The 138,695-nt window shown below is 33.3% G+C and overlaps 18 protein-coding genes across 44 annotated transcripts; 7 read left to right on the top strand and 11 right to left on the bottom strand.

Moving 5' to 3' along the window:
- Positions 1–6,756: 6,756 nt before the first annotated feature.
- On the bottom strand, positions 6,757–12,823 carry LOC123198557. Of its 2 annotated transcripts, none has more exons than XM_044613251.1 (13): positions 12,630–12,823; positions 12,364–12,522; positions 11,975–12,223; positions 11,772–11,891; positions 10,896–10,982; positions 10,439–10,534; positions 10,262–10,357; positions 9,631–9,684; positions 9,329–9,532; positions 8,895–9,020; positions 8,624–8,689; positions 7,833–8,132; positions 6,757–7,611 (listed from the first exon to the last, which is right to left on the bottom strand). In XM_044613251.1, the coding sequence occupies exons 1-13, from the start codon at positions 12,690–12,692 to the stop codon at positions 7,135–7,137; spliced, it is 2,097 nt and encodes a 698-aa protein (XP_044469186.1). In that variant the 5' UTR covers positions 12,693–12,823; the 3' UTR covers positions 6,757–7,134. The 2 variants fall into 2 exon arrangements, with proteins under 2 accessions (XP_044469186.1, XP_044469187.1); XM_044613252.1 differs by having other exon boundaries at positions 10,896–10,973; positions 12,630–12,822.
- Positions 12,824–13,262: 439 nt separating this feature from the next.
- Positions 13,263–23,180, bottom strand: LOC123198558 (protein MICRORCHIDIA 2-like). Of its 5 annotated transcripts, none has more exons than XR_006498064.1 (19): positions 22,484–23,180; positions 22,305–22,379; positions 21,929–21,963; positions 21,691–21,769; positions 21,533–21,622; positions 20,804–20,879; positions 20,166–20,244; positions 19,929–20,057; positions 19,139–19,237; positions 18,386–18,493; positions 18,115–18,264; positions 17,377–17,469; positions 16,348–16,399; positions 16,150–16,261; positions 15,081–15,345; positions 14,680–14,755; positions 14,440–14,567; positions 14,274–14,362; positions 13,808–13,850 (listed from the first exon to the last, which is right to left on the bottom strand). XR_006498064.1 is itself a non-coding variant. In XM_044613253.1 (18 exons), exons 1-18 carry the CDS (start codon positions 22,755–22,757, stop codon positions 13,591–13,593), a joined length of 1,959 nt encoding a protein of 652 aa, XP_044469188.1. In that variant the 5' UTR covers positions 22,758–23,166; the 3' UTR covers positions 13,263–13,590. The 5 variants fall into 5 exon arrangements, 3 of the variants coding, with proteins under 3 accessions (XP_044469188.1, XP_044469189.1, XP_044469190.1); XR_006498065.1 differs by having other exon boundaries at positions 14,680–14,743; positions 22,484–23,179; XM_044613253.1 differs by lacking the exons at positions 14,440–14,567; positions 14,680–14,755 and adding an exon at positions 13,263–13,701 and having other exon boundaries at positions 22,484–23,166.
- Positions 23,181–24,123: 943 nt separating this feature from the next.
- LOC123199362 (protein GRIP) lies at positions 24,124–33,971 on the top strand. 2 transcript variants are annotated; one of them, XM_044614333.1, is made up of 22 exons: positions 24,124–24,394; positions 25,037–25,528; positions 25,723–25,838; positions 26,648–26,817; positions 27,413–27,506; positions 28,086–28,172; positions 28,280–28,360; positions 28,626–28,751; positions 29,673–29,781; positions 29,862–29,941; positions 30,162–30,290; positions 30,384–30,484; positions 30,674–30,807; positions 31,040–31,137; positions 31,223–31,342; positions 31,459–31,486; positions 31,564–31,622; positions 31,877–31,948; positions 32,019–32,066; positions 32,504–32,609; positions 32,695–32,753; positions 33,466–33,971. In XM_044614333.1, the coding sequence occupies exons 2-22, from the start codon at positions 25,060–25,062 to the stop codon at positions 33,574–33,576; spliced, it is 2,397 nt and encodes a 798-aa protein (XP_044470268.1). In that variant the 5' UTR covers positions 24,124–24,394; positions 25,037–25,059; the 3' UTR covers positions 33,577–33,971. The 2 variants fall into 2 exon arrangements, with proteins under 2 accessions (XP_044470268.1, XP_044470267.1); XM_044614332.1 differs by having other exon boundaries at positions 24,125–24,407.
- A 2,168-nt stretch (positions 33,972–36,139) lies between these two features.
- Positions 36,140–37,852, bottom strand: LOC123199361 (phosphoserine aminotransferase 2, chloroplastic-like). Its single transcript, XM_044614330.1, has one exon. The coding sequence runs from the start codon at positions 37,750–37,752 to the stop codon at positions 36,466–36,468; it is 1,287 nt and encodes a 428-aa protein (XP_044470265.1). The 5' UTR covers positions 37,753–37,852; the 3' UTR covers positions 36,140–36,465.
- Positions 37,853–38,357: 505 nt separating this feature from the next.
- On the bottom strand, positions 38,358–41,431 carry LOC123199360 (G2/mitotic-specific cyclin-2-like). Of its 2 annotated transcripts, XM_044614329.1 has the most exons (10): positions 41,203–41,426; positions 40,977–41,109; positions 40,803–40,856; positions 40,343–40,541; positions 40,133–40,258; positions 39,635–39,724; positions 39,285–39,506; positions 39,099–39,197; positions 38,833–39,011; positions 38,358–38,733 (listed from the first exon to the last, which is right to left on the bottom strand). In XM_044614329.1, the coding sequence occupies exons 1-10, from the start codon at positions 41,264–41,266 to the stop codon at positions 38,589–38,591; spliced, it is 1,311 nt and encodes a 436-aa protein (XP_044470264.1). In that variant the 5' UTR covers positions 41,267–41,426; the 3' UTR covers positions 38,358–38,588. The 2 variants fall into 2 exon arrangements, with proteins under 2 accessions (XP_044470264.1, XP_044470263.1); XM_044614328.1 differs by having other exon boundaries at positions 39,099–39,506; positions 41,203–41,431.
- A 1,215-nt stretch (positions 41,432–42,646) lies between these two features.
- Positions 42,647–49,300, bottom strand: LOC123199358. The gene is made up of 15 exons (XM_044614327.1): positions 49,094–49,300; positions 48,918–48,984; positions 48,583–48,687; positions 48,150–48,247; positions 47,957–48,040; positions 47,709–47,845; positions 47,503–47,575; positions 47,334–47,379; positions 47,105–47,214; positions 46,751–46,858; positions 46,601–46,660; positions 45,885–45,946; positions 45,204–45,477; positions 43,231–43,969; positions 42,647–43,128 (listed from the first exon to the last, which is right to left on the bottom strand). The coding sequence occupies exons 1-14, from the start codon at positions 49,157–49,159 to the stop codon at positions 43,310–43,312; spliced, it is 1,950 nt and encodes a 649-aa protein (XP_044470262.1). The 5' UTR covers positions 49,160–49,300; the 3' UTR covers positions 42,647–43,128; positions 43,231–43,309.
- Positions 49,301–50,929: 1,629 nt separating this feature from the next.
- LOC123199070 (ubiquitin domain-containing protein DSK2b-like) lies at positions 50,930–56,741 on the top strand. 4 transcript variants are annotated; one of them, XM_044613897.1, is made up of 9 exons: positions 50,930–51,127; positions 51,367–51,620; positions 52,600–53,370; positions 53,885–54,099; positions 54,178–54,291; positions 54,694–54,752; positions 55,479–55,507; positions 56,059–56,145; positions 56,223–56,741. In XM_044613897.1, the coding sequence occupies exons 2-9, from the start codon at positions 51,383–51,385 to the stop codon at positions 56,369–56,371; spliced, it is 1,662 nt and encodes a 553-aa protein (XP_044469832.1). In that variant the 5' UTR covers positions 50,930–51,127; positions 51,367–51,382; the 3' UTR covers positions 56,372–56,741. The 4 variants fall into 4 exon arrangements, with proteins under 4 accessions (XP_044469832.1, XP_044469831.1, XP_044469833.1 ...); XM_044613896.1 differs by having other exon boundaries at positions 51,334–51,620; XM_044613898.1 differs by having other exon boundaries at positions 50,931–51,127; positions 51,339–51,620; positions 53,888–54,099.
- A 4,057-nt stretch (positions 56,742–60,798) lies between these two features.
- Positions 60,799–61,461, top strand: LOC123199518. The gene has a single exon (XM_044614556.1). It carries the CDS (start codon positions 60,799–60,801, stop codon positions 61,459–61,461), a length of 663 nt encoding a protein of 220 aa, XP_044470491.1.
- An 8,801-nt stretch (positions 61,462–70,262) lies between these two features.
- LOC123199517 lies at positions 70,263–70,934 on the bottom strand. The gene has a single exon (XM_044614555.1). The coding sequence runs from the start codon at positions 70,932–70,934 to the stop codon at positions 70,263–70,265; it is 672 nt and encodes a 223-aa protein (XP_044470490.1).
- Positions 70,935–74,934: 4,000 nt separating this feature from the next.
- On the top strand, positions 74,935–81,644 carry LOC123199802 (phosphoinositide phosphatase SAC6-like). The gene is made up of 20 exons (XM_044614864.1): positions 74,935–75,089; positions 75,183–75,432; positions 75,618–75,745; positions 75,844–75,935; positions 76,197–76,254; positions 76,445–76,501; positions 76,609–76,642; positions 76,785–76,865; positions 77,079–77,185; positions 77,763–77,849; positions 78,103–78,180; positions 78,459–78,529; positions 78,616–78,714; positions 78,834–78,933; positions 79,167–79,275; positions 79,440–79,512; positions 80,221–80,314; positions 80,989–81,081; positions 81,170–81,236; positions 81,356–81,644. The coding sequence occupies exons 2-20, from the start codon at positions 75,201–75,203 to the stop codon at positions 81,484–81,486; spliced, it is 1,791 nt and encodes a 596-aa protein (XP_044470799.1). The 5' UTR covers positions 74,935–75,089; positions 75,183–75,200; the 3' UTR covers positions 81,487–81,644.
- A 3,857-nt stretch (positions 81,645–85,501) lies between these two features.
- On the bottom strand, positions 85,502–88,609 carry LOC123199801 (probable serine/threonine-protein kinase PIX13). The gene is made up of 6 exons (XM_044614863.1): positions 88,305–88,609; positions 87,852–88,192; positions 87,282–87,417; positions 87,030–87,172; positions 86,518–86,641; positions 85,502–86,370 (listed from the first exon to the last, which is right to left on the bottom strand). The coding sequence occupies exons 1-6, from the start codon at positions 88,435–88,437 to the stop codon at positions 85,952–85,954; spliced, it is 1,296 nt and encodes a 431-aa protein (XP_044470798.1). The 5' UTR covers positions 88,438–88,609; the 3' UTR covers positions 85,502–85,951.
- A 3,584-nt stretch (positions 88,610–92,193) lies between these two features.
- On the bottom strand, positions 92,194–95,439 carry LOC123199800 (protein RKD5). Of its 2 annotated transcripts, none has more exons than XM_044614862.1 (5): positions 95,124–95,439; positions 94,732–94,981; positions 93,389–93,636; positions 93,021–93,235; positions 92,194–92,605 (listed from the first exon to the last, which is right to left on the bottom strand). In XM_044614862.1, exons 1-5 carry the CDS (start codon positions 95,185–95,187, stop codon positions 92,414–92,416), a joined length of 969 nt encoding a protein of 322 aa, XP_044470797.1. In that variant the 5' UTR covers positions 95,188–95,439; the 3' UTR covers positions 92,194–92,413. The 2 variants fall into 2 exon arrangements, with proteins under 2 accessions (XP_044470797.1, XP_044470796.1); XM_044614861.1 differs by having other exon boundaries at positions 93,021–93,241; positions 95,124–95,437.
- A 1,432-nt stretch (positions 95,440–96,871) lies between these two features.
- Positions 96,872–100,806, bottom strand: LOC123199799 (rab escort protein 1). 4 transcript variants are annotated; one of them, XM_044614858.1, is made up of 11 exons: positions 100,659–100,806; positions 99,621–100,430; positions 99,403–99,525; positions 99,221–99,320; positions 98,723–98,761; positions 98,337–98,583; positions 98,161–98,236; positions 97,820–98,015; positions 97,498–97,578; positions 97,216–97,329; positions 96,872–97,118 (listed from the first exon to the last, which is right to left on the bottom strand). In XM_044614858.1, exons 2-10 carry the CDS (start codon positions 100,280–100,282, stop codon positions 97,234–97,236), a joined length of 1,620 nt encoding a protein of 539 aa, XP_044470793.1. In that variant the 5' UTR covers positions 100,283–100,430; positions 100,659–100,806; the 3' UTR covers positions 96,872–97,118; positions 97,216–97,233. The 4 variants fall into 4 exon arrangements, 3 of the variants coding, with proteins under 3 accessions (XP_044470793.1, XP_044470794.1, XP_044470792.1); XM_044614859.1 differs by having other exon boundaries at positions 96,872–97,130; positions 97,232–97,329; XR_006498425.1 differs by having other exon boundaries at positions 96,872–97,016; positions 97,182–97,329.
- Positions 100,807–101,677: 871 nt separating this feature from the next.
- Positions 101,678–104,288, bottom strand: LOC123199464 (heterogeneous nuclear ribonucleoprotein F). 2 transcript variants are annotated; one of them, XM_044614482.1, is made up of 2 exons: positions 104,025–104,288; positions 101,678–102,605 (listed from the first exon to the last, which is right to left on the bottom strand). In XM_044614482.1, exons 1-2 carry the CDS (start codon positions 104,039–104,041, stop codon positions 101,828–101,830), a joined length of 795 nt encoding a protein of 264 aa, XP_044470417.1. In that variant the 5' UTR covers positions 104,042–104,288; the 3' UTR covers positions 101,678–101,827. The 2 variants fall into 2 exon arrangements, with proteins under 2 accessions (XP_044470417.1, XP_044470418.1); XM_044614483.1 differs by having other exon boundaries at positions 101,678–102,516; positions 104,025–104,285.
- Positions 104,289–105,352: 1,064 nt separating this feature from the next.
- On the bottom strand, positions 105,353–109,070 carry LOC123198709 (protein GET1-like). Of its 2 annotated transcripts, none has more exons than XM_044613465.1 (7): positions 108,861–109,070; positions 108,664–108,743; positions 107,917–107,987; positions 106,672–106,742; positions 106,506–106,587; positions 106,163–106,212; positions 105,353–105,656 (listed from the first exon to the last, which is right to left on the bottom strand). In XM_044613465.1, the coding sequence occupies exons 1-7, from the start codon at positions 108,972–108,974 to the stop codon at positions 105,576–105,578; spliced, it is 549 nt and encodes a 182-aa protein (XP_044469400.1). In that variant the 5' UTR covers positions 108,975–109,070; the 3' UTR covers positions 105,353–105,575. The 2 variants fall into 2 exon arrangements, with proteins under 2 accessions (XP_044469400.1, XP_044469401.1); XM_044613466.1 differs by having other exon boundaries at positions 108,850–109,039.
- Positions 109,071–113,216: 4,146 nt separating this feature from the next.
- LOC123199639 (high mobility group B protein 2-like) lies at positions 113,217–114,674 on the top strand. Of its 2 annotated transcripts, none has more exons than XM_044614669.1 (8): positions 113,217–113,350; positions 113,446–113,500; positions 113,613–113,711; positions 113,796–113,853; positions 113,944–113,988; positions 114,077–114,157; positions 114,243–114,329; positions 114,429–114,674. In XM_044614669.1, the coding sequence occupies exons 2-8, from the start codon at positions 113,454–113,456 to the stop codon at positions 114,447–114,449; spliced, it is 438 nt and encodes a 145-aa protein (XP_044470604.1). In that variant the 5' UTR covers positions 113,217–113,350; positions 113,446–113,453; the 3' UTR covers positions 114,450–114,674. The 2 variants fall into 2 exon arrangements, with proteins under 2 accessions (XP_044470604.1, XP_044470605.1); XM_044614670.1 differs by having other exon boundaries at positions 113,443–113,500.
- Positions 114,675–117,086: 2,412 nt separating this feature from the next.
- LOC123199126 lies at positions 117,087–129,934 on the top strand. 9 transcript variants are annotated; one of them, XM_044613984.1, is made up of 8 exons: positions 117,087–117,237; positions 117,307–117,358; positions 117,849–117,933; positions 124,837–125,045; positions 125,523–125,599; positions 125,924–127,636; positions 127,745–127,913; positions 128,715–129,934. In XM_044613984.1, exons 4-8 carry the CDS (start codon positions 124,964–124,966, stop codon positions 129,344–129,346), a joined length of 2,673 nt encoding a protein of 890 aa, XP_044469919.1. In that variant the 5' UTR covers positions 117,087–117,237; positions 117,307–117,358; positions 117,849–117,933; positions 124,837–124,963; the 3' UTR covers positions 129,347–129,934. The 9 variants fall into 9 exon arrangements, 8 of the variants coding, with proteins under 8 accessions (XP_044469919.1, XP_044469913.1, XP_044469915.1 ...); XM_044613978.1 differs by having other exon boundaries at positions 117,843–117,933; XM_044613980.1 differs by having other exon boundaries at positions 117,829–117,933.
- Positions 129,935–135,721: 5,787 nt separating this feature from the next.
- On the top strand, positions 135,722–137,860 carry LOC123198610 (WUSCHEL-related homeobox 13-like). Of its 2 annotated transcripts, none has more exons than XM_044613326.1 (4): positions 135,722–135,737; positions 135,869–136,220; positions 136,646–137,080; positions 137,533–137,860. In XM_044613326.1, exons 2-4 carry the CDS (start codon positions 135,962–135,964, stop codon positions 137,616–137,618), a joined length of 780 nt encoding a protein of 259 aa, XP_044469261.1. In that variant the 5' UTR covers positions 135,722–135,737; positions 135,869–135,961; the 3' UTR covers positions 137,619–137,860. The 2 variants fall into 2 exon arrangements, with proteins under 2 accessions (XP_044469261.1, XP_044469260.1); XM_044613325.1 differs by lacking the exon at positions 135,722–135,737 and adding an exon at positions 135,784–135,800.
- Positions 137,861–138,695: the final 835 nt, after the last annotated feature.

Below are 138,695 nucleotides of genomic sequence, written 5' to 3'. Positions count from 1 at the left end.
TCCAAAACGCGTTAACTTTTATTACTATTTCATCTCCCTCATGCTAAAATATTATTATTATCCTTTCTTTTCTAACAGTAACGTAACATGCATAACATTTTCTTGGGCTTGACCAGACTATAATTAGGGGAAACTATACTTCCCAAAACCCACAAATCCCGAAGATAACTAACTGCCAAGCACTAATGATCTTCTGGTTTGTTTCCTTCTGTGGTTTAGTATTAATTTCAGTCAAATACAATCAGGTTGTGTGTTGGGTAAGTAATATATGGTTTTGGTTTACGTTAAAATCAATATAGTAAATGCGAGAATAAAAAATGACATCTAAATTATATAGATATAATATAATAAATAATAGAAAATATGTTTATAAAAAATCTTTTAAAATTTGTATTTAGAAAAAATATAGAACATATATATAAGTTTACTATAATATATTATCAATAATATATTTATAAAAAAACAACAATATCATAATAATTTTAATATTTTTTATAAAATTTTTATTAAAAATTAATATAACAATTCAAATATAAAATATTAATTAATTATTAAATCTAATATAAAATAATATATAATCAAAATTCTTTGTACAATAATTAACGTACTAGTCAATTGAAAAAAAAAATAAATTAATCAGTTTATATTTTAAACTTAGATCTGAGTGAATCTTTATGTAGGTCATAGAGGAGAAAAACATAAAATTAAAACTAAGAATTAAGAAAAAAATATTATTAGTTTTTTTTTTAAATGACAATGACATTTTCATAAATAATTAAAAATATAATGGACAATTTTATACTTTAAATTTAATCAAAAATTAAAAAATATAGTACACATAAAATATAATATATAATTCACATTTAATACAGAAAAAATATAAAATATATGTTTAATATGTTTTAAATTTAAAATTTTTTTAAACATATTTAATATACTAATAACAAAGAAATGTAAATAATACCGGAGTCATACACATATTTATTAACCAGGTTCCACAGAGAGAGTGAGAGATTGAAGTCAATATCAAGGGATTACTGTTGGGATTAATGTGGCATGTGAATTATATATGGTGCATCATATGATAAGCAGGTCAAAAATATGCACCAAAGATTTGGTTGCTTCCTTCAACCCGAAACCCAATGAGAAATACTTATGTGTATTAATGAATGCGCATTTCCAATTATTAGAGATAGATTTGAGATAATCTAACTCATGTCTCAGTATTTGTTTAATTTGAACCAATCAACTTAAAGTAGAAGTAATTTTAATTTTTAACTCATTAAATTTGAGTTCAGTTCAAAGATTGATGATAATGTCCAAGCATATTTCGTTAGAAATTCTTTTTCTTTTATAATCTTTTCTTTTTTTGACAATTCTTTTAATCTTTTTGGTATTACTATTTATCAACTCAAGCCGATCATTTTTAATTCAAATTGAGTTTAAATTGATCATTAATTAAATTTAACTCAAATTTATATTTATATATGATTGAATATTTTAAAGTAAAAATAAAATAAATTTTATATTAATTAATAATATAAAGATACGTTAACCATTAATATTAATTAATACTCGTCCATGAGTACATATGATATGGTATTACTTGATCCCAAAATCCTTGTACTAATATTCATTCCTTTTTATTGATTTGGAATTGGAATTGGATTCTATGAACTGGTACCACCATTCCTCATTTAATCTTCTATTAAAATTTTGGTTGGACCTCCTTTTAGTTAGGGTTTTCACCCATTAAATGTCTAAACTACAAATTTCAAAACAAAATCTAACTCTATTAATATAAAAGAATCTTAACACAATGTCAAACAAATAAATTATCATATTATCTCTGATTATTTTACTTTTTTAAAATTATCAAATTATCCATTATAGGATCATCAACAGTCCCCTTGGATTTAGCATCCAAAATCACACTAGAAAGATATAATTTTGTCAAATTAAGCCAAATCTTATACAAAAAGATGCGAGTTGGTGGTTGAACTAACACCTATTTTGTAAAAATTAGATATTACTTTTTTTTTGTAAGTAAGAAAAAAAAAAACTGGATGGCACTTTTCCTTGTATGCACCATCCAGTGATCTAAGTCGACAGTTTTTATTTTATTTTTTTTTTCACTCTTTGTTTTTTAATTTTTTAGTGAAGGTAAATAATGTTTATGTCCTACCATCTGTTATTTTTCTATCAAAATTAGGTTTTTGACGACATTTGTAGTTTCAGAATTGGATGGATAAGAATTGTGGTTTGGCCAAACCAGTGGTAAAAATAGTAATTTACTCTAGATGAATACATATAAGCTAGTCTAACAGTAACAAATAGGACCAATTTAATCTGCACTTGTTATGTTCTTTTGAGGGGGGGAAAACTGCTCAATATATAGTTAATTTTCCTTCTATTATTTTCTCTTTTAATGCTTCAGCATAATTTTGTCGCCATTGATGGGGATAATAAAATCTAACCCTCCAAGCCTTTTATCACATTATAAGTTCAAGTCTCATTTTGGTTGGTACATTTCCAAGAGGTCTGCCCCAGCCTCCTGCATATATGAATGAAGTAGATAATATATAGGTACACGTTCATTATTGGCATTTGAAGAGGGACAATATATACGATTGCCTTTATGCTATTCATCAGAAACTTGGACCAATTTATGTGCAAAAACAAAAGCTCTAAGGACAGCAAATTCCTGAAAACGTACCCGGCTTGTTAAAAAAGTTTTAGAGATTTGGAACTTTACTGTTATTTAGGTTTCCAATCGAAATTTATATATGTATATGTTGATCCCTTGATGATATTACTGTCATCCCAATTGAAATATTACTTGTTCTCAAATAAATGATACCATTAAATGAGAATAATGGGGCATTATGTCAAATGTAAGGTATAATACTTTAATTTCATATTGGAAAGTTGGTCTTTAAGTGTAAAGTTTATATAATAGTTTAAATTTTGTAACATTCACAATTAGTTTTTCAGATATAATTCTCTCATGTCTTCCAGTTGTAATGTGATGCAAGTAATTATATCGATATTGTAGTGTTTGTTGGGTGCTAGTGTACAACTTGCACATGAATACTAGGGCTGTAGATGAGATTCAGATTCCACATCATAAAGATACAAATTTTGAGTTGGGTTTATATATCTTTAGACTCTCCAGAATCATTTACGTTGACATATCAAATAGTGTACCAATACTCAAAAATTTACAAATATTTGTGGCTTTCCATTGCTTTTGCATTTACAAACTTCTCAAGTTAGGTTTTGATAAATCCCCACACTACTCTATTATCACGCTCAAAGCTGCAATGTATTTGTAGTTAAGGACCACCATTTTTGCTGCCTAATTACTCAATGCTCTATTGGGTCTATATAAGACAGATAAAATATATGTAAATGTGTGAGTTTCGAAATATACCCTGTTGCGCAAATTACATAGGAGTACAATGTTACCTGGTCCATAACCTTACATGCTTTCCTTACCCATTACATTTACATAGTTGTTACAATTCCAAATGAAAGGTATAAAATTAGGATCCCACATCCAAAAGATCCAAAATTTAAGATACAGACTTCGACCTTGTATAAAATAATATAAGTTTCTAGCGTGAAATTTCTATGACTTTAAATTCTTCAATCATAACATCTAACTTTTATATAATAGTTATATCAAAGTTCATATCATTTAATATTATATGTATTATCATTTTTCTCAGTTATAATCGTAGTATCATAGTTTTTAAACTTGGATCTTATTTTAAAAAATATACGTTTTTAGTATAAAGTTTATATAACTTTAAACTTTCTAATCTCATTTACTAATTTTTGAAATATAATTGTTTTAAGATTTGTATCATTTGATATTACAATCATTAACAAGTCTCTTAGTTATATTCATATGGTGTAGATAGTGATGTCATTGAGACTGCAAAGTCTGATAATATGTTGTGATTTCAAATATAGATTTTTGACACAAGGTTTATATAAATTTGAATTCTCCCAAAAGATTGGACTATCCCATTTCCCAAATAACAAATTGTTTATTATGAATTAGCATGTGTAGAAGAAGTAGAAGATTATTGGCCCTTCTTGTTGTCCATATTATAATGAAATGTCCCGTGACGTTTGGGTACTATTTTGGAAAGATGCTTCTTTGGTCATTTTCTGCGAGGAAATACGCGCATTTGTCAATTCTATACTTAATATTTTCCATTACTTACTTTTTTTCTTCTTCCCTCTTCAATCTTTCGGCTAATTGGAGCAACATGGCGGTGCTTGTATTAAATAATGAACACTCGACAGGCTAACCACCTAACTGTTAATCAAAGTTCTGGTTTTAAGACAGGCGACAGACATGTTTACTTATATTTGAACCGTATAGGAGTATTTATATAACGCATATATTGATGTATGATTAGATTAAATTATTCTTAATTTAAAATTATTTAATGATATTATAATACGTGAATTTGTTTGTTCGAATCTATAGTTTGAATTAAAAAGTTCTTAACACCTTTTTGGCTCATGACTCTTGATGGTCTTGTTATTGGATGAACTTGCATTCTTGATATGATAAGAGAATAATTACTAAGTCATGAAAAGAGTTCTCTAATAATACGAAATTGTTTTTTCATTTCGATAATTTTGCATAAATTATGATAATTGTCAATTTTTCTTCTTTGCATTGCTTCTAGGTGAAATGAATAATATCTACTCATTAAATCAATCTGCATATAGATAATGTTATTTATCTGTTGATTAAATAATTTGTGGCTAATTGATAAGATAGATTCTTTTTAGATGTCAAATCAATAAATCTGATCAAAAAGAAGTTTGGATCATTTTTTTGTTCAAATAATAATAGTACATTGATTGCGTGAGACTAAAGATAGATAATTCATTGTATCTTAAACTTAATAAGAGGTTGTTAATTTCATCAATGGAACCCTACCCTAGAAATCAAACCTAAATAATGGAATAGGCTCATTGACTTGCCCAACCATGTGCCTAATAATTTTAATTACAACAGCCATAATGGAGAAATGTTAATATTGATGTTGACAAGTAGGGTTTACATTTAGATAAATTTTGCGCAAGGATCAGATGACTTGTCTCTTGTTGACCTATATCTATATGTTATATTGAGTTCAATTGCTAGTTGGTCATTCAATTATTCAACAAGAATTTGAACCAAATTTGAACCAATTTTTATTTTGAGTCCACCTTGGACTCCATTGTTTCATTCTTGACAAATTTGAAGTATAATTAAAATAATATATTGAGAAAAGTGAATATTAGCATTAAAATGGTGGAAATGTCACTTCAAAATTTTCATCATTTTGAAGTTGCCTCGATTGGACTGGAATGGACTTGGTACCATCCAAAATTCCCTTTTGTTGAAAGTAAGGCACCGCCCAAAAATGGCTACATCATGCTTCCTTTATATTACTTTTATATAATAATAAAACCATATATTGCCAACTATCAAAACCCATTATCTAATTGATGTAAACTCACAAACCCAACTTAATTTTTACCCATAGTTTGTGCCAGTGTTTTAAGACCAGAACAATCTGGTTCAACCGGGAATTGATGATAAATCCAATTAGAGTTATAGTTAAAACCTATTTTAGCTATCTAATTAAATGGATTTAGAATTGAATTGAGTGGATAATTATAGGTCACGATTCAACCATAAGGTTAAATCGATCCGAACAACATATTAGGTCACACGCACTTATCTTGGTGTTGCTAGAACAAAGAAGAATGGACCCGGTTGAAGTGCCAACAAATGGTCTGTGACAAGATATATCATAGACTAAGACTGGTTAAAGTGAATAGAGATTTCACATGGCCGGCATGTTGTGCTCATGATCAGCTACAGTTATGCCAACTTTCCTAGTTTTCTAATAAGGATGGGCCACGTCTCTTTCATAGCCCAACCAAGGAATAGTATATTGAATCAGGAAAGGAATAGGACCATGCACATGATACTCAAACAATACCCGATACGAGATTGATAAGTTAGAATTCAAACTCAGTTTGAAAATAATTTAACTTTAAATTTAATCTAAATTGACTTAAACTTGAATATTCAAATCAAGTTAAACTCATCCCATTTAAAAGAAAAAAGGCTCAATTCTAGACTCAAACTCAAGTTGTTCGATTCAAACTACAATTCTAGCTTAACTACCCTGCATCAAATCCACACCTAAGCGTGACTTTCTCTCATCTATGGATTGACAGTGTAAAAGCACCAGTGCAGCACTCAAATGCACATTACATTGTTACAACCATAGGTGTAAACTAATTGAGCTCAATTAGATTACAAAAGTCAAACTCAAACTCAAGTTTAAGCATATTGTTAATTGGCTTGGTGAGCTTGTAAACTCACAATTTGATTCAAGTATAATATTAGTAAACTTTTAAAAATTTTAAATCCTACATCTGTTTCCCTAAATCATACTTCCTACTTACAAATACATCGGGATAAATGAACAGGTTATAGAGTTTAAACCATTTTTTGAAAATTACAGGGTTCAAAAATAATTTGTTAAGTCAAACTTAAATCAACCATTTTTATCTTAAACTCGAATTGAGATCTTACTAGCTTTATTAGCCCAGTAAGCTTAAGCTTAATCTTTCTCTTTAGATAATAGAGCTGGGCTCGAGCCCAAGACTACTTGGCTCAGCTCAGCTCCATTACCCCCCTTGTTACAAGGAAAAGCATTTAAAAATCGGTAAATCAAAGGATTCTCAAATTTTGGTTATGAACCGGCAACAACACAAGTTGGACAGGCAACATAAAACAGTCGTCTGAGGATTAAACTAAATACTGTCCTATCAAGTTATCCGCTAAAAACTGCAATTAAGGTACTCTGCAACAGCAATTTTATAAGCAAAAGATCTTACAGAAGCAAGTGTTGAAATTGCCAAACAGGAACTGGTATAGCAATTCGCAAGTTGACCAAATCCATTAATACCCCACGATAGGAAACTCTGACATGATGCATGCTGTTCGGCGGGCATTTCCAGACTTCTTACAACGCTACCTTCAGACCTTGCTTCTATGTTGTTATATTTTAACCATGATACCATTACAGTATAAGTCTATTATTTTTACCGTAGACCAGATGGAGCACGGGGTTTTCCTTTTATGGAGTTCAAGTGCTGAGTAATGAAGATGATTCCCATCAAAACTATAAGGCATCCAACGAGCGTGCTGAAGAAGAGGGCACCTGGCTGCCTGGTCTGGACAAAGCCGTAGACCCCATTAGAGGTCATGAGAATGAGATCAGTGAGCCCATCATTTGAGAAGTCCTCACAAACAAGTGCGTGGGTTGGTGGTGCAGGAAGATCAACTGTTGTTAATATACTTCCTCCAGGTGATAACACTACAGCCTCTTGGTCTCCCGCTGCAAGGATCATCTGTTGGTTGTCATGCACACGCAATGAGAATGCCTTCAATGTGGGGACCACCATGCTAGCTTCCATCATCCCTGATGGGGATGGTAAATTTGACCATGTTGCATCTGTCAGGAGCTGCCACTGCCAAATGGCATCGTGCCCATGTGAAGCAGGGGAGTATGCTGTTATCTGAAGGAAATGGCACATTTATGAGTTAGCTAAGTTTCAAAAAAAAAAAATGGAAAAAAATAAATCAGGCGGCAACATAAACCTACAGGCAGTTTATGATTTGAATTAATTGAAAAAAAAAAAACAGCTATGCATGGAAAAGCAACCGAATATGGCGACATTCCTTCTCTTCCCAATATATACTATTAACTCGTATTTCTATACACCAATCACATGCATACCTCTCCTCGATTTGTTAAGAAGATAACATCACCATGACTCCCTTTACGATGCCTGTGGCCATCACTCCTTGGAATGAGAATTGGTGTTGCCACCTCTAAAGATGCTACATCTGGACTTCGTCCAAAACTTCTTGAGAACTCTCCATGCTGGAATAAGTTGAAATGGGAATGATGACAGATAGAAGCATTGAAGAGTTGCTCACGAACAGGTACACCAGAGGTTGCAACAGCCCAACAGGGGCGGAGCACTTCCATAGATCCACTAACAACAGTCTGTTCTGCACCATTTCCTCCCACAGCCTAAAGAGAAGGAAAGATATTTTTGTTTACATATATTCTCATACATAAAGTGAAAATTTCCTACTTTTTTCCTTTCCTTTTTTCTTTGAGGTTCAAAACAATTGTTTCAGGCTCAGAGGTAAGTGTAGAAGTCTGCAAATAGGTGGCAAATATAGTAAAACTTTTCAACATTTCTGAGACTGTTATAGTAACCAATTAACAGCACATGATATCATTACTCACGTAGATATGTAATTACTTGACTAAACCTAATCCAAGAAAAAAGAAACATGAAGCATAGTGACACTTTATAATAAAAAAGTGCCATAACTCCAGAGAAAATTAAGTATTTGAAATACAAAATGAAAATCAAGCATTAATATACAACATGTTTCAAGGGATGTTAAATCCCACCTCCCACTAAGAATCCAGTTCATTTTCACATCATATCACAAAAAAGGGGAATGAAGTTAAGCAAGAACCTCAAGATACAAAGGTAAAAGAACATGAACCTGAACATGATCTAGGACTCCATCTCCATTGATATCCGCATGAAGGCCACCTTCTTGAAGGTGAAGCTATTGAAAAGTAAAATCAAAGTTGTTAAAGGAGACGTACAAATAACCAAACTGCCCATACAAATATCTAAAGAGCACCCTTGAGACTAGGAGGCACTCTATTATGTACTGGGTTTGATAATCATAAAACTAAAGTGCTCCAACAGTGTAATGTGCATCATGTAAAACTAGCACATAATAAGTTCAACTTCAGATCGATATTTACCTTGCAAAGTGTCCGACCAGATGCCAAATGAATGACTTCTATCCCTTCCTTTAGATGAGCCACAACAACATTAGGAAGCCACCAAAGCTGAGTGTAGTTTGTTATGGTTGGTATATAATTTAATGGCTACAAAAACAAAGTAAAACAATTCAAAATGAAACATTTAAGATCACCTTCCCTGAACAATAATTTGGTCATTGATGTATAAACCTACTATCGCTTTCACCAATTCAATATTAATTCAAGCAACTAAATTTAAGCTGGAGGCAAAAGTTGAGAGCTGATGCTATTACACTTGATAAATCTTTCATGATGTAATGTTAAGGAATTCTGGGATCTTACACTGACAAATTTTTAAAATATAATGTTAATGGTGTTATCCCAGCCTCAAGAGGTATGTTTTAACACTATCACATATGGTTGGCAAAACTTACCTTCTTATGTTTCCCTGAGCCAGCATATTTAGCGGCATTCCCAATTATGTTTGAAATTTTTTTTGTAGAGTCCTTTCCAGGGGGATTATTTTCTTCAGGTTTGTGAAATGGGTATCCTGTAGTCCTTCCAGATACTTTTTTCAATGTTTTCCTTTTGTGTCGCCTGAAGTGTGCCAGCTGCAACAAAGTATCTTCTCTCCTATCCTGATAAAATGCATATCATTATCCTCACCATTTAAGGAAAAAAAGATACAGAAAGAATTGTTTTAATTAAAAAGAAACAGAGGAAGACAATAACTTACCCAATGATGGGGCATGACTCCAAGGATCGATTCTCTGAATTCCCTGCATTCAAACTTCAGCTTAAATGTCTCAGGGAGCTTATCTTTATGAAATATTTACTAATCTTAAAGAAGTAGCAATTCCATCCAAACAAATTATGCAGCTTGCAAATGCAAAAAAAAAAAAAAAAAAAAAAGGATCTCTACATAAGCAGCAGACGCCCTTATATTAGAGATTGAACAAAATGCAACTTCCTCACAGCAATGTCAGTAATCTTTCAATTAGAAACCAGATACAATTTACATTTAAGCAGCATCTGGGTACATGTGCCTAAAATTTCGTAGAAGCTTATAGTGGTGATTTAAACTGTGTAAAGATGACATTGAAAAATCAAGCCAAATTAGAAAATAAGAGAACACCAACCATTTTTTCTAATTTTCTATTAACCCACTAAAAAGAATAACTTAACCAAGTCACAATGCCAAATAAGTAGGTTCAGCTACATTCTTCTTCCACTTCATCCGACTCATGGCCTTAAAAATAATTGATGACAATATAACAACTTTTTAATGATAAGTAAAGGCAGAATGCATCAGCATTGATTATCACAACGCAGAAAAGATAAAAACCATAAAATACTTCAGTTCATACTTCTACAGGATGATGGCTATTCAGTGCTTGCACGTCAAGCTTGTAGTTATGCTGTGGAATCAACTGCGATGCATCAGAAGACTGAGCTTCAATATTCTACACAAGCAGAATAATAATATAATTAGTTAAGATGTATATATACATATAAGCATTTAGAAAACATATGAAAATAGTCACCTCATTCTTTTTACTCCACCGAAGCTCACCATTTTGACCAGCAAATGCATAAAAGGCAAAATGGCGTAAATTCACATTTCCAGAGTTCTCAGAAGCCTACATATGTGCAGTATTGTGATATCATATGAACATTCCAATTTGAAAAAAGGAACAAATAAAAGGCTACAAAGCTACATTCCAGTTAAACTAAATAATGCTAAATGGTCTATCAATATTTTGAGGCATTACAAACAACTGTTAAAAAAGAAAGAAGAATGAAAAGTGTCATATAGCGTAAATAATAAGTTTAAATCAAAAGCCAACTTGGGAATTTTCAAAACTGAAATACAAGTTTTAGCAGCTCCAAGCATACCAACATGATATTGAGTTGCAAAAATAAACCAATCCCATGACTAGTACAGATAAGATCTCCTAATATTTTAACATACATTATCAAAACATATCTATGATTCTATACCTCCTCATTAGCACTTCTTCTATGCTGCTCAGCATTTTTCTCTGCGATCCCAATTTCTTCAAAAGGATCTATGTAAGCCTGCAAATCCTAACAACAATTATTTCAAGTACATCAAAGAAAATCCTACAGAGAATCTGTGGCTCATGTATCATTAGAGTGCATCTGTGCAAGATAATTTCTGGTGTCAAAAACATAATTAAACTATATAGATGCTAGGTTTCCATCAGCCAACATATAGGATCTTCAAACATTGGAGTAAAGAAAGCTGAATCTAAAATCAGATTAGCATGGCATACATTTGCTACATAATAAAAGGAAATTATCTATGCAAATTGATGAAGCAACAATTAGAGTGTGGACTAACAATTATGCCACTAAGGAACTAACAGATTGAGCCTGTCGTTTTAAGGTGTTTCCAACATTAATAGTCCAAAACAGGAATTTTCAGAAGATGCAGCACAAACAGACTTTAAAATCCAAAACTTCTCTATGACATCAATTTCTAGGCTTTTTAAGAATAGCACACTTTATTGCTGTTTTATAAAATGATGAACACTAAGCAGCAATATATCTGGTATGCAAGCAGGCTTCAGAATTGGGTATATTGATTAGTTCATAGACCTTTATTTCTTTATCAGCACCCCATGGTTTTCTTCTAGTAATTTCAACTTGTCCAATATATTAACAGGTGTGGATTTATTCTTGTTCCTCAAATCCAAGCTGCAACTTTTATTTTCTCAGAAAACAAATGAATTATTACTTCAATATAAATATAGAATTAACAACCTACGAAATTGGCAGACTCACAATGAAATATAAATAACAAGCTGTAAAAATAGAAATAATAGTGACGATGAAAAGAAAAAGGAAACATACATGAGGCTGCATTTCCATCCTCCCTCCAACGATCACCAATCCTGTATCCCCATGCCTCAGAGTGTAATTGGTAATTGAAATTGCAATCTCCCTATGATGAGAATTAGGTGGAAAATCCCCCTGTTAAAAACAAATGAGCATTAATGGGTGCCAAGTAGACAGAACCAAAACCAAGAATTAATCCAGTGTATATGTATATAGACCTGCAAACTGGTTTCCCATAGCTTTTTAAGGTTATGATCAAAACACATCACTTGCCAACCAGATGTAACAACAACCAAAACCTGCTTTGTCGGTCTATCTGGTCTAGGTTTTTCAATAAACCCACTAGCCATTGCCACAGCACGTCTTCCAGACGTAACCCGGATCTTATCTGGCAGCAGGCTCACCTCGGCCAACACACGTGCTTCACTAAAACCTTCATCCACGCGCCTTGCGTGGGGCTCCAGTATCTAGCATACCATAATTTAACAAAATTTCCAAGAGACAGAAACGAAATTAGCCATCTTAATCACAACTCAAGGTAAGAGAGAACGTTCAATACAACAAAAAAGAAAAAATAATTCGCAGTCAAAATTATATTAAATTAAACCTGAATTTTGGCATCGTGAGTGGCAACAAGGACTTCTTTTTTGCCGTCAACATTAAGATCGGCTACAATAGGTGGAGGAAGACGATCGGCTTCGTATTTAATTGGATATTCTTCGGATAAGTGAAACCAAGCTTCTCTAAATGAGAAGTCACCTTCGTGCTGTAAAAGCAATAAAAAGTAGAAAAAATAAATGAATAAAATGAAAAAGTTAGGGTTTCAAGGTTTATAACAAGTTGATTGAGTGAAGAGAATTAAAGATGACAAACATGAAGAGAGAAGAAAATGGCAAAGGCAGAGAGCATGAGAATGGCCAAATCTCGTTTCCTCATATTTGGCTTTGGGTGAGTGCTTCAATTTCAGATTGATCGATCAATGGCTGACTCGCAGTACATTCAGCATACACACAGAGAAAGGCTAACTCCTATTGAGTCACCTCGGCTGATTTCGGGCAGACTAGGTGAGTAAGGCGACCGCCAAGACCCGTTTTCTCGCCCAAAATTAAGCCCGGCCCGCACGAAAAAATTCAAACTGGATTTCATAATGCAGCCTGTTGTCGCTTGGTTGGAATCGATCTGGTCCAAAACAGAACGAGGTCCAATTAATTTGATTAAATAAAGTTTAAACTAAAATGAAAAACAATTTAATTTTATATTCCATTTGAATCTACTCACATTTAAATGTTTATAATCGATTCAGACTCAATTTAATAAACCTAAACCTAAATTTAAACTCAAAAGATCAGATTATCCCAGTTTGTTTCTATGCTTAAAATAAAATAGAATTCTTGAAGAATTCAAACATCATCTTAGCTTTTGGAGACGAATTTCAGTCGGAGCAATCAAATTAATTGTCCTTCCTCCAACAATGAACCATTTATGTTTAAAATTATGGTAAGAATATTTCACAAAGAGTTGTTTCATTTCATGTTACATCTTGTTTTCAAGGTTTACAATTAATCTGATAATCGAGTTGAACCATTCACGAGCTGTTTCCAATGTGGCTATCAGTGTACTCAAAGCCAACTAGCAAGACATCCAATTTAGAGGAAATCCCAAAGAACCAGAAGACAAAACTGAACTATACAAATAAGCCTAACCCATTCCAAATTGATCATGAAGATCTTTCATTAAACAGAGAAAAAGTAGAACTTCAAATGCTATTTCCCAGGAAAGATCATTAGGTCGTCATGGTTGTCCCTCAAACAAGGCAACAACTTCAAAATTACTTCTATGGAAGCTTTTTTGCTTGTTCCAAAATCTTCTTCCTGGCCTCCAAGTGCAATGACATTTGTACATTCCTCCTTTTCGCTTGCTCCACCCGCTTCTCTAATTCCCCAATCTACTCCCAGTTCAGCAGCAGAAGAAAAATTGGCACATACTTTAACCATTTGAACCTTCTAACTTAGAATCACAAATCACAATCTTGTTTTGCAAAGCATACTCACCATTTTATTCAATTCAGCCTCCTTCTGCCTGGCCTCCTCACACCTGCAAAATAAATTCAAGAATAAAAGCATGGATCGACACATTACAAAGATGTACACATATAGACATCCTGAAGTTCATAGCGGTTGAACCAAGAGTCAACAACTAGTTGCTAGCTTAACAAGATACCAAATGAAGCCAACAACAACAACCATTGGTTTACACATTAAAAACTTCAGGACACTGGCACTTGACAACTTTCACTTAGTGTGTGTGACTCTCTTTATGTATAAGTCTGTGCAAGTCTGTGTGTCTTTATTATTGAAAATATCCAACTTGTATGTAAACAGGCATTATAATTTATACTTCACAAAGTAAGCACTGCCAAAACAGAATTTACCCCGACAGGCAGAACTGTGATAGAACTTCACATCGTCCATGATAAGGCATGATTTTAAACACCTTGATTGAATATAAAATACTTACTTCATGAAAAGGTTTATGTTCTCTTCACATAACTGATCAACTGACATTGACATTAGACGATCTTCATACATGACTTCATTGTTACACCCCTGCAATTTACAGCATTCAATCGAAAACGAAAATGTAAGAAGCAATCAGACAAATCAGTAAGTTGCTTTACACTCACCAACTAACAATATAAAGATGAACCATTGCAGGTCCACGCATATTTTATCACCAACTAAAGAGCAGAATGATGATTTAACTATAAGCTAGGATATCTTGGTTGTTTCCATCATCACATCTCAGTATCCCCTGAATTCACAGAAGGTTATGACAACCATTATTATAAGATGCCAGACACCTTTATCCCCAGCAACTGGATAATTATAGATCGGCAGTCAGCTATCTATTTATTCCTATCCACCTTCAGCATTTGTGTTTCTCTCAGTACCAGCATGTCCATGGCTCAGTATTTGTCTCTCAGGGACCTGCGGAGAGATCTGTAAGGCTTATAATATCAAATGCTCACAGAGCTTTGGGGCCAAAAGTATTCCTTTTTAACATGTATTCTCGCATCTTTACTTCATTTATATTGTTTATCTCTCCAATTCTATTCCTTCCTCATAGTTCCTTTTCCTTCAAGTTCTCTATTCTAATTTGTGTCCTCTCATCTCATTTTCCTCTTAATCCCCTCTTCTTTCTCTCCCTGTTATTGTCTATCAACTTATATCTCTTATCTTCTCTCCCTTTCTTTTCTTATCTCTGTCTTGCAAGAGGAATATATGATGCAGAAATGCATTAGATATTACTAAAATTACCACTTACATCAGTGTGTCCAATACTAGTTTGTATTGCAGGATGCTCATTTATCATGCCCTCCCTCATGTTTGCCTGATGACCAACAATAGGTTGATCTAGATGCATCCCTTCATTCACATTAGATGAAAATTTGACATTTTGCTGGTCAGAAAGCATTTGCTTCTGACTGTCAACTGCATGTCTATCAGGAGGTTGGCCAGGGTTTCTCTTTAGCATATTATGTGCCCTGGAATTAGGAAGCTGAAGTGCAATTATATGATAGTTGTCTTTCCTGTCTTGTACAGAACAAATTTCACCAAGTCATAACAATAAAATGGATCATCAACCTAGTAATGAACAATAAAAAGAAATATCTTTTCTTGCAGTTGATAGGGTGAGATAGAACTTTGACTAATAGTAATAGCAATAGCATTGGCACGTATAGATAGATACATTGCTCTTTCCTTTTCTCAATTAGTTACCATGGTTCAAAAAGAAAAAGGTAAGATGATCACCCTTTAACAATCAACAGAAACAGATCAATTGCTTGGCTGAATAAGCAGCACTGAAATTAACTTAGATAATCCACTCTTTTTGTTGATGAAAGCATTTGATTGCTTTCCTCCCACTAGTTTCAGAAAGAAGTGTTCATGAATTAAATCGCAAGGAAATTGTTGTCTTCTAAGAGTAGATATTTAATATTAGATAAGAATTCAAAAGGTCATGCTAAGTACCTATTAAATGCCTACAAAGTTTATTTGTGCCATATAGCAGCCATAATGTTAAAACAAAATATTGACCAAGAGCTCTAAGAACCTTTTTCAACCATTTCTAAAAATATGATGTAACATAAAAGCAAAACAATTAAGGAGTCATTTGAAAACCCATGAAAGTAAAACTCTACCACAGTGTTTTTTGTGGAATTCAGAGGCTCAACTACAATCCCACATTCATGATTATTACAGATAATATAACATAATCATCACTAAGGAATAAACATTATACAGACTAAATACACAAAATCATTAATAAGGTTATAGAAACCACAAAACTCTGACAAGAATTATTGCAAAAAATGTACATATAAGAAACAAACCAGTATTCAATTATCATCTGCTTCAGCCTCGATTCCATCCGAACAAACAGTGCAGACCTCTCAAAATCCTGCTTATCATGTGTTGGTTCCATGAAATTTGCTTCCAGAACTCCTAGAAGGTAGAGCAAGCAACTGATATATAACTGAAAATGGAAGAAAATCATTTTTGAAAAAAAAAAATCAATGAAGCACAAATACCAACAACACCACTCCCTCTTATAGAACCTTCACCATTGACCTTCCAGAAGGGCTGCAACAATGCCGATAATCTCACCACATCAGTTAACAAAATTCATATTTCAATAAGTTAAGATATCAAGTGCAGAACAATCTTATCACACAATCACTGTGTTGTTTGGTAAGCTACTTTTAGTTTCTAAGTGACCATAGTATGTTTAAAAAAAAGACTCTTCCTTAATCAAACAGATATTTTGGGTTGAAAGGCGACTTTGATTCGAACTGAATGCCATCAAAGTGAAAATAAGCTACAAAATGAGAGGCTTTATACTCCAGTCAGCTAATACAACAAAATGAGGAAGAGATCTGTGGCCTCCAAACATGCACGTATACAAAAGGAAAAGCAAAGGAATAAAACACAGGAAGATCTCAGGCTCATTATCAGGAGAAAACAGCACATAATCAGGAGACAATTCAGAAAACAGCAAAGAAATATAATCAGGGCAGATAATGACAGCTGAAATCAAGGCAGATAATGGCAGCTGAAATCAAGGCATCATGACAGATAACAACTGCCGAAATCAAGGCCAAACAACCAGACCAAGATTGACAGAACCAAGACAAAAAAGCCAAAAAAGACCATAAAGAGAGAAGAACAGAAGAAGATGAGGCAGGCGAGAATTCAGTAATTCTTTGAGGGGGGTTTACAGCCAAAAGAAGGAGGGGACTGGCACCTCTACTGCCAATATATTTCTTATAGTTCTCATTACTATTTCTGTAAGAGAATAAACAGTTGTAGTGTGAGTTTTATCAATAAAATTCTTTGCATTCGTGTGTTTACACATTCTGCAGTTCCCTATTCGAGTACAAATTCTGTAGTTTTCTATCAAGATGCAATGCAGATAACTAGAGATACTATATTGGAACAAAATGAGTTGCTGGAGTAAAAGTTCAAGGATACCACTAACATCTATCCAAAACCTCATTCACACCATGAGAACAATATATTAATATCTATGAAAAGTTTACTTGAGAATTATCAAAATATACCCTGATGAGGCGATTTTTATGGTACACATTCAATCCACAAACAGTAAGAGCAGGTGCATCCTTAAAAACTCCAATAGTAGTTTCCACACAAACCTAAATCACAAAAAAAAAAAAAAAAAAAACAGTAAAAAAAATGAAACAAGCAACAGCTCAGATAACCATCAAGTTATAGAAATCCCTACAATGCCAACATCTAGCATAGTATGCATTTTTTTTTAAAGGATGGTTTTGGCACTCTAAATGAACTAACCATGAATAGTCAACAAAATATAGGCCCATACAGTAAAATAATGTGTTGGAACGAAAATGGGAATATAGCAAGGGGTGAATACAAACCGAACCTAAACACCCCTTACCTTGAGTTCAGTTCGAATGAAAAAGGGTTCAACTTAGTCCAATTCGAATTCAGCTCGAGTTCATAACTCGAATCCATGGCTCGGATTCGTAGCTCGATTTGCAGTTTATTGAAAAAATTACATCGTTTTGACAATTGGCTAACATAACCCAAATGAGACGTAAGCCAAGTTTGAACCAAATAAAACTATCCCCTAACTCACGAGTCAAACTAAGCCAAAATCCCTCTAACTTGAATTCGGCTCAATTTAAAAAATGAGCTAACCCTCCTGGCTCAAATTCAGCTGGAATTTGAGCTAAATAAATTCCAGCCGAGCCAGCTAGGTTCGGGTCCAAGTCTAAATACCAAAGGAACAAAGCATTTCTTCACACCATGTATCTTACCTCTTTCGTTGATGTACCTAGTTGAGGCCTATATGGTATCACCTTCTTACATATCAACTCATCTGTAATGTGAAACTGCACTACTGGTATTCCCCTTAATATAATTTTGAAGTTCTCGAACTTTCTCAGATACAAAACAGAAGCATATGCCTAAAAAATATTAAAGAGTTAATCAATTAATTAAAAAGGAATGAAGAAAATAAATTTCCAAGTTAAGCAAGTGTTCTGTACAAACAAACCAAATATAGAAAGTTCATATTTGAAAGAATACCCTTAATGAGTAACGAATGCGGTAAGAGATATGGGATTGAAGTTCAAGTGCTCGTTTGGACAATTTTTTCAAATGTCCATGGTTAGCTTCATCCCTCAAACGTATATCCTACGTCAGATGTAAAAGAAAATTAATAAATTCTTAAAAGACCAACTTTTTTCATCTATACAACATAAATTAATCAGCACACAAACATAATGCCAGTCTAACTAACTATTATCCATGAACTTTCGACTTTTGTGTAGCGATAAGAGTAACACAATTCATAATTTCAAACAAAGTAATAGATCACCAAAGCTATGCTTTGGAGTGAAATCAGAATTTAAACGAAAGAAAGTAACCTAGAATTTCGTATTACCTCTAACCTACCACTACTATAGAAAAACATGTGAAGTTTCTCTCAAGATAGAACATATCACAATGATGCACTAAGTTTGCAGGTTTCTGTGCTTGACAGTGCTAGAAACACAAATATAAGAGATAGAATAAGTTTCAATTTAATGTTAATAAAAATTTTGAGAAATCTTGAGTCTTTGCCATCAGAGCCAACTGATTAAAAATACATTAAATCCAAAAAAATAATAGTTGCTCAGACAAATATGCAAATAAATATACCTATCCAAACATGACAAGAATAATAAAAGTTAGTGCACATTTAGAGTTTTCTGTTAGTTTTATTTCGTACTAACTGACACTTCCAGAAAAGATATTAGAAAAAAAAGTATGCATAAAGAAAAATCTCGTTAACCATACCTCATCATCGTCATCAAAATTCAGTTCATATATGCCCTCATCATTCAGCCACAAGTTATAAATAATCACTTTTGTTCCATGTGGTCCAATTTCCTCAAACTGGAAAATATAAGATAAGATCATCAAAGAATATACAGGCTAATCTGTAAGCCAAAATTAGAACCAAAATCAATGTAACTCTTACAAGACAAATATAAACTTTTTTAATAGTAGAAGCCACTGTGCTGGAAATATTTATGGTTCAGTTGTAAGGTAGAAATGTACAGGTGACATTACCATGGTGTTGGACAGGAGAAAATTGCCACAGCAAAGGACATGCCTTTACAGCAAGCCTTGAAAAGTTTTAAGTTAAAAAATAATACCTCCCTCCACAAGAAAATAATCCACAAGGCTTAATGTGATTGTTTATATACATCTAAATAGCAGTAACTTGTACGAAGACTTATATTCAAGCAAGAATGAAGTCATTGAATGCCAGAAAGGGAGATGGCACATACTAATTTTATTTAACAAAATCTAAGTTTTAAAAGATAAACCCAAGAGCATGATTTAAACTCTAACAACACAGAAAGAATTTAAAATTCATCCTTCCAACTTATACATGAAAAAAGATTTACCAGGTTTTACAAAATTCTTTTTGGTAGAGAAAGCATATGTATCCAAAAAAAGGAGAGGGTTTTAGTCATTGACCAAATGTCAATTGGAGAAAAACTTTAATTCGTTTTCACCAAAGAAATCCTCCTCACTATGAATATTCTAAGCTTTACTAAATAAAATCTAATTGAAATACCTGTTCCATGAGCTCAGTCTTTGATGCAAAAGGTGACCATTCAAGGATGGTTTTCAAGTTAGAAGACCAATCATCCTGTGAACCATATGTTATTGGGTCTGCCACATGACTAGAAATATCAAAATCAATCTGCATTTGAAGGTTAGAAAGAAAGCTCAGTCTAGACATAGGAATTAGTCACCACCTTAATAATAGTTATAAATAATTCAAACCTTAAATTCGTTTAAAAAAAATCACCATTGGAACAAACACATCATTCTGCTGAGTTTTCCGCAAAAAGGTATAAGATAGAAGACCAACACTCTGGGTAGCTTTCCTAAAAGGACACATGCCACCAAAAGTAAAAATTTATCATAATGGATTGAAATTGGAATTCAAAAACTCAATATAATTTCATTTCCTACACCAAGGCTGAATGAATGAACTTGGACGATGATTCAACCCAAAATAAAATCAGAGAGTGAAGGATTACAGCAAATGAGACCGCCACTCAAAAAGTAAAAGACCAACTCTAATTTTTTGAATATGCTCCAATCACATAATAAAGACCCAGCTTTGTGTTTTAAATAACAATTTTACCATTATAAACTCAAGATCACACTGAAAATCTCTCAACAAGTATGTGCGCATGTTCTACGTTAAATCATGTGTGCATACAAAGCTTCATGTAGAGCTCAAAATAAAGACATTGACAAGGATCCAAAATAAACCGGTGAAAGAAGAAGTTCTGAGTACACATCCCTCATATACTAAAATGTTAAACTGAACTAATTCTGCAAACAGTAAATAATAAAGCCACTGAAAAATTTTCTGCAAATCTGTAATCAACATCAAGGGAAAAAAACATATTGCACAGAAACAGAAACAGACAATACCTTGCATCAGTTGCACGACTAAATACAATAACATCAGCACCAAGTCGCATGGTACTTGTCTTGAATCCATTACCATCTGAAAACATAGATGCCCTATCAAGATTAACAAAACAAGCAGATTCCAAAGAGTTGAACTCAAATAACTGGACTACAAGAATTCTGGAAAAAGGAGGGTTTGTAACAAAGTTGTCTTTTTTTTTTTTTTGAACCTCAGCATGATCAAGGTGATAACTTGTATTAGACAAATTCAACCAAAAAGTTTAAGCAATCAAAGCATACACCTCAGTCATAATACAACGGCAGCCATATCAAACACTCATACCAACATTGGATGTCTTAACATTCATCCAAACAAGCAAGCTCGACAAAACATATGATCAGATAGGCCCTGCAAGCGATTCATAAACTAAACCAAACACAAAAATATAGGGTCCAACCATTTTATTGGCCACAAAAGCTTGAATCCACAACATGGTTCAAAAATCCAAGAAATATATTTTCTTCCAACAAGTTCCTTCTAAATTAAGGAAGGAATAAGACCACATGATTTGCTTGGAAAGGTTAGTTGTCTAGCAAATAGCATCATATTGTACTTGATTTTAAAAAGAAGAAGAAATTACTTCAACCAGAATCGAGGGCAAGAACAACAATGGTGAACCCAAACCAGCAGTAGCTACAAAATTGAGGTGAATCATGCCAAGGAAAAAGATGAATAGTCATAACATTTACATTGTCCAATTGTCGAGCTTCCCTTCTTTGTCGAATAGCCCAAGCTCATGCATTTTCGCAGACATTCAGGATTCATTCCACCGCCATCATCTGCACAAAACATCAAATGTTTCATCTCTGTGTGGAAGCTACTCTACTTGCATTAAGACAGAAAATACCTTGGAAAAGTAAAGCTGGAGAGCCATCCTTCATGATATCAATTTTGTCAACCTTCACAAAGGTCGCACCATTTTGTACCTTAAAACACAATGACATGAAGCAAAGTTTGTGCACAAATAACTTGTTAAGAACATAGCTCAATGTAATTGAATTACAACAGTACATTATTAAAATCAATGGAATATATTACTTTGGCAATACAGCTAAAAAATAGAGAACAACAAATTTCAACCATACCTCATCGATGGCATTATCCAACAGCTCAGCAATTGCTACCAAGAAAGAAAAAAGATTAAAAAATAAACATAAAGGTTTCATGCAAGTTTTATCTGTGATCTCTAAAGCCCTCTAACAGGACATACATGTGTACATATGCCATGAACGCAAGGCAATTCAAACAATGAACAATGAGGCTAAACAAATAGTTAATATCCACTACAATGATAAAAATATTTTATTCGGAAGTGCAACTAGTTAACCCAATTTTACAGGCACATAATTGCATGCATATTCCTGGGTTCACCCTAAATTCAAGAAAATTTGACTACTTACGCCGGGAGAAATTCAAATTTGCAGCAAAATGAAGTCAAATTCAGCAGCTCAATCAAGTTACCTCCAAACGCCCATTTATGAGAAGTAGCATTTGAATGCAGAAATTTAGGGTGTACACGAGCATGCTCCAATGAACCTGTAACTCACGCCAAAAACAGCACAACCCTAATAATTCATCTTCAAAAACTTAACAAAATTTTAACAGAAACCGAAAATCGAACTAAAAAATAAAATAAAAACCTTCAGCAGAAGGAGCCAGTAGAGTGGTGGGTCCCACAGCAAAAGCCCCGGCTTTCCAAAAACTTCTGGACTCGAACGCATCTCTTACCGGAAGCGGTGGTGTGCATGTAATTGATGAAACGCCTTGCGGTTTCTGTAGCTGCTGTATTAGGGGTACGCATTGAGTTTGAGGTGTCGTCTTATTAGAAGTTGGGTTGACGTGAGGACCGTCTTCATCGTCGTCGCTACTGGCGATTTCAACTACGACGTCCGGTTTTTCTATTTTAGGCTGCATTTTCTTGACGTGGTATGTGAACAGGGATTTATGTGCACAGAGATTTACGGTTTTTTAACTAACTGATTGAAGAATGCAATGAATATTAATGTATTTTGCAATGCAAAGCGAATGCAAATAACTCACGGAACAACTGATATCTAGAGAACTGAAACATATAAGAGCGCCAGAACGGGGAATTACTACCGTTCAGTCTCAGAGAAAGAAAACTAAGACGACCAGCGCCGGATCCTAGCAGTGCTCGGCTCTGTGTTCAAATCGAAATAAGTGAAACTCTAGTAAAGAAGCATAAGCTTAAGTTTGAATTGAGCTGGATGAAATTATTTAGCTTTTTGTTTTTTTTTGGACCTTTTTTCTTTTCTGGCTTCGTCGATTAAACATGGTGGTGATCCGTGTCGGGTCTAATTCAGTATGGTTTGTTGTGCTTATGAGGCTTGAGACTCAGGACCAAGGATCGTGCCTCATGACTCCTTGGTAGGTTAACCCGCCAAAACTCAAGACCTAGGATCGTTGTTTTTTTTTGGGGGTTGAACGCTTAGGCTTTAACATGACCCACAAAAAATGTGGGCTATGCCTTTCTAGAACAGATTGGGCTGGGCTATAAGGTGCAGCCAATCCTTTGGGCATATCTGTAGGGAGTTCTTCTTATTATTTATCTTTGCTAACTTTTCCTCTCTTGTTTACAGGGCTTTTTTGCGTTAATTTTTATCCGAGTTTAACTCAGTTTCAATCCGTCTTTATTTATGATTATATCACATTAGAGTTAAATTTTATGATAATCAAATTCAAATAAAATCTAATTTTAGCTCAATAAGTCAGTGAGACTCAAATTCAACTTATTCATTTCAAACTCAAATTTAATTTCAAACATTTCAGATTTAATGGAACTCTACATCCATTCATCCAGTAAACAAAGATTGCAACTTGCAATTTTTTTACAAATTGATATTAGTAAATTTATATATCTTTTTTATGTGGAAATATTACTTTATTATTAATCTATATTTTATTTTATGTTACACCAATCTATAATAAAAATTAGATAAATATAAATATTTTATCTGTAATAATGTTTATGTGTAATAATGATCAAGTAATATTATATATATTTATTTCGGATATATAAATATATATATATTTATATATGTTATTAAATAATTAAGTGTTATTTTATTATTAATTTAAAATTATTTAATCATATAATAATATATATAAATATGTATATATTAATATAATTAAAATAAATTAACGTAGTTTGATTGCAATATCCATTTAGTAACACAAAATTATTTTTTTAACCAAAATCAAATAAATCATTTTCCTCTCAAACTCGATTTAAGCGTGTGTGCATATAAAAACCAATCATTACTCAGCTCAGGGGGGCTGATTGCACCCCTACATCTACTCTACAACAACTGTATTTTTTAAAAAACTGAAAAAGCGATGGAAGTCCACAACGAGTCGGCCCAAATAAGCAGAACAGAAGCAACGTGAACTCTACCGAAACGACAACGTTTCCTCTTCTGCCTCCTGCGTTTCGTGCATGGTAGCTTGAGATCTTCTCATTTCAGCTGATATCAAGTTTGAAAATTCAGAGTTTCTGATTGAGGAAGGTCTCCTCGGTTTTTTGTTCATAAGTACGATATCAAGGTAACGCTCATTCTGTGTGATTTTAGATAATTGCTCTCAATAATTTCGATTAATTGGATCTGATGTTATTCTAAACTTTGAATGAGATCCAGGCGAATTTGATTATTTGAATTTTATTGTATTGTTGTTTAATTCTATAATTAGAACTGTTACAATTTAAAAAATTGGCTTGGATTTGTACTCATTTGTAATCAAACTCACTTTGGTTGGTTCGTCTGATTTCTGTCAATAGTATCGTAGTAGTTATTATTAGTGATAATAGAGCTTGCAGTATTTTTTTAATGAATGTTAATAATGTCGATACCTTGGTAATGTTAATTTATGGTTCAACATTAGGATGATGTGATAATGTCAGAAGAGGGAGACGATGTTAGTTTTGAAGGAAATCCTGTCAAATTTATTTGTTTGAATTTTGGTGTTAATTGTCAATTCTTGTTTAATTCTATAATTAGAACTGTGAGAATTACAAATTCTGGCTTGAATTTGTATACAGTGGCTTCAAATTTAAGTTGTTGGTTTATTTGATTAGTCTGTTATTAGTACTGTAGTAGTATTCGTGATTAGATTTTTTTTATATTTTTTTCATAAAATTTCATTAATTATGATACTTTGGAAATGGATTACTGCAGTTCAGTATTAGGTTTATGTGATAATGTCAGAAGAGGGAGAGAGCATTAGTGTAGTATCTGAAAGTGGCATGGAAGATTCTTTAAAGACTGAGAAACAGTTGTCTGATGCCAATGGTGGAATTAATGGGAGTCTTGTGAAGGAAAATGTGACTGATGATGACAGAGACGATTATGCAAATGTTGACCATGATCAGCTTTTGGAAATGGTCATAGAACTGAAATTTCAGAATGAAATCTTGAAGTCTCAGTTTGAGGGATTGAAAACTCTTAGATCAGAGGATGATGGGTCGTGCCAACAAAAAGAAGTTGTGCAGGAGAGTAGGAAATCTGTGGATGTCAAAGAGCTGTATGAAAGAATTGAGTCTTTGAGTAAAGAACTCCATGAAGAGAAAGAAACTCGTGGTGCTGCAGAGAAAGCTTTGGAGCATCTACGAGTGGCATATTCAGAGGCAGATGCAAAGGCTCAAGAATTCTCTACCAAGCTTGCTGAAGGTCAGATACTGTATATTTATGCCTATGTATTGGTATATGTGAATTAGTGATGGAACACACATGTATTTAACATTTGTTGTCACATTCCAAATTCTTCTTTTCTTGACATATGGAGATTATGGTGGCTTACTTGTTTGCTTGAAGCATTTATTTCTCTTTTAACCTGAATATGTAGAATTTGTTTCAATTTGTAGCTCAGCAGAAGTTGGATCAAGAAATTAAAGAGCGTGAGGAGAAGTACACTGAACTTGACTCCAAATTTAGCAGGCTCCATAAACGAGCAAAGCAGCGTATTCAAGAGGTTCAGAAGGTGATTTCTTTAGCTGGATTCTGTTCCCTTTAGTTTGTCACTTTATAAGACTGCTGCATCATCCATATGCTATATCCAGCTCTGCATAAGATCAAATGGATGTAATGCTTACAATTTTAGCAGTCATGAAAAATTTCAGTCATGTGGTCTTAGGTGATTTCTTTAGCTGGATTCTGTTCCCTTTAGTTTGTCACTTTATAAGACTGCTGCATCATCCATTTGCTATATCCAGCTCTGCATAAGATCAAATGGATGTAATGCTTACAATTTTAGCAGTCATGAAAAATTTCAGTCATGTGGTCTTCAATTCCTTGGTTATTATTTGAGATATCTGCATGTTTATAAAGAATTGTGGTTGATTCTGTATCAGGCTGATATCTGGTCAAAGGGACCTTTATAATAATTGTGCTTTCTCTTGAAAGGCCTATAAACTCTGCATCTTTGTCATCCTTTCTTTCCTTTGTGAGTCTGTGCATTTAGCTTTTCAGTTTCTCTGTTGCTCTGGTGAAAAAACATTTCATATTTTCTCTCCTTTAGGGATGAGAGGGGGTTTAGTTGTGGCTCCAGCTTTCTTAACGGTTTATTTATAATTACTTTCTTATAATCTACTATGATATTACATTTAATTATGCCTAAGGCTATTTACTGTTCTCTTTGTCAAGTGAGAATGATGAACTAGTGTTAAAAGAAAAGAGGATACAGGATGTTTGGATGTTCTCATTTGAAGTTTGAATTCCTTTTATTTATTTATGTTGCTACATTTGTATGTTGGAGAAAATTAAATTGGTGTTTGGAGATCTCCACTTCAGGAGAAGGATGATCTTGACGCTCGATTCCGTGAAGTGACAGAAACAGCTGAACGAGCATCATCCCAACACTCAGCATTGCAACAAGAGTTGGAGCGCACTAGGCAACAAGCAAATGATGCATTGAAAGCAATGGATGCCGAGAGGCAACAATTGAGGAGTGCTAATAATAAGTAATTCCCTAATCAATTGCTTATTGAGACAAGTGTTTTACATAATTTGAGAAACTTTATACCTGAGTGTGAATCTTTGCATGTGTATATGTGATATGTAGGGAGCCATATGTATAATTTCTGGAAAAGGGAAATTTTGTGTGAATGATCTTATTTATGCTAATTTTGAATAAAGCATAAGTTTAAGAAGTCCCTATTAACTTTTTTACAGTTTCTGCCTGGTGAAGAATCTGTGCGTGTTTTTGTGCTTATCCAATTTTCATGAGTAGGTGGAGTTAAAGCTTTCATTAGTAGAGTTTATGGTCTAGTCTGTCACTATAGGATCAGAAATTCTTTGAACAGATTGTTCCTTTTTCTTGACTAATACAAAGTATTTATTTTTTTGAGCACTCTGGATTGGTTGTGTGAAAAGTCTTTAGTTGTATAATTATTAGAAATTTTTCATTTTTCAAACATTAACATGTTCACTTAGCATGTTGCCAAGGTTTGGTGAAACAATTTCAAAATTGTGTTCTTAAAATGGGATTTCCTTACATAATACTTTTCATTTTTGACTGTATTTCTTTTGTATTTATAATCTGCCATTGATATCCAGACTCCGAGACAACATTGAGGAGTTGCGCTGTTCATTGCAACCTAAAGAAAATGCTCTTGAGGCATTGCAACAGTCACTTCTGGAGAAAGAGCAGGTGATTATGGTCACTCTTTTTTTGAAGAGAATAGGTTCTTTTTCTCGTAGTATATATTACAATTTCTGAAGTAGAGTTGACACTTTTATATTCTCTGACAATGTGTTTATGCTTACAAATAAGCCTATCAATTTTCTTCTTTGTTTGTCCCTAGTCAGATGTATTCTTTGTTTCCTATTTCTTTAGAAGAACGAAAAAATTAACAATGTATCCTATATAACAATATTTTGCCTCATTATTTTTTGCAACTGCAATTGCTTTGTATCACCTTGCTATTGAAGAATTTCTTAGTTTATTTCATATATTTGATCAACAAAGGTGCAATTCCCCTTGGATTTTGTTTCAAGCTGCTAGATGTTGTTTGAATCATAATCAATCATCCATATTGATAATTATGTCTCTTTGAGTTGATTTTGCATGTGCATTTATAAGCTACAACCCATGGAAAGTGCCTATCTTGTCCAACTTCGGGAGCTGACTGTTTTAAGGCTCTTTTTTGTTCCTCTGCTTAATTTCTCTGATATTTTATGTCTGCACAGTTTAAATCAAGAATTTAAGTTTGATAGCTTGTTCATTTAGATTTTGGAAGACATGAGAGCCTCAATACAAGCTGCAGAAGAGAAAAGGCAAGCTTCTATAGCTGAACTTTCTGCTAAACATCAAAAGGTGAATTCACATTTTAATGCATCAGATGTTTCTTTCCTTAGATGTTAATTTTATTTTCTTTCCTTCCTGTTGATTATCTAATGATGCTTATTTCTTGTTTTCCTCAGAATTTAGAGAGCTTGGAAGCCCAGCTTGCTGATGCTTTATCTGACAGAAGCAAAGCAACCGAAACAATTTCATCTTTACAGGTGAGAACATTCTATAAAATTTTGAAATTAAAAGAGAAAAGTGATTGAATGAGTTACATAGCTATCACACCTGTAAAAATGGAAGTGGTAATGCAATCTATGTAACATTGATTTTCTTGAGAAAGAATGTAAAAAGGGCTGAACTACAGTTAGTTCCCTTTCATATCTTTACTTTTTAGGCATGTTTTACCACCTGAATCATTCTGCTGGTGCTTGTCTCTGGATTATCCTAATTGCATTACTCTAAGCTTTAATATTTTCTCAGGTACTAATTGCAGAGAAAGAGTCTAAGATTGCTGAGATGGAAGCAGCTTCTACAGGTAAAGCAGCAAGGCTTAGAGCTGCTGTGGAAACTGTTAAAGGAGAGATTGCCCACCTGAAAAATGAGCATGTATGAGTCAAAGTTCTAGCGAGTTTTAACAATGTTACTTATTTTTTAGTTGTAAATGTCTTAATTGCTTATGCTATCCTTAACCATTATGTGATGGGCTATTAAGCACCTAAACATTGAGTTAACCTTATTAGGTTTGGTGAAGTTTTATAGATTTAGAGGGACACCATTTGTGTCATCACCTAAAGTTGAACCACAATGAATCAAACTTTAGCATGCACAAAAAAGAGTAAAATGATATCTTTTTTCTTCTTCATTTACATGTAAGGGCTGTGATTATGTGGGTGTTTACATAAATGATAAATGTTCAGTTGCTTTTTGAGGTGCTTAACCCTTATGTGTCAGGTAAATCTCTCATATGCTGATTCAGCTTTTATAAACTTCAGTGAATCTTATTGACCTAGAGAATATCATCTATGTCATCACAAGAATCAATGTTTGTCATTGTTAATTCTGGAGTCTTTATTACCTCTCTCCTCTTTTTTGCTTACTTTTGTTATATCCTATTTGGAATATTTCATTAAGAATATGCTTTGTTAGTTCTGATCAAATGTTTTGACCTCAATATTATCCACTTTGAAATTATTTTCACTGGAAACCTACAAATTTTACTTAATAAAGTGATCACTGAAATTATTGCACCCAGGATTTTTGACATATAGACCCTGCTTATCTTGCCTAAGATACCGTAAACCTCATTCTTAGGTTAAGAAAAATGAGCAGTATGCTTTTCAGTATGTTCTTAGAAGGTGAAGCATCAAATTGGGTAATTTGTAGGTGAAAAGCCTTGTACTTTTCACATTTTCTGTTGGGATAGTTTAATTGATTAATAACACCATATAATCATTACCTTATTTATATTACTAGTTCAAATGTGTATTATTTCTAGTTCTTGCTTTATGAGCTATGCTGTGAATGCAGGAGAACGAAAAGGAGAGCTGGGAAGCTGCCTCTCAGGCACTGAAAAAGAAACTTGAAATTGCTGAGAGTAACTGCATACGAGCTGAAATTGAAGCAGCTAAGTTGAGAAGTATACATTGCATTTCTCATAAAATGTTTTCCCGCTGACATTGACATGCTGAGATGAACACTTATGCATTCTTCGGGCAGGTCAGCTGGAATCTGAAATGTCTGTGCAAACCCAGATGCTAAGTAGTAGAGATGCTGAACTTATGGCTCTTAAAAAGGAGGTATATAAATGTCCATAAGAATGTTTAGACAAGTACATCTTGTTGCTTGATAAACTATATTTAAAAAAAAAAATCACCGAGTATGGAGTTTAATTAATGGATTAGAACATACAGACTGCATCTTGTAGTCTGTGCACTTAAATGTGAAGTTCTGAATTTTTAATTGTTTCCTTATTTACGGTCTGCACTCTTATTTCCTTCTCTAACTTATGCCTTGCAGATCAGCCGCATTGAAAGTGAATTCTCTTCTTACAAGGTTCGTGCTCATTCACTTCTCCAAAAAAAAGACGCAGAACTAGCTGCTGCTAACGACTCTGAGCAGCTCAAAGCTCTCGAGGAAGCATTGAAAGTATGAAAGTTTGGTTCCTTTCTCATATATTGTTAAGAAAAACATTTAGTATAAGTATATTACAATTATTCATTTGGGGTATTGGTCGTGCAGGAGGCTGAAAAAGAAGTGTCACTGGTATCTGAAGAAAGGGATAAGGCCCTTCAAGATCTTCACGATGCTTTGGCAAATCATGATAAAGAGCTTGCAGAAAGGCAAATCTTGTCTTTTTGTTAATTATACATCATGCTTTTGAACTTTTGTCCTGTAGGAGTTCGAGAATAAGTACTTTTGCATCTGCATGTGTTATTGTGTCTGAGGATCGCACTATGCATGAAAAGCCATAACTCAGATATTTTTTTTGCACTGTCCTAAGAATTCTTATTTTCACCATTTTACATCAGAGACGCAGCCCTAGACAATGCCAGGCAGCAGATAAAGAACTTGGAGATAAAGCTTGATTCTCTGAATGCTCAACACCTATTAGAGAAAGAAACATGGGGGAAAACCCTTCAAAATGTGGAAGAATCATGGCAAGGTAACATGTCCATGCTAAGTCTGATGTGATGCTGTTAACATCTGGGGTTAGCAAAACTGATAAAACATTAGAACCTTCAAGGAAAATGTCTGGTTTCAGACCTCTACCACACTTGTAAAACCTTAATTTGAATTACTTACCCAAAAAAAAAAAAAAGTCTAATTATGTTTGGTATAATTCCATGTTGATTGTATTATAAAATGCAGTTAAACTTACAATTGTGATTTTACAGTCAGATGTGAATTATTGAAATCTCAAAATGAAGCATCCTCTGGTCTAGATGTACAAAAGGAATTAGAAGAACTTAGACTACAGTATAAACGACTGAAGGTATCTTTGCATGTTGTTGTTTTATTGGCTTGTATAATGTTAAACATCATTTTATATCTCCTGCTATTGGATTCATAACCTGTAGGGAGAACATGATTCATTCCGTGATCTGGCTGATAGAATGATTGAGGAGAGAGACAGTGAAATTTCTAGAATTCTGGATGAGAATAAGAATCTTCAAAGATCTCTGGAGTCAAGACCAACAGTATTTTTCTTCCTTTCTTCTCATTTATTTTTAAACATTGGCTTGATACTTAATATGTTAATAAGGTGGTCTTCCCCTTCTGTAATATGGGCTGACAATGTGATAAATAATACCAGGCCAACCACAGTGATAATTACAGTGCAGGTATGGGGTTTTTTCACTACTGATTTATATGGAGTGGCTGTCTGGCTTTTAATGTCCTTTCAAACTGTTATGATCAGCTTCACAAAAACAGGATGCTATGAATTCTGGCACCTCGGTAGCAGAGCAGCAGATTCTGGTACAAACATAGTCTCTCCAGTGAAATCTTTTCAAACATTTAAAATTTGTGAGATGTCCATAGCACATTTAATCTAAATATCATTGGATATTAGAATATACTGAGTATTTATAATCCAATTTGAGGTTTTTAGGTAATGCAATTTTAGGCTTATGTATATAAGATTCATTTGTTGCACACCTGTGGTTTGTTTATTTTACATATATATTACTTCTCTAAGACATTCTTGTGTATTTTTATGTGTCAAATTTCAGCTTTTGGCCAGGCAACAAGCTCAGAGAGAGGAAGAACTAGCACAGACCCAGCGGCACATTTTGGCACTTCAAGTATGTCATTCCAATCTGTTGCTCAGTTACTCCTTCACAGTTCAGTTTCTTATATTTGCTTCCACTTCAGGAGGAAATTGAGGAGCTTGAGCATGAAAATCGTCTCCATACCCAACAGGTATTAATACTGGAAATTGAGTCAGTTGTAGAGGCATGTAGAGTACAGGGATTAGCATTCAATATAAGAACTGACTCGGTAGAAGACAGTACTGCCTCAAAGAAAAGTTTAGGGTAATACCAATTAAGGACAAAATTAATAAAAATTACATGTGACTTTCTGCCCATATTCCAAAAAAGACCTTCTTGAATGGGCATCCATATATTCAAGGTAGAACATTAGTACAATGGGTATCAATATATTGTATTTTGTCTTTGGTCTTGCAATTACTCATTTTCTTTCAATTCAATATCTCATTCATTTTTCTTTTTATGTTCATGATCTAATTGAGGAGTGAACCATACTGTATTTACAAATATGGAGTTGGGGGTGTCTGCTTTGTGAATTATTGGTTTTTTCTCTTTCCTGTTGGCACTAATTTTGATCTCATAATGCAGGAAGCGATGTTGAAGGAAGAGCTTCGCAACATGGAAAGAAAGCTGAAGCGAGAAGGGGTTGATATGACATATCTGAAAAATGTTGTCGTAAAGCTTCTTGAAACAGGTGCCCGTAATGATCACATTAGTAAAACATCTTCTAATTTCTCCTATCTAATGATATTAATTTCCAATAAATTTCTGCTTTGCAGGTGAAGTTGAGGCCTTGCTACCTGTAATAGCAATGCTTCTTCAATTCAGTCCTGAAGAGGTCAGATTCTGATTTTTACTTAAAAATATGTTAGTTGGTCCATAATTTAGTTTGTACTATACTGATGCCCTAAGAATCATCCTGAAAAGAAAGGGAACAACAGGTACCTAATGAAAGTGTGAAACTACATAGATGCCCATAACTGTTAATCTAAGAATCAGAAGCTCATGATATAAGATTGTCCATTTATTGCCATTTTTTCTGATGTTATTGCTTGTATGATGCATCAGTCAGCGATTCTGACAATAATTACCGGTCCAAAATCTTAATCTTTTGTGGCATATTATGTGTTAATGACATGTGAATTATTTTCGATGTAGGTCATTGTGATTCTATGCGAATCATTGTGATTCTATGAGAAGCGAATGACCTGTTTCAGGTCTATGGATGGCTACACCTTTGTGTGGTTAGCTTGCCCTTTTCTGTATCTTCTGTTGGTTGTAATCCAATCGACCTTTTTTCCTATAAAATTGAAATATCTGTTACAATGCTATATCATTATGATGAAATATTTAGATTTCATAATCTCTCACACTTAAGAGCTCCAAATTCGTGGTTAATTGTAAACTTGATATGCAAAGTAGAACAACATGTCATGCAGTCGATTTCTTTCTGGTCAGCTCCTTGTTGGGGGAAGTTCTTAGTATGAAATGATCCCCTTAGGTGTTTCTCTGATCATGTGCTTATTGCTACATCGGCTATGCAAATGCAGATGCAGAAGTGTCAACAAGCCGACCGCAGCTCCACGGATGTCCCGCCCACTCCGCCAAGTGATGCTTCAGGATCCAGTCTATCACTTTTCTCAAGATTCTCATTTTCATAGTAGAATGACCAAATGACCAAATGAGAATTCTTTTATCACATGAGAATCATCCACAATCATCGCAACTTGCTGCAGATGTCGGCTGCCTGGCTGCAGATTCAAAATCAGAGGTGTGTGGTCAGTAAATCTTGTATTGTTGTGTAACATTACTTTGTCAATTCTTCAGATAATATAGACAACAGAACAGTTACGAGTGACATGGATATACAACGATTATGAGAGTATGAAGGTTCCGGCCATGTTCAGCGACGCTATCAGGAAGAAATATTGAAGTTGTTTTTCTTTCTCTCAAGTCTCTGTAGAGTATGAAAAAATTATGCTCAGAGAACCATATGCAAAAATCAAAATTATGCAGAAACAAAAATTCATCAAGTAAATCTGGAATTAAACATTGAGTTAGGCGGATTTTTTTTCGCGTTTTTAATAATTTTTTGTATAGTACCCTGTGCATTTAATAACATTAATGTGATCTTATATGACGCTGCTCATAGTAATTCAGAAGCATAAAAAGAACTTATAATGGATGTGTATAGGGTTGGATTTTATCAAGTTGAGTTTGGATCCGCATCTGACTAGTCTCATCAATGATTATTTTTCTTAGCCTAACTCAATCTTGAGTTGGTCATTTTGGCTCTTTGCGAAACTTGAGTTGACCATTGTTTTATTTTAACTCTGTTTAAATCCACCCCTCTAAACATATATATATATATATATATTATACGTTCAACAAACTGTAGGTATCATGTAAATGAGTGGCAAACCTGCCTGGGGGGTAAGTGCACGCATGGCGTTGCTGGCTTCAAAAATCTTTTTTTTTTTTTGAAATTTTCATCCCCTTAGCTTAAAGTTTACCTTTTGATCCCTTTAGATGTAATATTTTAAGTACACTGTTATGAGTTGGTTCCCAGGCATATTTCTGTGTTATAGGTAATTTCTTTAGATCCATTCTTTCTAGGTGCAAACGATGTTAGCTGATCGTAAGCTTATTTTGAACCAGGTCTATCAATTAGTAGGACTAAAACCAAACCAATTATCAAGGATGAAGGGACTCGCATGAGTCAGTAGACATATATGCCACCAAAAAAAATATATATTTATTAGTAAACATTGTCTGGTAAGCATATTTAATAGGCCAAACGACTATTTCCCACCCAAGGTTTGATGTTTTCTCAAAAGTCTCCCCTTTAACTATGAAAACACCAAACATCCACCCATGGCCGGTTAGATTTAACCAAATCCTAACGGTTGTAGGGGTAAAATCGTCATTTTTGCTATAATATTAAAAATAAACTAAAATAGAATCTAATTTTGTCCCCCTAAACTTTAAAAACTAAAATTTTCCCTCAGCCTAAGTTTTAAAAAATAGCAGTTTCACCCTAGGGTTTGGTTTTGAAATCTCCGGCGACCGTTCCGGCTCCATTGCCGACGGCCTCTCCCTCCCGAAGCAACCTCTCCTTCCGGCGAATGTTTTCCTCCCATTTGGAGGATCGATCGGCGTCGGCTTGGCCTTGGGAGATGAAGAACTTCGTCTTCCCCGACGAAGTTCTTCGTCTCCCAAGGCCAAGCCGACGTCGATCGATCCTCCAAATGGGAGGAAAACATTCGCCGGAAGGAGAGGTTGCTTCGGGAGGGAGAGGCCGTCGGCAATGGAGCCGGAACGGTCGCCGGAGATTTCAAAACCAAACCCTAGGGTGAAACTGCTATTTTTTAAAACTTAAGCTAGGAAAAAATTTTAGTTTTTAAAGTTTAGGGGGTAAAAGGAGATAAAATTTACAGGCGTTAGGGTTTGGTTAAATCTAACCGGTCATGTGTGGGTGTTTGATGTTTCTATAGTTAAAGGAGGGACTTTTGAGAAAATATCAAACCTTGGGTGGGAAATAGTCGTTTGGCCTATTTAATATATATAAAATTTTAAACAGGATTGATCGACTTGTGGATCAGTTCTTTAATCAAGTCAAGCTTTAATCTGGGCATTAACCCGATCCAGATGTAAAAACATTAGTCAAGACCTCATATGACTCGAGTTTTGCGTATGTTAATATTTCTTCACATGCAGCATTAAATTTTCTGATTTATTTGGAGAGAGAGAAACACAAAGTGGCACCATTTTCAAAATGAAAAGGATTTGCAAGTTGAAGTTGGTATGAGCTGGTGGGTGGTGGGCAAGACTGTCTATGCTGTCCAATTTTATTACTGAAACCAGTCCAAAATCAGTAAGATTTGTCAGATAAAAATGCATATATACACAAACAAGTCAGGTGCTATTATTATACAATTTTCATTATTATAATAAAAGAATAATTAGAAGCTTGAGACAAAACAACACAAGATACTCACGCCATTGGAGTGCATTGGGGCTCTACAACTGAGAGTGAAATCAAACTAATCCAAACCTAAATATAAAGTGATTAAACTCAACTTAAATTTCGAATGCAAACCTAAATATAACTAACTTAATCTCGAGATTAGGATATATTATTATAAGATTTTTAATCAAATAAATAATATTATCAATAAGATAAATTGTATCACTAACGAAATAAATAATGTCATCAAAGACGTATTCAAACTGAATTGAAACTTCTATTTGAATTGAACTGAATTGAAGTTCCAATTTGAATCAAGCCGAGCCAGTTTGGCTTGGATCCAACCCTAACAGTAACATCACATATGCATTCAAAATTCCTTCTCATTTTCTCTCTGAAAATTACATTATAAGCAAAATTCTTAACTACCCACCAAACCCATGCAAAAACAACAACCATGAAGAAACATGAGATCAGAAAACCAAACCATGAAAAACCAACATCCTACATATTATTTTTATTATTATTATTTCCACTAAGATAAAAGACTCTCTTCAATCTTCATGTCATTGCAATGACTGAATCAAGCATGCTTTGCCTGGAAATCCTTCATGAAAGCAACCAATTTCTCAACTCCAGCCAAAGGCATAGCATTGTAAATGGAAGCTCTCATCCCACCAACTGATCTATGCCCCTTCAACTGCACCATGTTTTCCTTGGCAGCTTCCTTCACAAACTCACCTTCCAACTCAGATTTCTCCAAAGTAAAGGGCACATTCATCAGTGACCTCACTGACTTCTCAACTGGGCACCTGTAAAACCCATTGCTCCCATCAATGGCATTATACAATAACTTCGCCTTCGTCTCGTTCATCTTCTCCACTTCCTCTAGCCCGCCCAATTCCAACAAGTACTCGAACACCAACCCACACATGTAAATGCAATAACAAGGAGGTGTATTATACAGCGACCTGTTTTCATCATGAATCTTATAATCCAACATTATTGGTGTCGTTTTCTGTGCATTGCCGATCAAATCCTTCCTGATAATCACAATTGTAACCCCAGATGGGCCTACATTTTTCTGGGCTCCAGCATATATAACACCAAACTTTGAAACATCAACAGTCTTAGAACAAAAATTTGAAGACATATCAGCAACCAGAATCCCGGTTTTATTCTTTGGTATTGGATAATCCTTAAACTCAACTCCATGAATTGTTTCATTAGCACAAATATGCAAATATTTGGCATCTGGGTTCTGTTCCAAACCATCAAAAGCTGGAATCTTTGTATATTTCTCAGCTTTCCCAGACCAAATAACATTAGTCTTACAATACTTTTGTGCTTCTTTGAGAGCTTTATCACCCCAGGACCCGGTAACCAAATAGTCCACCGAGTCATCTGGTGAACACAAATTCAAGGGCACCGCCGCGAACTGCGTCGTGGCACCGCCTTGTAAGAACAGAACGGAATATTCTTCCGGGACATTTAAAAGTATTCTTAGATCCGACTCAGCTTTTTCAATAATTGATTTAAACTCCTTACCTCTGTGACTCATTTCCATCACGCTCATGCCGCAGCCACGCCAGTTGTAGAGCTCTGATTGCGCCCTCAGCAAGACTTTTTCAGGCAACGTGGCGGGTCCAGCGGCGAAGTTGTAGACCCGGTCGGGTTGCTGAGCATGGATCTGAGTGGAGGGCTGGGTTTGAATTTGCGCGGCTGAAGAAGAGCAGGTGATAGAAACGGGTCTGGCTTTGGTGGGGAAGGCGAGTTTGAGGTATGGAGATTGTGTGAAGTTGTTGGTGTTGGTTTTGAGATTAGGGTTCTTGAGGAAGAGAGAGTTTGGTGATGAAGTGATGGACGACATGTCGGCGCTGCGTCTTCCTCTGTAAGTTGGAATTTGAGAAGAGATGAAGAAACCAAGCTGTACTAGGGGGCGCTGAGATCTGAATCTTGGTGGCCTTTATAGTTAGGGAGATGGACTTTTTAGGTTTGGTGAGACGCTGACAGGACAAAGCGCTGCCGTTTCAAACTTTTGTTGCCGCCATTCCAGGTGGATACCATATTAATCAAATAGAGCAGTATCCAGCTAATTGGCACATTTAATAGAAAATAAGTTTGGTTTAATTTATAAAAAAATATTAGAGTTTAATCTCTTCCATAAAAATGAAAAGTTCAGATCTTTTTAATAGAATAAATATGTTGTTACTTTTAAAAGAATTTAACACAAGTAATTTTTATAAAGTTTAATCTTTTTAATAAAAAAATAAAGTTGGATTACTTTAATAGAATAAACATGTTATTACTCTTAAGAAAATCTAACACAGATAACCTTTATGAATTCGAGCACGACGCTGAGATCTCAGTTGAATTGGAGATCATTGGAAAAAGGAAAAAACAATTTGTTGTTGCTTCTCCAGCATATATAGTAGAGAAGATCCATTTTCAAAGAAATAAAATAAAAAATTATGGTATCATGAAAATTATTGTTTAAACTTAAGTAAAATGTTACAAAGAGAAAATGTGTTCAATTACATCATGTGAAATAATAAGTAATAGCTATGGACCAACTGGGGCTGCAGGCCTAAAAAATTCAACAGTAAAAATTTTCCCAGGTGCAACTCTAGTTGCTCTGTTATTTTTTCTGTGTCCTTTCAACCCCAACCCAATTAAGTAAAGTTAGTAGCTATACATTGTTTCATGTTATAGCTGAGTCCCCATTACAAAATGTGCTGGTTCTGCTTTTGCTGTGTACCTAAACTTAGATGTGCGGTACTTCCTGTGTACCCCAGTGAGTTTGCCCGTTGCTGCTCTCTGGTGGAACCCAATCATAAGTCTTGAACATTCTCTGTTACGGAAAAGGAAGCAACGAATGAGTTTCGATTTTACATTTTACTGAATTTGTAGTGAATGAATGATGGTAGATTGAAGAAAATAAATGACTCACAAGAGTTGATCTTCTGAGTAGCCACTATGCCACTGACATGTCTTACTCCACTGCTTGAAGCCGAAAACAGTACATTGAGCTGCATAGATAGCAGCAGCTGCCAACAAGGATGGTGGGAACTTGAGCATATCGTATTCCACAAGTGAAAGCTCGATTAAGTAGAAGGAGAGCAGCTCCAGCTGTTTTCAGGTGGTTGTTTAGTTAGTTACTGTAAAAACATTGAAGATTTGCAAGTATTTTGAAGAAATATTTGTACTAATATTAACCTTCTTGTCGGACTGAGCAGCCTTGAGGAACCTTTGGATGAAAACATATGGTGTCGGGACTGACATGTTAAATTGTAATGTGTTAAGCATCAAGGATTCCTGCATGTTTGCGAAGAAAAATCGTGTAAAATAATTTGCTGTGTGGATTGAGGAGTTGTCAATGGTGACTGAAAAAAAGAAAATTACCATTTCAAGAACTTCTTTTCTATTGTAAGCTTTATCTGATATAAGAATTAAATCCCCAACGGCAGGGACAGAAACCTCCTCATACTTACAGGCTAAAAGCATAGCAACTAAACCAACTAACTGAAGTTTCTTTCTAACTACTGTTTGCTGGGATAGAAATCGGTCAATGATATTAACCGCAAGAAACAGTGTCTCGTGCATTAGATCGAACTTGTCATGCACCTGCAGATTTAAACAAGGGAGATACAATTATTCATGGTTGATGAATTTGAACAGCATTTCTTCAGATGTTTGAATAAAACTTCCCAATTACCATCTAGGTATTGTTTAAGTTGAGAGTGACTCAATACCTCAATAAGCCAGTCAATCAGTATAGCCCTCATCCTCTCATTAATGTCAATTTGCTGCGCCATGTAGTTCGGCGAGACGCAGCTAAGACACTGCGTAATTTGAGTAAAATCCACAGTCCTTGTTAGGTATGACATTTGCAAATCAAAATTATGTTGCTTACATAGGATAAAAGTTAAATTTGACAGGTATGTACTAATCAGGGCATTAGACATAAATGCATGACATATATGAATAAATACAGGTTAAATAGAAACTTTGCTTAATTAAGGCATACATTAATGAAGTTTTAATAATTAGTTATAAAATAGTCAGTCAAATATCGGATTCGATCGATTGAGAATCAGTAGTCACAAACCGGGATCCTTAGAAGCTAATTTACCAATAAAAACAAGAATTTGAATTTACACATATAATGTATTATAGAATGCATATCAAATTATCAAACTTCAAATTTTAAAATTTGAGTATAAAGAGCAAGCAGGAATTTAGCCACAGACCTCGATTTTTCTATAGTAGGAATACAAATCTTCAACATATTCAACAACTGCTAATGGGTTCTTTGCATCACAACCATCAATGTCCACAAGAGGCTCTTCATCTATATCCTCCATTTCAACCTCCTCCTACAAGATTTCAAAACAACAAAAATATGGGTTAATTGCACATTTCAATAAATTAAGAGTTTTCCAAATGATTTAGAAAAATACCATCTGATCCATTTCATTCAGGCTTGCTTCTTCTGTTTCTTCTAAAAACATTGGTTCTGGTTGATCTAAAGTTGTCTTGCTCTCCTCCACATCTATGAATATACAGTCTCCAAATTCATTTGTGTTTTCACCTAAAGTTTTTGCCTTCTTAGGTTCTTGCTTTAACTCTGGGGGGCATGCGATCTGGGCAGCAAACTTTCTGAATGGTAGCAATTGAAAAAAAAACCAAAAAGTCAAACAATGAGCAATCTGAGTAGTGAACAGGAAAGAATCAAAGATAAAATCCTTAATTCATTCAGTTGTGAGCATCAATGAATCAATTCTAAAAAAGGGTTATGTTTTTGTTTGTTCTTCAGTGAGCAAAACAAGATCCAAGTTTCGAATTTCAAATTTCTTACCTTTTCCTACCTCTTGTCACCAGCGAAAAGGCAAATGGAAAACCAAAGAGACAAAATCTAACCTTGTAATGGGTCGATGTACTGGAACAAGCTCCTTCTTTTCACAGACAAGCTTTCTGAGACAAAAAAACAAGCACCAACTAAACTTAACTTCCAATTCCAAGTGAACAGAAATTGAATCAACGAACATAGCAAAACCAGTTCATCTTAAATGATATATTAAGAAAATTAATTACCCTGTTAAGCCTCTCTTGTTAACAACACAGGGGTAAGCTTGAGCTCCCACTAAATTCTGATTGATAACTCTCAAAGCTCTTCTGTTGTTCTTAATCTCCTGCCCAAGCTTTCTTCCACCCATCTCCAATCCGCCTTCATAAAATTTAAAAAAAAAAAAAAAAACCTATGTTAGACGATCGTGGAATCTACCATCGACATCACTTGCTATAAAATCCATAGATTTACCTTGAACATTAGTGGGTTTAGTAATTTCAAGATTGTTCTCACCAGACGTAACCATTTTGTTCATTCTTTATTTCTTAGAAAACAATCAGAAAACCCCACAACCCACAGCGAAGTCAACCCTAAATCCCACCTTTAAAAATGAAAAATGCCCTAAAATCTATCTACACTAAGAGCATTTAAAAAGAGCTCAAGACAAATGAAGCTACCTAAAAGGGCTGCGACTCAGTAGGGGAATAAAAGGGAGAAAAACAATGGGCGCTTGTCTGGCTTTGAGTTTTTTTTGTTAACGGCTAGTGAAATGTGACCGTTGGATTTGAAGGGATGACTTTGAGCACAACGGTCATTTTCTGCATGTGGCGTGCCGCATCAGATTTCAAAATTAACATAAAAGTGAGTTTGTGTGAACAAATGATTGGTGCGACACCTTTGGTTTCGGTTCGGTTCGTCTGCTCCTTGTATGGTCTATGAGAGTTACATTTGAGTCCAATCTAAGTATAAATATAGATTAATTCGTATTTTATTCAAATTTATTATAAAAAATTTTGAGTTATTAAAATATCATTAATAAAATAAATAATATTATTAATGAAATAAATAATATCACTCATAGGATATTATCATTTGAAAAAAAATTGAGTTATATTAAAGTTAAACCAAGAGAAAGAGATAATTTTTTTTCCAAGGAATTTTTGTTAATAGAGAAAATTGAGTTAATCATACTGAAAAATCACTCTTTCTGTGGTTCTTGGGCAAGAGGGTTTTTACACTAGTTTGATCCATGTGTATAGAATATATTTATTCGCTGTCAGCGTGTTGCTTTATTATAGATAACTTCTATTAAATGTCGTTTCATAAAATTAACAAAAAGAAAAAAATTACCAACACTTTCAAATATGGCCAATTAGACATGTCCCATGTCCAATTGTGTACTTGTGCAATTCCTTATTGTTCCATTATACAGAGCACAAAAGTGGCTTAGGGTTATAGACCGGTGCCTGAATTATTTGAAAAAAAAAAAAAACACTTTGGAAGGACAACATCAGCCGAACGAATGTTCACATCATCTTTGAGCATGGACTCAAAGGAAGCCGAAACAAAGGCTAACTTAGAACTTAAATTGAATTCAATATAGCCAACTCAAATTCAGTTTAAATTTAATGATGTCAGTAAAAAAGAAAAAAATAATTAAAAAAACCTCAAAAATGAAATGAGTCTTAGTGTGGTGACACCCATGAGACAACAATCTCAAACTGGATTCGAAAAAACAAAACTTAAGCTCAGATTCGACTCAGTAGAGCCAAACAATCCTATCCTAAGCTAACTTGGATCGCATCCACCCCTAAACCACTTAACAAAGATAATGGAGATCTTTAACATAAAAGGTCAATCATTTTCCGAGAGATTTTGTCATTTCATTACATTCAAAACGTAGAGGTACTTTGTCTTTAAAGTAATATAATAAATAAGCTATTAAGAATGTTCACAGAAATAATACTAATAACCACAAATCTATAATATCCACACAACTTATTTCACACCATTCTACTACCAAACATAACCAACATCAACAACTCAATATCTCAAATAAACTACACTCTTCTGTTATGTTTCTGTTCATTTACCTGGACTGAGAATTTTGTGTACATAAATGGTAGATCAGCAACCCCTGATGCTCCCCTTTGCTACCTCAACTGAACCATTGTGAAGTCAAAATTGCCGCCTAATATATATCTGACAGATTGTTAGTTCCAGAAGGAAAACAACTGCTAATGATGGAAACTCTCTACAAAAACTTTGGTGAATGGCTCTTTTACACATTCATTGCAAACACAAAAAGCAGCAGCCCAGAAATGGAGACATCATGATCAACCCAAAACTTGTAGCCTTCACTCATTCACTGCCTTTAAATTACTACACCTGAAGAGTCTGCATATTGGAAGCAAAAATAGAGAAGATTAAGTTGAATAATTGAATGGATGAGACAGGCATTACTCATAAAAGCAGGATTAAGGGAGAGGGGTATTTTACCAGCCGGTTGTCAATTATAAGGTAAAACTGAGTTGAGGAGTTTTAATATATGTTGTACAGCAAATAAATGCAGTTACTTCTATCTGAAGAGACTAGATAGTGGCCGTGGACTGCTTTTCTTCTCATTAACTACGTCCTTGAGTTTATTAATCTTCTTAGAGATCACCTCCTCTAATGATGAATGACAATCTTTCTTCTCTGGTATGTTTTCTTGTGTTATCCTTGTATCTTCTTTGGCTAATTGGAAACTCTCAGCCACATTCTGGTGCTCCTTACCTTTCTGGTTGCTCTCCTCTTTTGGAACCTCGTCCTGATTGTTCATATTTGGCTCCAGCTCAGAAAGGCTGTGGTTCTTCCCCGCTAACTTCTTCTTTTTGGTTCTTTCTAGATTTGCTTCCATGTCAGAATTTGCTAGACTATGCTTTCTATTCTTCTTGCTCAAAAATTCATTCTTTGCCAAATCAGAGGGTCTCGGGTGGCAACTTTTCTCAACTGAGTCCAACAACCACTTACCATTCTTCTCCTCATCAACCTCCCTCTCTCCTCCAGCATGCCCACCACTGATGGTTTTCAAAATAATTTTGCCAAGAACAAATCTCGTCTCAGGTATATGTCCCTTTCCAAGCAAGTAATAATCAATCATGAAACTCTTTCTTCGTTTGTCGTAGATTTCAATAGAATTCACCAGTACATCAAAAATTTGGCAAACATCTGCCCCTATTTTCTTTGAAATAAACACCTGGATAACCACATGTTTTAATTCACATACAAATATCTAAAACTTCCAAATAATATATGGGTATTTGTTCCAAAAAACAGAAATAAAGAAAAAATGTATATAGTACATAGAGACATAATCAATTGGTTTTCCCAGAATTACAAACAGGGCTGCAATGCTAATCTTTTTATCATGTTAGCTGCCAAAAAAAAGAACTACTTAAGTAGGCCTAAGTCATAGTTATCAGCAGGATCACCTAAGCCAGATTGCAGAATAATGTATAGAAAAAGTTTAAACTCAAATTTGAGGTGAGAGAACTTAGAATAAACTTAGGTAAGGTCTGCACTATAGTACACCAAGTAGTCATTTTGCCTTAAACTGGTATACTTGTGCAATTCCTAACACAACATGTCTGCCTATGTAAAGGCATTATGATATAAATTTTGAGAGAACCATACCTCAAAAACTAACTATTGAAATTGGAAAGCTCAAGATCATATAAACCTCACATTATACTTTCCAATGTAGAATTCAAATCTCATACCTTGCACTTGAGAGTCTAACATTCTACCACGTTTCATAGCCCCGGTGCCTATGCAGGCTAGCTGTGTGCTAGCATTGTAACCCATATTTTCTAATATGAGATTCAAGTCTCATACTTTACACTTAGAATCATAATATATCACCACACTCTACAACCCCGACACTCACACGAACTAGTTGTACACTCGCTCCTTACTATCCCCGAACGAACACTGCAATGTTAGCGTCACCCCCCGTGCCACACAATTTTGGCTGAGAGATGTGATAGTGGCTCTAATAACAAATAATATGAACTTTAGAAGAACCACACCGCAAAAACTAGCTATTGAGATTAGAGAGCCCAAGACCATATAAACCCCACATTAGAAGTCTATATTTTCCAATGTGAGATCCAACTCTCATACCTTATACTTGAGATCCTAACACATTACCATGTAATATGGAAGAGAAAGATGCACACATATGCTTGTTGATTGTCTTACTATACTACTAAAGAAAAATCTTAGGCACACTGGGTTAATTAGCTGGAAATCAGATATTCTGCTCAACAGTGACTATTATTTCAAAAGTGATAGGAGGCATCGTCCGATACTAAATTCCAGATTATCACAAATATGCTGGACAAAGTACTATTTATTAGAACATTGTTACATAATGTGAACTCGAAAAAGTTATTAGCAATATAAAATACACCAAATTTAAATGCACTTACCATGTAAGAGTTTGTCTCATTCGAAAAACCATTGACACAATCTTGAACTAAAGATGCTAACTCAGTAACTTTTGCTGCAAGTTCTTCATCTGATTCAATTTCAGAAAACCCTGAGATCTCAGGTACAAAATTTACTTGATCTTTCGCATGTTCTCTTGCAAATTTAACTCCTTCCTCCCATTTTCCATTATACAGAACAGAAGCAAAAACCCAGATCACAAAAGCATCTTGTGGGTTACTGACTAATGCCTGGTGAAATGCCAACAGTCCTACCCTACACAAAACACAAAATAAGATCACCAATTGCATCCCAAACACAGAATCCTGATTGCAAAAATGAAAAAAAAAAGAAAATACCGAATGACCAAATAGATTAACAAATCCCAGTTTAATTCAGGATATAAACTGCACAACAATTGTATAAGTTAGGATGATCAATATGCTTTTTACAATGCTACTGGTTCTGACACCTTAACAACAGTGGTTGTTCCATCATCTGTAGTGAGTTACTACAGAATAGATTATAATCATGAAGTCAAAGTTTAACGGGAGAATCATGAAACCTCTGTAAACTAAAAAAAAAACTTCAATCCCAGATTATGATACCAAGTTTCTAACCACAATTGTGATCAGTATCATATCATGATTATTAATAATAAGAAAAGTAAACAGTTGGCTCACCACAAAATGCAATCAGCCGGCCGATCACAAGAAACCAGCTTATCCAAATTAAATAACATTTTCTGCACAAAAAATAATAACAATAATAATAAAAATAAGGGCAGAAGTAAAACCATCAGTAAACTGCTGTCTTAGAGACTAAACATTGGATTCAGCTCAAAACAAGCTAGAGTTAAACAATCGAAAGGAACACATATATATTCCAATACAAATAATGTCATATTAGTAACATGGGAATGAGATCATATTAGAAACAACTAAGAGATCTCATTCCATATTTCTCACTGAACATCGTACTGTTATGACAACCAAACTTCTCAAATTACGACCAAATATATCAATTTCAGTTTTGAGCAGACTATCACATTTAATTCAAGCTTGATATTTCAAAAATAATATTTTTATCCGAATAGATATCGTCAATCCCAAATTGCTAGCAATTTCTAGAATAAACCAATTATTGCTCAACAACAACAAATCCAGAAATTTTTATGAACAATCATTACTATTCTGCATCACAAAATATACTCCCAAGTATTTCAATACATTCCCATCTTATTCTGTGGTTCCAAATAAATCAATGTCAAGCATCACTATTCCACAACACAAAATATGGCTTGGTGTCGATCCCTATATTTCATTTGATGGGAGGGTCTTCATCATTTATACAGTTATGACATAGTGAGGAACTTGCTTTTCCATGACATAAAGCTTACCATTAGCATCATGGAATTATGAACAGTTGTTTCACTAGCCTGTTCATCAAGATATGCTTCCTGCAATAGAATCCATGTCAGACATAAAGTTGAATCCAACCGAACACCTGTGATGTAACATGGCATATATAAAATCAAGAAAATACGAACATGGAATGGAAGAAAAAACTTCAAAAGTTTGTATCTTCGAAGCAAACAAACAGAAGTCTCAGCTGCCCCATAAGACATCATGTAGTTCAATTCCATCATTTTCCTGGACTGAACAAACAAAGTGAAAAAGTTGTGTAACATATACTGACATTTATTGGACAAGCAATGACAACAGATCCATGAATAATACCTCAAAAACTAGACTTGGTGAATGGAAATGAGGATGGGAAGTATGTAAGAACTCTTTCATGTACAAAAAAAATAAATGGGAAGATACGACACCATGAAAAGCCTAATGATCTAAAACAAGAAATTCAAGTAGGATGATGACCTTCTCCAACTCATCCCAAATACCTTGTCCAGTTTCTCAACAGATGATGAAAGGTCTCGTATAGCAGTCTCAGTATCCTTTGAAAATGACATGCCCAGACGAGCTGCAATTCTTAAGCCCCTCAATATCCTAGCTGTAGAAAGGGATTGCAAACAGATTTCCAGTCGGTGATACTTCAACACCATAATCAACATCTCAATCAAAATTTCAAAGTGCTGAAAGGCAGTAGTTACAAAAGATAGATGTACCCACCACAGTCCTCTTTGAATGACAAGTAGGCAGGAATTAATGTTCGTAGCTGATTCCATAAGACCATAAAATAAAATGAGTAAAAACCAATATCAAGAAACTTCATACAGCAAAAATTGAAATCAAATTTGCAAAATGTATGTAGATTTTATTAATGAAAGTAAAGAATTACCTTCAAGGACCTCAAATCTGTCATTCCATTGGTGTAATCATAGATTATATTCAGAAAAGGGTCGTAAAATAAACTGTTTTCATGAGTTCAAAACAATTGCTATTAAGAAATCAGATTCAAGTCACAAGCCAACTTCGACTACATTAATTACAAAGATCATTTCCCAAGAGAAAACATAAACAAATGAATGAAAGAACAAATCATACCTGTTAATTGTGAAGTCCCGGTGCATGCTGTTTCTCCAGCGAATTAAGTCTTTTTCATCACAGCCATGGGGAGCTTGAGATAAAAGAATTTCTTCTTTTCCTTCAGCATGCTTTGCCACTGTTTCAAAACTTGAAACCTGAATAAAAATTTAGATAGGAAACTTGATTAAAAGCCAAACAATATTATACCAGGAAGAGTATAGCCCAATGGGGAAAAACACACAAGCATTTGTACCAATAGAGCTGACCTCAATCACAGAATCTTTAATATGCACCCGGCATATTGGAAACCGCCGTCCAACAATCTCACAACGATGAAATTGCCTCCGAACCTGCAGAAGGATATTGCAAAACCGACAATTGAACCTTTCATTCACAAGCAATTTTCATAAATTACAAACAGGAATTCAAGATGAGAAAAGTAAAGCAGCGCTACAGAACCTGTTTAAGGTTAGCTGTAGTGATCACATCATAATCTTTGGGTATTTTATTCAGGACTAAATCTCTTACACATCCACCAACTAAATAAGACTGGAAACCTGCATCATATGAGTAAAAGGTATAAACAAACATGAACAAATAAGAAAATCCAAATTCATGTAGAATAAGATAGAATGCATTATATAACCTATAACTGCAATAAAATGAAACAAGCAGTGATTCAATATTTGGCAGAATGAAATACACTTTAGCTTAACACATCCAGCTTTTTAGTAGGCATGCTTAGCCAATAGGCCAACCTAATTGCACAAATGACCCTTTGCCTTTAAATCGGCTTTCCAAATTATGATCTCTTCTGGTCACATAAACTTCATTAAACATGACTGACCACATAATTTAAACTTAAAACAGAAAGTAAACAGAAGTCATGCACCTTTATTTCTCAGAATTTTCAAGACAATCCAGGAGGGTAATGGAATCACAGAACTATTTATCCCAAGAGTCTTCGCATTTACTTTTCTCCATTTTGACACGTCAACTACACACCAAAACAACCACCAAAATTAAGTCTCTTGAACATAAAACTGCATGAAACTATTACAATGGCTGCACAAATATAATTCAAAGAGTAATACTGCATCCACTAACAAGTTTAATCATGTGATTGTGCGGTACTTTTATCTCTAATTCAAAATTACTCAATCACATGATTGCACTAAGAATTATGGCAATTCAAAACACAGAAACAAACTTTCACACAATGCAAACCTTTGTAATTCAAAGAACTAGAACTCATTTCACGGGAGAATTGAGGCTGCAAAGAATGGCTGAATCTCTGTCCGAAAATCACAAGTACTTAAACGATTACAAAGTGTTCGAAGAAATGCCTCAGGCGGATGAAGAAAATATAAAAGCAAATTGTGTAAAGAAAGATAGAGAGGCACCTGACTCCAAGTTAAAGATTTGAAACGAGATAATAGACCATCTTTAGCTTTAAAGATTGTTGCCATCAGAACAACTACTTCATGGCGCGCTCTTCGGCGATGGAGCACAGTATGTGTGAGCTTCTAGCTTTTAACCGCTGACAGAGACGAATTTATTGCAGTTAATTACATTTCCATCCCTAATATTTGCAAGCCGTACATTATACTCCAGTATAATCATAAACAATAAAGAAAGTCACAGTTAGAATTTTGCAGCTTAATTTAAAAATATATATACTGAATGATTTAAGGGTATGATTGTTATTTTACACTTCTTAAGAGTGAAAACAAGTTTTTTAACTAATAAAACTTTTTTTTTTTTTTAATTTTTCACTACCATGTGATCTATGATCGATCTATGTGATATTTGTGTTTTAAAACTTGCATAAGTGAATGAAACCAACTTGATTGAAACTTAATAGTTAGTATGGACTGAGTCAATTTTTAAATTAAGGAGGAGATTATTGAATTGGGTTTTTACAATCATGTTTTAAATTTTAGTATAGATAATAATCTGATTATCATTTTTACTTTAAATATTAAAAAATTACTAAGTTAATTTTAATTTTAGTATAATTATATTATTATTTATTAATTTTTTTAGACAAAAATAAAATTTATTTATAATTAATATAATAAATAATATCGAAATATTTAAAAATAATTATATTTAAGAACATTTAAGTAATATAATTTACTAATATTATTTTATTATGTTTAACTAAACACAATAATTATTTATTCCTACCAAATTTTATCAAACATAATAATTATTTATACCCAATAATTTTCTTAATAATTTATCTTTAAAGTAATTTCTTTATTTTGATAATAAAACATTACCCAAACCAAATACCAGTAAATTTTAGTTTAGTTAAATCTGGTCAAAGGTTTGTTTGAGTTTGGCTAAAATTAAAAACAGTTAGTTTGAGTTTGAACTCGAACTTAACTTGTTCAAGTTAGTAATGAATCTCTAAAGAAATCATTGAAGAAGAAAAAGGGTTATTGAAAATGACGAAGAAAAAGAACCAATGAAGAAGAAAAAAACTCAATAAAGATGATGAAAAGTCAACAAAAAAGATGAATTTATTATTGACTTTCTATGTGATTTGATTGAGTTTACCAAATTAGGGGTGTAATTGTGTTAGAGTTATTAATAAGTTAGTCATGAATTGATTCAAATCCAGTTGATCTCAATCTTTTTATTGGTTGGCTTGATAAGCTCGTAAGCTTCCAACTCAATTCAATTAAAATATCAACTACCACTAAAAATGTCAAATTTTACGTTGACATTCTTAAAATATAACCCTCGAACTTTAAATATTAAGAATAATTGATAAATATATAAGTTATAGAGTTAAAACATAATTTTTGAGTTGAATTCCACTTAGCTATTATTATCTTAAATTCGAACTCGAACTAAAAACTTCTTTACTTGGGAAAATATATTTTGTCTAAATGTCATTGAGCTAAGCTTGAACCAAAAATTAGTAGCTTAGCTCATTACCTCTAACCAGAACTAACTCTGTTTAAGCTTGATTTGTTCGAACTGAACTCTCTGGACCAAACTCAAGTTTGTCCACAGCAAAAACTAACACCTTTCTTCATTCAAAAAACCTGACATCTTCATTAACGATTGGGGCACCAAATCGTCATCTGCTCATTAGCCCCAAAGGAGCCCACACTTTGGCCCATTAAACGAGCCTGATAACACAATTAGAATATTCTAGTAACGCGTGTCGTAGCGTCGAGTTGGAGCGAATTTCCCGTCAAGCTTTGCAGAAAATCCATTGGCCATTGGGCAATTATCCTATACAGACAGCCCACCTCTTCCTCTCTCGAGTGAAACACATACTCGCGCTATCAGCTCGTGAACATCACACGGATCCTTTTCTTCAACAAAGCTCCACAGCCAACAAATAACTCTCCTTTCTCTCGTTCGTCCTCTTCGTTATTTAATTATCGTACTTTTGTTGTTCTCGGCTTCTGTCGTAGGTGAGTTAACCGCAACTGACTCTCACGCGATTCGCCATTTTCATCATATCATGCCACAAAACAACACACGCGCACCGACGCTTTGTTTCGTTTTGGGTTTTTTTTTTCTTTTTATCGAATCGATTTTTATTTTTTTCGTTATTTTAGGGTTAGGGTTTGGTATAATTTTAATTTGATAGATCGGTTTGTGTTTGTTTTTGTTTTTGTTTAGTTTTTTTTTTTACCTTTTAATATTATAGAAGGGGCCTCCCGAGGATGGGGGGTGGAGTAGACGGAGCAGTGGAGGAGTTTGGCGAAGCGAACGGTGGAGATGCGGTTAAGGTCAATGTCAGATGTTCCAACGGCTCGAAATTCTCTGTGGATATCGATCTCGAATCCTCCGTTGAAACTTTCAAAGCTGTTCTCTCAGAGAAGTGCGAAATTCCACCGGAGCAACAGCGCTTGATTTACAAGGGTCGGATCTTGAAGGACGATCAAACCCTAAAAAGCTATGGTACTCCAATTCATTTTTTTTAATAATATTAATTTTTTAACCTTTTTTTTTTTTATTGATGTTGTGGAATCTTCTGTTTGATTTGTTGAGTGATTGATGTGGATGATATAAAGAGAAATGGGCTTGTTTTAGGGATTAGGATACAATTTTGGGTTTTATATTGTTGTGACAGTCTGTTTTACTTCTTAAAAGATGCCACCATCTAACACCTCTTCGATTAACAGTGATTTTTACACTTCATTTGGGTTTATTTATATGATTTTTCTTTAGGGTGTTCGGTAGAATTAAGATAAGCGTGAAAGAAGGAGGGAGGAAAGTAAAAAAGGTCACATGGGGAATTGGATGATAGATGGGAAGCAAGGGGGAAATATAACACAAAACATCTGATTTACAAATTGTAATTATACCAAGGAAGCTGGACAGAAAATCAAGGTTTATAGAAGGAAGGGAATTATCTTATTGAGTTACCAGTGCTTTGTCTTTTGTAATGTTTAAAAGCATGGTGAACGAAATTATTTATTATAAATAAGTGGTGTTGTATTTGTAGTCAGTTAATTTAAATTTGTAAGTCCTCAGTTACGTTAAAACTGGGAAGGAGTTTCCTGTGTTTCCGTGGAACATGGTACAGAGTAGAATTCAGAGGATAGCATCTCAAAGAGTTTTTAAAATCATTTTTAGGCAACACCTGTCCCTTATCCTGTAGTACAATTTCTGTAATTGTTATTATAATTAATCAACTCTTCTTTGCTGCTTGCCTGAGCATTTTAGCTAGGAATTGTGCCGTGACATTGTCAATGGCATCCACTGGAAATAATATTTGGCCTAGAATCACATTGTGCACTTTATTGGGGCAAACAGTTAACCAGTGTAAATTTTTTTATATGATGGAAACATACTAGATTGAATTTGTGAGAAGTAAAGATTTTTGCAATGTTATGTACTATGATTAATGTGACCGTTCTTTTTCTTTGATGGTTAGGTCTGGAGGCAGATCACACTGTGCACTTGGTTCGTGGTTTTGCAGCAGCAGCAGCAAACCCTTCAGGAGCAACCAATACTGGAGGTTCAACTCCAACTCAAAATACTGCTAGAGTGGTGGGAACAAATGAAGGTGATGCTATGGGAGGATCTGGCTTTGGAGCTTCTCTGTTTCCTGGTCTTGGCATGAATGGCTTAGCTGGCACTGGTGCTCCTGGTGGATTGTTTGGAGCTGGACTTCCTGAGTTTGAGCAAGTGCAGCAACAGTTGACTCGAAACCCTAACATTATGAGAGAAATAATGAACATGCCTGTCGTGCAGAACCTCATGAATAACCCAGAGATAATGCGAAACTTGATCATGAACAATCCTCAAATGCGTGAAATCATTGATCGAAACCCTGAACTAGCACATGTACTTAATGATCCAGGTACACTACGCCAGACGCTTGAAGCAGCTAGAAACCCTGAGCTCATGCGTGAAATGATGCGGAATACTGATAGAGCAATGAGCAACATTGAATCCTCTCCTGAAGGATTCAATATGCTTCGGCGTATGTATGAAACTGTTCAGGAACCATTTCTTAATGCAACCTCAATGACTGGAAATGCTGGAAATGAGACTGCAAATCCTTTTGCTGCTCTCTTGGGCAATCAAGCTGGGAATCAAGCTAGAGATGGATCAACTAACCCATCAACCACTAATTCTGATACTACTGGTTCTCCTGCTCCCAATACTAACCCACTTCCTAATCCTTGGGCATCTGGTGGCAGTAAGCTTTCACACTGTCTTAATTCTTGTTTAATTCAAGATATTCAAAGTTCTAAGCAGTTTATGCCTTTGGTTTTTTTATTAATGATGTTTGGTTCTTAAGTAATTTATTTGTCCATCATTGTTTTATCATTTTCTGGATTTCAGTAGATAAGGAATTCATTAAGACATCTACATTTAGCTATGTGTGAAATATGATGGGTTTAGCATAAATTTTGCATCTGACAAACGGGATCTTTTTTTCTTTTAATTGTTTCAACAGATTCCTAGGCTGACTTAACCCTTTTTTGTGAGATCTTGTGGAACTTGGAGGAAACAGTTTGTATGCTATACTCTAGTGTTTGAATGGTTGCAACTACATTTTTTAAGTTATTTTTCTATATTTTTATATTATTTCGGGCAGACAATTTTTCTTCCTTTTTCTTTTTTCAAATTTATCAGTTGTGTTTAAAAGCTCTGTTTAATATATGTTCATTACTTCCTGCTAACCAGTTCTTGACTAAGTTTAAATTTAGCAGCTGGAGGTGCCCCAACTAACACCACAAGGTCTAATATAGTTGGGGATACTAGGACACCGACACCTGCTGGCTTAGGTGGACTTGGTCTCCCAGGGTTTGAAAGCTTGTTGGGTGCCATGCAGGATTCTAATTCACTGAATCAGATGATGCAGAATCCAGCTATTTCACAAATGATGCAAAGTCTTCTCTCCAACCCACAGTACATGAACCAGGTATAAAGTTTTACCATCTCTTTCCAAAGGTATGATTCAGGTTGATGAATCATGTTATCTAACATTATGAGGTTTCAGATTCTTGGGCTTAATCCCCAGATGCGTAGCATACTTGATTCCAATTCTCAACTCAGAGAAATGATGCAAAATCCTGAATTTCTTCGTCAGTTGACTTCTCCTGAGACAATGCAGGTATGTTTATTGCAGCTGTTCAGCCATGCTTTTGCTCAATGTATATCTTATCTCCTCGTCCTCCTCTCTCGGAACCCTTGATCCTCGTTATTGCTCATGAAACAAAGTTGATGTTAAGGCACACATTTGTTTCTCCATCCATCTGCCATCTAATACCTTCACAGTGGCAAAAGTACATATGGCGTGCTGGGTTGGAATTGCATACTGTGATTTTGTTTTCCTTTATAAGCTACTGAGCTTTGTGTGTGAATTTTTTTTCATCCAAACCTATAATGATATTATTTGAAGTTTGAAGGCTTTTTGTGTAGGAATAATTTTGGAATTGTAGTGGGTGTAATGTTGTGCTGGTAAGGTTGGCATGTGAGCTGCTTATTGTTTTTCACTTTTTCTTCTCTCTTGCAGCAAATGTTGACTTTGCAGCAGTCCCTATTGGCTCAGCTTGGCCGGGCACAGTCTACCCAGTAAGCAGTAGCTTGATTTTCTTATTTTTTTCTGGAAGACTTGATGTAGCCAGATGCAGTTTGTCAGGATTAAGTCCATTTTTTTGTTGGATTGGGTTTTATTTGATAAGGAATCTTGAATGGAATCTTATCTTTTTTTTGGAAAGCCTTTTTTTGTCAAAATATAGTGCTTTACATTAGATTTAGTTCTGTTATCTGGATAACTCTTTTGGTTTGAGCTTGTTGCTTTAGAGAACTCATTCTAGAAATTGGGTTGTGAGCCATTGTTTTAAACTTTTAATCAGGGGGTTGGCATACAATGTTTTTTTTGACCTTGGGGTAATAACAGAAACGGACTTAGCCTGATAAAAAGCCTTTGTCATAGTTAGCATCAGGATTTATCTATTTTCAGGTTCCTTCCAGTTTAAAATATTATTTATCTATTTTCAGGTTCCTTCCAGTTTAGAATATTAGCATGTAACAAGTAAGAAAGAAATGAGAAGGGGTGGAATTAAATTGTTTTCCTTTCTGGTGTCATGAGCACACTAAAACCTTTGGTGGTGTAGATTTTTTCAAAAGGTTCAACTTCTAAGGTTATTTTAGTGGCACATTTTTCATTTCAGTGATCAGGCTAGTGTGTGTTCATTTTTTGAAGTAGATTAATTGTAATTATATATATTTGAAGTACTATTATTATATTAATTAGCTTAACTTAATGTACTCCCTAAATTTGGTGCTCTCTTGCAGGGAACCAGGCCAGACTGGTTTAGGGGCAGGTATCCAGTTGACTGTACATCCTTTCTTTTTCCTGAGTTTCTCTTTTTCTAGAATTATTATTTCTACAATCATCTTTGGTGATTTTGAGGAACATTATTACTTTACTGCATACCCTACAAAATTATCATTGCTGCAGTTAGCAAGCTTTAAATGCGAATGGTGTTTTGTCATAGATATGAGATCCCTCTTACCTAATGAAAGATTTTTTTTTTTAAAATAAGAATTCTTCTTTCATCAGCAAACATATTCTTAGTGAGATTGGTTAGTAAGGCCATTAGAAAGATCCCTCATGTTGAGTGTCTGACCATTTTCTGTATTCTGCTCAGATTGCCGTCTGGTATATGTTCTTTGTACGGAAAATTGTTCCTGACAATGGTGTTTTGCTTAGTTACCCCATAGATCCCTATTGATGTTCTGTCAGTTTTCTATATTTTGTTTGTGTTTCCCATGTTGTCTTGTATGTGTATGTGCTAAAAGTTATACTTTGTGCTTTTCTTTAATTTTTTTGCTCATTTATCTTGTTACATTAATGTGAAATTTGTATTTCTAGGAGCACCTAATATGGGTGGGTTGGAGATGCTGATGAACATGTTTGGTGGACTTGGAGCTGGCAGCCTGGCTGCACCCAGATCTGATGGTTACACTCCAACCTCTTTACTGTTTTGTGTGACTAATATTTGTCTATATTGTACTCATCTTAATTAATTTTTTCAGTGCCCCCGGAACAATTATATGCCACTCAATTGTCACAACTTCAAGAAATGGGTTTCTTTGATACTCAAGAAAACATACGAGCGTTAATTGCCACTGCAGGAAATGTCCATGCTGCTGTGGAACGTCTTTTAGGGAATTCAGGTCAGTAGATTATTATCAATGTTGAATACCATACGGTTGTTGGCCGTCAAATGGAGTGCTGGAATAGTTCAATTGGAGCGGAATTATTCAAGCGCCTTTTCTGTCGAATATATATTTACTATATAGAAAGGGCATCAAACTTCATTGAATCAATCAGGCTGGAGTGTCGTGTACATACTCGGTATTAAGACTTGTCATATGAATTGTTTGCAAAATTTATTACCCTCTGGGATTGGAATGTGCGAAAATTTCTTTTTGACAAGCCAGTCACTAACTGCATGGTTTTATTTTATGCTTGAGACCAGTTCAACGTTACCGTTTTGTTGGCACATCTAATCTCAATGGAGAGGAAATAAAAAGGTTGCAGTGCTTGAGATATGTTCTTGATTTAGTATTACAGGAATTGAATTTTGCATGACCAAAATTTACCTTCTGTTTGTGTCAACAGGCTCATTTAGGGTTTATTTGTGATGTTCTTACTCGGATCATTTAAAAGTTCAGGTTTCCAATTTTATTTTGGGTATAAACCAGGATTTAAAAAGCACCCGTTACTAATCCTCACACAATCTTTAAACATTTTAAAATTACTACATCGTGACAATATATGTTCAAGACAATGAAACAAAACTAATCTGTAATATCATTTATTAGCATTTTGCGTAAGCAAAGTCGGCAAATTTCTATTTTTGGTTTCAGATTTATTAGATTGACCTAAACGACGGGAAAGTCTATCTTTAGATGTAGCCCAAGAATTATTCAGAGCAATTTTGGAATCAAAGTAATCTTGGTGGCTAATGAAGGTGAAGATATGGTCATGCTTCGACAGCCTGTGAAGCCAGCAACACGGTAACGATTGAGCTGTAAACGACAGTAGTGGTGTTGCCAACGAAAGCTGCTTGTTGGCCTCCACCAGATGCAGCTGGGAGTGATGGCATGACTGGGACGAAGCAGGGTGGCGGGGAGAGGACAGCCGGGGAAGTGGAGGTTGAATGAAAGGAATGTGTTGAAGTTAAAGTGAAATGTATGAGCAGGGATGAAAGTCGGCCTAAGTGATCCAACATTGTCAAGTGGACGGAAAAAAATTTGCACCCATTTGGGCTTTTAGATTAAACGAAAAAAATTTTGGACAGTTGTAATATTTAAGCCCAAATATTGAATAACTTGATAAACTTTCGTTTGGGTCGAATTTTAGGGCTTACACAGTTCAATTGACAAAGATTAGGTTTATGAGCCCACTTCCACATTTTTTTATTACAATAAAACTATATATACCCATTTTTTGTATATAATTTGGATACACAATTTAGGTACATAAATGAGATATTATCATGTGATTGGATATTTCTTTATTATATGATGACACATGTTTTAAAATTACCTAATTATATGATGACACATCACTATGTACATAGATTGTGTACCAAAAATGGGTACATAGCATTGCTCTTTTTATTAAAGCGTTTCAACGAAGTGTTTGGAATGCACGATTGACACGTGTTACTGTTATCTTTATCATTTTTAGCATATTACCATAAGACCCCCCATCTTTTATGAGATTACTACTGAGTAGCATTACATTTTCTTCATCAATTTCCCCCTTAACTGATGTTTTTATTAATTAACCAATTTGTCGAAACTAACTCGTTTTTAATAAATAACATTCCTTTAAAAATTTAAAAATTTACCAAAATCTTTAGGTGGCATCATTAATAATAATAATATGGTAAGTTTAATCACTAAATTTGCTCATACAATCACTATTGTATTGAAAATATATCATAAGACAATTATTATACCTTGTTAATTTTTTTCTGGAAAATTCCTTTTTATAAGATTGAATATGGAAGAGTTAAATCATGAAGATTTCTTGTGTAATTTTGAAATCTCAAGGTTCGTAAGTAACGGCTAGGTGAAATGGATTGTAGAAAATAATATATATAAACTTGTCAAGTAAACTTTTTTTTACGTGAATGGAAGAATTTGTATGCAAATTCAATTTAATAAATATTAATTATAGAGACAAGTGATTTGATAATAAAAGATTTTTTTTAATAAGAAATTCCACTTAATTGAGTTCGAGCACGAAGTTAGTAAATCCCATCAAAATAGCCCAACAACCCACCGTCAAATATTAGTATAAACATATCAAAAAATGTTAATATATGCATTTAAATCTATTTGCGAAAGTATGGAATCGAACCTAAATTTTCTAGGTCCAAGTTTGACATTCCATAACTTGACTAGCTGCTCTACTTGCGATGGATGCAATAATAGGATTTTGTCGTATCAATTTATATGGAAGAGTTTGTATGTAGTATCGGTGAATAAAAAATATATTAGATGATATTTATTGATAACATGTGTTGATGAGATTTTTCATCTTAATTAATGTACGCAATTTAGAGTTTTATACAAAATATATGATTATGAGTATTGGTTAATTAATTCTATTATTCACTAAAGTGAAATAAATAAAATGTAAAAAGGATAAAACATAAAAAAGTTTTTAATATAATTCGACTCATTTCTCAGAAACTTATATCCACGATTATGTTATTAATTACTCTGGAAAAGTATTTCGATGAAGTTTAAGCAAATATTACAAGATTGGTGTCATGAGAAGGACTTAATTCTAAAAAGTACTTAAAATGAGAGCGTCTCTTAACTTAAAATAATGCGAATTTAATCTTATGTATCGGATATTAGTTATGTAAAGTTGTACCTCTTATATGCTATTTAATTTATCTTTTTTCTCTCTGTTTTCATCCTTAAATTCTTTGAACGATCCTTTATATTTATAGGATGAAAGGACTCATTACAAACTTCTTTGCTACGTTTCAAATTTAAGAAAAAAATTAACTTCTTAATTCATTAGATATTATATAAATAAAATAACATCATAGATAGTTATTGATATCCATGGTGGGCAAATGATAGAAGAAATATCAATGATAGATCATTTTCTTCCTGAGTACTATATTAATTTCATCATATACCAACACTATAGAATGATCATTCCCGAGTTGTTGCCTCATTCATAGCTCGGACTTGCGTTTTAAAAACTTATCTTCTCCTCCAAATACATATCTAACTTTTAGATGTATGCATGAACTTTCCATAATATAATAACTTTATTTAATATTTGTGCATTAGATTTTACAATAAAGGAAAAAAAGGTTAAAATACAAGATACGAGAGTCATAGCCAAGACATGTAAAAATAACTCAAATCCAAAGGTATGAATATAAGCCTCTGGATCATCAGACAAATTAGAGAAAAATTTTGGCCGTTCGAAAACCAGAACCTGGTGAGGGTTCACCTATATTTTTCTTCTTGCTCAGTAAATGGGTATTTTGTGAGGATGTGCTGTAATATTTTCGGATGGAAATTTGAATTAAAACAATACTAGTAACAATTTCCTTTTTCTTCATTTCCATTACCATGTCTATGTGCTTGAGCTTTCCTAGCTTGTGTGAACATTGGCTTGTTCTTATTTTAGTTGTGTTGAATATCGGCTGCTTTCGCATTGAACCTACAAAACCCTACGGAAGCATAGCATGCATACTCCAAACTAATTATGCAAGTGTCAAATAGCACAAAACTAAGATAAAATGTCAAAATTAGCCTCTAAGTTCAAAACACTTGCTTCAACTAAGTTACAAATATATGTAGTAATATTGATGTTACACACGATTGTTTCGATCACACCACAAAAAGTAAACCACGACAAAGAACGTAATTAAATGCATAAAATTTCTTATTTGCAAGATGACTAGTTGTTAAAACTATATTAATCTTGATATTATAGACTAATTTTGTCAAAATCCGAAATTAATTTTACGCAATCTCTAGTTTGTTCAAACGAAATATTATTTCGAACATTATTTACACAGAATCTCTAGTTTGATTAGAATAATAAGAAAATCATCCTAAAAGTCATGCTTTGCAGTGCTCAAATGCTTTATTTTGCAAAAGAATTTTAAAAATTTTTATTTGATAAATGAAGTTGCTCTGTATTGACTAAGTTGACTTATTGGGAAATTACTTACCGTGTAAATACTTAAATCCTAATCGTCCATTTTTTCATCCAACAGCTGAAGTTGTGACTCTTCGAAATGGTACTGTTTACAATTGTCTTCATCTGCATTGCACCTCCTTAAATAAACCCACCTTCTTTACAAACATTCATCATCAACAAGTAAGATTAAAGGTTGTTCTAGTGCATGAACAGGTGCAGCCTTTCATTCTCCACCTTCTTTACAATTGTGCTTTGATGCTCATAAGTTAGGCATATAAAACTGGTGATAACCATCCTTTTAACATCTGTATAATAGAGCCTGGCGATTATATTTCAACCCTGCAATACGCAGTTTCGAAATCCACGGTCTTTCTTTCAAAAACCACAGAAACCCTTTTGATCTAACCCTACTAAACGATGGCCAACCATGAAGATTCATCTCAAGACAAGAACGTTCAGGAGAAGGGTCAAGATGGTGGCGAAAATGAATCACCTGGACGAGAGAGGAGGGATATCACTCCTACCCCTCAAGTTCCTGGTGAAGGCGACGCTGCAAAGGAGATGCCTGGTGAAGGATCTGCTGAAGCCAAGAGGGGGGGAAATGATGGTGCCAGTGCTTCTAGTAGTGGGGCCGATAAGAAGCGGAAGAAAGGAGAGTTGCTTGAGATTCCAAACGGATCTCCAGTTTGTTATCTGTGTGGGAGGGAATTTCAATCTTGGAAGGGTGTGTTTGGACATATGCGAGCACATAAGATTGGAGAAGAGCGAGTCCGGGGCGCGTTTCCTCCGCCAGTCTTTACCCCTCCTGCTTCTCCTCAGAGGGAGGAAACAGACAGTCTTCAGAAGCAACTGGCTCCGGTTCTCCTCAACATTGCTCAAGAGATTTTACAAAGATCTCATGGCGCTGGCCCAAGAGGTCTTAATATTGATCTGAACGAGCAGCCACCTGCACAAAGTGAAAGTTCCTCTGCTTCTTCACCATCTTCTCCAGATAAAGGTGGTGATACAAAGCTAGACTTGAACAAGCCACCATCTCCGGAAGGTGGCAATGGTGATGACGGTGCTAGTTCTGTTTCATGAGTTGCTGGCCTGTGCTTAGTTTTTTTTTTTTTTTTAACAAAGACCAACTGTACTGTTTTATTTTCATATTAATGGATCTTTTTAAAGTTTGCTTGCATGTCTTTATGGGTTTATTCAATTGTGTGTGCTTGCCGTATGAAGGAAAACGGAGCCATTCCTGTATTTATCTTTCAAGTTTATGGTTTTGTTTATTCAATCTTAATGGCAGGATTCTTATTATCATTACACCCTTTGATTTCATGCATATATTTGAAGATAGGTTGAAGAAGATGAAAAATGATTTTATGATTCAATAAAATTTCCACCATTGTTTACAACATGAAACTGGATGGTTAACGCCATACTATGCATGAGCGATGATACAGGTTATCCATGGTTGATATCGCTGGGTGAACAATCTATATGTTTATATTACAGGTAATTCAAGTCATTCGGATTCAATGGGTGAATCATGTTTAAGCATTATTCTCCTCATTCAACATCAGGTTAATTTGGTCTTATGATAAAAGCAATTGTTTAGTCATGATCTGTACTAACTGGTCAATCCAATCTTTGTTTTAAATCAATGTCAAGAAATCAATCTTCGTTTTAAAATGAAGTTTCTCCATCCACATCTTAGGTTTTAGCTATGCATGTTTACGTGTAAGAAATAAATAATTAATAAAAGTTAATAGGCTACTTTTATACTTGAAAAAAAGTAGCAAAATTAGTAAGAATAACTAGAATTTTAACAATTTTTGAAAGTTAATAACGGTCGTATTTTAGAATATTGGGCTTAAAATGAGCAGAATTCAAATTGGGATAGTCATAGCTCAAGTTCGAATTGTGTCACTAGTAAGATCATATTCTCCAACATTTGACTTATTCTCTAATGACTTTTCTTCTACTCCATCTTCTTCGTCCACCCTTCTTCTTTTTCTTTAACGTTTTCAACGGCTTCATCATTAGCTCGAGAAAGTTCAAACTCAAGTTAAATTTTATGGATTTGAATTGAACTTAAACTAGTTTATATTCGGACTCCATTTTATTTGAATTTATCCTTAATGAGTTCATTAATGGTTGTCTCTTGTCCTAAGGGTTAAGTAAATTAATGGTTGCCTAAATTCACTATAGCTTTTGCTTCAACTTTAATCTTCACTTATCAGGTCTATTCAGTAAATCTACAATATTTCTGCAATTGATTTAGTATGATATATAATTGAAAATGGGATACTATAGAGAGCTTTTAATGATCTCATTCAACAAAATATAACTGAAATGTTAATTTTGATAATTCTTTATAAAATACAAATGTAATTTCTATTCATAATTCTTCTATAGACAAGTGAGCTGTTTATTTGTTGGTTACCACTAATATTAATGTATGTTAAATTTTGTGTGTGTTAACAGAAGAGATATGCTGTATATATTCTTTCATTGCCATCCATGCCTCATTTTGATAAACGCTTCAAATAGGCTCCTCCTTTTCACCTGTATATAACCATATATATTATTTATATTTAATTAGAGTATTAAAGCTGAAATTATAACATCTTTAATGTTCTAGAGAAAAAATGGTATGTTATTTAACATTTAGGTTCAATGAATGTTGGGCCTGGGCAAGATCACTAGGAAGATACACTTACGGTGACTTAAGTGTTAACTTCAAAACCTAGGGAGGGTAAAAAAAAAAAAATTTAAGATGATTAAATTACCTTCTCTCACCCAAGGTTTGGGTAAGTCACAATTCCCCTCCCTTAGAATTCCTAAACTACAAATTCACATCTATAATTTAACTATGTTAGAAAAAAACTAATGATAGATGGGTATAAACATGATTTCTGATCACTAATTTTGAAAATAAAATAAAAAATGAAACAAAATTGTTGATGTTGAATCATAGGATTACACTATTCAACAACGTTACACTTATTTGATACAATTCAAACCAGAATCATATCTTTTTAGCAATAATTTAGATTAAATCGTCATATAAAGATGCAATTTGGTTGGAATCAAACCTTATTGGGTGTGATCTAACCAAAACTACACCAAAGATATAATTCGATATGATCACCCATTGGTTGATGGACTTGACAAGACCACACATTTCTAATGTGACTTCGGACACTGAATCTAGATAAATTATTAGGTTTCACTTTCAAGAGTAAGTTTGTCAATTGAGCCTATCGAACTAGACCCAGTGTGTTCGAACTTACGGCCAATCTTTTTCAAGCTTGGACTTAGGCCTTGCCTATTCAAGCTTCAGTTTTTAGGTTTAAGCTAGATACATTATATACTTTTGCTAAATACATTATATATTTGTGCTAATCGTTCATAATATTTGAACAAAATAACATAAATATCATCTTACTGTTAAAATTAATTGTTAACTTCAGACAAAACAATGGATCATATTGGACTTTATTCAATGTAGGATGTCATGCTCATGGGTCATATCAAGCCATGGCCCATTGGTAAACACTTAGAGCTATGTCGACCCAAGGCGCGCGCATTTACACACACACACACACACATATAACTTTAAATTAATTTTTAAAAATATTTAATTATCTTTATTTTATCATGGGTCATATTAGATCAGACTTTAAAGCCCTTAGTATGACTCACAATATCTATGTACAACATTACCAAATAAAGTTTCAATTAATAGATTTTTTTTATAATGACATTACCAAATTTATCATGTATAACCATAATTTGGTTGCTCACAGGTTATATCGAGCCATGACCCATTGGTAAGCCTTTTGGGTTGTGTTGACCCAAGGCATGGCAAGATCGAGGGTATGATCCAAGGCCTCTAAGTCATGCCTTTGTGGGCTTTCAACGGGCTGATCTGTCATATTATATATATTTTAAAATTTTAAAATTATTTTTAAAAAATATTTAATTATTTTTACTTTCTTATGAGTCATGTTGGGTTGGACCCTAAAGCTCTCAATATGACTAACACAACCTATAAATCTATGTATGACATTACCAAATTAAGTTTTTCAATTAATAAATTTTTTTTTATAGTAACATTACCAAATTCATTATGTATGAGCATAATTTGGTTGCTCATGGATAGTAGCGGGCCATGGCTTGCTGGTGGGCCTTTCAAGCTGTGTCGACCCAAGACATGGCAAGGTTGGGGGCATGATCTAAGACCTATTAGGTCATTCTTCCGAATATCTTTAACAAGTCGACCTATCATATTATATATATTTAAAAATTTTAAATTATTTTTAAAAAATATTTAATTATTTTCATTTTACCACAGTCATGTTGAGTCGAACCTTAAGGTCCCCAATATGATCTGCACAACCCCCAAAATCTATGTACGACAACCCGTAAAATTTATGTACGACATTTTCAAATTAAGTTTCCATTAATAGATTTTTTTTATAATGACATTACCAAATTCATCATGTATGCCATAATTTGGTTGCTTATGGGTAGTACATGGCCATGGCTTGCTATTGGGCCTTTCAAGTTGTGTCCACCCAACACATGGCAAGGTCAGGGGCATGACGTAAGGCTCCTAGGTCATGCCTCCGAGTGCCTTTAGTAGGCCAACTTGCCAAACTATATATATTTTAAAATTTTTAATTATTTTTTAAATATTTAATTATTTTTATTTTATCACAATCATGTTGGGTTGAACCATAAGGCCTCCAATACGACCTGCAAAACCCACAAAATCTATGTACGACAACCTACAAAATCTGTGTACGACTTTTCCAAATTAAGTTTCCATTAATAGATTTTTTTTAATAATAACATTACCAAATTCATCATATATGACCATAATTTGATTGTTCACAAGTCGTATCGGACCATGCCCGCTAGTGCTCCTTTCGGGTTCTGTCAATCCAAGGCATGACAAGGTTAGGGGCACGATCGAGAGCCCTCTCAGTCATGCCTCCGTGGGTCTTTAGTAGACCGACATATCATATTATATATATTTTAAAATTTTTACAATTATATTTTTAAATATATTTAATTATTTTGTATTTTATTGCGGGTTGAGGTAGACTCTAAAAACCCCAGTACGACCTATACAATTCACCAAGTATATGTACGACATTACCAAATTAAATTTTAACTAATATATCTTTTTAATAACATTACCAAATTCATCGTAAATGACCATAATTTGGTTGCTTGGATGGCCTATAAAAACCTATGTTAGGATTGTGAAAATCATTCATTCATTTTTCTTTTCTTAGTGGTAGTTCTGTATTCATGTGCATTTGTTACTTAGGAATACATGTATTTTAAAGATATCAGCCCGAAATATTGCTTTTTTTACCTGTTTCTTTAGTGACCCCTTTGAATCTTTGGAAGTTTATTGGTTTTGATGTGAAATGTTTTGGTTCATTTCAACTGATTTCGTTTGAATTTGAGTGATTTCTTGGTAAATTTATTAGCATATCCACATGTCTTCAGAATTTTATTTATGAACTTTATTTCTTATAATATCTTATTTATGTTGGTGTCATGCCACCCGAATTTTGCATTCAATTTCATAAATGCCTCTTCAAAATAAAATTTCTATTTCTCGTAAAACGGAGTTTTATTTGTATTTAGAAGAAAAAACTTCGTTGTAATGTAAACGACTATAAAGATGAAATAGAAAATTTTAACATTTTAGCAAATGTTGGTAATTTATAAGTTTGCTAGTTTTTTCTCCCTTCAACCATTAAAGCATTGATATGTGCACAAGATCGGATTAAGGAAAATAACTTGCAACTTGAGAATGAGTTGGAATCGATCTAAGCTTTTCAAGGTTAGTTTACTTCTTTGTTTAATTGTCTTTTAACAATATTGTCTCCGATCGTTTTCACTAAACATTAATATATCTTTTTTCTTTTGTTTCAGATATTGCCTTAGATTGATAAATCCTCCACATGATGATCAGACTTCTCTAGTAGCAAATGAGGTGAGTAATGTCAGGCTACAACTTTGCCCTCATACTCAGTATTTTTAAAACCAGACTGGATAAGTCGGTTTGACTCAATAAACCATAATCATTCTACAATCCGATTTGGTTTCACAGTCCAATTTAGTCTATATATAAATACTGATTTATTTAAAATTTGACCAAATTTGGTAACCTCATTGAACCTGAAAAACTATTTAAAACCAAGTTTATATGATATTATACAATTTTCATTTTATTAAAACTTAAAAGAATTACAATTTGTAAGATCTTAATTGAATTAATAATAAAATATGTAATTGATTTTTTCTTAAGATATGTAATAGAGAATCAACTATTTAATTAACATATTTAAAATTATATTTTATGTTTAAAAAAAAGAGAAATGTTTCATATTATTCAAAAAATATATAATAATTTGACAATAAGTTATTGAACTAGTTGGTTGTTTGGTTAAATTGATCAAATTATGAACCAATAAGATAACTGGTTTGATCACTAATCTGATTTAAAAAACATTCTCTATAGTGACTTTTTTGAACATGTTTACATGATGAGTGTATTCTTTTAATTGAAAGAATCTTTATATTGAAAAATGATGCACTTTGTGTACACTTTATAAAAATCCAATGAATGCATGCTATGTGATTGCATGGACTTTATTCTTTTACCATTTTTATGAAGATATTTTTCTGTTAATATTGTTATTAATTTGCTCCAAAATTTTCATCATGCTAGGAGATTAGATGGACTTTGATCAATCCAAGTGGAGGCTTCATAATCGACCAAAAGGTATGTGACTCTCACCATGGTAGCAACTTTATTATTGATCTTTTACGTACCTTTTCTGTGAGGTTGTTTTTCTATTATAACATTGTTATGACTTTGCTGAAAGATTTTCCGTATGTCTGGTGATTGCATCAATTTTGATCAATCAGACTGGATGTATTTCTTTGAATTGTTTAGCTGAAATTAGCAATTAGCATAGAGTTACTTGGATTTGGACTTGTATCCATTTTATCTATACTGGTCTAGATAAAAATCGAGTCAAACCTAAACACCCATTAGCTTGAGTTCGACTCAAATGAAAAATGGATTAGCTTAAGTTCATCAACCCAAATTTAAAGATAATTCAAATTTGACAACTCATTGGCAATTGATTAACATGACTTGATTAAACCATAAGTCAAGCTAGAACTGATTGGACTTATATGTTTGTCACATAAATTGAACTAAATCAAACTCTCTTCAATTGATGTTTGGCTTAATTTCATAAACAAGTTAACCTTTTGGACTCAAGCTTGATTTGAGGTTGACCTAAATAAACTCGGGTCAAGCCAAATCAAAATAAATTAGCTTTTAAATTCAAATTAGTTCGGTTTAGATTCAACCTATATTTATACCACAATCACTCAATTCATACCCATTTGGTTGAAGCTATGGACTTATTAATTTTCACCCAAATCATAAGTTTCAATTCCTAGAATTCATATATTACAAATTTTCATCTAAAACTTAACTATGTTAATAGAAAATAGCCTTCACACAATGTTAAGAAGGTGAACTATTATATATTTTTTTTCTTTTGGTAAGTAAATATATATACATTACACAAAAACATGCACATTGGGCAAAACCTCCTAAATAAACTATCTTATTATCCTTAACCATTTCACTTTTAGAAAATATTATATCAATTTTGAATAGATCTATCAATTGAACCAGACAAACCCAAGCCAATTATTCAATCAAAAAATGTTTTGAATTGAACAAATTCGGGCTTCGAGTAAGTCTAGAGAAAGATTTAGCTCAAGTCATAAAGAATCAATTTCAGTAACTATAGACTCGATTTCCCTGTATATCTCAGCCACTCACTCATTAGAGTTTCTAAAAATTCAAACCAAGCGCCTAAGAAGCAGCAAAAGCAGAGGGCCGGTTGCTCGTAGGCGTATCGCCAAGCATCATGCATGTTTGTTTTTCCATTCTAGTTTCAGATTTTCTGAATCTTTGAACTTTTTTTCTTTCACAACCTTAAGTTGCTTGCTCTCTTGGATAAATATTCCTGCGGTGATAAGTCAGGTGAGAAAGGAGAAACTTGGTGACAGAATCACAACACTTCATCAACTAGTTTCCCCATTAGGAAAGATAAGAAAAGAAAACTCCATTAAAATTAACCTTTTCTTCAACTGCAGGCATGAATTATACTAAAGAGAATAACAAAGGATAAAACCCATAAAGAGAGTTGCTATTTTTTTCCTTCTTTTATGATGAGTTATCTTTCTTCTTTATCTTTTTCCAATGGGCTTTCTCTCTTAATATGACAAGTAATGACCTAATAACTAAATTGTGCCTGTTCGAAATGGTGCCGTTTAAAAAGAAATTGTGCACAATTTCGAACAGGTACAATTTGGTTATTAGGTCATTACTTTCCATATTAATTCTTAAATTCTAAGCCAAATTGTCCCTTTCTGTTTAGATGGTCTTCTCTCATAATCTAGGACTTGCTTGGAAAATGGGATAGTTTACTTACACAACAAAGATGATTTCTCAAATTTACTTAGAAACTCTAGCGAGCAATCAAGTGTCTATGTCTTTGTTGGAAAAGATGATAGAGAAGAAGAATTTACAAAGAAAAAGTTTGAGAAGAAAAAAAGTTATAAGAGAAGGCAACAAATAGTTGGAGAATATGAATTTATTGGTGGCACAACTCGAACTTGAACTACGGTTACCCCAACTTGAATTTTGCTTATTTTAAGCCAAACATTCTACCATACGAACCGTTATTTAATTTTCAAAAACCGTTAAGAAATTAATTAGTAATCTCACTACATATAATTAAAGAATAAAAGTAGTTTATTAACTTTTATAATAAATTATCATTCATAATTTATTTCATCCATCATGGAACCATGCATGTAGGATTTGTAGGATTTTGGTAGTGGCTAAAACCTAAGATGTGAAAGGTGAAAGTGCATTTAAACCAAAGATTGAGGTTCTTGACACTGTTTTAAAACATAGATTGGATTGACCGGTTCGATTAAGAATCAATGTCAAATTAATCTGAATCATGATTAAATGTGTTTTTACCATTAAACTAAATTAACGTGATGTTGATTCAAAGATAATGCTTAAACATGATTCAACTTCAAACTTGAGCATACAAACATCTAGTCCAATCATTCGGCAACCTCCGACATGGATAACCTGTATCAATCATTAACACAACACTCCTGGGTATAGACTAGAAATATTACAAGTTCACTTAACAACAGCACTGTTTAGGCTTTCGGATCAACAACACAAATACAATCTAGGTGGTTGCCCTTTGTTTGTCTTATGGCTTATGTAGCTTAAGCGCTAGATCCAGTTTCGTGTTATAAACAATGGTGGAAATTTTATTGAACCATAACATTCAATTGATCTTCGTATATATGCAAGAAATCAAAGGTTGAATGATAAGAAATAAAAATCCTGCTATTAAGATTCAATAAACCAAACCATACATTAAATATAGTTCATCTTATTTGGGGGTATAAACTTGAAAGACAAATACAGGAATCACCGCATTCTCCTTGATACAAAGATTAAACCAGAAACACAAACAGAAAAGCAGACATGGCCACGTTGTGTACGTGTGTTTATGGTTCCTTATTTTAAGTTAACTTGCTGCAGTTAACTGCAAAATAATAGGATGGTGGATAATTGTGTAAGCCTATAAAATCATGTCATTTCATTAATAAAAAAATTCAGTTGTATTTATTTGTTTATTCATGTTTCTACCCAAATTACAACAAAAAAATCCATAAGCATGAAGGTAGAAAAATACAGTCAGTCTTTATTTAAAAAAAAAAAAAAGCAAACACAGGCCATCAATTTATCAAATAGGACTACCACCACCACCGTCGTCACCGTCGTCATCCTCCGGAGGGGGTGGCTTGTTCAGGTCCAGCTTCATGCGACCACCTTTCTTCGGAGAAGATGGCGAAAAAGTCGTGGGACCTTCACTTTGTGGCGTCTGCTCGTTTAAATCTATGTTAAGACCTCTGGGGGCGGCAGGAGCCCGTCCATGAGGTCCTTGTAGAACCCCTTGAGCAGCGTTGAGGAGAGCCGGAGCCAGTTGCTCCTTAAGATGATGCGGTTCGTCTGGGATATAGACTGGCAGAGGAAGCGCCCCCTGAACCAGCACATCTTCAATTTTATGACTGCGCATGTGTCCAAACACAGCCTTCAAGGATTGAAATTTCTTTCCACAGAGGCAGCAAGTGTGAGATCTGCTTGGAATCTCAAGCACACCTCCACTCTTCGACCTCTTGTCGACCCCACTACTAGAAGCACCGGGATCATCCCTTCTCCATCTCTTTTTTTCACCAGATCCTTCACCTGCGGGTGTAGCAGCTCTCTCTCTCCTTGCGGGCACCTCCCTTTCACCATCTCCCTGGCGAGGAACTTGAGGGGAAGGAGTGATATTCCTCCTCTCTTGTTGAGGTGATTCCTTTTTGTCACCATCTTGTCCGTTTTTCTGAACGTTCTTGTCTCCACTGTTGGCCATTGTTTGCTAGGATTAAGGTTTCTGTAGATTTTGAAACAAAGACTGTTAGATTTTGAAACTGTATGTTGCAGGATTGAAAGATAATCCCTTGGCTCTACAATATAGAACCAGTTTTATATAAAAAGAATACAACCCTAGATGTTTAACCCTAACTTATGAAGATTAAAGCACAACAAAATATGTGGAGAGTGAAAGGCTGTACCTGTTAATGCACTAGAACAACCTTTAGCCTTACTTGTTGCTGATGATGATTGTTGCAAAGGGGGTGGGCTTATTTAATAGGGTTTCTTGCGTGGAGCAGTGCAGATGAAGACAATTGTACAACTCTTCCATTTCTAGCAGGGACAATTTCAGCTGTTAGATGAGAAATAGAGGATTAGGATTTAAGAATTTATATGGAAAGTAATGACCTAATAAGCACATTTAGTTAATACATAGAAACCTTGAAACATATTTGGTAAATCAATTCAGCCTTTGAGCAAAACGTGATTTTCATAAGGGTGGTTTTCTTATTCTAGAAAATTAATAATTGTTAAAACAATTTTTTTTTTCAGGGACAATAGAAATTAGCAAAGCAATGTTATGTTTGACCAAACTAGGGATTATGTGAAAACAATTTTATCAAATTAGAGAATTTATGTACCATTTATTTTAATTCACCTAAATTAAGGTTACCTATAATATCTTCTGGTATCTTTAGTTAGAATTAAAGTATTTGTTAATGAATTATTATATTATTTATAAATTATTTTTAGCTCTGACTAAAAACCTACTAGAATTTGGATGTAATATGAATAATATGTGGTATTATTATAAATTTTATATTTAGATATATACTTCAAAAACTTTATAGAATTTAATTTATAAAAAATACAACACCCTGAGAAAAATATTCTAATTTTATTCAAAACTAATTTCTTATAAACATAGAAAGTTGTTGCATTTCATTTAAAAGTTAGACATATAATTCAAAAAGTTGCCATATTTTCATAAATAGTAACCCCCAAGGAAAATCCTGCCACAACTCTGAAATATTAATTTTGGATTTCAATATAAATTATAAAATTATTATATAATATCAACTAAGATTAATATAGTTTTTTCAGCCAATCACCTTGTAAATAAAAAAATGTATGGTTACATCACTATCGTAGTTCTCATATATTACTTTCATGGTTTTCTTTTTGAGATGTGAGCAGAAGTATCACATATTACATCAACATCATAGTTTTCAATAGATATTATTATATATATAGAGTTTAGGATTTAGAGTCTTAAAATTTAGGATTTAAGTATATATATATATACTTCCATAGGGTTTTGTAGGTTTGATGCGAAACCTGCCAATATTCAACACAACAAAAATAAAAACAAGCCAATGTTCACACAAACTAGGTAAGCTCAAGCACATAGTCATTATATTATGGAAAGTTTATGAGTATCTCGAAAAGTTAGATATGCATTTGGAGGAGATGATAAGATTTTAAAACGTAAGCCCGAGCTATGAATAATGCAACAACTCGGGAATGCTCATCCTATACTATTGGTACATCATCAAATTAGTATACAGTATTTAAGAAGATAGCCTTATTAATAGTTATTCCTCTTGTAAATGGAGAAAGTTTATCAAGGATCCAACTGTTAGATAGCATACTTCAACATTTAGATTAATTTTCAAAAAAGAAATGTAGTTGTTAGGTGCATATTATATGCTTCCAATTTTGGTTATATTGGAGGTGAGGAAACTCATTCGATGCTATCCTTTTTCTTTTATCAAATGTTGTTATACGATAAACCCAACCTGCGTTATCTTAAAATTGGGGAGGGGCGTGTCTAGGGCACATTTTCTCCGCTTGAGATTCCAAGTGGATCTCCAGCTTGTTGTCTGTGTGGGAGGGAATTTCAATCTTGGAAGGTTATGTTTGGACATAAGCAAGCTCATAAAATTGGAGACGAGCCCGTCCTGGAGGCGTTTCCTCAGCCAATCTATACCCCTGTTCTTCTCCTCAAAGGGAGGAACCAGACAGTTTTGTGGAGCAACCGGCTCCGGATCTCCTGAACGTTGCTCAAGAGGTTTTACAAGGACCTCATGGAGGGGTTCTTGTTGGTCCCAAAGGTCTTAACATTGATCTAAACGAGCAGCCACCACAAAGTGAAAGTTTCTCGACTTCTTCGCCATCTTCTCCTAAGAAAGGTGGTGGTACAAAGCTCGACCTGAACAAGCTACCCCATTCGGAGGGTGGCAATGGTGACGGTGGTGCTAGTTCTATTTGATGAGTTGTTGGCCTACGTTTGGTTGTTTTTTTAATAAGGACCGATCTTATTGTTTTACCTTCGTACGTATTTATGGATCTTTTTTGTTGTAATTTGAGGAGAAAGATGAAAAACAAATAAATGCAAACACTAAGAAATAATGAAATGATAGGCTTACACAAAACCAACTATCCTATTTTTTCTACTGCACGTTACATGTCCTACATAATAGCAAGTTAACTTATTAAGAACCATAAACACACATACACATAGCACTTATCGACTCTTTCAACCTATACAAAAAGACTCATGTATCCTTATTCAATGATTAATTTTTGAATCAGACTAGCATATTATAAGTTTGCATGCATGTCTTTATGAGTTTATTGAGCTGTTTGTGTTTCCTGTATGAAGGAGAATGTTGTCATGTCTACTTCTCTGTTTGTATTTTCTAGTTTATTCCTGTATCCAGGAGAACGTGGCCATTCCTGTATTTGTCTTTCTAGTTTATGCCCCCAAATAAGATGAACTATATATAATGTATGGTTTGGTTTAATGAATCTTAATTGCAGGATTTAATTTCTTATCATTAATCAATTGAAGGAGACAATGAAAAAGGATGTTATAATTCAATAAAATTTCCACCATTGTTTACAGCATGAAACTGGATCTAGTGCTTAAGCTAAATTAATAAGCCATAAGACAGACAAAGGCAGCATTTTACAATGTATCTTTCTGTCTTGGCCTGGCAACAACATGAAGAGAAATACTCCATATCATATTGGCTGTATAGGATACTTTCAATGAAGCACCTATATTGTATGTGTTTTTGATCCAAAAGCCTAAACTTTGCTGTTGTTAAACGACCTTGTAATATTTCTAGTCTACCTAGGAGAGTTGTGTTCATGCTTGATACAAGTTATTCATGGCTGATATTGCTGGGTGAATGGTCTAGATGTTAATATTACAGGTCCCCCAAGCGATGCTGGTTCGAAGGGTAAATCATTTTAAAGCATTATTCTTCTTATAGCCCTGTGGGTCGTGTCTCTCTTCACCTTTAATAGATTAATCCATTGTATTATATATATTTTAAAATTTTAAAAAAGATTTAATTATTTTTATTTTCATAGATCATATTAAATTGAACCTTAAGACCTTTGATAAAGTTTGTAAACATGTAAAATCTATGCATAACATTACTAAATTAAGTTTTAATTATTAGATTTTTTTCAATGACATTACCGAATTAATCATACTTGACCATAATTTTGTTATTTGGATGACTTCTTATGAAATCTATGCTGATTTGTAAAAATCATAAAATTCATTTTTCTTTGCTTAATTGTAGTTATGTATTCATGTGCATTTGTTGGTAAGAAGCCCACTTGCCTATTTGGAAGTTTATTGGTTTTGATGTGGAATGTTTATGTATATGTAGATAAATCTGGTTCATTTCAACTTATTTCATTGGAATTTGAGTGATTTCTTTGTAAATTTATGAGCATAATTCACATGTCTACAGAATTTTATTTATGAATTTTCTTATAATATCTTATTTATGTTTGGTTGATGTCACTTGAATTTTGCATTCAATTTACATAAAAGCCTCTTATCCTTGGTCCAAGCTCAAACATTTTTGGCTTTTATTACAACACAATTTATGTACCGGGCCAAGTAGTTAAAAGAGTGACGCTTGTGAAAGTGGGACTAGCTAACAAAAAGCTAGGGCTCGCTCTAGTTTGCCGCCAACCAATAAATGGTTAGCACGTATACACCCAAGACGCGGGCAACGTCGTCCTTAAAGAGTTTTGGCGAATCCGTTAAACAATATTCCGCCTAAAAAAGAAAAAAAATCTGTTTCAAAACTTTCACTTCAGATCTCGTATTTGCTCGTCCCAACAGGTAACTTACTAACTTCGCGCCTCTTTGAATCTGTTTGTTTCCCGAGAAAATTGAAATTGAATGTCGGAATTTTATTTTTCATGTCTGATGTAGGGAATTTGATTTGAAATAATGATGGAGCGAGCCGAGTCTGGTAAAAAACTTTATACACGTATGCGTCTTTGGGAATTTCCAGATCAGTATGTGGTGGAGCCCACGGACGGTTCCAGTGGTTCGTCGTTGGCGATTAATCGAGCCGATGGTGCGATGAATCTGATCGATGGAGTTCCAGAATGCTCGTCTCTTCGTGTTCCGAAAATTCGATCCATTTTTGGCGTCGTCGGAATGTTAAAGCTCGTGGCGGGTAAATATATGTGTAATGTTTTCAGAAATTCTTTGTTTTTGTTCAAGGAACCAAGTATTTTGTTTGGATTTAGGATATCAAAACTGTATTTTTAAAAAATCCTCAGTGACTTGTTACTAAATGTGAAGAGAAGAAAAATGAGATGGGAACTTGATGTGCTAATGTAATTTTGATTGCATGATTAGGTTCGTATATGATAGTAATAACGGAGCGTGAATGTGTGGGATCGTACTTGGGGCATCCTATTTACAAAGTTATATCTTTGAACACTCTTCCCTGCGATCATGCTCTGAATAATTCATCAGCAGAACAGGTGAACGTTATGCTCCTGATAAATCTTCATGGTCTGTTGCTGCATTTATGAGTGTTAGTTAATTCAGAATCTAAAATTATTGTGTTCTGATTTGGCAGAAAAAAGTGGAGGCTGAGTTTTCCCGGCTTCTTAAAGTTGCTGAGAAGACTTCGGGTCTGTATTTCTCATATGACACCAATTTAACGCTGAGGTGAATTGTGTTTCCATAAATGACCTTTATCCATTATGTCGGTTATTGTTCCACAACTTAGTGAAAAGTATTACTTCTTTTGAAGTTTCTAGTGCTGTTGCTTTAGTTTTGAGGAATAGGTTAATACCCAAGTAGTAACAGAGCATCAATTGTGATTTATTTTTTTGTAACTAAATAACTTTTGTGACTCTCTTATTCACTTAAACTTTACATTCATGGTTCAATTTAGAAGCATAATTGTGTAGTTATGGTATGTTGCAGTGCACAGCGATTGAATGACTTGGGTGATGAATCTAAATTGCTTCCTTTGTGGAGACAGGTAATCTTTTAAATGATAGTCATGCTATTAAAGTGAAATATCCTTTTCTACACTGGTTCCACCTTCATTATGTATGAACAATGATATGAAATCTTTGTGTTACTTACTTTCAAGTATTTTGAATATTTCCTTTTACATTTACAATGCAATAAAAAAGTAAATTTGTTGATGTTGCAATTGATTGTGGCAGGCAGAACCCAGATTTCTCTGGAACAACTATATGTTAGAAGTGCTCATAGACAACAAGGTCAGATTGTTTCCTAACTTTTTTGTGAATGTTACATGTTTAATCACTTTCATTTCTTCTACAATTTTATGTCACTCATTGCTGATGGCTTTTTTGGTCTCATGCAGCTTGATCCATTCTTACTTCCTATAATCCAAGGGAATATCCTTTATCACATTGCTAACTTTGGCTTTTTCTGCTGTGACATCAGGAGATTTTGACTTTTACTATTGCATAGCTGATTTGGTTTTATTGCCCCTCTAATTGTCTTTCTGTTTGAAGTGTTTCCTTAACTGATTTTCAAGCTTTCATAACTTCCAAACTGCCATTGGAAGGGACATTGTTGATGTTACTCTGATTGCAAGGAGATGCACTAGGAGAAATGGTACTAAAAGCTTTACCTTAGCTATGATTTTGTGTAATTTAGTTTAATAACTTATTTTATGGTGGAGGAATTAACCAATTCTAAGTATCTAGCCTTATGTTGCCTTGTTGACAAATCAGTTGATTTTTAATTGTTTGGTGTTTGGTTCACTTGAGTGCTTGATGTTATGCTTACTTTGTCATACTAACATAGTTTAATATTCATGCTTAATAGGAACTCGGATGTGGAGAAGAGGAGCTGATTCTGATGGGTATGTAGCAAATTTTGTGGAGACTGAACAAATTGTACAAATGAATGGCTTTATTGCTTCATTTGTTCAGGTAATGTTGATATACTCTTTATTTACATAATGAATGGATTTACAGTATAATTTCTTTACAAAAGTACTATACATGGATACATAAATCTAAACCCTAAAAGGAGAAAGTAAATAAAGAATTTAGATATCCCAAACATATTTTTCATTAATTATTTTGAACCGGGTTTCGGGAGACAAATGTAGTGGGGACTCAAGTTCTCTTATATGGTGTCAAAGTGAAATTACCCTCTATCAATACCACCGTATATTTTATTGATGTAGCTATAATGGTTAATTTTCTAGTAGAATTCATCAATTTATACTAAAAAAAGTCTTGCAATTATTGCACAAATGGGTTTTTCTTCCATTTTGCAGAAATTGAATGTTAGTGCTAGAAAGAAGCTAAACTGTCCAGAAAAACTGCATATAAGTATGTGAAAATTTAGAATAAGTGTGAGTTTCGGTACTTATGTTTTGAGATTTTTTATTATAAAATTTTGACAATTAGCCATAAAAAATGTTTTAGCAGTTATGATATTCACATGGATTTACATCTTAATTGTCTCATAACAAGTTTTTTATTTTATTGGATTCTGCAGGTTCGGGGGTCAATACCTCTTCTTTGGGAGCAAATTGTTGATTTGACTTATAAGCCTAAATGTGAGATTGTGAGACCGGAGGAAGCTGTGAGTACTTAAAAGTTCATTGCATGGCGGGTAATTTTACCGTGGTGGGAAGGCATCATATTAGGGAATTGAGAGCACTGGATAAGGATGGCAAGTTTTGAATGAGGATAAATGAATCCTCATTCACTGGTCACACCTTCCCTATTATCATACCTTTCCAGCACAGTAGAAATTTCCTTCACGGATTATTTTATTATATACTAAAACTTTCTCCACCTTATAAATGATTCCTAATTTACTGCTTATTCTGCAGGCTCGAGTAGTGGAGCGACATTTTCTTGATTTAAGAAAAAAATATGGAAGTGTGTTAGCTGTTGATCTCATTAACACGGTGCATAACTTTTTTTCTTGATGTAGTTATTTTTGGTGGATTATTTGATTTTTAAGTAAATTCACTACTGATGATAGTCGGAAACCTAATTGCTTGATGAGCTTTTAACTTGTGATTAGATATCTTGCTAAAAGCTTATGGTAAATATACTATGTGCTGCCCACACACATGCATGTGTTGCATGTGAATGGATGTGGGTCAGCACAGAGATGTGTGGAAGTATTGATTTCCTGTTCTATATTCTTCTGTTCATTATTGTGCCCTTTATCTCTTATCAGCATGGAGGAGAGGGACGCCTATGTGAAAATTTTTCAAAAGCAATGCAGCATATCATGAGTGATGATGTCAGGTATCGTTTCCTTCACTACTTTTTTTTACATTTTAATCTTAACAAATGTTGCTTCTATTTTATGTGACGATGTACTATCATTGTAGATATCTGCACTTTGATTTTCACCAAATCTGTGGGCACGTTCATTTTGAGCGTCTCTCTATCCTCTATGAGAAAATTGAGGATTTCCTTGAAAAAAATGGGTAAGGATTTTCTTCGATTCATCATGGATTTCAAACGACAATATGATGCTTGTACTTGAATAACAGTAATTTGCCAGTGGGCATTTGTGTTGCTTTATGACATTGTATAAAATTTCTAGGTATCTTTTGTTGAATGAGAAAGGTGAAAAAATGAAGGAGCAACTTGGAGTTGTGAGAACAAACTGTATTGATTGTTTAGACCGTACCAATGTTACCCAGGTAGGCTAACTTCAGATAGATATCTTTTTCTGTTTATGATAATCATTAGTCTTAGAGCATGTAATGCTTCTACTATGTGTTGTTTTACCAAATATGCAGGCACGTGTTAGAAGCTTTCATTTGATTGCTTTTGTCTTAGTTCTGGGGCATTTTGCTTGCTGTTGTGTAATTGCTTTTGTCATATAGATTTCTGGCTCTCTCCTTTTTATAACCACTTTAAGTTATGGCTGCAGAGCATGATAGCTCGAAGAATGCTGGAAATCCAACTTAGAAGGATCGGCATTTTTGGTGCTGAAGAAACGATTAGCTCACATCCAAATTTTGATGAAAGCTATAAAATATGTTAGTGTATTCATTTATTTTTATTCAAATTAGTTGTTTTCACTAGAGATTTGGTTTACTTGCCATGCTATTGGCAGTCGTTCTATATTTGTTATGTTTTCCTTGTGCTATTGACGTGGTTTTCCTATATTTTAATATTTGTTTTTTTAACTGTTTATCTTTAGTGTGGGCTAATCATGGGGATGATAGTAGCCTCCAATATTCTGGTACACCAGCTCTAAAAGGAGATTTTGTCAGGTGCTTTTCCTAATCTGATTTATTTGTCTCCTTAGAATACAAATTGTCACCTTGTTTGAAGAACAAGGGTAAAAAGCTTTTTGAATAGTTTTTGACATGGCATTTATTCGAAGCATCCTGACATTTTATATCAGGGATCAGTGTCTCTGTAGAGCTTGCCCAAACAGTTTATTCTTTTGAATCTCTTATTGGCTTCCTCTTTTAGTTGTTTACTGCAGTCTGGTTCTTATATTTTTCCTTCTAATAACCTTGCAATTCTATTAAATTTTTTATACATATTTTTAGACTGCAAAGCCTAATGCTGCAAGGTGGACTGATAAGAGCTTTTACGGATTTCAGAAACATTTATTTTTATGGATTGATTTATCTGCAATTTCTCTATTTTCTAGATATTTTTACTTTTGGAGTTTTCAATGAAGTAAATAGGTGTACACTAATGGATTGCTGATATGCAATTATACCCGGGCCTCGCGATGTAAAGATTAATACCTATTCTTAAGATCATAAATGTCAGTTAGTGTAGTAAATTTCTTAAATGTAGTGTCAAAAGGGTATCTTGCGTAGCTGAAGTAATGTCATAATAAGAGGTTGAATAACTGCTCTGTACTATCGATGGCTATATTTTATGGTGATACAATATAAGCATCGATATATGGTGTGAAATCTGACTTTTAACATCCTACTGATCTTTTTATGATTGGATTTTAGATTTGGTCAAAGGACAGTGCAAGGGATCGCGAAAGATGGATGGAATGCCCTTGCGCGTTATTATTTCAATAACTTCTGTGATGGAACAAGACAGGTCTGCATACTTCATTTCTTCATTAATGTTGAGGACCTTTAACATTTTAGAAGCTATACAATTTCCTAACTGTTTCCTTATAAATACAGTCTCTACTATTAGAACTTTTTATCTTGGACATGTCCATAACAACTCTGAAAAACAAAATATCTGATTTTACTGATCTAAATTGTTTATTAGAGACAAACAAACATTTTTTCAGTAGGTCGATGTGTTCAAAGGCACAAGTTAAGATCACCCATGAACAATTTATAAGTCTTTCTGTTTGTGTAGAATTTCATTATTCTTTAAAGAGTACTAATTTGTACTAATTGTTACTATATGTACTAATAATGAGTTCTAATTTGTGTACTAAGGATAATATGTTACCATGTAATTTTCCCTTATTTAAAATCACTCAATCACATGATAACATATCATTGTTAATACATAAATTAGAATTTGTTGTTAGTGTATATAGTTTTATTGTACTTTGAAAGACTTGTTCACAGTTCATAGAGTGTTCATTATGTTAGATTCTTTAAATTTTCTGGAGGACTTAATTAATGTTTCTTGCAATTTCATTTTTATGCTTTTTCTCAAATGTTCATGCTTTCACTTTTGTAAAGAGTTAATCATCTGCAGACATCTGATAACAACTCTTTGTTTTCTTTTACATACTTGAACTATTGAAGGACTCAATCGATCTCCTGCAAGGACACTACATTGTATCGATGAGTCGAGAGGTGGCTCCTTCATCCCAAAGAGGAGGCCTTGAGGCTATAGCTGTGAGTACACAACTTGTTAAACAAAGTTCCAATATTTACTTCCAATTTCTGCTCTCTTGTTGTAACCTTATATTATGTGCTTTTACAGTCTTTTCCATTGGCTCTATCGTTGGTGGTGACTGGGTTATTTTTTGCGACCTTATCATTGCGGCGAGGTAAAGTAACAGTGAATTACATTGTGACACATTATCGTTGATACACAAATTAGTACTCATTTTTAGCATACTGAGTCTTACTCAACGGATATCTGATACTTCCTATGTTTTCTTGGCAGTTCAATATGATTTTCGGCATCTATTTTTTTCACTTATGTGGGCAGGGATAAGTGTTGGTATTGCAGCACTTGTCAAGGCAAATGGTAGGATATTCTGCAATCGGCCTCGTCTCCACAAGCCCCGAAGCTGATTAAATTGTTAAGCTATCAGGTGGCTGACTATTATTTATTTCTTTGATTCCACATTTTTGTAGTCCATATTTTAATAGTCTCCTATAGAAGTTTGATAATACAGAAATGCTTTTCATTGTTATAAATTATAAAGAATCTCCTCTTTGGAAGTGTCGAATTCCCTTGTAATTGAACATAATTTTTTTGAACCATTAACGAGACTTTCATAATTTCCTCAATAACTGGAAGTATACTCATGAAAACTGCAAATGTCTACGTGAGAAAATGGCCATGCTTGATTCAAGTACTTTATCCTACATTTTTCATCATAATTTAAGATCTAAGTACAAGTGTACCAAAGATGAACAATGTTTTTAAACACAAACTGGGCATTGACCGGGTCAAGGGCTGTTGTGGGTCATGATTGGTATGATCACAAGCTCACAGACGAACATAAAATATCTATGACCGTTGATTCTTAGATTCAAATGAAGATCAGGTGATGACGAGCTTCTGAATCAGGCTAAATCTGGATTCTGGGGTGACAGAGTTCAATAAAGAAGGAATTGCAGGCCTCTAAAGAATAAACTGAACACAAAAGCATAAACAATATAAGATAAAGGCAGAACAGTTGCTAATAATAGAGTAGCTGGTGCAGACTAAACGTTTAAACATGTGCTTTATGAGCAACCAACTTCCCACCGGCTGCTGTGGTGGTGTGCCGGGAAAGAAAGCTTTATTCCACGGGCCATTCTAACTTTATAGGTTAGCCCACTTTTCAGTTTAGGCTTTTTATTAATATGGATGGGTCTAATGCGAGCTAATTAAAATCGGATTTATAGTTTAACTCAAATGAGTTAATTTTGACTTTGAACTCTCACTTGAAAACTCAATTCAAGATTGACTTGTTTCTTCATCTAGTCAATAATATTGTTTACCTCTAGCTCTAAATAGTTGATTTTAGCATTTTTTACTTTAATTCAAACTTCAGTCAGGTCTAAACTCAACTTAAATAAAATCAAACTCTAATTATTAAACTTTTTTTCACTATTTAAGTGCCATAAAAATACAATTAATATTTAAATAAACAATATTATAATGAGTAAATCTATGTTTACTAACAATGATACAAATTTATGTATTAATGATTATGTGTTATCATATAATTAAATTATATCTTATTTTTAATTCATAATCACTTAATTATATAATAATATATCCCCATTAATACCAAAGTTTGTATTATGTTATAATTTGTTGGTAGATGTTATAGCTTTGAAAATGTTGCTCAATGATATAACTATCCAATCACCTGAGGTGTGAGTAGCACTTAAGCTGAAGTGGCACCCAAGATTGAAAGGTTGTATAAGATTAAGTACATCTTCCCATAGAGTAAAACTATATGACAAATGGTAATTATTAATGAATACAAATAAATTAATGTATTATTATATGATTTGATGATCAAATTGATTAGTTTGTCTTTAATGTAAAATCACATAATAATGTGTTAATTTGTTTGTTCTCATTAAATCTGACTATTGAAACATGAAATATTATATTATTGTTAGACTTATTAATTAGGTCAGACAAGTTTGAAACCTAATTGTTTGACTTAAAAAATTTAATTTCTAATCGAGTATAATTTGGACATTGAGCGAGCTTAGATGAAAAAATAAAATTATCCATTAAGTAATCAGATTTGGACTTGAACAGAGGTTGTTCAAGCTCAAGGCCAAATAAGGTTAGAAATTCATTGTGAGCGAGGTGTATTTGTCAGGTTTTCAAACCTACAGGGGTTATACGGTATTTTAGTAGGTTTTTATAGTTATAAAGATAAATTCGAAACAGACCAGAAACATGCCCAAAGCCCAAAACATTACAATGAACAAGACCCGAAATAGGCCCGAAACAAGCCCCAAGCCCAAGATTTTTTAATGAATCAAACCTGAACAAAAAAATTAGACCTGAAGACTATACCCAAAATTATTTTACGGCTCGGATTTGAACAAGCCAAGCCTGATTTAGTAGGTCTATTGACAGCCTAATTATTGTTCCTTATACTAATAGTTTCTTTTGTTTTTTGGGAAATTATTTCATTTTAATTTATTTTAATTATGGAAATAATTATTGGTAATTTGTTAGGAAATAAGTATTCGTAATTTGGTAGGAATATGAATATTGGTAATTTTTTAGGAAATAATTATTGGTAATTTGGTAGGATTATGAATATTGGTAATTTTTAGGAAAAAACTATTTGTAATTTGGTAGGAATACGAATATTGGTAATTTTTTAGGAAATAACTATTTGTAAATACCTATTGGTAATTTGGTAGGAATATGAATACTGGTAATTTTTTAGGAAATAACTATTGGGAATTTGGTAGAATATGAATAGTGGTAATTTGTTAGGAAATATTTATTGGGAATTTGGTAGGAATATAAATATTGGTAATTTGTTAGGAAATAAGTATAGGTAATTTGGTAGGATTATGAATATTGGTAATTTGTTAGGAAATAATTATTGGGAATTTGGTAGGATTATGAATATTGAAAATTTGTTAGGAAATAATTATTGGGAATTTGGTAATATTATGAATAATGGTAATTTGTTAAGAAATAATATTTGGTAATTTGGTAGGATAAAGAATTTTAGTAAATTGGTAGGAAATATTTTTGGTAATTTGTTAGATTCATGAATATTTTTTTTCATTTATTTTCCTTCCACAATTGGACAACAGCTTATTATGAAGTTGCCATTCTGTAAAGTTGGAAAAATATTAATAAAGAGTGGTAATACGAGTATAAATAACGATATATCATCATGTGATTGGATAATTAAAAATTAAAGAAAAAATAACACTCAATCATATAATAACATATTATTATTTGTATATAAAATTATATATATAATTTTATTGATTTATAAATATGATTATTACACTTAACCCCTCAAATAATCAGTTCAGTTTTTCACAGTCATTACTTTTACAAGAGTGTTTAAATGTCTTAATTAAAACCGCAAATGAAAGCCTTTTGTGAATAGTATATAATACTTTATGATTAAAAAAGGTTACATTTACAAATATAGCATTAACAATTAGTATAAATACGAGTATAAAGTTACACTATCAAAATCACAATATCGAAATGACATAATTATTGTCTAACTATTAAAGTTAACAATTGATTTGACAAACGAATGGAAAAATAGTTTTTTTTAAACTTAAAAAAGAAAATTCTATCATTTCATCAAACACAGGTGAAAAATAGTGTTTTAGCCTTTCTTATACAAATTGTATCCATTAGTACATAAGAACATTATTAGTGTAACAATATATCAAATCAGGAATCACACAATATGATAAGAAGTCGTCAATATTGAAACCGAGTAGAATAATAATACATTCAACTAGACCTAACAAAAGCCGTGGGCTCTGAGCCTAGGGAGAGGCCAGAGTCAAGTGTGCAAGGTTCAAACCCAAGCTCAAACCCAAACCCATGGAGAACAGGCCTTGGGCTTTATCCCAAGGATTGGACCCAGCAGTAAGATAAATTATAAAATATAAAACTATAAATTTGCCCCAATAGTATTTTTTAAATATATATTTTGTATAAATATAATATAATAATAAAATATTAAAAAATAAATAAACCTAAAGGCATAACCTATTAGGCCGCCGCATAGGACTCAAACCACAATCCTATCTAAACTTTACATTTAGAGATAGAATCCAAGTCTATTCTTATCTTTAAAGACTCGAAATTTATTTGTTTAGATCTACGTTACACAATAATGAACATTAAACTCATTTTATATATACATTCATCTATGTTTTAGTTAATCTCAACAATAAACATAATAGTCAAAATCTCAATATGTAAAATCATTTCAATGTCTTTCTCAATGATAGAATCACAAATAAATTTGTCATTAAATGATTTAAGAACAGAACCACAAGTAATATCACTCAAGTTACCTTTCGAGATCACAAGTACTAATTTTCATCCATTGATACAGAAGAGGTTACCAAGTGTAACAACTTTGGGCAATAATGTGGATTTACGAAAAGAACATCTAAATCAAATTTGACATAGACTAGTTATAATATCAATAACATCAGCAAAGGAGAGCTCTGGGACTATTAAGTTTATGAATGGCCAAAATTTTAAAATGACATTCAAACCTTTGATGTAAAGTATATATATATATACACACATGGATTACTTAATTTTTCTGCCTGCACACTGCAAAAATAAGTAAAGCAGGTAAATGACCAATTGAGATTTCTTGTCTTACTATGTAATCCCACAGAGCAGACATGCTTTTGTGTCAATGTATATTTGGTGCAATCCAAATAGACAGCGAAAAGAATGAAGGTTTATCAAGTTACAACTTCAAGAGAAAAGCCACACATGCTTTTGTGCCGATGTAAGATGCTGGGCTCTGTCTTGTTACCTTTGTGTGTGATTCAATTTCCAGCTCTATGTTTTGACAGGGTGCTTTGAGTAAAGTGGGGAGCGACGATGAGAAGACTGTTGAGCATTGCGTTGAGTAGGACGTGAAGAGCTAAACACTGACTTCTTTGGTTTTTCCTTAATTGCTTCTATGTGTTCCAAAATCTCCACGACTTCTTTCATGGATGGGCGGTTTTTAGGTTCTTGCTCTATACATTTTAGAGCAAGCTGTGCTGCCTGTTGTGCAGCCTTAGTTGAATATTGGCCCTCTATCCGAGCATCCATAATGTTTTTCAGCTTCTTCTTCTGAGAGAGCATTGGCTTCATCCAATCAACCAAATTTTGCTCTCCGTTGGGGCGTTTTGTATCAAGTGCCCTCAGACCCGTCAACAGTTCCAATAACACAACTCCAAAGCCATAAACATCACTCTTCACATACAAATGACCTGTAGTACAATGATGAAATGCTAAGTCAATCAATTTATTTAACCCTAAGGGCACTTAAACAGCCGAAACAAACATAAATATCCAAAATTCTTAAACATATAGCTTAAACAGTGTATAATATTTCCAAATTCTATAGAGATAACTACCTGTTGCAATATATTCCGGAGCAGCATAACCATATGTGCCCATAACCCTGGTTGTGACATGGGATTCTCCACCAGCAGGCCCCAATTTTGCCAAGCCAAAATCCGATATTTTCGCATTGAAGTACTGTAGAAGGAAACAACACAAGGAAATAACACTTTATGTTGTTAGAATACTTACCTAAGGTAAGGTATCTAATTAATGTATGCATGCATATATTCCATAAAGCAGCAGATCATTGATTCTTTTCCTCCTGTCGTAAAACTGAAAGGAAGATGCCACAAAATTTGTCAACAACAAGATTTCAAGCTACTCCTGATTCAGAATATGGTAGAATAGGGGAAATATAGTCTGCATTTCAATCAAACTCTATTTCTGAGCTAATATAATTGTAACTGCTATTTCATTCTAAAATATCTACCATATGTCAAATTAGATTTCAATAATTCTATGTTTTTACTTTTAACACTAAAAGAGACTTAGATAAATGGGTAAGAATCAGATCAAAACCAACCCCATCAAGCAATATATTCGAGGCTTTGAAGTCTCGATAAATAACTTTCTTCTCTGAAGTATGTAGAAAAGCTAGTCCTTGAGCTGCTCCAACTGCAATTTTAAGCCGAATATCCCAAGACAATGGTTCAATGGAAGGATTTCCTATGCAACAAAGCAATCCAGCAATCAATAACAAAATCCATAAAAAAACATGCATGTTTTTCCCTTGTTTCCTTTTTTATCTTTGTGTTTAATTTGCTTGATTTCTTACTTCTGAAAAGATGATTCTCTAAACTTCCTCTCTGCATGAATTCATAAACAAGGAGCAGCTCTTTATCCTCCCAACAGTATCCCAATAACTTGACCAGGTTGGGATGAGAAAGACTTCCCAGAAAGTTAACCTCTGACTGCATAAAAAGCAATAAATTACATTATCATCAAGTTAAGAAGCATATTTAGAACATGTTATTCAAAGCTTTTTAGAAGCAATTTTATGTTTGATCAAGTTTGGAGAGTGTCACTGGCCTTGCATAATACAGATCAATTGAAGGCAGAAAATATTCTTAAAAGTAATTAACCTTATGAAAACACATTTCACAAATGTCAGCATTGGAATTCTAGCAATGCAGGGAAGTCATGCTTTGTGGGACCAACAACCTTTATCTAAGGCCCAATCAAAGTGGGAAATGATTGAAGGTTGTTGCCAACAATACCAGCACTTCTTTTTCTTTCTTCTTTTGCTTTTCTTTTCTTTGAATTCTTTCTGAAATTCTTCAACTTCCTAAATGTGGGTGATAAAAAAATTTAAAAAAGATAAAGATTAAAAAGTTAAGATGAAGACCTGCCATTCTTGAAGCCCTTGCATACTTTCTGGGTTCAATTTCTTGATGGCAACCACCATTCCAATACCACTTTTAGAAGGAGCAAATGTCTTCTCATCTATCCAACCTTTGTAAACTTTCCCAAAACCACCCTCCCCTAACAAAGTATCTGACTTGAAGTTCTTAGTTGCAAGCTTCAAATCTGCAAAACTGAACTCTTTCAAGTTTGGTGTCTCCAAATTTTGCCCATTTGCATTTACCTCCTCTCCTCCACCTTCACTAGCATCCACAGAAAATTGACTTTTGCCTGCACTACTACTAGTGGCTGATATCACTGTAGTATGGCTATAATTTGACACCCCTAACAAAATTTCAAAAAGACTCAGTTCAAAAATCTTTCCATAAATGAAAACTCAAACCGTTCTAACGAAACAAGACTAAAACTTAAAGATATTCAAGCAGAAAATCAGCACCTGGGGTTGTAGGATTGTTGATGGAGGTGTTGCTGGTAGTTGTAGGATTAGCCTCATTGGGAAAAGATACCCAGCAATTACCCATATCAAATAGAGCTGCTTTTGAAAGATGTTTGAAGAACAAAAGCTGCATAATTTAGGGAGGGTCTCTGTTGTTTTGTGGCTTAATATAAGGTTGAGGTCAAAGCTTGGAAAGATCAGCCAATGAGGCTAAGAAATAAAGTAGAAAAATGACTTAAGTGGATTTGAAAGCCTTTTCTTGTTGGACAATTGACACAACACTTCATTTCCTTGAGTTTACCATGAACCCACTTTCTTGTTTCATAATTTGTCCTGTCTTCTGTTCCCTTGTCTTTTTATCCTTTTAACCTTCAAGATGTGATCTGCTACAAGCGTTCAACCTATTGCCTTTGAAGACCAACAATTTACCTGTAACAATCAACTGCCGTGTCTTTCCGGAGCTTTTAATGTGTCCTTGTCACCTTGTGAACATTATGCCTAGAGCCTTGAATGTTAATCAAATATTTCATTATTTATTTATTCATTTCTTCGATAAAAAACATATCACAGTTTATAAGATTTCAGTCATTCTGCTAATGAGATTACACCAACAAGAATTACGTTATACCATTTTGGATTTTTATGACAAGAATATAAAAAGATACAATAAAAACAAACAAAATTTTAATATAATTCAATTAGGAATATGAAAAAACTTAGGTTCACAACACGATTGTAATATTATACAAGTAATGAAAGTGGAAAATTGTATTACAAATTTACAATGCAAGAATGCTAATTGAGTACTTGAAGTGTCTTTCACTTCGTCTTTACATACTAAGAATTTATACTAACAGAGTTTAGAGTTACATATATGATTGATTTTCTAACGTGTCTTAGTTTGTGGCATGAGAAATTATTCAATTGTGATTGTTGAAATTATGTGAAATGATTATAATACAATAAGAAATTGTAATTTAATGTTAAACACCTTATGGAAGTTATGACAAATACAAATCCATGTTTCTTATATATAGCTTTTAGGTAAGATGATGTCTTATTTGAATCTTTTCTACTCTCAAATCGGTGTAACATTTGTTCGTTAGTCATTAATCACACTCATAATTTATCATATCTATAAATTTGATCGTTTAACTTTGTATGGATAACACGAGGTCGTTCGTAACTAATATTTATAAATTATAAAATGGAATCCATTAGTTTATTTCATTTCACAGTTTCAATTTTGTCAAACAGCATAGCAGGCGAAGCTGGCCATTTCAAAATTAGAGGCCTGACAACTCTTGGTGATGGGTTCTTGGCAATAAACAAATAAAAGAATTTCTTTGTATAGTTTAATGAGGCAAAGAGGGTAATGGGGTCTACTAAATTGAAGAAAGTCAAATAACTGTGGCTCCTTTACAAGTCAAGTGGAAACGTGATTTGCAAGTGCAAAATGTTGAAGACTCTGAGCCTAAATTAAGCAATTACATGGCAACTTCAAGCTTACCATGAATCAATGTCAAAATTTTTCAGGGTTTAGAATCGCATAGTCAGAACTCACAAGTCTTAGTTTAATCAATAATCATTAGCAACAAGCAAACTTCTTCTATTCTCCCTTTTGTTTTAGAAGAAAACTAGTGATGGGTTGGCATTAAAATTGTACGCCTAAGATTAAGTTTGGCTCAAATTCCTCTTTGGTAACACCGATATTCATATAAATAACATTATTTATCCGTTAATGATTTTTTGACGATATTTTTGATCAATTCGAATGAGATTCAAGGTCGAATTGGTCATAATGGTTTTAAGTCAAATTCAAACCAACTTATGTTTAGGCTTGATTTGGTTAAATTAAAATCTACCCTTAACTTATCCATTGATATAGGTGTGTTATTAGAAATTAAAAAGTATAGGAACATTGAACTAAAAGAATAAGGAAAAATATTTTATTTTCAAATAATATTTCATGCACTAATCATGCATACAAATACGAAATATTCAATCATATAATGATATATCAATATTTAATTTAAGTTGAATTTGATTTAAAACTTTAACTTAACATGTTAGCTCAAGTTTGGCAAGAATTTTCCTTTAATAATATTATTCATCATGATACCGTTAATCTTGCAAGCTCTAATAATAAAAGTCCTCCTAGTTATACAAAAGATACATATCATCAATTAAGAGGACAAACTTTTGAAAGTTGCTCTCAATCTCTTTCTACTTTCTCACATTCTGCCACACGGTTTCTAATTTTTGGGGAAACCAAACACCTTCTAAGTCACTTCAAATCTAAGTGGAATCAATTGAGATCATTTTTGTATCCTTTTGGTTTAAATTACATTCTATAATCAATAAGGCCCGATTGAATAAATTTCTCGACAGCTACCGGGTTGACTGGAGATTTTTTGGAATCTTTAAGTGCCCACATTAAGGGACTAGTTTTGACATAAGGACTTGACAACCCACAACTTTAACCAGAGTTAAGAGCAATATTTTGATGCAAAAATATTGAAGATCTCAACTTGGGTGGATTCGAATTGAAATGAAAATAAACAAAAGGCAGCTTAAGTTTGAATCCAAAATGGCTAGTTCTAACTCTAACTCAGTTCGCACATCTTGTTGAGTAATATCACTTATGAAAAGAAGTCACCAAAAAAAAAAAAAAAAATTATCAACAAGGCGATCTCTATTACAATGATATCAACAAAGCGTCGATCTTGACAAATTGATTATTTTTCAACTAAGTTTGGCTCATTCGAACAAAACAACAAGCTAAACCTAAGCCAATTCGGCTTGAATCCATGCCCAATTTCTCAACTATATCATATGAGCAAACCCTGCCTTGTTCCTCCTCGTTAACCAAAACAGTATTGCTAATTTGGGTGGATTGTGTAATTATAAAGACATTGACCTTTCTATCCACCATGGTTTATTAAACATGGGCTATCAACAAGTGATGCGTTGTGTACAAATAAATCTTATTAATTTATATATACAACCTGATAAGTAATATATGATTGAATTATTTTGAAGTACAAGAAAAGATAAATCATCACATCATCCAATTATATATTGTCACATATACATAAGTTAGTAAATTTGTTTATACATGTAAATTTATCCATAAACATCTTAATAAAAAAATTCAATGCCGCAATGAAATCAAATCAAATCATTTACCTCAAGTTGACTTATGATGTGTAATGCATAATGGTGCTCCTTCCATTTTGTCAAAAAAAGCACCAATCTATGGGAGTCTTACCTACTTATTTGACTTCAAGAAAAGAGCAAAAAGAGTCTCAAAAACAGTATTGAGGTCCCAAGTCACCATGATGAGATAAATGAAGACCAGCAGAAAACGAAAGAAGCATTCACACTTGGAAGAGAAAGTTTTCTTCCCTATGAGTGGGCAGAAATTCTGTAAATATACATGCAGTTTTCATGATGTAACATGCTTTTTTTTAAATTAGCTTGATATATTAATTGACATACTTCATGCACATGAATGTAATCCATGTTATTCAAGCCAAATTTAAGCTGGAACTTAAGCTCAACAACTCAGTTAAAGTTTGGCTCGAATCTCTCTTAGACAACACTATATATCTCACCAGTGATATTTATCTCACCAACGATCCTATTTATCCCACTGATGACCTTCTAACAACATTTCCAGCCAAATCAAACGAACTCAAGGCAAACTAACCGTTATTTATTTGAGCAAAGCTCAACCCAACCCGTGTTTAGACTCAACTTGCTTTGAATCCAACCCTAGTTTTAGCTAGAGAGTAATACTTGACCAAGCTCAACCCAGCTGCTGGTCAACCCTGAATATGTACCTGGCAGATTAAACCACCATTGATGACTAAATTGGAGAAACATGGGAATCTAGAACATATAATCTCATTGATATGAAATTAACTCAGAGAACAACTTCGAAAATCTGGCTAGAAGCCCAATACAAGCCATATAATTTAGCAATAGGTGCACTGCAGATTTGTATATATGGGAAATCTTGATAATCATACATGTCCTAAAAATGACAAGATCTTCATCCTCTAATCTACATCCTCTCACAGTTAAAGTTGACTGTGAGAGACTGACTAGTCCTGCTTTTTTAGAACTCTAGCTTTGTGCCTTCTCTTGAAAATGTCTTGCCTGAATTTCTTGGTTTCAGTCTGTATCTCCATGAAGGGTTTCCTCTCTATGGTTTCCTTTTCTTCCTCCAACATTTGCCGCCTCTTTGCAACTGCCGTGGCTGCAGCCTCATCCTCCTGCTGCTGTTGCCCCACCTCCTGCATACATTTCCAAATAAACAAGCATGTTTACACTATGCCACCGGTATGAAATTGTCTTTAAGAAGCCATTTCTGAATTAGATTTGTATACATATGTCATATGCTATCAATTTGCATACTGCAGTGCATAGCATTCAATGGTTTAAAGGTCTCAAATTTAGTTTCAGCAGCTGGAATATAGTCTTTGCTTAATCATTAAATTCAAATCAGCTATTTCAATTTGCTACGCTGAAACTTAGATATGGTTACAATAGTCAATCTAAAGGTGGTTTAGTTGATGGTTGGGCATGTATCACAATTAAAAGTCCATTAAAATCGCTTTCTCAATATGCAAAAGTGCAAGAGGCGTATCAATTGGGTCAAGTCAAAAAGATATCATATGAAGGATAATTTAAGCAAAGAACAGAAAAGACCTGCAGCTCATGGATTAGACCATCAAGGGATTTGATTTTCCTGTGTGGCCAGCGAGGAATACCAAATTCTCTGCATTTCTTCTTTAGAACTGTGAGACCAACTTTCAAGTTTCTCGAAGCTTCAAGAATTGGAAGATCAAAGTATTTAGCGAGATCTTCCAAAGCAATTCTAGCAATATCCTCAGAGGCTGCTCTTTTCTTCTTCCCCACAATACCTGGAACTTTTTACCACATTCGTACAACATCATACTTATAGCATAAAAACTTGAAAAGAGCAGCTAGTTTATTCATCAAACAGGAAAAAAAAAAGTAATTGATATAATAATAGAGAAAAAGCAGTTGGCAAAAAATAAGGCTTTTGGAAAGACCTGATGCACATTCTTCAGTTTCTTGAATCCCAGAATGTTCACTGGTAGTAACTGAATTAGGAAGAGAATTAAGATCCTGATCAAACTCATGGGGACTTCTTCGAGACAGATGGCAATGCTCTTGGTTTGTTTCATCCATTGCCTGCCACTTAAAATGTGACAATTCCTGGTCTCCTGATTTGATGCTCAATTCATATATTATTTGGAGATCACTGGACAGCTCTGGAATTGACTTGAGCTTTGGATTTCTGAAAAGAAGTAGAAAAATTTACCACTTTGCAAACACAAGTCAGCAATACAATTCGCACAAATGAGCCCAACCCAATGTAGAATCCCATCATTTCAAATAGGGTTTGCATAGATTCCTTGACATGCCATTGCCACAGAAAGACACAGTAAGTTCAATGCAGAATCACATCCCAATGTAGATAATAGTACAGTCTTAACCACAAATACTGAGCCTTGAAACCCATTTCACCACATCAATGTTATGAACTGAAACACTCATAAATGCATCACTCTATTTTTACACCAGAAAAAATATTTGAAAATATATAAAAATACCATCATTTTAAACAGGGTTTGCATAGATTCTTTGAAATGCCATTGCCACAAAAAGATACAGTAAGTTCAATGCAGAATCACATCCCAGTGTAGATAAAAGTACAATCATAACAGCAAAACTGAGCCTTGAAACCCATTTCGCCAAATCAGTATTATGAACTGATACACTCATAAATGAATCACTCTATTGTTTACACCAGAAAAAAATCTAATGAAAATATATAAAATACCACCATTTTAAACAAGTTTTGTATAGATTATTTGAAATGACACTAAAAAGACACAGTAAGTTCAATGCAGAATCACATCCCAATGTAGATAAAAGTACAATCATAACCACAAAAACTGAGCCTTGAAACCCATGTCACCACATCAATGTTATGAACTGATACAGTCATAAAATGCATCATTCTATTGTTTACATGAGAAAAATATTTGCAAATATATCTACAAGGAGGCAATTTCACAAAGAAATTGCAAGAAAACATCAAACATCAGCCCAGAGAGACGGAATGTATCTAAGCAACGCCTCCAGAGAGACAAATATAAATTTAAGCATCACTTGTTTCTGGTATGAAAGATGGCTAGACACCAAAATGGTTTTAATTGAAATACAGGTTCAAAGCAGACCCATTTATGGTATAATATTTAAACATAAACTCTCTGCGACTGAACTTCCAACTTCCCAAATATGATTAACAAGTAGAAGCACTTGCATGTCTAATGTCTTTAAAACACATTGGTATCATCAGCAAAACATCAAAAGAGAAAAATAATACCTTGAAATTAAGAGCACAGGAGGAATGTTGGTGGAACTAGGAGAAGAATCAGCGTGAAAAGCGAAAAGACAGAACCACAAACCAATGACTCGGCCTTCAAAAAGCTCAGAAACTTGAAATCCTCGCAATCTAAGAAGTGGGGTGGCAGCCATTTCAACATAAGAACCTTTTTTTCTGAACAAAAACTCTCTCTCAACTTGTCTCTCCTTTCCATTTTCCAATCGGTAGACATGCAAGCTCCTGATCAACTCTGCAAACAAAGCACAACCCCACCAAGGAAACACAATAAAAACCAAAACTTTCATAAACAAACAACAAAAATCCTAGTTTCTGATCAGAAAAATAACAACTCTGAACAACAAACAAAAGTGTTTTCACTGTTTTTGGGTTACCTTTGTTAATGGTGTTTTCAAAGACAAAGAGAGCAGATATAGAAGATTGCTGAGCAGAATCCATGAGAAAGAAGGGATCATTATGATCAAATAGTAAGCTTTGAAATGAAAAACAATGGGGTGAAGAAGAAAATACAGAGTTTAAAAGAAGAAGAAGAACAAGTGTGCATGATTTCTGTCTTCAAGCTAGTTTCAGTTCCATAGCCAAGCAATAAAATAAATAGGCTGATTTGTTATTTATTTATTTTTCTTGTGTTGAATTAGTCAATGTCAATGGGATTAATTTGGCGAAACATGAATTTTTTTTTTATTTTCATTATTTTACATTATATTGTTAAATTTTTTAATAAATTACTAAAAATGATTCTTTAAAATTTAAACAATTAACAAAAATTATAATAATAGTGTCGTTGCAAATAGATATTAACAAATATAAATATATTACCATAGATATATTATATTATTATAGATATATTATATAACTCTTAAGTAACGCTTATATTACTATTTATCCATTTATAAACAATAAGATTTAATACCATATTGAATTTTTATTATTTTTTAATTTTTTAAAAAAATTGTCATTTGATAAAATCACATGATGAACAAATTGTTAAAATTATCAAAAATGCTCGTAAAATTCTCAAAAGCCTTTTATGAAAAAATTTAACATATTTTAAATATTTGCTTATGAATTCTAAAAAAAAAAAAAACTTAATATATGAGTTGGTAATAACCATCTCAATTCAATAAAATAAAGGTGTTACTACGATAAATAAATCGTAGGTAGGAAAGGACATAAAGACAAAAAAGATTATTTTGTGAGATAAAATGTGAAAAAACAGGAATCCGAGGATTAAATATTGTCTTGTACTAAAAAAAAACTAACACTTTTTTTCCATTGGTCTCTTTCAGGCGTTTCAAATTCCAATAAGAGCCATTAAACACTATCATCAACTTAACTGCTGTTATGCCAAGGACAACTCACTCACTTACTAGATTGCCCCTTCAGGACTTCTTTAAAATTAAATTCTTTTATTCGCTTAGTCACAGGGGTAGTTTCGTCTACATGCAAAACAATCTGTTCAAGAAAGCCGTACCAACTACCTCAGGGGCAGGGAAGTTAAACCTATTACCGTATTTGACATCTAATTTACCTGAAATAACGAATATGCCATTGGGCTAATGGACTCCTTTTTTTATCCCTTAGTAACAAGTTAAACCAATTCGAATGATCAAATGGTTGAAAAGTCATCAACATGTCTTAACTTTTTTTGACGACTTTAATCATAAATATTTGGAACTGCTATTTTGTCACTGTACAGCAAACATCCCAAGTTCGAATTAAACCAACTCAAATAATAATCATAAATTTATCTTATCTGACAATTTCTCTTTTTAATATTTAATAATCTTTATTCTTCATCTCTAATAGTTCATCTGATAACTCATTATCAATTTGAACTAGACTTTTTATATTCAAACCAAACTCAAACTAATCTTTATTTAGACTCGGCTTAACTTAAATCCACTCATACTTTTCAAGCAAATACAAACCACAATTCTATGCTTCAACCCTCCAAAAGTTTATGCACAGGTAATCTTACTAACAAATTTTCATCTTAGAACTATCACTAAACAGTTTCAATCTTGATAGTAGTCAAGATTCTGTGGACTATTTATTTTATGTATGGTTTCTTATCGAAACTTGCTCTTCAAAGTAACTCTAATGGCTAGAAACTACAATATGCCAATAACTGTCCTTCCAATTTCTCCTTAGAGAAAAAAGAAAATTGTGTTCATGTACAGAGTGATAAAAGAGTATTAAGTTATCAAAGCAATAAGGCACAAATACAACACAAGAGATGTCACCCGGATCAGTGTTCCAATGTTCTGCAACAGAAAGAAAGGCAGCACTATCAGTAACTCACAGGAAAGAATCATAGTTCCATCTCCTCGCTAAGTTCTGGAATCATATATAGAAGTGCCCAAATTCTGTGCGAATGCCTTCAAAATCATGAAAACAAAACAAACAGTGTTGATCACAGGAAACAGTACCGGAAAGAGCAGCTGCATTTCGTAAGCCATAATTTTGAGCAGAAAAGTACTTTCATGTCTCTAGAGTAAGGCCAGCATCATCCACAGAATTATCAGGTGAAGTAGTCTCTGGAAAGAATTCTTCATTTGGATATATCTTGTGGAATAGCTATCAATTATAAGACCAAATGTCACTCAGTATCATAAAATGTAGAGGGTTTTAGAATCCTAGTTAATAAAATCCACAAGATGAGAACCCACTGAAAGAAAAACAGAGACTTTGCAAACAAGAATGATCCAGAATTTACAAGTAAAATATTCTTAGTTTACAAAGTACCTTCTCAGTAGCATTCAAAAGATCAGTGTAGTTCAGATTTCCATCTGGCATTATAGTTGAGCTAATAGATGCATATTGACCCTGAAAATGAACATAAAAACCTTATCAAACATTAACATTATCGACAAACGAAGTCCCCCTAAACTGACTCAGCTTTGAAAGCAAATGTCTGGATCTCCAAAATCACCATCTAACCTAGATATTTTTTCACAAAAACAACAGAGAGAAAAAAAAAAGATAACAAAGCATAAAAACAGATGATATTAGCACAACATTATAGCAAGAAAGAAGTTGCAAGAAAAAGCAAAGATGAGAAATATACCATTACAAGATCCTGAACATACAATGCACTCCACAGTATAGAGGGTTTTACTTCTTCTGGATCCTTGCCTTGAATTGTAGAGCTACTTTCAGCATTTTCAGAATCAAGAAGTTTCTCAAGTGCATTCAAGGTTGCGTGTAGCAACTTCTTTCCTTGATCAGCATCAGCACACAAAGCTGAAAAATACAGCACAAACCTGAGCAAGAAGAAAAAGCTAAAAATGTGAACCCAAGTATCACAAAATTTCCCAAAAGCAGGAAGAGTTATAATCCATTGTAAAAATAGGAATTAGAAAAGCATTAAAACCATTTTTATCTGTTTGAAAGCAAAGAGAAACTTACATGCCCGAAGGACAAACAGCTAAATTGCTACCCAGCTGAAGAACTCGGATTGCAGCAACCTGCTCTGGAAACAAAGCTAAAACAAGACAGAAAAAATAAATATTTAAGTCAACTTTTTGTGTCAATTTTAAGTCTTATGAATAGCAGAACAAAAAAAGAATTAAAAATGATCTTACATTTAGGAGGATACACCACCATAATATTTGATATATTTGGTTTCAAAGAACACTTGGTGATGCATATTCCCCTAGCCACCTTCCTATTAACATCTGTGGGATTATAAGCAAGTAAATATTCTGGCAATTGCTCAGATGGAGGAGTTGCTAATGTTCCTGGAACTGTAAAGGATGGATCTAGGACCAGCTTGTTGCTGAATATATCTTGGCCTGAAGCTAATTTAACACCTTTATAGGACCCACTTTCCTACAATGTTTCCAAAGAAGAATTTACAACTCATTTTCTTATGAAAAGTAGTCACACTGAGTTTATTTCAAGTAACAAATCCCTAACAAATTTTCCCTGGCAAAAGAATGAAGAAATAAATCCTAAGTAAACTTTGTACCTCGTCCTTAAGCAGAGAAATCACTGGCATACGCAAAACCTGTATCATAGAGTTTCAGAGGAAGATAAACATATTAACTCAGCAAAGGTACAGTTGTGAAACAGAGTAGTTCCACTTCAAAACAAATTAATATTGCCTAATAAATGAACATCAATTCAATTTTTTCCTTTGCAAGGTATCAATTGCTTAGTAATTTCACAAAATGATCAGACGCATTAACTAAAAGTGATATCAGAAAAAGAAACACACATAGACCTCAATTAGCTGCTTCATGTTTCAAATCCAATGTTCTAGTACTTTCAACTTGATATCCAAAGATCTTCCCTAAGTTACCACCCCCATTACTGCAACTATTACACCATTAATTGTTAACATGTTATTCCCAAATATAGGCATGATATGTAACTGAAAAAATTTACTTAATCATGGCAACCCAATAAAATAAAAAACAACAAAGGCTGCATAAAAGATAAAGAAAAAGGCATTTTTCATACTTACATAAATACAACCTTTGACAGCTGCACGGCGACAAAATGCTTGTGGTAGCTCCCCTTGCCCATAAATAGGATATATCAAAGCCCCAAGTGAATTTTGAAACCTAAACAAGGCAGTAACAGATGAGCTGCAGATAGCCAAAACTACAATAACAAACAAGGCATAGCTTTAACTCTACGACTAACCTGCCAACAGATGAATTGTAGAGAGCTAATCGATTTATTCCATCTTTTGTCTTTAGTACGTCTTTACTAACCTCTGTATTTTCTTGATCATAATCTGCCATTGCAATTGCATATAGAATCATCCTACAAAGCCAGAAACATGAAAACAATCAACAACTTACAAATGGAAACAACTGGAATAGAAAAAGGAAATTCTCACAAGCAGGAGATGACCGTACAATTTAATCTTCTGTGGCAACTTCATTGCCGTCAAAAATTCAACAAAAGGTATCTCCAAATCCTCCTCTGAGATTTTCATGTTATTGTCTTCATGCTCACTTTCGCTCAAGTGTCCCTGAACAAGTTTAAAGAATCTCATCAACTGATTCTTCTCCATCAACCCCAAACTTTTGTCCTTAAATATTGCTGCACGCGAATCTGGCACGCTCCATAACTTCCCATCACCATCCCCCACAAAACTTGCATCAATACTTTTGAACTCAACATACTGACTTGCCCCTGACTTTAACAACAAATCCACTGATAGGTCGGCACAAAATAAAGCCCTAGGTCCTAATAAATCTAAATAAAATTTTCTAGAGTGTTTATTGAGAAGTTCAGGAGCTGAATTAGAAATCTCTACTTCAGAGTAGAGTGGGCGGGTGGTGAGATCATGGTCATCAGAGGAAACGGTAGAATGGGAATTTAGGAAGGAAGTAATATCTGGGATGGTAAGGGAGGCAAAGTGAGATCCATAGAAAGGGTTAGGGTCTAGGTGAAGGACAGATTTCCCAACTGCAGATGCTGCCGCAGAAATTACAGATTCCGGTAAGCCAGTTCCAATTATAATGAGGTCAAAGGTAGCGGGCTCGATCGGAGGATATGGTGGGAGGTCACTCATTGTATTAATTCTAGAGTTACCTAGCTGCCAACTGTAAGAAGCAACTTCAATTTTTCTTGGGTTTCACTAGCAAGACTCAGATGTCTTCTTATTACTCTTAATAAAATTTCATTTCCAGCAACACAAAAATCTGAGTACAGGGCAGAACCTAAACATTGGAATGGATTTGTAAACTGGGTTAGTGTTTAAAAAATATAACGAATTAAATGAAAATAACAAATTCCATCTTCAGAAACATAAAATTTTTCTGCTGTATTTGCAAACTTTTATATTTCTATTTGAAATTGACGAGTTGAAACGGAAATTTGCTGAACCAAATAATAAGAAGGAACTCAACATAGCTTTCCATGAGATATTAAATTTCGAAATTTAGTACCTGAAACTGCGTTACCGCGAAGTCGATTTCGTCAAAAGAAGTAAACAGTGAGATTGAAATGGAGTCGTGGATGGAGTAAAGAAGAAAAGGCGGGTAAGGAAGGAAGCTTATGGGCTGGGCCGGGTTTAGTCCAAATTAATCTCACATGAGATTTTGGCCCGATTTAACCCGATTCGTTAACTGTGAAGAATGTTCTTACAATGAAGTTTGGCTATAGGTATGGCTATTTTTCTGGTTATTTGAAGGGTGGATTCAAGAAGAACCAGGTGCCATCAATGGTTAGTTTGAGTTTAGTTTAATTTTTTTTAAAAAAATTGTTGAAAAAGAAGAATATTTAACTCAAGATTGTCTTGATTCAAATATGCGATGAAGAAAAAAATTCAAAACAATAATCCAATCATAATTGTTAACAAAAAATATTTTAAGTTGACTAGAACTTGACTCACAACTCAAATAAAAATTACTTGAATTGAATTGAATTATTTAACAAAATAAGAAAAATCGATGACAAAAATGAATTGTACTTATCCAAAAAAATTATCCCAGGAGAAGAAAAAGATTCCAGTTAGCAGTAGCTCTAGATTGTCTTGATTCAAGTATTTCTTTTAAGTAACAAATTGAAAACAATAATCCACTTATAATTGTTTCAAAAAACAATCTAAGTTGACCCGTAACTCAAATTAAAAATACTTAAATTGAATTAATGAGCTGATTCAAACCAAACAAAACCCAACTCAAAGCCAACTCATTTATCCTTGAATCAAGCTCGGGAGGGGCATAAATTGATGGCACTTACCAGCTTATGAAAAACTGAAAGAAAAAGGTGGTAAATATAATTCAACTAAAGATACTTGAAACAGTTCATTTGAAATTTTCAGATGAACCAGGATAGAATTAAAGCCAGAACCGAAAAAATGTAAGCAATCGATAGGGCAGAGTTTTTAATTTACAATCTTGAAGTTCAATATCTCCATCTAATTTTCAAAGGATAACATATATTGATGAATATTCTATGAATATAAACCAAAAATAAGTGATATTGAGGCACAATGTGCTGTATGTTTCACACAGAACAAGAAGGTGCATATGCATAATTGCACAGCTAGCTGAAAGAACTACAAAGATAACAAAAAAGGTCAGCCATCAAAATTCCCAGCTTCAAAGCCTATTCACTGCCTTGATCTTGACTCGGCACGTCTAGCTTCATCTTTTGTTGAAGGGAATAGCTCGACATACCTCGTACCTATTGTCATCTTATCCTTGAACATTGCTCTCTTAGCCTCCTCCGCCGAAGCAAACTCCACAAATGCCTCACCGGTAGCTTTCCCATCAGGGCGGCATGCAATGTGTATCTTATCTTCAATAAGTTTGAAGTCTTTAAAGAATTCAACTATATCAGGTTTCTTAACAGAGAAAGGGAGACCACGCATCTTTAAAATCTCAGTGTATTCCATTTGATCTTTGTCATTGAATCTCTTTGCACGAGATGGTGGAGGGCTTCCATGGTAATCATTATCATAAATTCCTTCATAATTCACCTCTGCAGCCACAGCATTGTAGTAATCTTGTCTCTTGCACCTGAAAACTTCCACATACCTGCGCCCCATGTTTTGCCTGTCTCTCTGTAAAGCAAAATCAACCTGCATTGACCCAGCAAAAACAACAAAAGCCTCTCCCGAGAACCGTCCATTCTTGTTAACCAACAACACATCCACTATGTCTAGTCCAGCAAAGAACTTGAAGATATCAATATCCGTGCAATTGAAAGGTAAGCCTCTTAGACGAACCACCGGAAAGGAAGGAGGCTGAAAGCCACCACCATAGCCATACGGTTGAAAGCCACTTGAGCTGCTGCTCACTGCGAAGTAGGGATTTGATTCCATCATTCTTTGTCTCTTTGAGCCGACCTCGTACCCGTCCGAAACCCCCCCGCTTCCCAACATTGCCCTTCAATTATCCATACCCAAAAAGAAAAAATCCCCCACTCAACCTGTTAATAAACCAAACCCAACCCATTTTTCCCTGACACCTAATTTCCAATCCTACTTTTAATAATTTCAAAGCATTATCATGATAAACCCTCCCCAAAAAATAAATATATAAATGTAAAATATATACAAACACACCCAACATGCAAAGCAAAGCAGAGCAGCAACACAAGTGACCACAATGGGCAGTAACAAAGTCTAAACCAAGGGATAGTAGTAGAATGGACAAATAGATAATGTATATTGGATATACCACAAATAAACCAAAATCAAATAACAGTACCCTTGTCATTTGCTTAATACAAAAAGAAAGCAATAAATCGACAAGATATGACATGAATGGACGAGAAGGCATACCAAGCAAATCTATGCAACATAGCAAACAAATGGTGCATATATAGCCAGGACATATAGAATCAGTCTTCATGGTTCACCTTTAATTTCAGCTATTAACAGCTTTGTTGTATCCTTAGATCGTAGTTATTGGCAAGACAAAGAGCGACTACATAATTTAAACTTAGTATGCTCCAATGGGGGATAGAAAAAGACCATTTTGCATAACACTGTGACCAATATCAAACTACATCACTTCTTTCCACCCTTGTTGCATATTACTTTCCCAATTCTTATAAATGGGTTGTTGTAATTTCATGCTAAACTTAATTTGTTTAAAAAGCAATGTTCAGTTATCTGGTCCCTTTCTTTAGTTTTATTCAACAAAACATGTAAGCATTATCATATATTTACCAAGCTAAGTGACATAGGTTCATGGTCTTCAGCGAGTCTTTTGGACGGACTTGACACTACCATTTAAAAAAAATCCATAATAGGTTAAAGTGTTTGACATAGAAAATTTAGCTTAAACTTTTAAATACTCATAACAGCTATTGTATCCATAGCTATATATACAAATTTCACTAAAATCTTCTCGCAGTGAAGACTTAGTACCTACATTCTTAATAAAATCCAATTCATCATTTAAATTTACGTATTGTTCATATATCTAGCATTAATTCTGTAAACAAAGGCCACCTTGCACACACTTTCAACAGAAAACAGATAAATTTTATGTTCAAGTTTCTACACAACGTAGCTCTTCCACACTGGGATTGTTTTCCAAATATTAACATTATTGAACAAGTTGTTTTAGCAATCAGATTTAGCTTTCTAGGTCTAGTTCAATTATCTGCTTTAAAAAAAAAAAAAAACCAAAAATTCAATAAAAGCGATTATATTTCTCCTGTTGCCGTCAATTAATTGTATTTATAACCTAATATAATCAGAAAACAATAAAAAAATATAATATAATCAATCAAGAAACTCACAAACAGAACAACCAAATTGACACAAAAGGATTAATCATAAATTTACGACTTACCCCCTTGATCCGTACATGGCTCCTGCAACTTGATAGCTCGTCTTCGCGCTTTTCGATTCTCCGATGAAATTTTTAAAAAAAAATTCTCTAACAAAAGCTCAATGTCTGATTGAGAGAAGAACCCTAGCTGAATAAAACGCAAACTTGTCTGTTCTATTTTTCGCGTTTCGGGCTATAAATTGTCAGTTAATATTTTTTACTAAATCTTGGATGTGTGTATAGTTTACCCGAATAGCCTTGTGTTTCATCATTAGAAAGAGCCAAGACGGCGACCAGTTCGAGGGTGGTTCAGGAAATAGATTTTTTAGTTAAAATAGTATTACAGGCTTTCAATATTTAGTGCCAACAATATTTAACTAAATAATTTTAGATTAGGAATAAAATACACCAAAGCATTATTCTTTCTTATTATGGAAAAAAAACTTTTCTGATATCAACTTTGAACGCCAATGTGACAACATCATTTTTTTTAACTATGTGTATAATATTTCAATCACAACAATTGTGAAAATTTATCAAAAAAAAATTGGCCTGCATTATCATACTGTGACGGTTGGATTGAATCACCTCAATGCTTGAACCATTTACATATTGACCCGGACAAATGGTTTGTGTTTCTTGCCTCTTAATTTTAATTATTATTCTTTTTTTACTCTTTAATTAAGAGAAATTAGGAGAAATATTATACGCATACATCTTTTATATATAATCTAAATACATAAATAATATATCATTATATAATTAAGAATTATTTTATTTTTAATTAAAAATCATCTAATTATATAATGATATATCATATATATACTCAAATTATATGTCAAAAATGTATAAATATAGTTTTATTGCTCTAATTAAATGGCATATCCCGCAAAAACTCTAGTCTTTTCAGCCGACGGTTGAACCTTCATTTTCCAATTGCTATGAGAAGTCGAGCTGCTTCTGAGAGGAGGCAGTGTTGTGCTTGCATCATCCTTTGGAGGTCCAAGTTACAGATTTCGAGATATAAGAAGATTAATGGAGACAATACAAGCCAATATGCACCGGTTTCACCAGTGTTACAAACATTATTGTTGGAAATTGGAATGCTCTTCTATTCCAACTTACAGGCACTAAAATTATTCAATGAATAGTGACACAAATTCTCTGCTCCTGTGAGGATGAAGCTATATAGAAGTTCTTTGAAAATTTAAAAAAAGAATTTGATGAGACTAGGATTGTATTCGAACCGAACTAAACTAAGTATTGCTTGGCTTGAGTATTGTTTTATCTCTGATTCAAAATCACTCAATCACATAATAAAATATCATCGTTAGTATACTAATTAGAACTCATTGTAAATGCACATAATTTTATTGTTTGTGTAATCCAGTGTCCAACGTAGTGCTTCTTCTGTTTAATTAACACTAGGCATTTTCCACTCATTACTCCAAAATTGAATTTACATACAGACTGAAATAGCAAAAGAAAAGAGTGTAGAGCAATACAGAAAAAGGTAATGTCCGGAAAAATTACTCGTTGCAGAATTAGTCTATGAGAAAGAAATGCAGATTACTAGTTCTTCCTCCACTTCAAAAGTTGGCAAATATATTTGCTAACCCTGGTAGACAATATCAGCCAAGGTATAATCCCAACCTGCAGTTAAATAAGAGGAATCAGTAGAAAATTCACAGCCATCCATCTTCATGATTTTCACTTTTTTTTATTTTTAAAAAAACAACCTGCAGGTTACAAAGAAAAATTAGTGCTCAGGCCCTCTGCTTAACTGTGAGTGCAATTGTGCTAGCATCCACGCAATCTCAGATTGTTTATGGCTAATTGCCTCATTAGAAAGTTGTTGATTTGCTGGGTGACTCTAAAATTTCAGGTAATTACATAATATACAGAAAAATACTGCAAACATAGTTATGCCAAAGAAACTATCAGGTATCTTAATCATAATCCTCTGTTTTATATTTAAACAAGACCCAATTAGTAGAACAAGGCATCAGGTACCAAATTGACCACTGTTTGATAAAGTTAAAGCAAGTATAACATTTTTTTAAGCAAACACATGCGAGAGAAAAAATAACCCACCACAGTAAAAGCACAGTCATGTATAATATAAAAACATAAAGTGAGAATGTCTCAATCATATTTACCAGAACATTGTTATGTGAAACACCTCCAGTCTTCCAAGATAAAAACCTCCCTGCAAAAATGTAGAATAACTGAATCAAGCTACAGCAGATACCAACTAAATATGATGGGTCCTTCTCAATGAATAAATATCCACCTGCTGCTCCTCAACTCCTTCCATTCATTTTCAAGCTTCTTTTTTTATGGTGAGGCAACCATCAATTTGCAAAGTATGTTGTAAATCTTACCATCAAATTAAGAGCACAACGCTACTGTGAGTGCTGGACTCACATAAAATTGATGCTATACACAGCTAAACAAGAAATAAGAGATTAAAGGGATTCCTGAGAGATAGATATTAATTACCAAAAGGTTGCATGAGTTGCTGGGAAACAACAGCAACAGGAGTCCTCCAAAACCAACAAACCAGCACAAAATATATGAAAACCTATAAAACCAAAAGGAAAGACATCTTAGGACCTCAATGGTGAAAAGGGAATAAACTTCTAACAATTTAATATGACCAGAACACCTTTGAAACTAACAGAGCTTTCGCACAAAGATCATAAGACAACTTCATCTCCTTGCCCTGTAATTCTTGATCTGCATAACAAGTAACAGCATTAGAAACTGCTATCAAAGAATAGGAAATATGTATTACAAAGGTATGTCTAGGGTAAAACATTGAGAAAAATAGCAAAAGCACAACTGAAGAGACTCTAAGATTCAATCCAATTTTTTATTCATTATCATGATAAGAGAACTTGAAACTTCATATTTTAGGTTATTATAATTCCTAAAAAATTCCTAATATGGAGTTAAGTAAAAAATAAATAATAACAGAAGTCTTGGTTATGGAAGTAGGGAGAGATCATGGCAAGATAATCGAGTTAAGTTTGGGACATGTTCACAGAGAAGCCAATAGTTTGTGCAGATTTACTTGCCGCCCATATGACAAACTTCTCCCTGGGAATCACAATTCATCAAACTTCGCCAAGAATGTATTAGTTTCTCTCCTCTGGAATAGCTTTACCCCCAATCAGTTAGTGCTCAAATGGGCCTATCCAAATATTGTAATCAAAATGTAAAGACAAAAATTCTAAACTATGGGCATAAACAGCAAAAACATATAATTTTAGGGCCTAGATGAGTGTAATGAATGAAAGCTAATATATCAAATCAACACAGGAAAATCAGTATCAAATTGGTAAATTTATGCAACTCTAAGTAACTTTTTAAGCAATATAAACCAAAACTAAGGATTTCTTCATAATTGATCCTCATGAAGACAAACATTATATATAGAAAGGAAGAGAGACATAGTTTATGCAGTGAGGGTACTTCTTTTCTTTTTCCTATTTATCTTTTCCATTTTTTTTTTTTAAATCAACCTTTAAGAACTCGTACTGGAAAATTCCAGTTAAATAAAAGCAGCACCTCACCTATTTAAAATTTAACTCCAGCACCCAAAAATAGAAACTTCCTTGTTGGGATTTATTCTTGCACTATTAACCTATCAAGTCCACCCTTCAATCACATGTCTGTTTTTCTATTAACCTAGAAATTTAAACCAAATGGTCTCTACCCTAATTTGAGTGAGATTCAGTCATATCATGTTCACTTCTCAATACTATAAAGACAACTTTTAGTATCTAGCAACCTAGGATGTATTATGCTATCCAATATTATCCCAAAAAATATCACATAAACTAATGCAATCAATATATCAAAGAAACATCCGATAAACGAACACACTAAAAACTGAAAACGGCCTCACAATTTGCAAGTTCCTTCTCCTTAGCAGCCGCCAACCTCCTAAGCTTCGTAGCTTGTGCAAACGTTGATGGCCTATAATCAATAAGATGCCCAATCACACAGTTGTAACCATTCAAAATCATATGAGCATCAATCTACAACTTTTGTTCAAAACCTGATGTTTGTAAGTGCCACCATAAATGATAAGTACAGGTTTTAACCAACAATAAAAATTCATGTACTGATGTATGGGTATGAACGGGTGCTAATGGGATGATATATCATCATGTGATTAGGATATTTTAAATTTAGAGATAAATTAAACAATTACCTAATCACATGGTAACATGTCAGTCATTAATACTGAGTAGTAACTATTCATTATTACATGTAGACAACTACCAAATCATTGTTATCAAGTATAAACAACTTTAAATTCAATAAATGTTTATACAAGCAAGTCCATTCCTTTCAAAACTTGATTACAAACAATATTACATGAATAATAACAATCATGGAATAAAATACATATACAAACATTCCTTACTAACTTATTTATACAAACAATCGTGACAACATGTGATTAAATAATATGATTATTCGTTTTTTCTCTTACTTCAAAATCACTTATCCCATATTTCACATCAATTTGTATGTATAACTTATGATTATTCTCTCCATTGTGATGCTCATTACATCAAAATTAATCTATGCCTACAATTCTATTGTGTGAAAAAAACTTCTTCTACATCAAAAGTCAACCACTCACTGAGACAAAGAGCTGGCCTCTTTCAAGGTTTGTTTTATTTCTATCCGCAGTTGCGTTTCTCTATCACTCAAGCATGCTTTCTGAGAAAACGCCACCGTATTAAAAAACGAACGTATTAGCAAATCTAGATATCAATCGATCACTGATAAATTAAATTATGAATAAAAAGAAAGCAATGAAACGTACTAATTTGCTACCTTCTTCAATCTTTGGAGCCATCGTGAACCGTACTGAAATGCGAAGACGATAAGTAAAATAAGCGGCGCAGCTATAGAGCCTCCCTGTTTTTCTATGATTTCTTCCTCTCTCATGATCGTCCGTGTTCAAGGTTTTTTATTTTTATTATTATTATTATTTTGACGAAGAATTGATAAACACTTGCTCCGCTGTTTCTTCTTCTTCGTTGGGAATTCTTTTTTTTTTTAATATATGCTCCGGGTCGGGTCATGTTGGATTGGACCGTCAGATTAGAGACACCTCATGACCATGAATGAATGATGAATTGAAGGCTATTTTATTTATTTATTTATGAGTAAAAATTATTTCTCACCCAATGCTTGGTTAGACCGCGTTTCCATCTACTAAAATCCTAAACTTCAAATTTTTATCCAAAATCTTTTGTTAAAAAAAAAAAATCAATGGTCAAAAGGTATTAATGTTATAGCAATGTTATGTGTATCCTTTTTTGATACATAATTCATATACACAATGATGTGTCATCATATAATTAGGGGATTTTAAAATATGTGTCACCATATGATAAAAAAATATCTAATCACATGATGACACCTCATATATATGCATAAATTATGTACAAAAAATGGGTATATATAGTTTTATTGTTAATGTTATTATATCCTCCTAAAATTTTGTAAAAATTAAAAAAATTGAAATTGTAAGATTGCATCTAAAAATTGGTTTGTAAACAAGTTAAAATGCTCAAGTTGCTTATAGATTAGCTCGATTTTTGTCAACTTAAATTTCAGTTTGAATTCGTGGTTATTTAATTCATAAACTCACAAATTTAAGACTTAGTATAAATATAGTATCAATAAACCCAAAAATTTAATATATATATATATATATATATATATATATATATATATATATATATATATATATATATATATATATATATATATATATGTGTGTGTGTGTGTGTGTGTGTGTGTGTGTGTGTGCGCGCGCGCGAGCGCGCTCGCACGCGTGTGTGTGCATGTGTGTTATTAGTTAAATTTAAACCAGTTATTTTTATTTTTAGTTCAAACTCAAAATTGTAATTAGTGAGTTTAAGTTTTGCATACATACAATTAAATCAAGTTTAAGTCAAATAATATTTAGTTTAACTTAACTTGATTGCAGTTTTATCAAAAAATATGCTATTAACCTGAAATCACACCAAACATAGTCGTTGTGTGATTATTGATGTAATTAATTATGTTTTAATCATGTATTTGATCATGTTTTATTTAGGTTTACAAGTTAATTGTAACATCCCTCCCTAGAAGTACTATCCATCGAAGGAGAAATGTTACGAATTAATATTCATAGCGTCTATTTTTTTTCTTTTTTAAAAATACTTTAAAATAAACGTCTCATTAAAAGTGTTTAGGAAGTATTTCAAGAAAACTGAAAATCTGGAAGCGAACAAAAGATGTATATACTCATATGAAGACTCATCTGAAAGTATATGAAAATAGAGAGTAATCATATGTAACTGTACCATAGTCTCAAAAAGTCAAAAGTCGATAAGAACATGCTACTGTATGCATGTAATATAAACCAAAGATAACCTGCTCCAGCCGGATCTACCTATGCTAACCTGACCCTGCCTCGCAGCTACCTCGATCACCTGTACCTGCAATCAGGAAAGAAAAGGGAGTGAGTGATAAGAACACTCAGTAAGGGGAAAAATTAAGTAAACTATCCTTTTTTCCTGTTCTAACTCACTTTTGAGACTCAACCTCACATCCTAACCTCTATAAGAGATTGAGAGGGTAATTTAGTTCACTCTTTACTATTTGGGTCATATTTTGTCCCATCTAGTGTCTATTTAATACTTTCTGGAAGCTAACTATAGGGATTTGACACTTTTCTAAGCTCAAACTCTTTTTTCTTTCACTACATTATTTCTGAATCTGAATTGAGCTCTGCTGCGAGCATGCTCTACTGCGAGCAGACCCTACTAGGGGTCTATGTCTTATTACGGACGTTTCCTATGCAGACGTGCCCTACTACGGGCGGTGTAGTGTAAAGTGCCCCCTCATAGTTTATAGCATGCATGCAAGTCTTATATCTTACTAATTTCGCTTCCATCTAAATTTATTCATAACTCACCAGACATTACTCTTGGGACGACCCTTGAATCTTGAGTCTCAACCTTTTCTTACTTTTATTTCTTTTCTTTTTCTCTTCTTTCTTTTTTTTCCTTTCCTTTCCTTTCCTTTCCTTTCCTTTCTTTTCTTTTCTTTTCCTTTCCAAACTGTGAAATACTGTTCACAGCCCTGTTCATTTGACAGGGCAGCCTTTTTTTTCATACAATTTCACAGTCCAAACGGTTCCTAATTCATACAAGCTATATATCGTTGAAAAGAGGATTCAAATAGCTTTCTAACAAGCTATAATAGCACTCATAATTAATTCAATCAGGCAGTCAAAACAGCAGATAAATTCAGTGGCAAAAACTGCCTCCCCTGTTTATTTGATAAAGCAGTCCTTGTGTTTCATACAATATTTAAAAATTCACATGATCCCCAATTCATACAAGCTATATATCACTGAAAAGATAATTAAAAGAGCTTTCCAACAAGATATAATAGCACTCATAATTCCATAGATAGGGCAGTCAAAACGTGAGATAAACTCAGTGACAAAACTGCCTCCTCTGTTTATTTAGTAAAACAGTCCTTTTGGTTTATACAATCTGTAACAGTCCAAATGATCTCTAATTCATACAAGCTATATATCATTGGAAAGAGGATTCAAAGATATTTCCAACGAGATATAATAGAACTCATAATTCCATATATAAGGTAGCCAAAACATGGGACGAACTCAGTGGCAAAAACTGTAAATATTATGCAACTTTCTGTTATGCACAAAATCATACACATAGACATCCCAAATGGCAAAACCACATCTCTCAACTTCAAAATCATCATTTATAACATAGATCTAAGGAATCAAAAGCCTAAAACATGTAACATATCAAGGATGATTCCCTTACCTTGTTTCAAGCCAAATCTTTGTAAGTTAGCTTCCTCTTCTTTGTTTTGCTTCCTTTATCATCAAGATCACTTTAAATCAATACCAAAACACACTAACATATTTATATAACATGCATATAAACATAGATGAAAGGAGAAGGAAGGAGATCTTTGGTTACCAAAGCTTCCAAGGTGCTTCTCTTTTTTTCTTTTTATTTTATCTTCCAATATCTCTTCAATTTCTTCCTTTGGCTTCACAAAACAAAAGAAAAGAACATGAAGGGAGGCTGGCTGCTGGAGCTTTACGGGAGAAGATGTAAAAATGATGGAAAAGTCTTCTCTTTCTCTTTATATCTAAGCCTTATCTCTTTGTCTTTTTCTCTTTTGTCTTTTTCCTTTTCTTTTCTTTTTCTTTATATATATATATATATATATATATATATATATATATATATATATATATATATATATATATATATATATATATATATATATATATAAACACACATATACATGTAAAACAAATATATGTACTTAAAATGGGAAATATCTCTAAATAGAGTCAAAAGACATAAATACCCCTGGAATATACCTAAGGGCATTACATTAATCCTGTACAACCAAATTTATTTAAAATTATACACAATATATAATTATTGAGTGGCTAAGGGAATCATAAATCTTTCTTGATTACATGGGGATGCATGTACATGTATATGCAATTCACAAATAATTAAAATGGAAAGCATGAATAATTACTTGGTTAGATCCCATCCTCAATCAACATAACAGCAGTTTCAACAAATAATTACCTGGTGGTTAGATTGAAACCTCAATCAACATAATAGCAGTATCAACAATACTTACTTTATGTGCAATATATTAATAAGTTTTAATAATACTTAATATACAATTAATAGTATATTAACAAATACAAATGACAAAACATATTAACATATATTGAGTGATATATTATAATAAATACAAATATATTAACAAGTCTTATCATAGTGTTATGGGTTTTTCATGTCTGAGCTAAATTTATTTTTATATATTGTTTTTCATCATTCTAACAATCAAGCATCTTTTAGTATGGATTTAAGTCGGATTCGAATTCATCTATTACCAAGATTTAATTGCTCTTTTATAGTTTAATTTGAATTAAATTAATAATTAAATTTAAATTAATTTGATTCCAATTCACATTAAACAGAGTGACCAGAGAAAACGAGGTCAATGACATCAAAGCACCAGAATAGATGACGTGGCAGATTGATTCAAAATCCCGCCAAAACCCGGACTTGAATTTTTTTCATAAATATAATTTTTGTATCTTTCTTAAGTTTCCGCATTATTCTTTCGTTATTCTCGCTACTCTCTTTAACCGAAAAAAGGCCCCCTTGCACGCACAGACTCAAGTTCCAAACCAGCACACCATTTGGCCTCTCTCTGTCTCTCACAACAGCCCTAAACGCTCTCAGGTAACTTGGAGAGTCTCTGCGGTGCTGACTCAGTCCGATTCGCACCGATTTCCTTGTGATCCTTACCGATTTTCGATTTTGTATTTTTCCTGCAGTTTTCGCCATGAAGGGAAAAAGATCAAGAGCTCATGAGAACGACAGGGATACGAAGTATTCGTTGTTTATTTCCTGTTCTTTGTTTCTGTAGATCTGTTTCGCCTAAGTGTAGTTGTTATTGTGCTTGAGTTTACGATTTTTTTATGTTACACGCTTCGTTTTATAGGCTGAAGAGCAGAGGCGCTGGAGCGGGAAAGCGGAAGGCAAAGGCTGCTAAGGATCCGAATAAGCCGAAGAGACCTCCTAGTGCTTTCTTCGTTTTCATGTATGAGTTCTATTTTTTAATAGTATTTTTTTTTTTTTTGTCGTGAGTTTTATTTATATATTATTTATATGTTATGAAATGAAGGGAGGAGTTTAGGCAGCTATTCAAAAGAGAAAATCCTAACAACAAGTCTGTGGCTGCTGTAAGTAATGACATAATTACTTATAAGCACGGTGCACTTTTATTGCTGGGGAAATTGATTTTGTATTTTCATATTATTTTTATGGATCAGGTTGGCAAAGCTGCTGGAGAGAAATGGAAGTCTATGAGTGACGCTGTGAGTGTCATCGTCCCACGTAGTAATGAAATTTTAAATGGATTTTTCATAATTAAATTTGTTTAATCTTTTTTGGCTGCAATATCAGGAGAAAGCTCCATATGTAGCTAGAGCTGAGTCAAGAAAGAATGATTACAGCAACAGCATGAAAGCTTACAACAAGAAATTGGTGAATAAATCTTCAAAAAAATTTCAGGTTAACTTTGAAATATTAAAATTATGGCGATTAATTTTTTTTTATTTATTTCTAATAGGCGGAGGGAGACAATGGAGTTGAGGAGAATGAATCCGACAAGTCAAAGTCTGAAGTGAAAGATGAGGATGAAGATGGCACTGAACAGGTTTTTCTTTCGTGCTTCAATTAGTCACTTAATTGAATAAATACACTGGAAAAATAGCATCGGTTTTAACTTAAGTAACTCCGCTGTTTGGTTTTGTAGGAGGATGAACATGATGATTAGAGAAAGGCAGAGGAAGATCAATGTGGGACTTGTGTAGTTTTGTAGAATTGCTGATAACATGATAACCCCTAATTAGTGCTTTAGATTAGATTGATTGAAATAGCTACAAAGGAAGAACAGAGAAAGGACTTGTTCCTGTTCAACCTTTCAGGAATTTAGAGAGCACATATGGTTATCTACTTAATTTGTTAATTCTCAATGATCTAGTTTCAGTCTTTCATTACATATATTATTTGTTATTACTTCTGATTTATTATCTCTGATTTATCGTTGAGATCCTTAGTTGCTGTGTATAGATTGAATAATTCTGTAAATGATTATACTTCCTTGGGTGTTATCAGGTGCATAAAATTTGATATGTTATTATATGATTATTGATTAGTGTATATACAAATTAATATGTTATCATATGATTAAATAATTTTAATTTAAAGAAAAAGTATCATTCATTAAAATTATGACACAACAATTTATTGTACCCGTTAGTATATAATGTTTATACAATTACTCTTGAAAAATATATTGGTTTTAGGACTAGTGTCTTATCTTTGTATCTTGGAAGACTGTCACTTGCGTTACTTATTTTTTAGTAAGTTTGATTTTTAATATTGCAAAATAGGTTGGCTATCACTGTATGTGGATTGCTAACAATATGCTCGATAGCTAATTAGGAAACAACTCCTAATATATCAATTCCTTTCTATCTGGTTTATGTTTATGGTTCCTCTGACAATGCTGATAATTTGGTTCTTTCTTGATAATAATACTAGAGTATGTAGGTAAGCATATTCTTTGCACAATATGTGTGGCAGGTTGATGTTGAGTGACTAATATTTGATTTATGAATAAATTGTTCTCTTATTTGTTTTCGAGCTGGCAATTGCATGGAAATTATTGAGATTGGAGTTCTTGATTTTGTGTAAACAACAATAACTGTCGTTTATTACATATTTTATGAACAAGGTATGATTTTGGGATCTTTTTTGGTTCAATATAGTCCACCCAGGCTCTCAATTGTTAACATTTTAGAAAGTCTTGGTATTGTGCAGGTTTGATTCAACATTTTGTGCGTGGACTTGGGTGCATCTGTTATATATGAAGTTTAAATTGATTGGCCATTTATGGTTTTGGTGTCTTGCAAAAATTTAATTTGGTTGACTTTCATACAATTGAGCTTTCTGGTACGTAGTGTATGTATTCTTCTAAATTTTATAATGCATGACGCTTATCTCACTGTGTGCAGAAGGCGGAATGATTGATCTGAGGCAGATAAAATTAGAAGACGATCGTCTTCCCAGACCCTCTTCTTCTTCTGGGAAGACAATCGTCATTGTGAATGTTTCAGAGTTGTCTGATCTTGTCTTCTAATTTTATGACAAGGTACCGATTGGCTGTATAAAATTTTGGCCAAAACACTTATTCCTACCCAATGTATAGGGAAAAATCAACTCTTACTCTTCAATTTTCAAAAATCCAAACACTTACCTATAAGTAAGTTTCTTTTAAAAATTTTAGTTAGGGTTAAAGATAAAACTGTTTTTTTTTTTTAAATTTAAAAAAATGAAAGTTTTATTACATTTTTTTTGCTGGGTTTAAAAAACTTCACATTTCTCTCTAACCTAAAATTTGAAAAGTGATAAATACTCTTAGGTTTTTCACTTCTCTCCAACATCAATTTGTCGTTAGGGCTAGATTCGAGCAGAGCCGGGTTCGGCTCGCAGCCAGCTTGGGCTCGGCTCGGTTTATTTATGGCCGGTTCGAGTTCGGCTCGGTTCGTTTACAGCTTGACTCGGCTCGTTTTTTATATCAAAACGATATCGTTTTGTATATATATATAGATCAAAACGACGTCGTTTTGTATAAAAAATTAAAAAAAAAATCTACCGAGTTAGCTCGAGCCGAGTAGAGTCCAGCTCGTTTCGGGCTCGAACTGAGCCGAGCTCGAGCTGGCTTGGCTCGAGTCCAGCCCTATTTGTCGTCTTTGGTTGTTGGTTGTTCTCTCTTCTGTCTTATCTCTCCCTTTCCTCTTTAGTTGTCTTCGGTTAAAATTACGATGAAATTGTTTTCGTCTCAGACAAAAACGATTGGTTTTCATCTCTCAGATAAAGATGACGAGTTTTCATTTGAGAGATAAAAATGACGTATCTTTGTCTGCGACAAAGACTATTTTGTCTTTATCTCGGTAGGAAATGGATAAGAGAGAGATAAGGTGGGAGGGAGGATGGCTGGAGACGATGAATGGTTAGTAGAGAAAAGAAAAACAAACCTTAGGGAGTTATTTGTCATTCTCTAAATTTTGGATTGGAGAAAAATGATGAGATTTTTTAATTTGGTGAGAAAAATATGATAAAATTTTAGTTTTTAATAAATGATGATTTTGTTTTTATCTTTAACTAAAATTTTTAACAAAAATTTGTTTATAAATAGATTTTTAAAATTTTAAAAATTAAAATATAGGAGTTTTGGTTTTTACGGGGATAAGTCTTATGGCCTAAAATTTTTAACTATGAATTCATTGTAAGTCAATAACATAATTGTTTCCAACTACTTTTCATATTCCTTTTCAAGCTAAAATAGATTTTATCACATATCAAACAGATAAACATTTCCTAATTTTTTTAAGGCTAATTTAATGTTGTATTTTAGAGGAATTCTATTCAAACGTGTTATATACAAATTAAAAGATAGATTAAAGTTCTCTTTCAACAGCTCACTCTCATTCGCCTTCCCTCAGAAATAAAAATAGCACACCTTGGAAAATGCTACCTAGTGATGGCCTCTCTAGCGAGTATATCTCTAACCCTGGTCAATCATTAGTTTTATTGAATTAAAATCTAAATTCTCTCACTTTGTGTAGGGAGTTGGCAACATCACTTTGACTGTCAAGAGTCTCAAGCGCAAACTTTAAGGTTCAGGGCTTCTCAACCTTAGTAATGCTCCATTTATTTCTGTTCATTTCGCTGATAATATAAAATTGGTGATTTGGTTTCGAAATTACTATTAATAAGGAGTTGGATTCAATGTTCTTACATTAGATGGTCATACAAGCCCACTTGCCTCCACCATTATTTCATGTTTTTGTCCCTCTCTTTGATTTATTGCTTCTAGTCGTTTTTTAATCATGTGGGTTTGTTGGGTCTTAACTGAGATTGCTATAAGTTTGCAAAATTATTATCATTACTTTTTAAAAATTTTTTGTTTTCAAAGATAAAAATTTTCCTGAGCAGGATTCTATATCCAAAGTCACGAAATCATGTTTTGTTCTTTTTTGGAAGGTGCATAATGATTTGTAATTGCTTTGAAATTTCGTTTCTTAGTTATTGTCATTCCCATCCTATTGAGTTTTTTCTCATGCCATATTTTTCATTTTCTACTGAAGCACTTTTTTTTCAGTGGCAGCTCAAAATCACCCAAATGGCCTATTGTTAGGAAATGCAAAGTCAATGTAGCATCATTTGAGTCATTGGCATTGCAGGAATCGCAGGTTGGTTTGTTTTGTTTGTTAAATATGTGTGGATATAATTTGTGATCGACAAATTACTCTTGCTGAGGTCATTTTTGCTACTCTTCTACTAGGACTACATTTGTTGGTTGAATGGTTATATTTTCAATGAATATTTTGAAGCTATTGTTTGAAGGTCTAAAGGCTTGCATTTTGTTATTTGGTTAGGGAAGATATTGACCACTTTGTCATTGATGAAGTTGGTAAAATGGAATTGTTTGATTCATCATTGTTCAAAAAGTTTTGAAACCCAATTTACCACTTTTGGCTTCCATTCCAATTCCAAAATCTAGTTGTGATATACCTACTGGTACACTTTCGTCACAGCTATATCCCTAAAAAGTGTGTAATCTTGATATACACTCGCCTTTCACTGTTCTGAAGGTTTTTTTTTGGTCAAAGGTCATTCTTGTTTCCAATTCATTGGTATATTTTATACAATTATGTTGTTTGTCAAACTAGGTAATTGAAGAGCTCTGATTGACCCACAAGCTATCGGATCCCTCGCCTCTTTCCTATTTTTCCTTTTTCAGTACTGTGTTGTCTAGCTTTTGTAATTGCAAGGGATGCTTGTAAGGGCACATCTTTGTAGGGTGCTCAAAATGGGGTAATTACGTAAAAGCTCCTAAGGCAAACAATGTTATTTGCGGTCTATCCCCTAGGGATGAAGGTTGATTAGGAAATTCTACTAACATCAGGGAGGATAACTTTGAACTGATATACAATTACTTTAGAGGTGCACTCTTATAACACATTATAGCATGAGATTGATTGAAAGTCACCCATGTTTATCGAATTCTTAACCTTGGGAGCAAAAGCAATATCGGTGGCATTAACACATCTAAGCATGTTGTTGGCATCAAAGAAATATCTCATTGTAGCTCAAAGTCAGCACCAATAATGTTTCAAGCTTTTTTTAAAAAAAAAAAGAAAGTTATATGCATCAGGGTTGGAGGCTTTATCATCTTGAATTGAGAAAAAATGGTTTTCTTAATATCTTCATTAGCAATGAGGGCAATCATAGGAGTGAGTACTTAGTATATTCTTAGAAACTTTATCCGAATTAATTTGGAAGCATTATCGATGGAGGCTATGTTGGGGCAGAGAGAAGTGCATTAATATATCTAACGCCCAGACTTCTATATTGTGCTTGTTGTTAGTGCAATTCCCTTTCTCATCTATCAGATCATGTTCTGGGCTTTCCTATGGACTAGTGATTTTATGAAAGGACTTGAGAGCTTACTTCAAATCACTTAGCTTCCTTGTAATCATAGGATTACCAGTCAAAGGTTCGTTTCAAACCCTTTGGAAAATATCAATGAAATTTGTGTGCTTGACTCAGAAGTTCAGAAATTTAAAAAAACCGGTCACCTTGATCTATGGGGGTCTAAAACGATTCACCACGGCACTATGGTTCAAGGCAAAAAGTTTGAGACAATGTTTGACCACTTAGAAAACCGTGAGGTGTTGCTAAAAATCCAATTCAGTTTTTTAAGGATAAATCCATCACCATGCTGCCGAATGTGTAAAGTAAAATCCCAACCCTCCTGTTGCAATTCCCAGTCACAAGCACAAAATATCCCCCCCGCAAGCACAATATTCCAGTTGGGCAAAAAAAATTGCCTTCCATAAACAACACGCAATATTCCAGTTCAACTGATCTCATGTTGTATTGTGTTATATAATTGTATCTCTAAGATAATTGTAAATTGGTTTACAACTGTCTTTTTTGATGTTGTTGGAGTTTCCTAGTCAGCCTTCATCTCAAAGTGATGGATTTCTGATAACATCTTTTATTCTTAGGAGCTTTTATGCAATTCTCATCTTGAGGGCTCACCACCTGTATGCATCTTTAAGGTCGACATTTGTTAACTTTTTGATGCAATGAGTTGAACTTCATCTTATTGGGGCTACGGACTATTAGCATTCTTGAACGTATGGTCTAATGGATTACAACATGTATGACTTCTCAGTGGGTATTAATGGAGTGTTTCATGGTTTTTCTTTTCTTATGGTATGAATGAAACAACTGAGTGTTCCATTTTTCAGTTGCATGGTTAGTCATTTTGCATCTTGTTTAGATTGTTGTTTCTTGATGGGCTCCCTCTTTTTTTATCTCAACCCTTTCCTGTAATGGGGTTGAAATTGAAAGGGGGGATTGTTCCTGCACCTCTTTTTGTATATGGTCCTTTGTACACGGTCTTTTGACCTTGTATTGGGTATGCCCTTGTGCATTGTATCTTCTTTTTTTTTTTTTTTAAATACATATATTATGTTGTGAGAAGTCCCCTGAGCAGCAGATCTACTTATTTGCTCGGAATTGATGGCATTAAGATGTGTTTTGTTCTTGAATACCTCCTTTTCTCTCTTCAATGTGTGGATTGGTTGTTTTGAAAGTGGAATTTATTTTCTTTCCTCAATGCTTCTGAAATAGGGAAAGAAATGAAAGAAAATTCATACTTTTTATTTGCTTTAGACAGAGATCGTCTATGGCAATTGAAAGAAAGAAAGAAAGAAAACACACTTTACAAAACAATAATCTAGCTGTGTCTTGCATTTTTGTAGTTCTCATGCTGATTCCCTCCCTCAAATATAGAAAATTTTGGTTATGCATGAGTCTTTCTTTACTATGTCCCATTAAGCGATTTTATAATTAGCTTTAAATAGATTTTTAAAATTATAGAATAATTGTATTCAGAATCAGAAAGAAAGCCCAATTCTTAGTATCAGCCCAGAAGAAATTTGAAGCAAAGTGAAAGCACTTGAGCAACCCAACAATAGGAGAAAACCCTTATTGCATTTAGGGATTGAGTTGAGCTAAGTCAAATTCAAGCAAGAGTAAATTTTCACTTAACTCAAATACACAAAAGCTAGTTTGTGATTGAACTCGTTCAAATCGTTAGACAAGAAAAAGATGAGTTGAGCTAAGTCAAATTCAAGCAAGAGTAAATTTTCACTTAACTCAAATACACAAAAGCTAGTTTGTGATTGAACTTGTTCAAATCGTTAGACAAGAAAAAGATGACTCATCAAAAAAGAATTTTTACTAACGATGCGAGCTTTGATTGAATAATGTTAGCATAATGAAAGAGTTCAAATTGAGTCAAATATCAATCTGAGTTTGAATAATCCAGATGGAATCTGCCCCTAATTGCATTGATACTAAAGCTCCCTATCAATAGAAAAAGCTGCCTTTGTAAATAATGGAGGAATATACAACTTTATAGTCGAAAAACTTTTGTCCTCAATTACCTGCCCTAGACTTCTTGTTCTCAATTAAAAGTTAGCATTGCTCCATTTCATCTGTTAAAAGCCATAAGACCCCAATAATGCAATAGGTCAATCACACATTACCCTAAACTCACCCACATGACAAACGCTCTTTACCATCATGAGATGAGGAGGCTTCTTTTCTTCCCTTGTCCCTACTTTTCTCCTTTACAACTAAGCTCTCTAAGCCTCCACCATGACTAACTTCATCATGTCCATGAGTTGTTATATTCTTGCCTTTTCCTTGGGAATCTCCCTCTCTCTTTCTCTTTGCACTCATTTGCCATATCATTCTTTCAACACTCTTCCCCTCTTTGTTTTAGTTCTTCCATCTATTCTACTCATTTTCCCAACCTCACTTTTCCATGCTTCTTACAGTAAATTAGTAGTGGATTCGATCTGAGTCAAACCAAACCTAGATCAAATTTATAATATCCAAATCAAGCTTCAATTTATTTGAATTGATGCATAATGTCATTGGAAAGTTATTGGTAGAGAGAATATAAGTATATATTTTATCTATTAATTAAAAATTCTAATTACACTCTTGATCGGTTAGACAGATTACTAATAAGTGTTATGAATTATACCATACTAAAATATGTATATTAATATATAGAAAATTGGTGTATATTTTATAGTATATCTTTTGACCCTATTGTCTAGAAATCATGGTGTACCCTTATTGACCAATTTGGCAGACCAATAATATCAATATAAATCAATTAAAATTTTTAAAATGGCTTTTAACTACTATGATAGTCATACTAGTTTTTCTAATAGTTAAATTATGATGCAACATAATTTCTTCAATTTAATCTTAAATCAATCCAGTTTCATCGTTAAAATTAATTTTAACCATTAGTTGGATCATATTTATCATTGGTTTATGCTTCAATGAAAACAAAATTTCAATTTTGAACTCTAAACTCACACAAGAGAAATTCAATGGAATTATTGGATTACTAGAAGTTGTTATTATGAGAGATGATATTCTACTCATAATTTAACAAATATAAATGAATGATTTAGGTTATGTAAGATTCGAAGACAACAAACCGTGTATGTCAAACAGCGAAACGTGATGGTCAAAAAAGCGGCCAATAAAATCTAATAAGTAAACGTACTTGATACATTCCCTCCAATTAAAAAAATTCAATCCGACGGCTCTGATTCGGGAGGTTGTATGGTGGGTAATGAGTTGGATATGCAGATGAATAAGAATAATGCTCAATGGCGCCAAATGGAAGTGTTGTGCGCACAATCAACTCTCCATGTGCTGTTCGTTTCGCAATTATATTATTATTATTATTATTAATTACTTAATTATTCTCTTTGCAATTGTTTTTTCTTTTGTTTTGACTCTTATCATCATTCATATTAATGATTAATTTTAAAATAGATTATTATTTTCCACCACAAGGTTCGGGAAGCCATTCTCACTTGATGAAATCCTAAACTATAAATATTTATCTAAATTTTAATTTAATTATGTAAAAAAAAACTGATAGCAAAAGCTTATACACCTCATTTCTCTCTCAAATTAAAAGAAAATTTGTCTTGATGATTGGATTGTATTAAAAAAGGTGTAACCGTATAATATGATCCAATAAAATTACACTTCTTTGATGTAATTTTTTTTTAAATTGTGTTTCATCGAGATATGATTTTATTTTAATTGTACACAAAGAGATATAATATTGTCTTATTGATCTAAACTAGTTTCAAAATTTTTTTATGAATATCATTTACGAATTCTCTCATAATACCTTTTTATGGGTATACAACCCTTTATGAGTGCATGTTGTGAACACGAAGTCATGTTTTCATAAGTAATATGATTTAATTTTAGCAATTAGACTCTACATCCGTTGTAATTTTAGTATTTGATTTAAAATTTTTTGATGCAATTTTAGTATTGTATCCGACCATATGTATTGGTAATGATGATAAAAAATAATATGATAATTTTATAAAGATAATATGCTTATTTATTTTTTATTTTTTTATAATATGTTAGCAAAAGTAGGTTTTGTGTGGAAATTTATAAATTTGAAAATCAAAAACCCTAAATGTTTACAAATAAGTTAAGTGTGATTAAAATATTTTGAAATAGAGTTAAAATAGATATATTTTATTTCTTAAGGTTTTTATTGTAAACAGGGCTATTTGAAAAAAAAAATTGAGAATTTTTCATTTCAATATTCTTTTATTATTTTAAAAAAATCGAAAACATAGAAAGCGGAACATTCGCTTTCTGCTGGGTGGCTTCTAGCTTATTCAATTCAACCATGAACTTCCCTACAAAAAGCTTACCTTTTTCTTCTCTATTATTAAATTTATCATCACCACTTTCATCATCATTCTTATAATTATTACTAGCTTCTGAGCTTTTTTACGTTCTACTGTTACGATTCTTCTGCTTTTTCAAGTTTCCACTGTTGTTGTTGCTTCATCCAAGAAGATCCTCTGTTTAATCTTCAACTTCACTTCCCACCCTTCATGTTTCTTATTGATTTGGTCTAGGCGATAAGTTTGATGGGTGTTTCAGTTTTCAGGGCTTTTAAGTTTTAAAGGGAGTGCTTTGCATTGTTTGTGAAACGATCCAGAAAGTGTCTGTCTGCAACTATTTTCTTTCCTGGTGTTATGTTCTCCATTGCGATCAAGTTATATTGTTTTCTTTCTGTTTTTTTGGGTAAGTTTTTGAGACTCTGAGTAAAGTTTTTGTCCTTTTGATGGTGGTCTGATTCAACTTGTTTTTTTTTTTTTTTTTTGGGTTGATTTGTTAGTTTACTGGAGGCTTCTGACTTCTGAATGAAGATTAAATGATTCAAAAATGTTCATAGATACGGTTCTGTTCATTGGAACCATGTGTATGGTTCTTTGAATTTCTTAATTTGATTGCTGGGTGATGAGAAATAATTTTCTTTTTAAATTTGTGATGATTTTTTTCGTGGTGCTTGATTCGTAGTACATTGAATTCATATTCTTTTTCTCTGTTATTGTTTTGTTGCATACGAACTGGAGAATAAGATGTGATCTGACGCTGCATTATTTTCAATTCCAGCTTTACCCCATTAAAAGCGGCAACTTTTTTTTTATTTTTTATTTTCTGGATTACAGACATGTTACTGTAATTATCAGTTTTTATTTTCGTATAAAATCAAGAACCCAGAAGAAGTAACCAAACAAAGAATGGGAAAATGACGTAATTAAGAGGCTTAAAACACAATGTCAAGCCTCTTCATCAGACGCATTTATTCTCAGTTTTGATTAGTGGACCATGTGTATAACATCCCGGTCCTATAGTTAGGCCACTATTGTATCTCTGGGTATACAATCCATCGTGGTTTTATTATTCATCATAACAAATTTTCTGTTATCATCTCAAGTGATTTAGGATGCACATATATATTTATCATCTCTCACGTGGTTTGTTTGCCAAGGGGTGTTACAATGAGTATGCTTATGTTATGTAATTAAAATTTGCTGCCGTCAACTGAATTCCTTTATCAATTTAATATGATAATCAATGAATCAAAGTTTCTGCAAGTGAGTTTTTTGCAATTTTTTTGTACTCTTTAGGTGATATGAAGTTGATTTGATTCTTTGCAGAGTAGAAAAATTTGTGACCACATTTGGTGAAAGAAAGAAAGAAGTTTTTCTCGATTTTGATGGGGTAGAGTTAGATGATACAGCAGTAACAAGGAAATGAACACAATTTGGTAGAACTGCTGGCCGCATGGGAGGCTTGTTGCAATTTTTTGATTTCAATCAGAGCAGTATGGCGAGGAAAATTCTTGCACATAAGAAACATGCTGATGGTAAGTAATATTGTTCTCTGGTACTCATAATGGAAAAGTGTTGATAATATAAAAATCTTGGTTCAAGAATGGCTTGGTAGAGGGTCCTCAAACACCTGCGTTTTGAGCTTCATTTGATTAAGTCTCCGTTTTTAATGGTAAAAAGCCACATTGGCACAGCTTGTTGATTCTGTGGCCATATGATGACCAACCCTAACAACAGCTTTAAATTTTTATGGTGATATAAAATTGGTTGTCTAATCTCTTAAAGTGAAGTTTCATAGTCAAGGCTTTTGCTCTATCAAGACTTATCTAAACTCTTTAGACATCAGAGATGCTCCAGGTTCTTTGCAACTTTGAAAGGGTCAACGTTTTTCTGTAGGCTGAAAAATTGGAGAAAATAACTTCAATTTGTGTCATCTTCTCTCTTTAAAAAAAAAAAAAAATCTCCCCTGCTTGGCTTAGAAAATTAATGTTGTCGATTCAACCACTTTGCAGGCTTGGAAGCTCCTCGTAATAGCTTGGAACTGCAAGTAGAGAATTCTGACACCTATCCTGCAGTAGGAGATGTGCCAGTAAGATTCTCTTTATGTTGCTCTTATTTTGTTGAACAGTGCTTGCGGGTCCCTGATATTGTGACTTCTTTTGCAATAATGCATAATAATTTTAACCTATGTTGATGAAAGTAGGTTCCTAATGGTTTCACTCATATTCAGTTCCATTTTCTGGTTTTTAATCCAAGTTCAGTCTCGTACAAAGCATTCTGTTCCTTTATACTAAGTTGTCCTTATACTTTGCATTCTTTTGCTATTTTGAGGCAGACTAAATTTTATGAATAAATTATTCTTTTTGCATTCCCTCTCTGCTCACAAATTCAAATGTCTTTTCCATGAATTCAGTATTCCTGCCCATTGGAAGAAGACTGGTCTGAAAAGAGCTCTTATCCAACTGCAGCTTCAATGAAGAAATTGATTAATGAGGAAGTATCAAAAAAATCTAATACCAGACAAAGTGCTCCTAACATTGTGGCTAGACTGATGGGGATGGATGTAATTCCAGTTGATACAAAACCTGTAATTCAGCCAATTAAAAAGAAGAATGAGCATGCAGGAAGCAAGGTTTCGAAAAAGAATGGAAAGAGCTCAATTGATCATTTCTCTTTCAACACAGATTCTTCCAGGCATATGGAACTTGAGTCCATTTACCCTAGTAAAGACAGAGATGCTGATAGATGGAGCAATGATGAAAATTTTGGAAGGCCTAGGCCTCGAGAACATCCACAAGAGGAGGAATTACAGAAGTTCAAGAGAGAATTTGAGGTATGGCAGGCAGCCAGGTTTAGGGAATGTTCAAAGATTGTTGATTTTGACAGCATGCCTAGACAGTGGCTTGCACAAGAGAATCTCAACAGGGAAAAGATGGCAATTTATTCCAATTCTCAGGCAAATGCAAGTGAGAAGCTTGTAGAATCTAAGAGTAGAACATTAAAATCAACATCATATGACAGGTATGGTTTACAACATCACAGACTTAATGCAGAAGCCTTCCCAATAGAGCAAAAGGAATCTACGCCTTTAAGAAGCAGAAGCAAAAGTGTAGACTTTGAGCAATCCTCCCTGTTGAATTATGAAGAGAAACTAGACACTACTCTGGCAAAGATAGTGATCTTGAAGCCCGGTCCTGATAAGATTTGTGACCATGAGGAGTCCTGGACTAATTCCGTGGGCACTTTAGAGGAGAGAAGTAGCATAGAAGATTTTCTAGAGGAGGTGAAGGATCGACTAAAATGTGAACTGCAGGGTAAAACTCTTAAAAAAGGTTCAGTGGCCAGAGGAAGTGGAATTGAAACCCCTTTCAGTGAAAAGCCATCAATTCCAAAACAAATTGCTCAGCATATAGCAAAGCATGTCCGAGAGAGTGTTACCAGAGACCTTGGAATGAATCTGCTCAGATCAGAATCAACAAGATCATATAGAAGTGAAATTCAGTTTAATGGTCCAAGTTCCCCAGAGTTCATCAACAGGGATACCAGGAGATTTCTCTCAGAAAGACTAAGGAATGTTCTGAAGAGAGAAACACATTTGGATGTTGCCCAAGTTGTTAGTGGCAGATCAAGATCTTCCTTATTAGATAATGGAAGGGTTGAGCTAAAGCAATCACGAGACACCTCAATGGCTAGAAATGAGTGGAATCACTGGGAAATTGAGAGAAATGAGCGAGATATGCAAATGAGATCATTCAGACATGGAGATGACAATGCAGTGCTTGACAGGGAATTGTCTCCTAGAAATCTCATCAGGTCTTTGTCAGCCCCTGTATCAGGGACATCATTTGGGCAGCTTCTTCTAGAGGACCGTCATATTTTAACTGGTGCTCAAATCAGGAGGAAACATGAAGCCATTGACAATGTGTTAGTGGATGCGAGAAAAAGGAAGAAAGAGAGGTTTAATTTCAGAGAAAGAGTTTCCAATCTCAGATACACTTTCACTCTTCGGCGAAGGCTGTTTGGCCGGAAGATTCAGTCAATGACAGAACTTCATGGTGCTGAATATAGCCCTGTAAAAGATATCCTGAGTGGACCAACAGTGATCATGAACTTGGGCGAGAGGCATGTAAGAGTACAACATTTTTCTTTCCTTTTCTTTCTTAACTGTGGTATGGATTTGCTTAAGCATCTCTGCTTGTATCTAATTAACAAATTGCCTGTCATGTGGTCTTAGGAAAACTCCACTGAGGTGCCTCCAAGCCCTGCATCTGTGTGCAGTAGTTCCCAAGAAGAGTTTTGGAGGCCAGTCGATTTCCTCGGTCCAATATCAACACCAGATGTGACTCTGGGAGAAGACAATTCTTTACCACAGGTTTTTAAAGAGATCAGTTCTAATCTGAATGGTATGGAAACGTTATTTCTAAAGCTTTTATACAAATTACATATTAGGGTTTTGATGCTGCAAATGTGCTGCATGCATGAAGTCAGTGATGATATTTGCCTAAGACTTGATTTCATGGCTAATATTTCCAAGGTGCCATATGTAACCCTTTGTTGATGTCATGGATTTTTTAAATTATAGATAAACAGATGAATTTTCTAATTAAAACACTTGAAGACAATGGAGTGAATTTTCAATTAACAAGATTTACTGTTCCTCTTTTATCTACACTCAGTATCGACCACAGAAATTATGCAAAAAGTTTGATTATTTAATTATTATTTACTTCTGTTTAGGCCTTATGATGATACGGTTACTGCCTGGTTGAAATATTTGACATTCTGAAAGATGATTTTTCAAGAACCAAGAATTCCTTGAACTGTATGTTTTGACTTGCTTTTGTGAGCACAGATTTATTCAGATTGGCATCTGAGCTAACAGTTTGGTAATGGGTGTTGTGCATGAAAAAGTGGGGGAAAGAACAGACATTCGCAACATAATAACATATACATGTGTGTGCATATTCATGTAAATGTTATTTCCTTAATACAAAGAGAGATGTATCTGATGTTTATGTTTCACTGAGTTTCTGTAATAATATGCTGATACATTTGTATGAACGTACCCATTAGTATGATGCTCATGGTTTCGTGAACACAAAAAATTAAAATGTCTACTAAAACTGAAATATGAACCAATACAAAGGAAAGCTGATTTATGAAACTCTTTTCTGATTGCCTTTTTTAATTTTTTGACTACACAGAGCTGCGCAGGCAATTGAATCAACTTGACAACCGGCCAGAGGACATATATACTGAACAGGATCCAACCGAGTCTGAAATAATTGACTTAGATGATCAGGCAGAAGCTTACATAAGAGACCTGCTTGTTGCATCAGGTTTTTATGATGGCTCATCCAATAAATCTTTATCGAGGTGGGATCCACTTGCGAAGCCTATAAGTAACTCAGTCTTTGAAAAAGTGGAAGATTCTTACAGAAAATCAGCAGAAGAAAATGAAGTTTTAATAAAGGATCATATCGAGAAGAAGTGTGATCGCAAAATGTTACTTGACTTACTGAACGAAGCACTTTCGATTTTACTAGGACCACCTTTGAACAAATCCAAATTCAGGAGAAAGATTATTGGTTCTTCATTGTTGCCACCTCCACACGGAAGGAAATTGTTGGAATCCGTGTGGGAAATCATTCGTGTATATTTATACCCTCCTACTGACAGATCTTATTTTTCACTTGATAACATGGTGGCACATGATTTAGGATCCACCCCTTGGTCTGGCTTGATGGATGAAGAAATAAATGGTTTGGGAAGAGAGTTGGAATGTCACATTATTGGAGATATAGTTGAAGAGATTCTCAAGGATGTGCTGTTATAAATGCTTACATTATTGAGGTTTTGACATTCATTCTCTTGTTCAGGTGGTGATGACACTTTAGTAGAGAAACCAAACCAGCCTTGAAGGCTGCTGAGGAGTGACTTGTACATGGAGGCAAGATTTATACACGATTACATGGTTAAATCCTAAACTGGGTCCTTTCCTATTTTCTTGACACAGAAGAGTTTTTGATGGGAGAATGCGGGTGCTTGTACATATATTGTTTGGGGGAGTTTTACCATACGACAACTACGAGTGAGTTAATTGATCGAAGTTATACGTACCGTAAATGATTGCATGTATCTTTAGGTTATTTTTCTTTTATATCTGATGTTCAATTGCAAATTTATTGGATATGATTTTCTGATCTTGCTCTAACTGTTGAATGTTTTAAGGTCATTTGTAAATATAACAGTTTGAATCCCCTTCAGGGAGATACCCCTTCACCTATGCTTATGATTCTTGTGTTATGTGTCCCGGACTTGAAGCAAATGCCAAGAATCTTTTCGTATTGAACAAGCAAATGATGTGCACTTTGTTACATATTCAATCAAAAAGATTCTGTTCATTCTCATAAATAGAGGTGGATTTGATCTGAGTTTTGTTTGACTTAGCTTTAATCTAAGTTCACTTTATTAAGTATTTTTTTTTCTTTTTCTAACGATTCTTTTAGATTTGAATGATTATTTTTCTTTTTCAACGATTAGGAAAGAGTTGAACTTAATTTTGAATTGATTATTTTGGATTCAAACTAAATTCGATCTGATTCTTATTTGAATTCAAATCAGTTTAAATCGACTTCTACTTATAAACCTGACATACAATAGTTGAAGTGTATTATTGTGACAATTTCATTTGAATGGACTTTGGAAAAGCTTTGGGACTCAGCTATAATTGATTTCCAAATGGGTTTTGGTACATTACCAAAAACTTGGGGTGACAAAATAATAAAATTACATATATTTATAATGAATATATATTTAAATATCAATGTGTGTGTGTGTATATATATATAAATATCGATATTAATATATTATTATATAATTTTAAATTAAAAATATAATAATATCAAATAACATAATAAAACATTATTATTGATATATTGTAACTCAATAGTGTACAAGAAAAGCTATTATTACTCAAGCAATATTCCAATTCTACTTTTCTGAGACTAGAAATTTCCCAACTTTCAATCAAATTACAGTGAGTCCAACATAGCAAACGAGTACTTTTGCCACTAGTCAAAGAAAGGGAAAGAAAAAGGAATAAAGAAACAAATACTAGGTAGAAAACCTCGCAATAAATACTAAAAATATATATATTAAAAAAAGAATTAAATACACGAGCATAAGACTTTACTCACAAAAAAGAGTTGATAGAAAAATGTATCACGTTTTTTGTATATTTTTGTTGAATATTGATACATAAATTATGAATTCTTTTTTTTTTATGTAAATGTGCATACGAGAGTAACAAAGTCAAGTTCAAATTGGATAGTTGACTTTAGTTTAAATCTTTTAATTGATTACTTTTTATACTCAAAGTCAATGAGTAACATTTTAAGATTCAAAACTTTTAGAGATTTTTTTTTATTATTATTATTATTGTGGTGAGTTTGCAACTAGCTAATAACAAAGTCAAACCTGGCTAAATGATTATCAAACTGAGGTGCAAACGACTTATATTCATGCTCATAGATATGCAATGAGAAGTGGGGTTTTTCTGGGTGATTTAGTTTGGTAGACCAAATGGTGAAAAGACTTGAAGAATCCAAGAAAGATTGAAAGAGAAGAGGAAAGAATCCAAGAGATTGTTGTGATTATGGAAGTATGTCTTAACTTAACCAAGTGAGCCAATCAAATTCATCAAATTCGATTTGAGTTTTACTTTCTACCAAAAAGTCACTATTTTGTAGCATTTAGATTGTCCCAATCCCACCCACATTGTATTGGCAATGGAGGAATGGAATAAGGGTAATCATTAGTTGGTTGAATCTCTTTAATCAAGATTCAATAATCAATTAGATCGAGAGCAATTGATTATATATTGTTCTAACTTTGTTATTGGTGTTGATGTTTAGACTTATATAATAATTGATTGTATATTTTTTAATTGAGTTAGACATTCGAAATAAAATGTTAATAGTGAAACTTGAGTTCGAGTATGTGTATGTGGTGAAGTCATTCTATATTAGATTGATTCATTTTAATATATATATATATATATATATATATATATATATATATATATATATATGTCTCTAATATGTTGATAATGTTATTAATCCGATCGATGATCAAACTGATCAAGATTTAGACTAATCTTTTGATCAAGTCAACACTCATTGTGACTTTAAAGAGATATTTGGTTAAGAAAATGTTTTATTACTAAAATTTAAATATTACCATGAAGATAGATTACTGAGTATAAATAATTACTATATTTGATAAAATTTAATAGGTATACATAATTATTGTATTTGGTTAAAGATAATAAAAGAATAGTAGTAAATTATTTTACTTAAATATCCTTGAGTATAATTATTCTAAAATGTTTTTTATTCTACTTGTTATATTAATTAAAAATAAAATTATTTTTGTTTAAAAAATTAATATAATTATAATAAAATCAAGATTATATGAATAGTTTTTTAATATTTAAAGTACATGTGATAATTAGATTATCACCTATATTATTTATCATATCACTATTGATAATAAATAATTATTATAATTTTTATTATTAATAAAATAATATAAATAATAAAAAATAAATTATCAAAATGATTTTTATTATACGTAAATTAAACAACCCCTAAAATCATTGTGGATGAATACCTAATTTTCTGTAGAAAAAGTTTGGCTAATTTTTGTATGAATTTTATTTGCGAAATTAATATTTAAACAACCGTAAAAAGACAAGTGGGTATTTGATTTGATAGTGTGGGTGGGTGGGTCCTCTCATTCTCAACTTTTGACCCGGAATTGACGGTGGAGGCTCACATGCTTGCCAATATTACAATAATAATCCTTATTATAATTTTAATTTAATAATTTACACATAAAATACACTCAATAATCAATAATCTCAAGTAAGTGGTTTGTTTGTTAGTCATAATAACATTATAATAAAACTAGGGGTTCAAGCAAGTTTAATAATAGTTAAGTGGTGTCTAATTCAAGTTTAATTTGAATATATATATATATATATATATAAAACCTTAACTTGTTGAATTATTAAAATCTCGATTCAAACATAAAAGATTGGTTCAAATTCAACCGAAAAAAAAAAAAGTAATAAATGAAAATTTTAAAAACTTATTAATATTTACTCATATAGAGTCTAAAGATTAGAAGCTCAAAAAACTAATCAACATCAAACTCAAGTTTCAATCGAGATGAGCCGAACCGTGAGTTGTGATTTTTTTTTTAACTATAAAGTCACTCAATCACATAATATCACATTAATTTATATGAATAAATTAATAAAAATTATTCGTATATATAATATTATTCTTAGTATTAATATTAATCTAATTAACAATAATGAGTAGATCAAATTGGAATACCCACAAATTTCAGGATAAGGAAATGGCCAAATTAACCATCACCATGGATCATGCTCCAAATACATTTCACCAAATCTCATAACATGCCCTTCAACAAGCAACAAGCAACAAGCAACAAGCCAAGCATCACATGCACCAAGGACAATAACGTCGTCATCAACTTAACCTTTAATTTCCCATCTTGTACGATAACTTAAAAATTGAGGAATATTTTATGTACCGATAGGTTAACACTAAAAGTTGATATGCCTAGTGGAATGAATTACTTGTTTACTTTAATTTTAATTTAACTAATTTTAATTTATCCAACTCAATTTTGAAATTGACAATAATGTCCACGTTTGTATCACTGGTAATTTTTTTTTTTTTACAATTTTTCTCCTTCTTAAATATTATTATTTACTATTCTCTGTCATTATTGTTCATTAGTTTGAGTTAGTTTAAACTAAATATTATAAATTTAAATCAAAATTGAGATGGTTTTTGTTCGAATTCGATTTGGTTTGAATCAACCTCCGATCTTATAATATTAAATTAGTGTGAAATTGAATAAGCCCTAAAAGGTGTTTAATTTCACTGTTTTTTCACCATCCTTAATACAATTAGGATTGTATTCGAATCATATAGAACTCAAGCTTGACTCAGTTTGAGTTTGGATCAGCTTGAAAAAATAAAGCTCAAGTCTAAGCTTAAACTCAACAAGTTTTTCCTAAACTAGATCGAATTTAGCTCAACTTAAGAGGTATTGAGTTTGAGTTCAACTCAAACTTAGCTTAGTATTGTGGTTAAATCAAAATTAAACAAAACGATATTGTTTTGATTTGTATTAATCAAAACGATAATATTTTAATATATTTGAATGTTTAATGAATACTCTCAAATTTAAACTCAATAATATAAAATTTTTAGATTTAATCGAAGTTCGAATTTAAACACATATAAACTAAACTCATTGAAGCCTAGAGGATAAATGGTCTCGAGCCAATTTAGCTCCAATGTAGTCCCCAATACAAAAATTTTTCAAATACACATTTAATAAGTCGTTAGGGTGTAGTTATCGGTACTGGTAATTGGTACCGACCTAAAAATTGAATAGCCAATAAGACAGTGACAAAATTTGATTCTAACTTCCTTAAATTCTAATACAAAATCAAGTGTCAGTGAGAAGTGGCAGAGGCGGCACGCTTTCCCAATGCCTCTCCTTTGGCCAATCATCAAATATTATTAAATTAATAATTAATAATAATAAATTTATTAAATAGGAATGTCACTTTTAGAGGTTCGGGCGGTTTGGGCTTTGTGTCATAAACACACACAGCCCTTAAATTTTTCATTAATTCCTCCCCGGTCCTAAATCTTAATGATGAATTCAATAAGTTAAATTTAAATAAAAATTTTAGTTTTATAACTAACTCATTTTGAATTTGAAAGCTTACTAACAATTCCTCAGTAAACCTCTTTTCTTCTATTATTCTTCTTCTTTTTTTACTTATTCTCTAATAATTATTCTTTTTTAAATATATTTTTTCTTCTTTAATGATTTATTGTCTTCACAAACATTACTGTTTTCATTTAAATCGGTTAAAATCAATCTTTTAAATGTATAATAAAAAACTAATAATATATAAAAAAAAAAAACCTATTCTAACTTAACAATTAGTTTTTCTAAGTTACCCCAATTAATAATTATTTTTGAAAATAAATTACTTGATGTTCTTAAAAATATAGAAAACACTTTTTTCAAAAGACAGTCGAATTTTCAACTTTTACATTTTTTTCTAAGTTACCCCGACTAATAATTATTGTTGAAAACAAATTATTGGATTTTTTAATAATATAGAAAATATTATTCAATCGAATTTTCAATTTTTACATTTAAAATTATATCATAACTGAAATAATTTTTCTAAGCTTTAGTGACTCATGAATTCCTTTTTCTTAAATATAAACATGAAATATGAAAAATTAGTTTTTCCTAGGTGTTCTAATTCGGATTTTATTTTTCAATCCATATTTATTTAAATACATAATAAAGACTAACAAAACTATAAAAATGAAAACTATTCAAACTTAACGGCTAATTTTTTCTTAAGCCACCTCAACTATTAATTATTTTTGGAAGTAAATTGCTTGATACTTTAAAAATATAAAAACTATTATCCTAAAACGATTGAATTTTCAACTTGCATGTTTAAAATTATTTTATAAATGAAAACTTTTTTATCTTCAATTATTTAAGAAATCTTTCTACTTAAGTAAAAGTATGAAAAACTAATTAAATTTAATGACTAGTTTTTTTAATGTATCCCATCTCATATTTAGTTTCTTTTTCTGTCTTTATTTAAATATATAATACAAAACTATCGAAATATAAAAATGAAAAACTATTCGAACTTAGAAGCTAAATATTTTTCTTAATCTTTGGTGATCCGTGAAATCTTTTATCATAAATATAAACATGAAAAACTATTTAAACATAACGGCTAGTCTTTTCTAGCTATCCCAACTTATATTTTATTTTTCGATCTATCTTATTTAATATATATAATAAAAACTAACAAAATATAAAATCAAAAATTCATTCAAATTTAATGGTTAGTTTTTTCTAAGTTACCTCAACTAATAATTATTTTTAGAAGAAAATTATTTGATATTTTAAAAATATAAAAGATATTATTCAAAAAACGGTTGAATTTTCAACTTTCACATTTAAAATTATATTATAAATAAAAACTTTTTTCTTAATCTTCACTGACCCATGAAAAAGAAAGTGAAAGAAAGAAGACAAAACGATGGCTTTGAAAAGCAGAAGTTGGTGCTAAAGTACGCCGGAGGGGACATTACCACCATCCATCATCGCCTCACTTTCTTCCACGCCTACTCTTTGTTGTCTTCTTGTCCGTTTTCTTTCTTTTTCCCACTCAAAGCACTGACTTTTCTTCTGGCTTTGACAGGGAATTGATTGGAAGCTCCCAGAGAAGAAAAAAAAAGGGCTTTGCTTGAGCTTGATGTAATTGTAATGTGTGTGAAGTGAGGAGAACAAGAAGATGATGGAATGGGATAATCAGGAATCGCTGGAGACCCATCAGAACAATAGCAATAATAACAATAACAGTAACAACAATAATAATAATTGTAACCAGAGAGGTGATCAGAATGGAGGTGGTGTCAATGGAGCAATGTATGTGAAGGTGATGACTGATGAACAGCTCGAAACTCTCAGGAAACAGATTGCTGTTTATGCTACTATTTGTGAACAGCTCGTTGAAATGCATAAATCCCTTTCAGCCCAGCAAGATCTTGCAGGTTTTTTCTCTTTCTCTTTTCTGGGATTCTTTTACTTCTTTTGTTGAATTTGAAAGTTATTATCTTTTTATGATTTGTATGATTTGAATCTCTCTTTGTTTAAGCTTGAAATTTCATTTTGATGTTGAATTACTTGCCAATTGTCTCTTTGATGCTGTTTATGGTACTGTAAATGTTGCTTGATCTAGTGTACAGTTTTGTCTCTTTGATTTTCAGACCTTTTTAAACTTGGAGTTTCATATGGGAGGCAATTGGGAAATTCTATGAAAGTTTTAGATATTACATTAGATTTGGATGAGGCTTGGTTGTTAAATTGTCAACTCAGGCAAAATTTGGCTAGAGTTTATCTGGCTTTCAGGCCGTGAAGTACATGTTAAGGCTTGGTATGTGAGATTTTGTTAAGTTATATAGACTCGTTCTTGCAGGAGTCCGGTTAGGGAATCTGTACTGTGATCCGTTGATGTCATCTACCGGGCACAAGATTACGGCTAGACAGAGGTGGACTCCGACACCTGTGCAGCTTCAGATTCTGGAAAACATCTTTGATCAAGGAAATGGAACTCCAAGCAAACAAAAGATTAAAGAGATAACCTCTGAGCTCAGCCAGCATGGCCAAATCTCTGAGACAAATGTCTACAATTGGTTCCAAAATAGACGTGCTAGATCGAAGAGGAAGCAAATGGTAGCTTCATCGGCTAATGCTGAATCAGAAGTGGAGACTGAGGTTGATTCATTGATTGAACAGAAAGCTAAACCAGAGACCTTTAGCTCCCAACAGAACACAGCTCCAACAGATCTTTGTTTTCAGAGCCCTGAGATATCCTCTGAACTGCATTTTTTGAGTGTATTGCCAAATACAAGTAAGCACATAACTTGTTTAGTTTTCTTTTGATGTCAAACCAAAACATAGAATCATAAACAGCTTGCACAAATCAAATTACAAAAAGGCTAATAAAACCTGAATATATCAGTGACTTCAGAATAGCTTTGGTGTCCTCTGAAAGACATCAGTAGGTGTCAATCAAGTAATGGTGCATATTTCCTGGTAGGATTGAATAGAGTTCACTTCTTTTACTTACATTTGTGAAGAAGTAGCTGGCTCTGATTGTGATGTAGTCTTTTCAGCATAGTGAGATTTATTGCCCATTCAGCAGATTGATCTATATAACATTCGACTTAGATACATGCATACTTCTATAACTTGTGAAACTTTTCCACTTTCAAGTTTAGAAGCCATTGGTGTTCTTTCTGCAATTTGATTCCAAAATGACATTTCTAATAGTTACCAACAAAATTACTTGATGCATTGCAGGAGAAGAACACCTATCTGGAAAAATGGGAATGGGAGGGAGCTACAGTCTTTATGAGCATTCAGAAGACTACAGCATGGCCGGTTGACACTCATTATTATTTTGTTAGCTATGGATTAATTTCTCTGACAAATTTTATGTAATGAGTAGAAGTCATGAGGGAGTAGTTCATTTGGGTTGGGTCTGATTGTTGAAACTTAATTACCATGCATGCCTGATGTGCCAAAGTCTCATCTTCTTCTGGTTTGATACTGTTTCCAAAAGTATTGGTTATGTAATTTGCAGAATGAAGTATTTTTCCAGTATGTATGGAATTATATTTTTGTATTACTTTTTGAGTTTTAAAGCCTGATGGTTTTCAAATATGCATTTGATGATTCTTTGTTTTTATTGGATGTGTTTATCATTTAATTACTTTCTTTGCTCAAATAACTCAATAAGGTCACATATTTCACTTTATAGGATGCAACAATTCAATACTCTTATATCAAAATGACATTAACAAATATAAATACACAATGAATAGGGGTGGTTTCAAGTCAAGTTGGCTCGGGCTTGAATTTATGTTAAGTCCAAATGAGTTGAATTTAAACTGAAACTCTAGTTTAATAGCTCAGTTTAAATTTGAGGACTTATAGATGATTTTTCATTAAAATTCTTCTTCTTTGGTGATATTTTACTTCTTTTGATGGTTCATTTACTATAGTAATTTTTTTTTATCTACAGCTTTTAAACATTTTTCTTCTTCTCAAGCTTATCCTTGTTAGGCCCACTTTGAATCCACCCACCACACACATATACACATGTATAAAATGTTACCTTATATAATTTTATTTTAGGCCAAATGGCTATTACCCACCCATGGTTTGATACAAACCCAACATTCTATTTGTTAACTATTAAAAATCTAAACTCTTACTTATGAGCTATTAAAATTAACAGAAATAGTTAACTTTAAGAGTAAAATCGATATTTAACTAGTAATATATTAAATATAATAAAACATCATCCATTTCTCTCATAAGTATAGAAAATTAATAATTTTCTCTAAAATTAAACTTTAAAATCTTACAGTTTCCCCCCAGAGTTTCTCCTTCCCTTTTTTGGCATTGGGACCAATCAGTTTCACCCTCTCTCTCCTTTTTTGGCTCTTCTCTGACGTCTT

This window comes from Mangifera indica, chromosome 16 (assembly GCF_011075055.1).
Source record: "Mangifera indica cultivar Alphonso chromosome 16, CATAS_Mindica_2.1, whole genome shotgun sequence".
Classification (NCBI taxonomy): Eukaryota; Viridiplantae; Streptophyta; class Magnoliopsida; order Sapindales; family Anacardiaceae; genus Mangifera; species Mangifera indica.
This window is presented reverse-complemented; position numbering and strand designations above follow the sequence as displayed.

Coding starts and splice junctions, on each gene's coding strand:
- LOC123198557 (XM_044613251.1), bottom strand. CDS start 12,692: ATGAGGAAACGAGATTTGGCCATTCTCATGCTCTCTGCCTTTGCCATT. Junction 12,224..12,363: donor CTCACGATGCCAAAATTCAG/GTTTAATTTAAT, acceptor ATGGTATGCTAG/ATACTGGAGCCCCACGCAAG. Junction 9,533..9,630: donor GAGTCATGCCCCATCATTGG/GTAAGTTATTGT, acceptor GCATTTTATCAG/GATAGGAGAGAAGATACTTT.
- LOC123198558 (XM_044613253.1), bottom strand. CDS start 22,757: ATGCAGCCTAAAATAGAAAAACCGGACGTCGTAGTTGAAATCGCCAGT. Junction 14,363..15,080: donor CTAGTATTGGACACACTGAT/GTAAGTGGTAAT, acceptor TGTAAATTGCAG/GGGTGTAACAATGAAGTCAT. Junction 13,851..14,273: donor AACATAAACCTTTTCATGAA/GTAAGTATTTTA, acceptor TTTATTTTGCAG/GTGTGAGGAGGCCAGGCAGA.
- LOC123199362 (XM_044614333.1), top strand. CDS start 25,060: ATGTCAGAAGAGGGAGAGAGCATTAGTGTAGTATCTGAAAGTGGCATG. Junction 25,839..26,647: donor GTATTCAAGAGGTTCAGAAG/GTGATTTCTTTA, acceptor TCTCCACTTCAG/GAGAAGGATGATCTTGACGC. Junction 31,138..31,222: donor TACAGTATAAACGACTGAAG/GTATCTTTGCAT, acceptor CATAACCTGTAG/GGAGAACATGATTCATTCCG.
- LOC123199361 (XM_044614330.1), bottom strand. CDS start 37,752: ATGTCGTCCATCACTTCATCACCAAACTCTCTCTTCCTCAAGAACCCT.
- LOC123199360 (XM_044614328.1), bottom strand. CDS start 41,266: ATGAACAAAATGGTTACGTCTGGTGAGAACAATCTTGAAATTACTAAA. Junction 40,259..40,342: donor TGAATGAAATGGATCAGATG/GTATTTTTCTAA, acceptor GAAATCTTGTAG/GAGGAGGTTGAAATGGAGGA. Junction 39,725..40,132: donor CCTACTATAGAAAAATCGAG/GTCTGTGGCTAA, acceptor CAAATTACGCAG/TGTCTTAGCTGCGTCTCGCC.
- LOC123199358 (XM_044614327.1), bottom strand. CDS start 49,159: ATGGCAACAATCTTTAAAGCTAAAGATGGTCTATTATCTCGTTTCAAA. Junction 45,947..46,600: donor ATAATTCCATGATGCTAATG/GTAAGCTTTATG, acceptor TTTTTTGTGCAG/AAAATGTTATTTAATTTGGA. Junction 45,478..45,884: donor CCGGCTGATTGCATTTTGTG/GTGAGCCAACTG, acceptor TGTTTTGTGTAG/GGTAGGACTGTTGGCATTTC.
- LOC123199070 (XM_044613897.1), top strand. CDS start 51,383: ATGGGGGGTGGAGTAGACGGAGCAGTGGAGGAGTTTGGCGAAGCGAAC. Junction 53,371..53,884: donor TCCTTGGGCATCTGGTGGCA/GTAAGCTTTCAC, acceptor GTTTAAATTTAG/CAGCTGGAGGTGCCCCAACT. Junction 54,292..54,693: donor CTTCTCCTGAGACAATGCAG/GTATGTTTATTG, acceptor TCTCTCTTGCAG/CAAATGTTGACTTTGCAGCA.
- LOC123199518 (XM_044614556.1), top strand. CDS start 60,799: ATGGCCAACCATGAAGATTCATCTCAAGACAAGAACGTTCAGGAGAAG.
- LOC123199517 (XM_044614555.1), bottom strand. CDS start 70,934: ATGGCCAACAGTGGAGACAAGAACGTTCAGAAAAACGGACAAGATGGT.
- LOC123199802 (XM_044614864.1), top strand. CDS start 75,201: ATGATGGAGCGAGCCGAGTCTGGTAAAAAACTTTATACACGTATGCGT. Junction 75,936..76,196: donor GACACCAATTTAACGCTGAG/GTGAATTGTGTT, acceptor GGTATGTTGCAG/TGCACAGCGATTGAATGACT. Junction 77,186..77,762: donor TTATTGCTTCATTTGTTCAG/GTAATGTTGATA, acceptor TGGATTCTGCAG/GTTCGGGGGTCAATACCTCT.
- LOC123199801 (XM_044614863.1), bottom strand. CDS start 88,437: ATGCAGCTTTTGTTCTTCAAACATCTTTCAAAAGCAGCTCTATTTGAT. Junction 88,193..88,304: donor CAACAATCCTACAACCCCAG/GTGCTGATTTTC, acceptor AAATTTTGTTAG/GGGTGTCAAATTATAGCCAT. Junction 86,642..87,029: donor CGAATATATTGCTTGATGGG/GTTGGTTTTGAT, acceptor TTCCTTCTACAG/TACTTCAATGCGAAAATATC.
- LOC123199800 (XM_044614861.1), bottom strand. CDS start 95,187: ATGGATTCTGCTCAGCAATCTTCTATATCTGCTCTCTTTGTCTTTGAA. Junction 93,637..94,731: donor CCTGTGCTCTTAATTTCAAG/GTATTATTTTTC, acceptor ACTTCTTTTCAG/AAATCCAAAGCTCAAGTCAA. Junction 93,242..93,388: donor AACTGAAGAATGTGCATCAG/GTCTTTCCAAAA, acceptor TGTGGTAAAAAG/TTCCAGGTATTGTGGGGAAG.
- LOC123199799 (XM_044614857.1), bottom strand. CDS start 100,282: ATGAGTGACCTCCCACCATATCCTCCGATCGAGCCCGCTACCTTTGAC. Junction 99,526..99,620: donor TTGCCACAGAAGATTAAATT/GTACGGTCATCT, acceptor CTGGCTTTGTAG/GATGATTCTATATGCAATTG. Junction 97,330..97,497: donor TTTTGAATGCTACTGAGAAG/GTACTTTGTAAA, acceptor TATAATTGATAG/CTATTCCACAAGATATATCC.
- LOC123198709 (XM_044613465.1), bottom strand. CDS start 108,974: ATGAGAGAGGAAGAAATCATAGAAAAACAGGGAGGCTCTATAGCTGCG. Junction 106,743..107,916: donor GGAGAAGGAACTTGCAAATT/GTGAGGCCGTTT, acceptor CTTGTTATGCAG/ATCAAGAATTACAGGGCAAG. Junction 106,213..106,505: donor GCAACTCATGCAACCTTTTG/GTAATTAATATC, acceptor ACATTTTTGCAG/GGAGGTTTTTATCTTGGAAG.
- LOC123199639 (XM_044614669.1), top strand. CDS start 113,454: ATGAAGGGAAAAAGATCAAGAGCTCATGAGAACGACAGGGATACGAA. Junction 113,989..114,076: donor GGAAGTCTATGAGTGACGCT/GTGAGTGTCATC, acceptor CTGCAATATCAG/GAGAAAGCTCCATATGTAGC. Junction 114,330..114,428: donor ATGAAGATGGCACTGAACAG/GTTTTTCTTTCG, acceptor TTGGTTTTGTAG/GAGGATGAACATGATGATTA.
- LOC123199126 (XM_044613984.1), top strand. CDS start 124,964: ATGGGAGGCTTGTTGCAATTTTTTGATTTCAATCAGAGCAGTATGGCG. Junction 127,637..127,744: donor TGAACTTGGGCGAGAGGCAT/GTAAGAGTACAA, acceptor ATGTGGTCTTAG/GAAAACTCCACTGAGGTGCC. Junction 127,914..128,714: donor GATCAGTTCTAATCTGAATG/GTATGGAAACGT, acceptor TTGACTACACAG/AGCTGCGCAGGCAATTGAAT.
- LOC123198610 (XM_044613326.1), top strand. CDS start 135,962: ATGATGGAATGGGATAATCAGGAATCGCTGGAGACCCATCAGAACAAT. Junction 136,221..136,645: donor AGCCCAGCAAGATCTTGCAG/GTTTTTTCTCTT, acceptor TCGTTCTTGCAG/GAGTCCGGTTAGGGAATCTG. Junction 137,081..137,532: donor GAGTGTATTGCCAAATACAA/GTAAGCACATAA, acceptor GATGCATTGCAG/GAGAAGAACACCTATCTGGA.